General features: G+C 41.3%; 1 protein-coding gene across 1 annotated transcript; it reads right to left on the bottom strand.

Annotated features, from left to right (window-relative positions):
* Positions 1 to 47,502: 47,502 nt before the first annotated feature.
* grik3 (glutamate ionotropic receptor kainate type subunit 3) lies at positions 47,503 to 139,190 on the bottom strand. The gene is made up of 16 exons (XM_047335598.1): positions 138,667 to 139,190; positions 88,258 to 88,431; positions 87,794 to 88,051; positions 87,517 to 87,698; positions 84,343 to 84,396; positions 80,865 to 81,035; positions 79,463 to 79,606; positions 75,451 to 75,558; positions 73,130 to 73,243; positions 69,078 to 69,281; positions 62,733 to 62,956; positions 58,098 to 58,216; positions 52,165 to 52,382; positions 49,088 to 49,313; positions 48,584 to 48,834; positions 47,503 to 47,844 (listed from the first exon to the last, which is right to left on the bottom strand). The coding sequence occupies exons 1-16, from the start codon at positions 138,779 to 138,781 to the stop codon at positions 47,650 to 47,652; spliced, it is 2,757 nt and encodes a 918-aa protein (XP_047191554.1). The 5' UTR covers positions 138,782 to 139,190; the 3' UTR covers positions 47,503 to 47,649.
* Positions 139,191 to 144,179: the final 4,989 nt, after the last annotated feature.

The raw sequence follows: 144,179 nt of genomic DNA, 5'->3' as shown, positions 1-144,179 counted from the left end.
CCCTGGTTGGTTTGAATCGGGACTCAAACCCAGAACCTTCTTGCTGTGAGGCGACAGCGCTAACCACTACACCACCGTGCAGCCCCCAGTAAAAGCATTACTGTTAATAAATGCTGATGTTATCCGGTGGCTAGTTAAGACAAATACATTCTCACAAAAGCTTTTATGCACTTGCTGCTACTGTCTGCTAATGCATGACTATATACTGTTAAAAGATGTATCTCAACAAACAAAGTGAGTGTGCATGGGTAAGCTCTTCTGTCATAATTTTTCACCTTTATGAAGTCTTTTGTACAATTGTACAAACACAGTTTAACAGCAACAAGGGTTCCATCTTTATTGATTCAGAGAAATTGTGAAGATGTCAAGCTCTGCTTTCAGTTATTCAAAAACTAATATTTGTCTGTTCAAATCTTACTTTGATTTAAAACATGGATTGCTAGGAAGAGTTGGCTAAAGAATGTTTAGTGTTTTGAAAGATGACGACACAGCTTTGGTTTTATGTTTTTAAAAAGCGTCTTTTTTCACAAGCTACAGCACCACTTCCTGGAGCAAAGAATAAATGTCTGTGTTTAGGAGAAACTGAAATGTGTGCCAGGAGAAACACAAAGACCAGTCTTTGAACAAGAAACTAAAGTTTGGAGGCACGGCGAGATGAGCAGACACCCCAACTTTTCACTTCTTAACTGTGAAAGACATGTACAGTATTTAGTCAAGTGTTAGCCACAGATTCTCAGCCTGTAAAAATCTTCAACTAGAGCGAAGGGAAACAAAATGCAAAGTTTGTTTTTAACAAACCTGATGGCAGCATGTTAACTGTGTAGTTGTCGGTTAGAAAATCTGTCAATGGTGCAAACAGGAAACAACCTCAGCAGGATACAGGTTTCTTTAGTTTGACGAAAAACAACAAATAAACAAACAGAAAAACGGAGACAGATATTGTTTATATGTGAATTATGAAAGCAAAGGTTTGTCACATTCATCGACCTTTGTCAGATAACGCTTTCACAATTCTTTGAAACCACAACCATAATACATTAAATACATTTATAAAATGTGACAAACGATACATGCCAAAATCTTTTGAATTAGAATTAAAATACAAAAAAACAAAAAAAAACAGTTAATACAATATTTTGTAAAGACAAAACATGAGGATACTTCCACTGTGGCTTCATTAATGAGGGTGTACAGTTATAGCCTGAGGAGGATACTAACCTTCCCGCTTCCATTATTAATCATTACTTTATTTGATATGTAATATAAACAGACAGACAGTTTCCATCATGTGTATTTTCTTAAAACTAGAAAAAATAAGGATCTTTTAATTGTTTTAATATTACTTTACATGATGGGAAGTCTATTAGTTTGCTTAATCATGTGTTTAAGTTCTGCATTGGCTATGAAATTTAAAATTAGAAGTTTTAGAAGTAAATTAGAAGTCAAATTAATTAGAGTTGAGTCAAAGGTACCCTGTGGAGATTTTGGCCACTAGTTGCACTATGGATCTATGTATCTGTGATTTAAGTCACTGTCTACTGGACACATGGGTGAAGGAATACATCTTTAAAAAATGAATATATATATATATATATATACACACACACGCACAAATTTACCGCTGTGGGACAAATAAAGCATTATCTTATCAAATGTCTGCATAGCCTGAATTGTAAGAGAAGGGCAAATACTTTGACAAAATATATCGACTTGCAGTGTTGATCATAGCAATAAGTCCTCTGACATACCTTCCCTAGCAGGGACACTGCTGGGATCTTTTCTAGAGGGGTAATGTAGTGGAAAATGGGAATGTCCTGATACACTGTAGTTTTGAATAAGAGGGGCTCGATGAAAGGTTAATGGTTGCCATTTCTCCGCTGTTTGTTCATTATTCAAATGCCAAACAGGCAAACTTTAATCAACGCTCAGGAGCGCACAGACGGGTGACGAGCCACTTTCTGAATATGTTCATTAGATTTCTCATGTATTATTAAAGTAATCAGACCACCATGTCCTATGTCACAAGTGGCTGCTCTGATCCACAAACAAGATAGAGGAGTGGAGTTTGTTATTCCTCTACCAAGGGCAATAAGAGGCCTCTCCACTGAATTAATGGCTTGTACAAAATAGAGGAGGGTAGAGTGCTGTTTTGGGTTGAAATGTTTAGAAGTTTGATTGGTGTAATGAAATGGGTGTTTTTACAGTCCCAGCTCTTGCTAAGAATCTTTTTATTTATTTTTTTCAAATCTTCCCCTTTCTGTGTGCTCCATTGTTTCTTCAGGGAAAAAACAAGGGAGAGAGAACCTCACAGAAATACAACAGAGAAAAAACACTTTGATAGCAGTCTATAATAAGATGCTCCTGGATCATTTTTTGAATAATGCATTAACTCAGCCTATTAACAAATCTTTTGCGCAGATTTATGAATAACGGTTCAAGTCTTTCACTGATGTCGAAAGGAAGTAGTTGTGGAAAGCAGCCCCCATCTCAGAGGTACATACTGGATCAGTCAGAATTATTGGCATCACCACTGTAAACCAGTAATAGTCTTAATTTTTTTATAGACCTTTTTTAGGAAAATAATCCTTTGTATATTAAATGTTTAAAAGTTATAGTTGGCTTCTGATTTACAATATGCATATGGTGCAGTTACCTTAAAGCTGCTTTAACCATTAATATTGTTCTTATTAACACTGGATTAAAATAATTTAGCATGAATGGTTTTGTGTAATAAAAATGGTTTGCTTGATCTGACAAACTCTATAATTATATAATTTTTATGCAACTATACAGTTCACCTCAGCTCTGCAGTGTATTTAGTCTCTTTCAGCAGATTTTTTTGGCAATCTGTCCTACAACACTGGTGTTTTGGTTTACTTTGACTGTTGTCGTCAATTGTTACCTCCGCCAAGGAGGTTATGCGATTGGATCGGTTTGTATGTTTGTTTGTTATTATGATTACTTAAAACTTAATGGATGTATTTACATGAACAATATTATCAAAGATGGATTTCAGCCAGGTCGATTGAATTTTGAGGAGGGATCCAGAAATGCATTCAGGAATTCTTCACAATTGCAAGAGATGGCAAATAGTCAGATCTTCACAAAGACATAACATTTAAAAAATGTGAAAGTCAGATGGGAATGTAAGTTTTAGGTGAAACAGCATATGAGTGGTGGATTGCTCATCTTTGATGGGGGTCTGCACACCCTGATTGCCCTTGTTACTGCTGTATTGGAGTTTTTTTTGGAAACATTTAATTTATTTCCTGGAGGAATAACACAGTGGAAATCATTCAATAAATGGGTTGTAAGCTCAACAGAAACCTCACCATTTTCTTTCATTTCCTTTGGGCAAACTGCACCAATTAGAACAGATGGCCATCCAAATGTATTACTCTATTGATGTCCTTACTTGGAACGATAAGAAAAAAGTGCTAAATATCTTTTACAATTAAACATTTCCTGGGCAACTTTTTGTTGTTTCAGTGTATGTTCATGTAAAAAAAAGATCTGGCTCAGACTTGTTTGAGAGAAGATGGCTAGCGAGCTATGAACACCATTCTTTTTGATTAATAGAAAATTATTTTCATGGTGAAAAAAAAACTCTTCATGTTCATACAGCAAGTCAAGAATGCACTGGATGCAAGGATGTATATGTTGTCCTTTCAATGATCAAGAAAGGACTTAAAGACCATAACCTCAGAGGTTTCACCAGAATATGCAAACCCTTTATAAACCTTAAAACCACAAAGATTGCAAAAACGCATGAAATTGAACTGGTGAAGTTCTTTAACAAAGTTTTCTGGACTGATAAAGAAGAAATCAACCTCTATCAAAATGATGGAAAGAGGAAACTATGAAGAAAAAATGAACAGTTCATGACCCAAAGCCACCACCCCATCTGTCAAACTTGCTAGTTCTCTTATGACTTCAGCATGTACGGCTGCCAATAGAACTAGCACACTGGCATTTATTGATGATTTTGCTGCAGACTGAAGCAGCAGGATGAATGCAGAGGTCTATGGGAGCATCCTTGGCACTCAGATTCTGTCAAATGCATCAAAACACAACATTTCATCATTGGGCAGGACCATAATCCTAAACATGTGGCCAAAACAACCACTGAGCTTTTCAAGGTGAGGACGTGGACTATCCTTGAGTGGCTGAGTCAGTTACCTGATCTCAGTCAAACTACACTGCATTCCAATAGGTGAAGACCAGACCAAAGCCAAAGAGTACCTGCAATGACAACGTTTGTCGATCAGAGATTTCAGGTTGTCATTTACTGCAAAGGATTCTACACAAAATATTGAATATGGTAATTTTGTTTGACTCCGTCCCTCTTCTTGTTTACACCGGCATGCACATGCCTAATGTTTGTGATAGGTCATCTGATATGCATTTTCAGGTTTGTTAATATGGATGGCGATTACTTCTGATACATATGTAAAACAATAGACTGTATAATAAAATAAATGTAGACAACGGGTCCGAAAAAAGTCTGTCATAATGGCTCTACTTCTCACTTGATTTATAACGTCAGTAAACATTTTCTTTTGTCTCAATTGCTAGTTTCAAGTCTTCTTCAATACAGCACGATGTTCATTTCGTAAATAATGTTCTCACTGTTCGCATCGTATGTATTGAAGCGTGGACACAGCGTGATTGACAGCTTGTCCATCCAATTGGAGCATGGTTGCAGCTGAAGGTTGGCACGCAGTGGATGAGGTTCCAGTCAGAGCCACGCCCAATTCTACGTCCAGTTGCAAAAAAAACCCAACATTGATCAAAATGCGAAAACTCAAGGCTTCAAAACGGCAGTTCATCAACCATCGGGTGACGTCATGGTGGGTTGCCTGCGTTAAAAGCTACCCCTGGACTGTGAAATGTAGTAACTAGTGTTGAACATGTGATGGCACTGTTAAGTTATTTACCTGCTAAATGACCTGTGACAAGATAGAAGAAGAGTTCAGTAAACAGTCAAGCTAAGCACATGCTAATCTCTGCTTGAGTTCTTATAAGATGCCACATCTTTATTTTTCGTGCTAAAAATATGCTTTAAAACTGAAACGTGTTAGTTCAGATGAAGCCTATGATTGTAATGGCCCAGGATCGGGGGCATAACACTATCTGCTGCTCTGTGATGACAAACAAGTGTGAAGGGCAAAGCAGGCGATAAGTGCTGCATGATTAGGCCAACATGATGCCTGGAAAAAGGGCACTTGAGGAGAGCGTGTTTCGTTCTCCGTCAGACTACCTGCCAGAAAATCTAACACTCGACTCCCAGCTTGGGGACACGCGCACAAAAAACCCCCCAAAACATAGACAACTCTATACTAAGGAAAAGTTAGTCTGGAGCCAGTAATAGGATAAAAGAATAGTTGTTATGCCCAGTCAAATCCCTACAGACAGCTCTAAGATGCACCAAAATTTTATCAAAGTATTGAATGAGGTGTTATTTCAATAAGGCAGTGGCACATTCCAACAAACATGGTTTACACACTGGAAAGTTAATAAAGCACAAGGCATTTGCATTAAAATGGAAGTTGAAGGCAAACTCTTGCTGAATATAAATCTTGACGAAGAAAGTATCTACTGACGGAATCCATCTTTTGTATTTAAGGAAGAATGTGTGGGAAATGTGCGATGAGGACAGCGAGCTGGAAGTAAAAGACCTGCTCAGAAAGATGAATGCTATTATGGAGTGAGAGTGAGATGGCTGGTCTGGAATAATAACTTCCTCTGCCACATTATGTTAGTGCACTTCTGATAAGATCATTGGAAAATGGCAGCTGTTTGGAAATAATGCAATTCATTCTGTGCTGCTGCGGGACACTACAGGGCTCTAAATGAAGCATGTCTTCTATTAGACCCCTAAAGAAACAAACTAATAGCCCTGCAAAGACTTGCCATTTATAATATGACTATAATTCGTATGATTCATTAAGCAGGAACACAAAACGATAGTATACTCTGATTAGAATAGTACTCGGGGGAAATTCTCATGTTAATTTATTCTGAAATCTCTCATTGACTAAGCAACTTGTGGTGATATTGTGTAAACTCCCCGGGTCACAATGCATTGTAGTCTTATATTGTTTCTGCATTACGCGCAATAGATGAATGTTGTTTACATATGTTTAATAACTCAGCCCATTTTTTGCTATCACAAAATCACAAAAAAGCCCTTCCTCTACCCCAAAACCTATGTCATAAGCTCTGATCATTGTGATTTTCTCTCTCTCCTGATCCTTTAGTAGTTACACACATACAGTTTGTATGAAAACAAGTAGTACGTGTGTAGCTGCAATTCAGTTCACTAAGTTAAACTAATTGGAATTAAACATTTGGCAAATATAATACAATAAATACAATATATAACTAAATTGGCAAAATTGGTGAAATCTTTGATATTTAATACTGAATATATGAATATTTATTTAGTTTTAAACAATATTTGGTTACAACAATTTCTCTGCAGTTGTGAACTTCAACTTAGGTTCATGACTTTTAAAAAAGAAGATATGACAGCCTTTAACTGTTTATGCACTTGATCCATGTGACGTGTCAGTCTTTCTAGCTTGCAGCTGTTGGCAAAATCTCCTTGCAAGCCTTAAACCATAGAGGCAACTGAGAGCTTGTAGTTAAGTGGTGGCACTCGGCTTTGGAAGTGAGTTTTTTCTTTCTTTCTTGTTTTTTTTAATCTTACATATACGACGATGCTTTGGTTAAAAACTTTTGTTTGATTGTCCTGACGGAGTTAGGGCTTGAAAACGAAACTCAATCTCTTAGTGGGGCTTATACTGAGAGCTTTGTGTTTGCATTGTCAACAATGAACCGTCAAGATACAACATCTTCTGGATTCTCGAGTAAAGTATTAATAGATAATTGTTTAGCAACCTATCGGCCGCATCAGCCCAGGTCTTGTCTACACATTCCATCAAAAATGAAAGAGCCATGTTGGTTCATAACAGGCAGCAAGAACTCGATATTTGAGCATGAATATATGTGGTATATTCTCAGTTTTAATCAATTTCACCAGTTTACTTTCATCAGAAATATTTTCAGATTTTTTTTAACATGCTTGTGGCAATTATTTGTAGGAACAAGTATTTTAATTGTATTGTTTTTACCTGATCAAAATTTGGACAGTAACGTAACTTCACCAACCCTTACTTTATTTAATTGAAATTACATATTTAATCACAATGAAATAAACATATACAACCAACAGACCTAAAGAGTATGTATCATTTGTGCAAAACTCCTGAAAAGGTTTTCCCCCCTAGTCATGCTATCAAGGTCATTTTCTGATTAAACTTACTTGTAGACAAAACACTGTCTTTTGTTTTAGAGCTCCAGATTGTATTATCTTTATAAAATGTCTGCAACATCCAGGCGGAGTTCGTGCATTTAGTGTTTTGAACTGTACTGTAGGTTGAGTTATTACAATAGACTGAGAGGAAGAGTGTGTGCCAAGTCAGTTTTAGCCATGAATCAATATTACATTTAGTACAGATGATAAAAGGCAACTCTTCTTCTGCACTGACTCTGTCTTAATCTTTTTGATATAAACTCAGCTTTGTTTGGCATTACTTTTAATTCCCTCTGCACTTTTTGCTGTATCAAAAAACCCTCTCGGTTCTCTTGCATTTCTTCAAGATGGCCTCCTCTGCCCAGCAAATTAGTTTCCCTTCCCTCTGCTTCTAGGCTTTTTTCAGAAGTGAAAATTGAGTTACCTCTGTTTTTTTAATGTCACGTGTACAGTACTGCCAGTTGATAGTTGTTCAGTGGAGTTGTGATACACAGAGATCAACAGAAAGCCATTGTAAAGCTGATCAGATGATAGACACAAATCAACAAGCACTGGCACTCGACTGCAGCGAATGCCTGATGATTGTATTCATGTTGACTGTCTCTCTGTCATAACCAAACTGTACATAATATGGACATAATGGGATTTTTCATTCCCTCGAGTAGTGGAAACCATATTTAGCCACAATCTATACGCAGAAACAGAAGGGAGCTTACACGATGCAGATTATCAACAATGAGATGTAACCATATCTGCATGTACGATATCATCTCGTCATCGTCGTCAAGCCGCTGATTTTCCTACCTGTATACTGATGAATGTATTTTTCATTTTGTTTGATCTCTGCACCATCTGGGAGAGAGTCATGCTCGATGCATCAGCCTTTTAATCTTCTGCTGGTGCTACAAAGTCTTGTGCTATGCTGCTCAGCGCTACTTGCTATTTTTGGCATCCTGTGTACATAGTATTGTAAATGCTTGTTTGTACAGTGATCATTAACAATATCTATTTCTTTCTTAACACAGTGCATTTGTTATTGAAATGTAGTGTGCTCATTTAATTCAAATTGAATTTAGCTTTTTAGTATTATGAAAAACTGCAGCGTTGATGGTAGCTTTTTGGTACCAAATGAAATGTGTCTGTAGCACTAAGTATAGATGACAGTAAAAAGTTAGAATAAAAAGACTGGGCGTATTTATAATCTGGTTTACTTGATCAAATAGCTTCAGATTTCAAAGAAAACCAAAGTCTGGTATCATATTGACAACACCAACCAACCAAAAGCTTCTTATTCCATTAACATTGTTAAAAATCTATGCGGGAAGAATGTGGTTGATTTCACATACATGTTCAGGTGTCTTTCTAGTTACATGCTAATACATGAAAACTACAGAAAAATACTTAAATTAAATTAAATGTCCCTTTCCCATTAGATGGCACTACATGTCATTCACATAAGCTATGGTCAAGGTTGTGATCGTTGTGAGTGTCTCTGTTTTTTTTGTTTTTTTTTCACTCAGGACCTCGGAAGGTACCAGATGATATTGTGCCGACCTTGTAGATACATGGAAGCAGAGGAGAATGCGAACAGCTTGTTGTTGTTTTTTTTGATGGAAATGAGGACATGTTTTGTCGAATGGGGTTATAGCATCGTACTATGTTACTCTGACCATAACTATCATCTCAGACGCAAAGAAGAGCCCATAGCAGCCAATATTTTAACCCGAACAAACGACCAGTGCTGTGGCAAGCGTTCCTTTAAAGAGGACAGCACCATAAACAGAGGGCTGGAGAGGAGGAGACTCGTTTTCAGCGGCCCACAGCAGCAGAGGTTCAAACCTCGGCATGAAAAATGATCAGGCCTCTCACACCAGAATCATCTGTCTGGAGGATAATTGGTCTCTTCTTTGCCACGTTTCACCTTGCAGCTGTACACTTTCCTCTGAGGATGATGTGGATGAACACCAGCCCGTGTGTGTGTGTGTGTGTGTGTGTGCGTGCATGTGTGTTCGCATTTGTGAGTGTGTGTCTGTGCGTTCACATGCACGTGTGAGTCAGTGGTGGTCTAGGCGGAGGTAGTGGTGGGTCCACCTGCTCGGTCCAAGTCACAGTCCATTCATCTAACTCTTTAAAGCGGGCGGCCTCGCTGTGGGGCTCCGTGAGAGTAATGTATCTACATCAAGGCTTTGCTTTGCTTGCCAAAATATCATTTATTTAATTACCTTGAAAGTCTTTAACATCCTCACTTTCCTGCTGTACAGTAAATACCATGAGGGAGCGACTGTGAAAGGTCAACCTTCTGTTATGCAAGGGCCAATATATCAAGCATTTGTTTATAATTGTCTGTGCACGCTGATAGAAGGCTATTTTTTAGAATTGAATTGTTTTCATTCGCTAAAACACATTACACAAATACGTAAAACCTGCATTGTAGGAACACTTGTATCTACTATATTATATTCACATGTAGAAATTGCCAAACAATATAATGTGACCTGGTTTTGTAAACCAAAGAATACAATGGCACTGTACATATGTTTAGCTCATTTGAAAATGTAGATACATAGGCCTGTGTGTGTGTGTGTGTGTGTGTGTGTGTGTGTGTGTGTGTGTGTGTGTGTGTGTGTGTGTGTGTGTGTGTGTGTGTGTGTGTGTGTGTGTGTGTGTGTGTGTGTGTGTTAGCTGTGTTACAAGAGTAACACAGCTAACAAAGAAATCACAACGGTTGTTTTAACTGAGACCAACCACGGGTGTACAAATCTACAAAAACAAAAAAAAAAATGATAATTGATAAGGAGAGAAAATATCCAAATGTATGTACAGCCTCGCCATTGGTTATGGAGAACTGTGATTTGTACATTAAGCAAAGGAGGCCTACAGCCATGTGTGAAATCTTATAAACCTAATTTAGGACTGGGCCTATTGATACATGATTGACAGCAAGGTAGACCAAATGGTTCATGTGCGGTTCATCACATAGTGGGCAGAATGATAGCATTTTGCTGACTAGCACCAATCAGTAATGAGGCCAACCTTTATGTAGAATACAACTAAATACAAAAACCACCAAGAAGTGATGGTACTGAAAACGTCCTGACAATATGTCTGAGACAATCAAGTGCAAGTGCAGTGCAGATAGAATAACAGCTAAGCGAGATATAAAGTGAATCGCTGTGAGTGGAGGAGAACAATATTTTCATGCAGTGTGTAGAAGTTGGTGTTGAACCCATTGGTAGACTTTGTTTTTTTTTTTTTTTTTTTACAATTGACTGCTCTGAAGGGAGAAAGTCAATCCAGAGGGGGGAGGAGTGCTGCAATACCACAGCAGAGCAGAGAAAGAAGTGCTACATTAACTAAACATTGCCCTTCGGGCTGCTAAAGGTCCTGGAGGTACTGTACAGATGTGCATCTCTTGTACCCACTTTCCCCCCAAGTTGTGAATTGTGAAAGACCAGCTGGCACCTGAGAATTCCTGTTGCTCCTCAAGACCAAGGTGACCTTGTAAAACCACAAACCACAGAATAAAACACTCCAGCTTTATCACCATTCAATTTATGAGTTATCTCACTGCTGCCCCTCATTTTCATTTCTTTCAAATCACAAGGACTTTTTTTCAACCTTGATACTTCTTGGATCAATCATAGATGTGCAGGGCTGCTCTGGAGACCTCCTGCTCACAGGGTCATCTGAGAGTCAAACACTCATGTAGTCAGGTCACTTTAACCTCTCTCTGCAGGAGTGACTGCAGCGACATGACAAAAACCGCACGTCATCTGAAGGGCTGACTGCTGATAAGACAAGTGCAAAGATTTGGAGTGACAGCTATCATATTCACTCTCGTTTCAAGGAGAATTTGGCTTTGCATCATCTGGCCCTCACCCCCTTTACATGCAGAGCGTTTCATAACACGTGAACCCAAATGAACACCGCCTCACTGGAGGTAAGCGTTAGAAAAATGAGGAATTATGCCAATGTGTTGCTTTTAAGTACAAAAAAACCCTGTCTGCTTTCTCTTTATTTTGCAGACGAGTCTCTGTGTACACTGTGCAGTTTCACCAGTGGCAGATGTGGCTATACAACCCATGAAGTGACATCAAATGCACGCAGCTCTACTGTAGAAATGAGCCACGTTCCCCCTCGTAGTACCTCCGCTAACCGAGAATCAGATCTCTTTAGAAGCCTTCCTGTCCCATCTCTCCTTGCGGCAAGAGATGTGGTGTGACAATGACCGGGGCTTTTCACATACAATGGAGTCATCTTTCCCAGGCTCGCATTAACTCCACCTGACACCTGACACTGAACATGAACTCCCATCGGGAGACTGAGAGCTCCGTGGCTGTGAAGTCTGACTGGGCGCCAGAGTGGCCCTGGGCACCAACAGCAGCCGTGGCAGGAGTTGATCCAATCACAGGTAGAGTCGTTTCCCCGGAATTATCCTTAAACGAAAACACCCGACCCCACAGAGCTAAGGTCGAACATAGAGCCTTGTTTACCACGGCCCCTCCTGATGTCGACCCATCTATTTTCATTTCTAAGTAAGGCGAAATGACAGAGGTCGTATGCTGACAGTGGACATGTCAAAGGCTCCAGCTCAGCTGCAGCGATAGCTGTGTTGTGAGGGGATGACTATTGAGCAAGCCTGAAGGAGTACAGGCCCATGAGCATCAGTATAGTGTGTGATTTCAAAGTTAATTTAACTTCAACTGCACTATGAACATCCGATAAATGTGCATGCTTGGTTCCGAGGGGGCTCCAAACTTTGCACTATCATTAACCACCAAGGCAGAAGTAATTTGATCAAGGCTAATTTTGTTATTAGCCTGATTGTGTCCTCTGCCTGACCCAGGCAAGGCGACAGAGACAAATGGAGGATCCCTCCCTTTGGTAACATGGTACATGCCTACAAAAAAACCAAAAAAACAAGTGGCAGAGTATTTTACCCCTTTTCTATCTGTTTCATTAGCTTTTAAAATCCCACACGGTTCTCCATTTCACAGTGTGCAGGAATGTGATTTATTTTCAATGTCAACTAAGTGCAGTTTGGACATTTTAATTAATACTACGAATAAAATATTTGAAGATACATGATATATGAATTCAATTGAAGGAAGAAATACGTTAATGAACATTTAAATGAAGAAAAGAAAGTGCAGAAAAGTTTCACTTCTCACTTGAAAATCTGAGAATTTCTGACCTCTAAGTATTTTTTTGTTGATTTGTAAAACAAACAGAGTTCTTAGGAAATGAACGGCAATCACACACTTTGATTGCTCCTCAGTCGCACAGCTGCCTACGGATCTGAAAGGCTCTAGTGCTTCCTCCTGCACAAGTACCTTGATGCTAATCAGCCGGTTTGTAATTGAGACTGAAAATGCTGCTCCCGCTACATAGGATCCCTCGGTTGCCATGGAAACCAGAGAATCTTCTTCATCATGAGAAGCCAACTGATAACAACTTGTTCTTTCTTGAATGAAACAGTCATCAAAGACACACACACAAGAAGCTTCGAGAAAAGTGGAGACCCAAAAAAAAAAAGTCTGTTGTTTTTAAAAATCTAGAATCCATTTTTATCGTTGGGTCGCTGTGAGGGCAACAGCAGATTGGGCGGTTTGTGAACATCTTTAAAGTGAAATTTGCTCCGCTGAGTGATGAATTCGCTGAACGTTTCTGTACCAGCTGCCTTTGCAACCATGTCTCCTAGAAATAACCTTCACATGCAACTAATGTGAAACTGCAAATACATTTTGAAGGGAAACTTAATTGAAACTGGATTACGTGTTCTGTTCACATTATGACGTAATGTCAATCTTTGTACTTCGTGTCAATCCATAGTTTTCCCTTTGTCAACCACACCCCCGCTGCAATGGCTCCATGTCCTTCCCTGGTAAAAAACCGCTGGTCTATATTCAGATGATGTCATCACTTCACTAAATACAGTGGGAAATGCTCACGGCTTGCAAAAAACTCTGATGCATGTCTGAAATGCACACAAATCAAACTGGAAAGCTGAATTCTGTTACAGAGTGAAAGTGACAGCCTGCTGGCCTCATGGGCAGCTGGAAGGGCAGCGTGCTCTCCTCAAAGTTCCCCTACTGCTTCTGCCGCAGACCCGAACACAGAGAAGGCATGAAATGTTCGCAAAGCCTGGAAAACCTCGAGCCATGCATTTCCTGCGCCACCTAACCTAATATGACATGTATCCCTACAGCAATGCAGAATTTATGCTGGATAGTCTGGCTTCGCCCCGACTGTAGCCATGTGGGATCCTGTTTGCGATTTGGTACTATCTACCTCCTGCAAGAATATGTTCCTTTAACCAACCCGACAATGTTTCAACTGAAAAACTGTGAGAGACGCATGATTTATTTACCCTTAGTGAGGTGCAACTGTTCCTTTTCTGTATGGCAAGCCAAATTGCAGTGACAGCCTTTAAATGTTCAGCGGAATATGATGTCAATCATGCAATAATGTTACTGCAAACACCAGTCTATTGGAAAACTCTTGTTTCTTTTCGAGGGCTAGTTTACATCAATCACTTTTTCCGCTGCCCGTAAAAAGATGACAAGCTGTAGGTCACAATATGTCTACCAAATCCCTTGGTCATCACACCCATGATAATGTCGCTGCGGTTCGCTGTGCAGCACATATCGTCCTGTTCTCGTTTCCATCGTGTGTTGTCACACGCTGGCAACTCATAAAGCCCATGAAACTATACATCCTGTGAATATGTGATGCCTCGGTGTCCATCTGAGTGAAAACATCTGTTGAGGAGCTTAAAAACTATGCCATAAGGTAATCAAAAGCATGATAATCACCACGCTAAAATCAGATCCCCAGGATGAAATACATTAACACAGCATCATATGGCAGCCAGCCCCCCCCCCCTCCTATTCCAGTCACTTCATTACCCCTGATGTCAGTTTCTCATATTTGCTGAGACATGCTCAATTCTCCAGGGCTTGTTGTCTCAAGAAAAGCTGCATCAGCAGTGGGATCATCAGAAAAGGAAAAAATAAAAAGGAAAAGAAAAAATGTAGCTGGGATAGAGAAAAGCCACGGACAACACATCCAGCTTCTATTTTGATTTATTGCACTTTGTAATTACAACAACCAAAGGCCTTTGCACTGATGTGCAGATATTCAAGTACAAGCTGATTTATTTTTGTTGCCACACAATGAAAGTAGTTATGCCCCCATGTGGTTTGCTTATCGGCGTTTTGTGTGTGTGTGTGTGTGTGTGTGTGTGTGTGTGTGTGTGTGTGTGTGTGTGTGTGTGTGTGTGTGTGTGTGTGTGTGTGTGTGTGTGTGTGTGTGTGTGTGTGTGTGTGTGTGTGTGTGTGTGTGTGTGTGTGTGTGTGTGTGTGTGTGTGTGTGCGTAGTAGTTGTGCACGCGTGCAAACATTTCATTGTGCAGAAGTCAACACCTTTGGGAAATGAGTGCTGATGTCTGCAGAGTTGTAGGAAATGGATATAAGCCAAGTGTGTGGTTGTGATACTGTTCAGAGTTCGGTGGTAAGACGACTAAAGGATTCCTTGTCTGTTTTAATTTAGAACCAACAATTAAACGGTATAAATGAGGCAACAGAGAGGCCAGAGCTCCCTCCGTAGAAACAAAAACCAATGGTCCGTGCGTCGCAGTTCATTCGTTGTCTGCCTGCCTACTGTCCTGGCTTTCCGGACTTTCAGCCTCTTGACTCTTCCCCCCCGCCGCCCACCCACACACATGTTCCCGATCCTCTAAATCAGCTCTCAGTATTTATACCTTCCCACTTCCTCGCCAGATTGTCTCCTGTGCTTTCTACGCTGCAGCTTGGAAGAGAGGGACAACGCCAGCCTGAAGTGCAGTGCGCCCTCCAACACTCCCTGGACTCTCTTATTTAAGGTCCACTTTGCTCAAATCACAGAAATCTAGGTTTATTTGATGACATTGAACATAGAGGTCCATTCACTGACCATTGTCTGACAATGTTCTCAACTCGAGGTTCACCTGCGAGCTTTTTAAGGAAGTGGACCTTGAGTTAGGGTTTTTTTTTGACAATGAGCCAGCACTTTTAGGAGGTTACTCTTACATTTAAAGTAACAGCCGTGTTTCCCCATTCATTGCTAAGCAGGACCATGGAAGAACTACTAAAAGTAAATAAAAATGCGGGCTCAATTCAACTCCATACATTTTTGTTGTAGGGGGAACACTGGACAGTCGGCACTATTCTGAAACTCTTCATCAATAACGCTGATGGTGATTTTACCTGAGACATTATGCAGTTATTAGTTTATGAAAGACAATGAATGATTTCACCCATTGTGCACGACTTATCCAATTCAATTCTTGGTTCAGATGGTTTAGAGTTTTCCTTAGGCACTGGCTGTCTGCCGTACGGCTGGAAATTAAAACTTCCTTACTTCTCTCCTGTTTTCACTTACATCACTGTCACTTTTTATAGCCGTATAACTTTAACATTCATCTGACAGAAGGGTTTTAGCCACTGGACTGGACATCCTGCATGCGTCCACCCAAGATCGTCGGAGAAACACAGATTTGTGAAGTAAAACTGCTTTAATCAGAGTTTTAATTAGGAGGACAGCTGCTGATAATGACCACCAAACGGATCCTAACACAACAACTTTTAGCTCATTTGAAAATGTAGATACATAGCGTGTGTGTGTGTGTGTGTGTGTGTGTGTGTGTGTGTGTGTGTGTGTGTGTGTGTGTGTGTGTGTGTGTGTGTGTGTGTGTGTGTGTGTGTGTGTGTGTGTGTGTGTGTGTGTGTGTGTGTGTGTGTGTGTGTGTGTGTGTGTGTGTGTGTGTGTGTGTGAGAGAGAGAGAGAGAGAGAGAGAGAGAGAGAGAGAGAGAGAGAGAGAGAGAGAGAGAGAGAGAGAGAGAGAGAGAGAGAGAGAGAGAGAGAGAGAGAGAGAGAGAGAGAGAGAGAGAGAGAGAGAGAGAGAGAGAGAGAGAGAGAGAGAGAGAGAGAGAGACTAAGAAAAATTAAATAATTGGTGGGACAGGATGTGCAAAGGCGATGCGAGAGTAATTACTCATTGGCTGACAGCTATGTCTTATCCATTAGGCAGGAAAGAGAGAAAACAGAGGAATTTAATGAAAGAGACATTATAGTAATACTTTAGGGGCCTGTTCACTCAAATTACAAGATCAACAAGGTTTTTATTCAGTGTGCAGCCACCACAATTCAAGATGTTCGGGGGGAATTAGTTCCAATGTTTGTGTTATTCACTGTAAGAACTGTGACACTGACAACTTCATGATGTTTGCACTTTTTGTATTTGTAGTGAAATATACAGCCTGTTTTTAGTTTTTTCCCCCCACGATGTAGACTCACAGATGTATTTTTAACAGCCTGAAGCTCCTCTGATCTATTGCGCTGCAGGTTTGCAGCAGCTTGTTTTTGTTCGCAGTATCAAATGTTGAAAAAAGCAAAAAACTAAAAACAGGCTGTATATTTCACTTCCAAAAGCAAACCTGCAGCTGAACAGATTGTGAAATTCGGATTGTGGTGGGTTTATTGTATTTACTCGGACATAGTACGCATTAATGACTGAATAGATACAACAATGCAATATTATTATCATTATTATTTTCATTTTTTAAAATCCAACCATGTTTTCTAAAGCTGCATGAATCAATAATTTATATAGATGGAATGACTACTTGTAATATTTTTTTGCAACAAACGCGCTATCATCAACCTAAAATGCAGTTCCCCTCAGCTCTTCTCATCTTTTTGTGGCTTTGGTGTCATGGTCTGCAACTGCTTTAATTCATTGTCACCACTCTGATCAACCTCACTTTCAGCTGCACTAGGCAGATGTTTAAAAAAATAATAATAGCTCTGACTGGTGTTTGGTGCTGGGCAGGTAGCGTGAGATTATAGCAAGCTTTCTAAAGTTGGCGACTCACAACGGAGCATTTTGCAACTAAAAGCACCAGATATTTGCCTCAGGAGTTGGAGGACACTAAAAAAAAAATAAAAAGAGAAAATGTTAGATTTCCATTCACCAGGTGGTCAGAAACACAACTCCATGCATATATGCTTTTATTGCTCCATGTCTGCTGGATGTGTACTGTATATATTTAATTCTTTACCATATCTAACTATTGAAGTTAAAAACACATCTGTTGTGTGTTTACAGCTTGGTGAGCTGGCCCCAAGTGGCCAAAGAAACATTTGATGCTTTTTAAAAATCCATGATTGTTTTAAATGGGAATATGGGTACTAAACATTTCAAAAATAAATTGAAAATGGCGGACGCTTTTGGATCTTTTCAACCTCATCTCTGACTTAGTGCATCCATTCAACCATTGGTCAATAAGACATCTCCAGAGCACTGCTCCTGCAGAAGCATCTGGATAAAGCCTATAGCTTGTTGTAGGCATTAGCTTGCACTTGACAAATAAAGCACTAACGAGATAGCGATCACAGAGGGCCCAACTCCAAAGGCAGCCGGCTTGCCTGGCAGCTCTTGATAATCTCTTCCTTGGTTTCACTCGGCTTCCTTTAATCTGAGTTCACATAATCCTTTTTTCCCCTCCTGATCAAGTAAACGCTTAATTATGGCTAATGAATTCCATCCAGAGCTTGGGTAAACATGTCTATCAAACAAGATCACGCTGATTTTGAAGAGAGAAGAGAGGCGACCAAATTTATTTTTAAATAACAAAACAAAAAGAATATGGGAGAACAGTCACTGACGGTTGGTTCCATGTCTCTAATAGCAGCAATTTATTGCTAAAAGGAAAGAGAAAATATATAGTATACTGAATTCTTCTGTGAATGAATTCATGTTAGCACATTATCTTTTCCAGGATCAATCAAACCAGTAATGCTTTGTGCATTGTGTTAAATGTTCACTCATTTGATTTACAAGCTAAAATCTGGAGTTTTACCAACGATCTGCAACAGGATTTAGAATAATGGAAACTACATGCAGTCAAAGGCATCTATCAATACAGCATCCTTGCTTTGTGGATTTCATTATGTACAACATACGAAATATATGTAAAGACTGTATTTTCTGATAGAAATGGATGGAAAGAAAATGTTTACTGTGTCCGTGAGAGCGATTCCTAACTGGGATGTGTCTTAGTTGGGAAATTTGAGCTCTTGTTACCCTGCCTATTCATATAGAGTAGATGGTTGTTTTTCGTGGCCTTTGTTTGTTAGTGCCTATGTGCGAATGAAGTCCATAAATTGTTGATGAGGGGACTGCAGGTGGCAGAAATGCAAGAGAAAGAGGGGTAAAGTACAGGCAAGGCACTGAGTGTCATTACAAATGTGCCGGTCCACTAATTTGGAGAACAGGCTGTTTTTGGTGTCATTATTTGGAGCCATGAAGTAAATGCATGTTGAAACCATGTTATACCATGGAGTAATTACACTGATATTTATTCTTGTCAGTGGAAAATCAGCACATCTGAACTCAAATAAAAGTAGTGGAATTGATGATTGTTTGTTTTAAGCGATTACTTGTAAAAAACAAAAAAAAATGTCAGCAGTCAGTTGATTGGCTACCGAGCTGCCGATCGCAGGATGTTATTTACTCTGAGGAAGCGACCACATTGAACCAATTTACCCCGGTGCTACACAGGTTATGATTATGACACACTCCATCAGTTTTAGAAGCCCGTTGCTTATCTTGGCTCTGAATATTGTTTACTGTTGGATTTCAGCAATCTATGAGACGCGACTGTCTACCTTGGGTTGGCCTTTGTCATTAACTACCTATGCTTGACAGTTGGGTCTGGGCAATTTGTGCCTGGCATCCTTGAATGGGTTCCCCCCTAATGAGGCTGATAGAATGACCATTCATCCACAGGGGGGGCTCTTGATGTGCCACGGTTCAAATGTTAATCACCCGAGCTACTTGGCAATTTGACAGAGCTCCATTCACCACTTGCTCTGTGAATGTGTTCTCTCTCAAAGACAGGCTTGTGTGTTTTCTCTTATCTCCTGATGTGGGACGAGACACAGGGAGTCCCTGCCGGCCCTGTTTTACAGTCCTCAGCTTAGCTCTCCCTCATTTTTTTTAAAATATATTAACGGACAGAGCGGTGGCACGCTCATCCGCTGTGGCACTGCTCTCGGGAATGACGGTGTGGCCCGCTGACAAGGTCCCATCCGGACTCCCTCCATCATCATGTCAGCGTTCAGTGGGAGTTCAGTCTCCTGCACAAAAGGGTCTTGTTTATACTTACAACTCAGCTAACCTCCCTCGCCGGGGTGTTTACAACCCCCTTTCATTGAATCTGGATAGCCAAACAATCTTATTCAAACTGCCGTGGAAGAAAACTTGGCTTCCACAGTGGAAAGGTATTATTATGGTAGAAAGTAACACTAAATAGTTTGTATATTACACTAAGGTTAATGTTTACAAAAATATTTCATAATCAAACCAATCAGATGGAACTCCATGAAAAAAAGCGAACAAATTGAAATCAATGGCATTCATTTTTACTCCTATTGGACTATTACAAGTGAATAAACTATACATTTGTTCTGGTTTTCAGTAAATACATTGCTTGAATCATTTATCCTGACAACTCAATTTTAATAAATGATATAAATAATCGGCATGTTATCATATGGCCGCATGCTTACACTGAGAGTAAATAAATTATAATAATCCCCACATCAGCAGTATTGTTTGCAAACACAAAATGAGGATCTTCATATTTCTTTGGATTGGAGCCTCATAAAGACACATCTCTGCTTGGGTTTTTCTTTTCAACTCTCTATGTAACAAATATTGCTATAAACTCTGGTCAGGGAGATTTGCCCTATTCATCTTTTGGCCCAAAATTTCCCCAACATCTAAGATAACTCCAAACGAAATGCAGTTTCCACTGATACAGCAAATAACCAGTCAAATCGGTATCAGCCCACGTCAGTCTGCTGTGTTGTACATTCACAAACTCTCCTCCCTCCACTGAACCTCGTCAAGAGCACGAGCGTACTTGTTAAATCCATATAGGTTACGTTTCTTTAAAGATTTGCCCTGTTTACTTTGAGCAAACTAAACTGGCATTGGTCATATGTTAGCCAAGATCAAAGCCTTCCAGGTCATGGGTTATGGATTTAGCCCCTGTGAGAGCAGAACAATATATATTTATATAGCATGAAGTCCAAATGATCAAATGCTGGCCCGCTCAGAGATTCGATGCAGTCTGGTTACTCCATCACAGAGTGCACAACCTGCTCATACAGATCCACACGATTACACTCTAGTAGTTTATGACTACACCTCATTGCTGGGCTGTCGTTAAACCCTCAGTGGTCCTAATGGCCGGCAGCAGTGTACCTCCCTTGAAACAAGTGATGAATTACAGCAAGTGTTACACTCCAGCTGGGGATCCAATAGTAAATGGCCTTCTTTCTTTTTGGAGGTATTTTTGTGACACTAAATTGAGCAGGGGGGCCACTTGATATCAGGGGGCCACTTGTTGTGGAGGGAAATACAATAATACCTCCTTATCAATATATATAGCATGATTGAAATTCTTTACAGAATAATGCACACAGAGGAATAGTTTCTGCTCTTGTCATGTTAGTATGTTTTGACGAGGCTCCTCCACGGCAGCTCGGCGTGGACAGGGGTGTGGGGGGGATGCGCCATCTGTCGCTGACAGTAATGAAACAGCCGTTTAACGCAAGGCGACAACCAACACGTGTAGAATCATCACTTTCTCAAGGTGTGGAAGTGGCAATGTCATATTCTTAATCATAATATCCATCCCTGCTCTGAGGCCAGATTAAACAGCCCATTACCCTGAATCTCATTTAAGTGCAGGCAGACACCTTCATAGGTGTAACCCAATGTGCACTGGGGTGGGATATTTTACACATGTAGTTGGCAGAATTCTCTGCAGTATGGCTCTAAATGAAATACTTTGTATTATTACATTTTCATACTTGTCTAATGTCAAAAATATTTATCGTGGTATCATCAAAGTGTCAACCTCTCTGCTCAGTTTCATGGATCTCTAATTAAAATTGATTTATATGGTGGTGTGAAAACGTGTGATATAACTTTACTTTTCAAGCAAATGGGAATGTAGTTCAGTTTTATTCATCTAGCTTAATTCACACAATCATATTTAATTGTGCTTGGTGAACAACCAAAATATATACCATTTATGGGCCCACTACGAAGGTAAACATAATCATTCATCAATCTTTTCTGTGCAAAGTTGTGACTTAGATATAGCTTTACTGTTCTTATAGGTGTTTTCCTCAGCTCTTTGCCTGCTACAGTATGTCCTTTGTGTAGTGCTTTGCACTACTTTCTTACATTTTGCTCATGTTCTCTAATTTCCTAAATATTCTTCCGAAGAGAGCTGTTACCCGTTCCATTTAAGTTAATGAAAACATCTATAGTTGAATAGCAGAACGTAAAGTCTCACCCACGGGAAACAGGATAATTTCAGGTCCTTGCCAAAAAAGACCGTCACCTGGGAAAAAGATCTCTTCTCCCTCAACTGAACGTGTCAGCTGTGCCAAGGTTGAAAATAAATTAAATTCCCTCAACTTTACCACATACAAGTGGATGAAAACCTCATTGACACTGTATTCTATACTTCCTGAGCTGCTGGTCCGGAAACCAGCTGACATTAGATTCAGGGACATGAAATCTGTTACAAAACGCCCTTTGTTGCCGATGACTATGCTGACAATATTCCCTGATCTGTCCAGTACCCGATTGAGAGCGACACCACAGCGGATCTAGGTGAGGAAGCTGGCTGAACCAGGGAGCAAGGCCAAAGACCTGTTGCGTGTCAAACACTGATCTCTGGACAGTTTTTGTCTGGGGTAAAAAAAAAAGCGATGGAAACAACAAGCACCTAACATTTGATGTCTCAACAGGAGTTCAGCTGGAAGGCATATTGTTCTAGATGAGCTGCCCTAGAATATGGCACTGCTTGGTGACAAGTTATTGCAGAGACCTATGATACAGCTAAGGCCATGAGGAGTCACTCTCAGTGGCATTTGGAAGTAAACAACAGACCTAGAGCAGCTAAAGCTAATGTCACACCATCAAAGAGGACCACAGAAGAACATGCAGTGGAAAATCTAAAAATGAAGATACTCAAGACGGACAATAAATGAAACCAAAGACTCTGTCAGTAGGGAACAATTTAATAACAGATGTTAAAAGCAAAGTTTTGAAAACTGTCCGTTTATCCAATTCTACTGTTAGCAACATGGTCCAAACACACAACCGTCATTTGATCATCCAGAAACAGATACTTATTGTGCATGTTGGCGCTCCTGCAATGGAACGTTACATTGGCTCAGGGCTGTTAGAAAGGGACATCATACACTTATTGGTCATTCTACAGCAAGTCCCTGCCCGGATATTAGTGTCAGGTCCTATACTCACAGTCGGGGAAGAAAAGGAGTGTTTGCTTTTCCCCTGCATTCACTGTTCAAACACTGAGTTTTATTGGCCATTTCAACCTGTTCTGAGAGCAGTGAAACTGTTACAGGATGCACAGGGTCCAATTAAACCAAGTGGGGGTCCAGTCGATAGGTTTACAGCCAACTTAACCTATGGCCTCCAAGAGCCCCACTGCTGTTTTTTGGAAAGAAGAATATAATTCTCTCCTAACAATTAGAACAACGCCATGGATCATTCCCAGCCTCACCTGTCAGGCTTCTCTAAGACAAGCTTTTGTAGAACATGCTGACCTCTAAGACAGATATATGGTCCCTTACATCACCCTCTATTCCTATTCGCTCAAACACCACCTTTTTAAAAATATTTTATTTTCCTCTTAATGTACTTTAATGTTTATTGTTTTTTATTTCAAATGTCTAAATGTGACTTGCCTTGGGTCCAAATGGGGCTATTAATAAACATGCCTTGCCTTGTAAATCAGTGATAAGATGTGAATATTTTAAGGATTAACTGATAGTCGATAAATTGCAGCCTGAATACCTGAATTTAAAAGAACACCTGTTTTGACACAAGTGTTGCTGACATACTGACATCTCTGCATAACTGATGCCAGCGCTGAGGGCTCTAAATGTAAACATGGTTAGACCTTGGGAAATAATAAAGATTTATTGCCTGACGGCGTGCGCCTTCTTAACCCAGCGTCAGATATACAAGTGTCAAAAGGCAGGACAGATAACATGCTTTAATCACTGTTGTTTACACCACGTCCCACCTCACTGGGAATGTTGTACTGTTGACATAACAGAGTTTTTCAACCAAATTATAAGAGTTCATTTAGTGCTTTACGTGGGAGGAATATCTATGCATATATATGAATGCATATTGGTTATAATAAAATGCATGATTTTTTTAAAATAAAAGATCTGTATTGTAGCATGCTACAGTTCTACTCTCCAATGCAATGTTGACATTCGGACCCTAAATATCAGATTAAATTTATGAGTAGCTATTTGTGTAAACACAACTTTTGTAATATAGAGAACGTACTTACACTGTTGACTCGTATTAAAAGTTATGTTCAAATATTGTGAAATCTATTGTTAGCTGTACAATTATATGTAATATTATGGATTTCGTACTAGACAGATTTTTAAAAAAAAGTTTTCCTTGCTGACATTTGGACCGACATGTTTCAGTATGTTCCTGAATGTCCAAGAGAATTTCAGGATATGAGAACGCGAACAAAATGAGGGCAATATCCAGCAAACACAGATTTTCACTTCACCAAAAAAGCAATGACTGACTCAGTCCAACTTGATTGCGTTTTATTCTTGCGTAAGTGCCCACTTGAACATGACTATTGCACACATAGTTTTGTTTTTAACTGATTTAAACTGAGAAAATACTTTTGGTTATTGAAAAGAAGATTAGTTGAAAAAGAAATCCATCAGGATTTTAGTTTGGCCCATATCCAGACGTTTTCTGTTGCAAGAAAACGCTGCTCATTGTAAGCACTTTAAAGGTCTTCCCTGTAATGTGTAAGTGATGAGTATGAGTGTGTTAGCATATCTTAATACATTTTATGATGATCTCAAATAATTTGATGTCTGTGTGTAACTGATTAGTATTATAACTATGTAGAGGATATTTTCAGGGTGCGTCGCTTTCACTACACATTAGATACTGCATGAATTCTGGAGAAGTCTAGAAGTAGCTGAAAAAAGAAATCCTCCTGTTCCTTAGATAATTAAAGAACAAGACCATACAGTCAAAATAGAGATTATATATGATTATTATTTAAAAAATAAATAACCCGAATGTTTTTTCAACAGGTCAAACAAAGGACGATTTTCAGTGTGTTAGCATATCTTAATACATTTTATGATGATCTCAAATAATTTGATGTCTGTGTGTAAGTGATTAGTATTATAACTATGTGGAGGATATTTTTTAGGGTGCGTCACTTTCACTACACATTAGACGCTGTATGAATGCTGGAGAAGTGGAGGGGAAAATGAAGCAGCTCTCCCAAAGTTTTTACCTTCCCCCTCGGGCACTGAAACTTTTAAGGCAAATCTGCCAGTGGGTGGAGAGGGAGGCTATGCTCTTCATGCTAGAGCTCACCTGGGAGCCTGACAAGACCTTGCTTTATGGGTCTGCAATTCCCTTCATGTACAACATTTGAGTTAATAGAAGTCTTCATCCCTGACCAACCTCATCAGGAGCTTACTGCCAAGGAAATTATGGGGCTAAAAATGGCGGTGCGACAGCAGCAGGGTAACTGGGGGGGAGGCCTGCTGCGGCAGGACAAGGGAATATCATTACAAGGTTAGATGACATTCGGATATCACAAAAATAATAGTCAGAGTGTAGCAGGGGGAGACTTGTATTTTTCATGTTAAAAATGCTGAATATACCATCAAATAGCATTTCATATGTTTTCCTACCACATCCATTCTTGCAATTGAGTATAACAACTGAAGCAAGTTCACATTTATAGTTCTATTTAGGCACTTCAAGTAAAATATCTTGACTGGAGATCTTAAGTGTGGTAGTAGCTGTACATATACAGCACCTCTGGGCAGATAAATTATGTAAGATATACAATGGACAGTGGTAAACTAACAACTGGATATAAACCTCAATTTCATTTTTGTGTGTGGTGTCTGGGAAGTGACTGCCTAAATTAGCTTTTGGATTGATGCATTATGGGAAGGACAAGGGGAGTGCCAAAACCATGCCGTCAGTGCCACTTAGGAGGGGAAAAGCTCCAGATTAACATATGGTGTATTCAATCTTTCTAAGCCTTGTGGGGGGGCGGCAATTAGTGATACAGTGAAAAGTTCCATTAAGGACCGGCTGCTTGTATTTGCTCTTTATTATTGCAAATAGATGTTCTCCCTTATTTCTCTTCCATTGTTTCATGAGCACTCCATTTCTGACAAAATGCTCTGCAGTTTAGATCTTTGCTTATATTTGCTTCCGATATTTTGTGGAGTGGGATACTTGTACGCCAATTGATCAAGTTGTCTGCATAGAGTGGTCAGGTACACCGCATTGCTTTCCATCTAAGACAAAGCTGCTAAACAAATAAATATGTATATCCAACATATGGTAATGGTAAGGTCTGAAATCAGTCATTCGGGGTGCAGAGTATAAGTGTAACAGTGTGCCGGGGACAGATTCATTCTCTTTGTCAGGAGCACTGTATAAGCAGTAAGCAAGCGTCTCACTGGCAGTTTATTGGTTTTTCAAACAGTTTTGAACCCATGACTCTTGCCAAATGTTTTGATATATAACACAGCTATCCACCCAGATTACAGACCTCAAGCTCTGCCAAGTAAATGTCCCAACCCTCACTAAAGATTGGTTAAAAGAGAAGGTAAACCTACTCACAGTCATTCTGACCTGCAAGGAGAAAAATCTGTCAGAGGCATCAGACAGTTGGGGTCATACGTTATATTCTTCTGACAGTTTATTCACCCCAGTAGATGGTGGGAGAAAGTATTTAATTCTCCTTATGTTGAAGCGATAACTCCTTAGAGCCAGCTGCAATGTGTCAGCGGATTATAAATGACACCTACCGTTTTTAGAGGAAGTAAGAAGTGATAACCTTCAACGGTTCCAACAGCTGTTGTTCTCCAGCAGACATATCATCAAAGTATTATGTTAAAACACGGTGAGAGGTGTTTTTTAGAAACCGTGTCAGGTAATCGTTTGATTGACAATGAAAACATGGTCGGTCCGAGTCACAGCTCTGCGTGGGAGGGAAGAACGAGAGCAAATATAATCAGAGTGAGAGAGAAAAACAAAGCATCCTCTGCAGCCGATTTGTAAAATATTTGTAGTGATATCCAAAATACTCGGCACACATGTACAGTGAAGACAGTGCTGGCTGTAAGCGCTGTCATTTTTAGCTTCTCTGGGAATCGGCTTGGCAGGCCTGACATGTCGCCGTTCCTCAAGATGTATAACACCCGCTCCAGCCAAATGAAATGTTCCCTAGAAAATTGAGGTCATATCTATTCAAATATTTGTTGTCCTGACGATCGAATAGTAGGGGAAACACATTATAAGAACAACAGTGTGATGACAGTGGAAATATTCAGCCTAATGATAACATTGTCAGGGAGCAATCAGTGAAGAGAACTCTTCTTTTTTGGTTAATCAAATTCTGCTACATAATAACGTTACATTAATAAATGCATGCCAGAGTTTTATATACATTCATCTTATTCATATATAACCTCGACATTCGTGGACGGGTCAGTCTTCACAGCATTAATCCAAAGCTACTGACAGATGAAGGCTTACCTGTTCTCAGCCTCTAGCTCTCAAAAATTCTTTGCACATGAATAAATAAATAAATAAAAACCTGTGATTTGACGGATTTGTAATGCAACATAATTTGACTGAGAATTAGCTGTAATATTTTACTTGCTTAATCAAACTGCAAGAAAGGGTAATGCACACTACTAATTGGATTGTGCCATTTAATTCAATAATGAACACGAGGGGGGGAAATGAAACAAATGAGCTACCCTACTCATTTATGCAATTCATTCCAAATCATATTGTTAGTGTCAGTACATAGTTAGTTATATTAAAACCTTGCACTCATAATAACGCCAGCAACTGCACAGTCTACAGTGAAGTGAAGAAGTAGCAGTGGTAATTATTCTGTTTGATCACTTCCAGTTGCTCATACAGATACAGTGATACTCAGGGTGGTAGTGCAGCTGTGCTGGGGTTTCCCTGCTTTCATCCATCAACTGTATCGTTCTGCACCTGCAGTTTGCATCAAGAGTGAATCATGTACTCAACACTATTAAAACGCACAGTGTAATAATTTTGACACATTTTGCTCACATTTGTTTTGCTCAGAATATTGTTTCAGCAACTCCCATTTTTGATCTAGACTGGTTATATCTGTATTCATCGCTCATTTGTCAGAATTGGTGACTTCTCCTTATCTGAGAGTTAACATTTTGGGTGTGGGTACTAGCCTGTTTGAAGCGAAGACGGCAACAAAAAGTCAAGCCATCAATCACACCACACACAGAACACATGGGAACGAAATGGCGTTTCTCATGGCCCAAATTGCTAACACAAATACACAATACACGCAAAAGATACACAACAGAGAAATCAGAAAATAAAAACACCATTACAGAAAATACAATATACAAAATACGAACGTCAAGTTATAAATAGGATGAGAAAATATAAATACTGGGAAAATAATCTGGGAATGGAGTAAAATATACTGAGTGAATGTCTGTAATATTAAATAAATAATGTCCAACTAGTGGCCTCAGTGTAGGTATTCATGGTATTAATAAACAGGAGGTATGCCTCAGCTGTAGTGAAGTCGCACATTGGATGTGCCGCCATCGCAGTCACTGGATCTGTCTCTGATAGGCCACTACCGGGACAGCCACGAATCACAACAGCGGGGTCATCCCTGTGTTCCCTCAGCCCTATGTTCCCTCATTTCTATGAATAGTTCCCCCCATCAAAATAAGGCCCTATGTTCCCCAGTCCCATGTTCCCTGAAGGATTTACCCCCAAATTAGGGTTAGCGTGAGGGAACATAGGGCTGAGGGAACATAGACATGCTCCCCACTACAGCTAGCGAACAGCTGGCCAACTGGTACAAGCAGTTCAGGACAAGTTATTCCTTTTTTGTTTGATTAAATGTTTGGTTGAATTTTGAATTCTAAATCACATTTTATGGATCAAATTATGGTCTTTTTCAACTCAAACTTTGATCTATTAAGTGTCACTCTGGGGCAGATAAGATGACGAGAAAGAAACTGCCTCAGAGTATCCACACTACCTCAATATCAACGTTTGATCCACTGAAGATTTGATATGCGGAACATTCAGCCCTCAGTGACACGTTGTTATTTGTAGAGTTCAAGTCATAACCTTATCGTAGCACAGCTGAGTTTAAGTACCATATAAAACATGGATTTGGACGTTGCAATCGGATTCAGATCAAATCAATCCGATTTTTAGAATGCTTTTAACCAAGGCAGCATACAGTAGTCTATGAGGAAGACAGGAAGTTTTCACTGGGTCACGCACAATATTAATCATCAGTGACGTCATGCTGTAATTGTGGATTTTTATTCAGATTAAGAAACAAATTTCCTCATCTTGATCCGTCTTGGCAGAGCAACATACAGTTATCAGGCTTGTCCTGCCTGAAACTGACAGGAGAGGAAACGGGATGTGGTCTGCCGGAGGCGTCTTCCCCGGGGAGAACCCAGGACATATGGCTGTTGCGATGCAGAGACTTGTTATTCTGCAGTAAAGGAGCCCCCCAGGACCAGTTAAGTAGTAATGACAGTATGGGACGAATTGACGAGAGCCATATTTCCACAGGTGCTGCGCTGCAGTCCCACTCATGGCTTGTGAGGCCTCTTCATACCCTGGTTCATCAAAGAGCGTAATTCCTTTACAAGATAAAATTACATTTGTCGTGGAGTTTCCTGTATGCATGGTGAGGGCTCGCAGCGTTGGTTGGGGTTTGTTATGTTGCGAGAGGCTATTACTTACCTTCCCAAGGCTAATAAGACTCTGATCACATTTAGTACATCCTGATCTGGCAGGTCAACAAGCGTGTAAAAACCAGTGTTCTCATTAGAGCACAGAACATTGATTAAGATTCAAATTAAAATGCGCAACGGCGCAGTGAAGCCCAAGGACCATGCATAGTAACATCAACACGTTTCAACACTCATCACGGGAAGTGTTTGCACCATGAAATTTTAAAGTTTTGCTTTGCCCATTGTCACAGTGTTTTTTCTTATTTTGTTGTTTTCATGTTCCTGTACTTGCGATCCACATGACATTACTGTATAGTGATGAACGACACTGTTATATGTTACATTATGCGGTGAGAAGGACATAAAGAGTGAGAAACACATGCACATCTGCCGCTAAAGCGTTTTCTTCAGGTTTTTTATTTTAATAGTAAGGTAGTATATAGAAGACGGGTTGCTTTCCATAACAAGACCGGACATGCAGGGGCCAGCTGAGTGCCGCGGAGAGGTGTGCAGCTTCTCAACTGTCTTGGGTCCACTGATTATGATCAGCCTGCGGAGAGCAGCTCCCAGCAGATATCAGCACATTATCTCAGGTTTAGTACAGCCTCTTAATCACACCAGGCCCAGGAATCCATTAGTCTCTGTCACTTTCTCCCCAACTCAGGAAGCTAGATCCCAATCTGCCATTTGAATGTTATGCTCTCTCTCTCTCTATCTCTCTCTACCCCCTCAACACATTTTTTCCATTCCATCCCTCAAGACATTCCCAAAACACTGCCTCGCCATTAGCTTTTCTGCATTTGTCCCCTACTGCGTATTTCCATTTGTGTCTGGGCAGCAATCTCCCTGTATATCATCTCACGATTCTATCAGCTTCATCCCTCCAAAAACACATTTTCTCCTCATGCCCCTTGTCAACAAGATGTATAGCATACAAGGCAATCTTGCAGCTGGAGAGCTGACATTCTTTCCAATGGCATGCCTTAAGCATGTGAAGTTATGTTGCGACAACCATATTGCATGAATTTTCCTGGAAATCCGTATAACATTATAGAAAGTTTTTATTGATTGCAATTGACTTTTTTTATGTTTTGAAATATTGCATCAATTCCCATGTATATACAATGAATAAAACACAGTATATAAAGTTAAAATGTCCCACACAGACCAAACAAGAACATTTAAATATTTTTCTTCTTTTGCTTAAGCCTCTGTGCAGACTATTTTTGCTTATAGAAAAATCAATAGAGCTCGAGTTATCAGATCCAACGTGTATTGGAAGAAAGTGCCAAAGGGGAGGGAGAGCAGAAGCAAAATCGATCCTGAGATATTGCCTTATTTAACAGGTGCCATAAATAGCAGCATTATGATGTTAACCATTGCTGAAGTTACAGAGAGGACAAGGAGAGGTCAGTCTGCTTGTTACACTCACTTTTTGCCTACTCACATGTATCAGAATCCTTTCCTGCCAAGCTTCACCCCCGTAGCCAGGTGTATTTTCCAAAATCCTGCATTGTCTCCTGCATTAAACTGCCACCAAATCGAACTTATCTGATTCATGACTTGGTAATCAGTAACACAAAGCTTGCTGCAGGAGCCAGGGCATGCATGCATACAAGAAAACTATGACTGTTAGAACTAAGTAAAGGGGACATTTGTGAAAAGATAGTGAAAATTAATCAATGCGGACAATAAGGGGGACACAAGCAGTTTACACAAATCAGTCCATCAATAAGGCAATGCATCATTTTAAAGAGGACTGGCACCGCTAAGTGGATTCGGTTAGGTAAATAAATGTATAATCATTGTGATTAATTGACAGATGAGGTACATTAATACAAGAAAAACACTATAATAAAAGGGAGGGAATGGCGGTGAGGAGCACCTGCGCAGTTTTTCTGATTGGCCAGGGACGCACAGAACTGCGCCCGGAAGAGAATTTTGAAGGAAACCAATTAGAGACCAGCGTCAGGTCACATGCTTGACTGAAGTTGAAGGACGCACATACACACTCATTCAACTGGCGCCCATGAAACTGTGGTTACGTATTGTAACTCCAGATTCTCTGAGGATAGGCGCAGCTGTTGAGGTGCTTACTTACCATGAACGTTTTTAATTTCATATTTATTTTGGTGTTTAAGTATACATTTATTTTTATGGAATTTTGATGGGGACGGCGCCCCTGCGACCTTTATTAACAAGCCACCACTGGTGAGGACAGCCTCCATGCTCAGAAGAAATGTTTTTGTTAACTGCACAGTAGCACCAGTAGCAGATTTATGTTTTCCACGGTTGTACTTTAAGAGAAGACTGCGTGCATTTATTTTAAAAATTGGTTTCACTCATTAACTCCACTTGGGATTTATATTACTATTGTGGTCAGGCTACTGTCAGCTGCTGCTTTTCTTACAATTAGCTTCTGTGACTATGTGGCCATGCTCCAGCGGCATCTGCTGAACCAGTACTGACACCCTTAGTGTGAACTACTGCAAGTGAGCCTCAGATATAACCTCAACCTAATCCATCCACCACCTCCCCACTTGCCTCTGCACATGAGCCATCTTGGCAGACCTACAGAGGGAAAAAAAAGGAGGGGGGGGGGGTTCAGAAATTGTATTCATGTCGCCCAACGTCACAAAAAGGTCTACTCACCATTTGAGGATAAATCTTGTCACTGGAGTGCGATTCTAAAAGTAATAGGATTAAAATGGGCAACCTAAACCCATGTGTGGTAACATCTGTTGTGTTGTGCATTTCAAACTAATACAGTGAAGAGTAGGTTTGCTTTAGCTTTATGGTAAATTGACTGTAAACCTATAATCCTAACTACAGAGAGTAATCTCATGGAGATTACACTATAGCGTTGCTGAAAAAGAAAACAGTGCTAATTACTACAACCACCATATCAGTTTTGTCAGCGATGATCAAAGCTATTTTTGTAAACTGATGATTGAGCCAGTTGTTCATATTTGGTGTTTTTGTGGCCAGAGGTGCATAGAACATCTGTGGTACAGTCGAGGGAGTTGGGTTTGATAGGAGCTAGCAAGGGTCTTTACAAATCAAATCTCTCCTCTCTTCTTGTTTAAAAGCGCTACACCCCCCCTGCCGTGGCGCACTGACAGCTTTATAATGGATAGTAGTCCGGAGCCAGGACCTGATCAAACCCTGCAACTACCTTTGCAAGGTGCAAATAAAGTATGGGGAACCGCACAACTTATCTAGGGCACCTAAAGCCTAATGCCAATGACAGGTGTGGGCCATAATTCACTTGAAAATGCATTTTATAGCGGGAAGGAACATTCTTAAGCAACTTAAAGAGCACCAGCTTAGCCCATTTTGTTTATCTCACAGTTACTCAGCACTAGAATTAAATCAGACAATCTGACAATGCTGCACAATTTCAATGAAACATTTAAAATACTTTCTTACCTATATAGTGACAATTGTATGAGCCAAACAATGTGATACTAAGACTCTATGCATAGCTCAGCTAATCAACTATCAGTGTTCCAACTGTGATGATAGTGTACGCTTCCAAAAATGTACTTATCAGGACCTTTTAAGGATTAAGAAAAAAAATGTCTCACAGGCCGATTGTTCATTTCTTGCAAGTATATATCTAGTGAAGACTTTTGGAGCCCGCTGTATGTGCAGACTTGCGAATATAAAAATCCTGCCACGTCTCAGCATACATACTTCTGGCAAGTGTATGAACTGCACTGGGTGTTTTCAAACTGCATGTTCAACGTAGACATTTATAAAACAGTATTCCCCAGAAAGGCTTTCTATGTAGGCTGGCAGACATTGTGCGAGCAGAGTTGCACCTGTTTTGGGTCTTAGTGTTGCTTTATCCAAACAGGAATGGACTGTTGGCGGTGGTGGAGGGTGGGGGGTTAGGTATTTTTGTCTTTGCTCTGACAGCTTCAGAGGCACAAGAGGAGTCCTAAGGTTGCAGGTGCCGTGCTGCAAATGTCACACTAACAGATGAGCTCATGGCGTCTCCCACACGAGACGGAGGAGGGAGATGGAAGAAGGGGTCAACCATGCATGATGATGAAAACCAATACTGCACAATATGGCGAGACACAGACCAAAGCCTGACGTTGACATCTTTCAGGGAAGGAAATTGAGGATCAGAAGTCATTCATCCAAATTTGCCACTTCTGCCAATAGCAACCCCTGAATGTCACCGTCGCCCTTCCGAGCTAACAGCAACAGGACACCTGAAAGCAACCAGTCTTTCTAGTCTGGTAGACTAATCTTCTCCCCTATGAGGAATAATGACAAAGGATGTGGCCTGACCCTCTTTCGTTCTTCTGCTCTGTCTGCGTCTATCAATGAGTAATGAACGCCGTCTCAGTTGTCGCTAATCAGGTTATGACCATCTGGTAATGATAAATGGCACTGCTTTATGAAGTCATTTTCAAAATTCATCCTGACAAGTGCATTGGCACCTCTTGATTGTATTTATACAAATCCTATGGCTGAGTTTGTGAATATAAACTTATTTCATCAACAAAGCCATATGTCTTTTTTTGTTTATTCAACTGCCCGTGGGCAGTGCTAAAATGTTTGTTTACTCCCTCCTGATTGGTCCAAATTAGATGCCTCCTTTGAAAAGGATGACATGTTTACCATTGCCTTGTGTTGAAAGGCTCATTCTAGCAAAAGATATCACGGAGGACTAAATGACAGTCCCTGAGGGATTTAGTTGCAAGTTTCTCATTCGCTGTCATTCCTGTCACATTTTGAAATCGCCTGCCGTTCCTCCTTTTAATGGTTCATAGTGAAGCACTGCTGCATGTTCCATAGAATACCTCTCATTATTTTTGGGGCCGTTTGTTCAGTTACAGCAGAGTCACTGGTGGCTCGGGCTCAACAGATGAGGTCTCTCTCTCCGAGCAGCTGTTGCAGGTTATTGATGACCTCATTAGAATGCTGCCTGCAGCACAACGACTGACTTTGAAGGACTTCCCATATGTGATGGCACAAACTGCCACCGAAGCCCGTGCCACTCGTTTCACGCCAGACAGGGCTTCCTAACGGTCGTTCAGTCGGAGAAGTCAAAGGGAAGGAACTGGAATGGAGAACCATTGTCCCAAATCCTCGCTCAAAACTGGAGACTCTTTATTGCAAAGAGCGCTTGGACAAATCTCAGTGAACAGCTTTCCCGGTCCTGATCCTGACACAAATAAATCCAGATCCTCTTCATTTAACACATCAACAATACCCACAGAAATTAGTTTTTAATATTATTGAACTCAGAGTTAGGATAAGACATTATATTTCCAAATGGACTCATAAATTAGAATTACTCAGTTATTTCATGGCGACAAAAAAGGTAATACACCATCCCATGTATGCCCGGCTACAGGTGCTGCCTCTTTATCTTTTATATCTGAGACACTGGCTTGCATTAACGAAGCCTCATTGAGCAATAATGCTCTGTAATTAAATATGACTTTACATTTGGCCTTACTCATAAACACAGGCAAGAAGGATCCACAGAAATAAAACACAGTGGGGGACATAAATTGTTATTTTCAGTGGCTGCACATTAACATTTTTGTTGCTTTGTGTGGACATTAAATCTAGTCTAGCACAACGGAAGTCATCTGCCATAAATACTGAAAGTGCAACACACGTTTTAATCATGCGCTTTGCAGCAGCAGTGTGTGGCTTTGTTTGCAACTGCGATATTTAGTGTGGCATAATGTGAAGTTAGTCAACTGTCTGAAACAAGGGAAACCCTGCCAGGATATTGTACAGAGAACAATCCAAAAGAAATCAACTCCCAATAGATATTTAGTCTAATAAAAAATTAACCGATTTAATTTATTATTATCTCGCCCAATGTTAGCTGGGATTGGCTCCAGCGACCCCCCGCGACCCTTAAATGGATAAAGCGGTAGACGATGAATGAATGAATGAATTTATTATTATTCACATAGTAACAATCTATTGATTATTCAAGATAAGAAACCATTGAAATAGGTCTTTTCTTTTGGATGTGTCTAAACAAATGCAGAAAGAGACGTAACACAATGTGAGACATAAAATAAAAATACAACAAGCTGTAAAAATTTATCTTAGATAATTGATTTTTGTTGTGTGGTCATACGGGTCCAAAGCAGCTGCTCTTTTTCTTAACCACCACGTTTTGGGTGAAACAAAGCACCCAGCCATCGCTTGCAATCCCGCTTCAGGTGCCAAGAGAGGTGTGTGCCAAGTCCCTCCAACGGTCACTTCCTTATTTAATATTAATGAGCAGTTTATGGTACACACATCCATGCCACTAGCTCTCAAAATGTCAAACTCTTTTGAACAGGAGTTTTGATTGCTTGGTGATTGTCCTTTTCCTTCAGCATTCCGTCAGAGCGCGACAGGGGAAGGAGGTGACAGTGCTGTTTTGGCCTCCATCTGCACACCGCTCAAATTGGCCTTCACAGCCCATAAACTTTCCCCCAGCTAGCCAGACACCCTCTGGCACCTTCCCCGTGGACAGGCCATATAATGCCCTCTTATAGAAGAGAAAAAGGAGAGATTGTCTGACTTCCATCACTAGGGATTTATCATGTTTCACTAAGGAGGCAAAGAGATTTTCAAAAGACATGCTTGAATTTTGCCTTTGGAATAATTACTTTCCCTCCGCAATAGTGAAGAAAAATTGGCCTCACCATCTTGTTGTTAAAGAACAACTCCATTTTACTTATCATTATAATCAAGTCATTATAATGAATATGCCAAGCTTGGATGGCTGCTGCAAGCCAATTTTCGAAATGTACTTTTAGCCCATAACTGACAGAGAGGCTGGCACAGACCCAGTCATCCATAATGGTCGGGGAAAAATCACAACAGGAATGGAAAATATCGCCTTAGTACAATCTATATGTCTGTTGGTTTTTTTTCTTTTTCGTATGCACTCTTTATGTTTCATAAGCAATTTTTAGGCAGGGTTTTCATGAAGAAATATGTCTGCATGCATTGGCAGCTTCCCAAGGCAAAAGATGGAAATGTAGAGAGTCTGATAGAGAATACCAAATCATCTGCTGATGTGAACCTCATCCCCCTCTGGAACCGAATGGAATCTGGTCCGGGGCCAACATCAAACAGCCTGGCTGTAGGCTGCAGGCGACCATGGGATAAAACACTGACAGTATCTGCTCAGATAGAAACGAGCATAGAGCTTTGCAGTTCCTGTCTAATGATGAGAGAGCTGCTTTGCACAAAAAAATCCAAACATACCTTTTGGTCATTTTACGAGATAATCCTATAGCCAGGATCACTTTGGCTCTTCTGTTAATGTTGTACATACAGAGTAACTCAACATAGTGGGTTGTTAATCGTAACCATGGCGTCAGGTTTATGTCATATCTCGCGAGCGCGATAAAACATGCTCAACGAGCAAATTATGTAAATTCACACGTGCTGATATTAGTCGTTGCGTACCAATTCAACCATTGAGAGTTGTACAGGCAGCTGCGAGCGTAAAACCATGGAGACCATGGGAGGCACTGGCCCTCCTATGATTGGTCACTTGCTTTCAACCCGGCCACAGCCACATGCAGCCTCATACATTGATTGACATTGAATGTGGTTTGACAGCCAGGTTTTGCTGTAAAATGCATTCTGCGTCAACCCGTTAACATGGGGGAAGTAATAGTTTATTCTGAGTCACAGACAATTTATTAATATTTAATTTCTCTGATTGGGACGTTCACTTACCTCATTCACCTAACCTTCTTCTGGCGGTACAACAACTCCGACCTCTCTCTGCCAGTAAAACTCTTGATTGTTGAATTGGTGCACAAAGACTAATATCTGTGCATGTGAAATTGTATAATTTGCTCGTTGAGCATGTTTTATCACGCTCGTGACATATGACATAAACATGACGCAATACGTAACCCTCACTTAAAAACATCAGCAGATTGCAGTTTCACCAAAAGAGGGAGCTCTTTTGCAATTGGCAAACTATATCATGGTTTAATCTACGCCACCGACTGTGATCCCAGTCTCGGCACAACCAAGCGGTATCGTGCCATCACGCACACTGAAAGGAAAACAGAGAGGCCTGCCGGTACAGCAAATTATGCCTGCCTGCTGAGGATGGTAGAAACTTAACATTTTTCATTTCTCTTTCTTTCATGGTTCATGGGCCCACCGAGTCAAGGGGATATTTCCTGGTGCTCCCATTGGTGGGGCAACGAGGCACTAAGTGAATCAATGTGCTGTGCACAGATTTGCAATGAAGCAAACCTTATAAAAAATACTACATTAGAGATCTTTTATGTCATTGTGAGAAGAGAGAAAAAATTTTATCGGTTCGTTATGAAACTGTGGCAGAACAAATTAGACAGCGGCGGGCCGCCACAGTCTAGGTAATTAATGATAAACACTAAGATAAGGTGATGGTACATCCCACAGGCAAGGGAAGTAATAGCTGCTGCAATTTAAACTGGAATACCTCCTGCAGGCAACAAGCATTATGGCTCTGCAATTAGATGAAACTTGCTTGCAATTGCATTGGAATGACAATGCTGTCCCTGTATCATCAAAAACAGACTGGCTTCTTCACTGTATAGACCCGACCAGATGCTAGAGGCTTCCAAAGGAATATCAGGCTTTGATTACAGGAAAACATTGACCATTTTTTGAAGTAACTACAATGAAACATTCATGCCCTTATACCCTTTCAACCAGCTCATCTCGTAAATACTCTGATGGTTTGATGGTTGGTCTTGCAGCTGAGAACAGCAATTTCTGGTTTGTGTGGGACACATAATCTGGGTGAAAATCACAAATCTGCAACATCTAAAACAAATCCTAGTAATGATATTTGAGCACAACTGGGAACAAAAATGAGTGTTGTAGTTTATGAAGGCTGTTGGAATTATATATGCATGACTTTTTTTTTCAGGGGACAAGCAGTGTCTGCCTTTTTTTTGCAGAAGTGATTGTACCCATGTTTCAAGTTTGCCTGACATTGTCAGTTTTGCAAGGGAACAGGTTAAGATAAAATCAACCATGTTTACCGTAGTTAAGTCAATGAAGTTAATTACTAAGCACATTTCAAACAGCCTACGTTGACCAAAGGGCTGTACAATAAGTACAATTAAAGAGTACAGGAATAAAATATAATAAGAAAAGCACAAGAATAGAGTATAATAAGATAAATAACAAAATGCAATATAATAATAAGGAGAAAAATTATTAAAAGAGAACAACTAAGCGCAGTCAAAAGCCTGAGAATTAATTTGGGTCTTCAGTTTAACCTTCAATTAGTCTATGGAGCTGGAACACCTAATTGTCAAAGGTAAACTGTTCCAAAGCTTTGGAGCAGCTACAGCAAACACATGATCCCATTTACCCATGATCCCTTGACCGAGGGCCAGCCAGATGCAGCTGGTCGGAGGATCTGAGAGATCAAGGAGTGGAAAGTGGGCAAATAAGCTTAGATATGTATGGGGGGGGGTACATGGGCTGAAAGTCCACTGTACAGGGAGCTCCTCTCTGTAAAATGGTTACCTCACCATATTACATCACCATATTGGTTGTGCATAAAGCACGTCTAGCCGTTGGTCTGGCACGCCCCTTACAAAGCTGAGGAGAGCAAGATAACTTCCTACACAAGCTGGAGCAGTTGACCAATCACAACACAGTGGGCCAGTATGAGGAAATTGGTGTGTTTACTGCACCTTATAGAGCATGTAAAACTTTTCATGTAATAACCCAGATTAAAACTATGAACATTTAAATGAGCATAATATGTCTCCTTTAAACTGAATCGTTTACCTTACAGGAAGCCAATGTAAAGACGGATGTACAGGTGAGATGCTGTCTCGCTTCCTTGTCCCAGTAAGCAGCCACGTTCTGCACTAGCTGCAAACGGGACAGGGACGCCTGGCTAATGCCCTAATAGAGGGCGTTGTAATAATCCCGTCGCAAAGAGATAAAAGCATGTTTTTAAAAATCTTCAGGGCGTAAAAGGAGAGGAAGGGTTTACATTTTGCAATATACGAGCAGCATTCCTTAATGTTGCACCTCTTTTCTGGTTGAACCTGGCAACGTTAAGGTTCATTGAGCTGCAGTGTGTTCATGAAAGGCCCTTTGTGCATTACCGTTGTACTGTAAGATGATTGTGTATACTTGTGGTCCATCTGTCAGCTTGAAAGAGTCTCATCAGTGTTTTGTTTGCTGCAAAATTCTTCGTAAGGCTTAAGATGTTGGCAGTAAACAAATACAAGTCAAAAGCAGGTCAAGTCAATTATTGCGTTTTGTGCATTTTTAACATTTCGCTTATAAAAGGGGGAATAAAACAGTTGATGCGAAGCTTGGCCGTTGGCATGGTTATCAACATTCAAAGCAGTATTCAAATGCGTCATGTTTTTTAATAATTATTTCTTATTATTAGTAGGCTATTATTCAAGTAAAATAGTCCATGAAGATGGAAATGGTAATCCAACATCATTCATCATGCGTCATCATTAATTATCATTATTTATTCTCAGACCAGGACGTGTGATAGTTTTAGTGTGTCACATGATGCAAGCACATGTGAGCATGTGCGACTACTTCATGACAGATAAAGACACAAAAAGATAGTGTCTGGAATAAATTCTCAATTCGTGAGGTTAACCTGCAAAAATTCAAGTGTCACATATGCCAAGGGAATATTGCACATCCACAACTGGTTTCAGCAAATAAATGAAAAGGTGAACCTAAACAAGTGGAGACTGAGCGTATAATATGATGTTGAACTGCAAAAGTGCCGTCTTGACAAACACTATTCTACATTAAATGCTCAAGGGTTTTGTTTTATGTACACTGGAGAAAATTGCCTTTCATCCAGTTCTGTATTTATATTCATGAAAAGCCTCTATTCCAGCCATTATCGGGGTCAAAGACGGAACAGAAAGAGCATGCCACTAAGGCAATTCATGGGGAATGTCTCTAACAGGGCTATTTCACCTAAAAGTCAAACGGATAATTCAACATGATGGTGAGAAGATAAAACTCTGATACGGGTGCTGTGAGTGATTTGCAATGAAAGCGATGCGGTCTGGAATAAACAATGGTTTTTCTCTCATTCCGAACATTCCGCCATATGGCGTCTCCCTGTACAAACACGATACATGTAAAGCCAAGCTCATTATGGAGCGGAGAATATGCATGAGTATTCCCACTGTGGCGCCACTTCATTAGAGCGGCACGGTGTGCTGTAATTACACACTCATTAATTGTTCATCCTTTTTAATGTTATTGGGCTGGACAGTGTTATCGACCTTCTATTAGTCTTGTAATCCAACTCTGGCACACTGCCCACGTATGAAAGTGTAAAATGTATTAGCAGTTTCGATATTTTGACCTGGAGCACGTAAATACACGTGCAGACGGGTCTAAGGTTTTTCCTTTTTTGCCATGCGGGCTAATGACACAATATGGCACGAAATGTTTCTCTTCCATTATCTATAATTTAGAAATGAATTTCGCCTCACCGAGGAATCGGACGTGCTCTTTGTCACCTGCAGCTCTTCATCAAACAGCTCACTGCTCAGTTCCATTACTGCCTGGCAAAAATTTCATGATTTACTGATGAAAAAGCACGAAAAAAAAATGACTGTCATCTCATTGTGTAGATGCTTTTCAGGTCACAGTCGGTGCTTAGTTTAGGGACAAAAGTGTTGTGTCCTGTGACTGAAAAAATAGTGATCACATGGCATCAAAAGGGATTACAACTGTAATGTCCTGGGTTTTTAACACCCTCTGCGCTTTTATTTGAAGGTGATATCTATCGTCATTCCTGCAGAACGATTTTTATTTAGCTGCATATCCTATTACGGCTACGTATCCCGTGCCTCCTGAAGGGAATTCAGTTTTCTTGGATGATGACATTGCCCATAATAAGGTTCAGCGCACACTGGCCCTCCCATCAAGGCAATCCTCCGGTGCAGCTTCCGCCAAGATGGGTCTCTCACCCACCGGGTCCACAGAGATGGGCATGGCACAGGTCGGCCATTCACTCACCTCCAAATGGGTCAATGATGCACAGCCGTCGGGCCCCCGCACATCACCCTGGAGTGTGATGCAGAACATCACGCTTTGACGGCCCCGTCAAGGTCATCAAAAACAGCACTGGTCTGGACATGTGCCATCAGAGTGAGAAATCCAAAAACGTGTGTGCATGAGCAACGGACCAAGGCAGTCTCCATCATGGCAGAGTCGCTGTAGAGGTCGGCTCTAGGCTGTACTGTACCTGCTCCACGCAGAATCTCATCTGTACAGTGCACTGAAATGTGTGAGTATAAATCTGGCGACTTGAGAATGAATCTGCGACGGTGATGCAAAGTACAAATGTCACTCATGGTCTCAGCTATTCACAACTTTGGGGACACAATGTAAAACCAGTCTACATAAATACTTCCTGGGTTCTGCATTAGGCTGCACCCCATTGACATTAAATCAAACATGGACTTTCCATCATAAAAAAAAGAAAAAAAGGTCCCTTTAAAAGCCACTCCGAAATAATTGAGTGGCACCACACACAATTGCCTTTGAATTAATTTACTTGTTTTAATAAAATCCATTTAGCAACTTTAGTTTATTTTTCAGAAATGCTTATCTCTTACAATACTCTTATATATTGTCATCTACAGTGTGGCACCACTCAGTATTCAAGATGAATGTTTAAGGCGCGTGCACAAAGTCGCAGAGCCTCCCATAGATCTTTAATGTTGATGCAATCATTATTTGTTCTCCCTATTTATACTTCTGTCACAAATACCTGAATTATTTTCCATTGCTTTTATCTTATTTCCAACTGTTCCTCATTCCGTCAGTCTCCTTGGCTTTTTCCATAATCTCACCCCCATCTTTTTTTCATTTCGCCCCACTGCTCCAGCTCCCTCCACCTCTCATGTCCTTTCACATCTTTCTCTCTTCATCCGGCTGGCTCCCATCCTCCCCCTCTCCCTCCCTCTGTCTCTCTCTTTTACATACTCCCGATGTGCTCCTGCTGGCCCCGGTCTGTCCAAAGGAATTAATTGATAGTGAAAGATAATAAATCTTCCCATTAGGCACGAGGCCCCTGCCCATCGCTCATTATGAACCCGCTGCTCCTCAACGCCATGGCCTGGGGTCCCCCCCCCCCCCCCCCCTGTTTTTTTTGTTTTTTTCAACACGCACGTCTGCCATTTCAACGCCAGCAAGGTTAATCTCTCCCTATCGCAGTCGATTGGCTACCTCACGACACGCACTCATTCATGCATGAACACCATTTGTAAGAGGGTGTTTATTCCCTCCTCTCTCTCTCGATTTTGCAGTGCTCCGTGTTTTTTACATGAGAGGCCCGGGCTTCACCGCGCAGCAGCTGTTGACTGTAACACATACAGGTTTATATTTGTGGATCTCAATGAAAATCCTCACCAACAGCAGCAATGTGCCGTTTGTTCTTTCTTCCTTTTGTCTTAATCTGAGCAGGATTTTATGGCACTGAATAATCGCCACTACCTAGAGACCCTTTTGACAGATCATCAGACTTTCAGTCCTCAAAGGTTGCTCTTTTTTTTTTGTTCTTAGCTCATAGATCTCCTTCGTGCTTTACTATGTTACTGACCTGTATCTTGCTCCCTGTCGAGGCAGCTACATCCTTATCTGGTCTCACATCTACCTGATATATCTAGCGGTGAGCAGTATGCCATTATCTCTTCTGCTCCGTTTAACTTGAATAATAACTGTGACAAAACACACTGTGTATTAATCATGCCTATTATGGAAGGGTCCTTGTAGTTTGAGTTCGGTTGCATAACGCTACCTGGAGGCACATAACTGTAATCCGAAAAGCTTTAAACTGTGGCCACCCATTGTTAAGTTCAACATCATTTTTGATCTAGAGCAAGTCTGTAAACCACATTTCAAACAAATGAAAATCTATGAAACTTAGGAGAGACAGTGTTTTGGAAACATATATGATCCAGTTCTTTTCTTTGAATAATACAGTCATGTTTTTCCACATCTGTGAAAGCGTATTTGTCATATTTGACATCTGGTACAATTGCCAGTAAAGTACACTCAGAGAATTGCATGCCTGATCTAATTGTATTAGCAGACATAATCTTAGTACCAAGCAAGCACAGCCACAGTATTGTTAATAATACCCTAACTGTATAACTGTAGCCATCAATGTAAAGTGAAATTGAATTGTTGATACTCACAGAACATCAGAAATAAATTGACAAATGGTCCACTTTACCTGCAGGGACTGCAGATGAAAATTTGCACTTTGGCTAAATCTAGTATATTTACTGAAATGTTTATTAATATGCACTGTCCCTGTCAAATGAAATAAATATATCATGCTAAGGCCATGTTTCCCTACATGTTATTAGCATGACAGAACAACAAAAATTAATTAGCAGCTCCACAGGAGATATGAATAGTTTGTGTTTTTTATTTAAAACTTCATATAACCCATACAGCAAACTGTACAATTGAATTATTCACAGTGAGTTAAAAAGAAAATAATTCAATAGCTTTTCTATAACATTTTGTTGATTTCCCAGTGTTTTACTCAGACAAGTCAGTTATCCTAATGTTCTCTTAACACATACAGTTACTAGGAAAACAAAATCTCCCCCCCATTTGTTTTTACAAAACCTTACAAAAAACTATATTCATAGAAATTTCTGCATGTCAACAAAGAAAACCCTGGTTGGCACCAACATATTTATCATATTGTTTGAGAGGTTTTCTGCCAAATGATAGAAGCTGTGCAACTGAAAATAAAGGTATACTCAAAAAGGAATACCGTCATGACTGTTGGGAGAAATCAAAACTCACACACTGCTAATGGAACACACGGTATGTAGCTTACATGTTGCATTGCTTTTCTCTCACATTTCATACCATTTTGTGTAAAATGACATTATTATTCACATTGATTTATAAAAAAGATATATATTTATATATTTATATATTCAGTAACCAAACTGACTGAATCAGCCAAATCAGAAACCCTGTTGAAATTCCAACTAATTTTGATCATGATGACTTCGGTTCTTTTCACATATTAGAGAGGTGAAATACAAGCAAACTTTAGTCGCTGAATCACCTGCATGAAAAGCTACAATACACATGAGGATAACAGTAGTGTAGTATAACCACGAATCACCTGTGGCCATATTTTAGACCAGGGGCCGTATTCACAAACTTTACGAGAATACCCTCTCAGAAAACTCAAGATTTCTAGCAAAGTTCTCGGAGCAGCTTTGAAAGAAGGAAGGGACAGAGCCTGTCACTTGCCCGGCCTGATGCATTCTTGTAAAAGGTGCTATTGGTTGATCAAATAAAAAGAAAAAATTGATATATCTTAGTGATGATGGACAGGACTGATGGGAGCAAGTGAAAGAACCAGAAAACTCAACTGGACAGACAACCAGTGTCAGCTTAGTCGACGAGGGTAAAACCATTTCAAGATGAAAGTTGGACCCCGATGTTACAGCGCCAATCGAGAGGCAGGCGTGGGAGAACGTAACGGAGCAGGTTAGAGTCTCTTTCCTTGTGGTTGTGCGGGACACCAGTGGGGAGTGCAAAAACACTGTGGTAGCTACGTGTTTTGCTGTCTAAAAAGCAAGAAGCAGAGATTGCATGACATAAATTGGATTCTTTGTGCGCACGTGAGTGCTGTATCACTTACTTCCAACCACTGGCAACGTTATCTTAAAACACTTAATAACGCCATTTTCTCCTCTGCTCAAGGAATCCTTAAGCCTCTTAAACATCTCATCCCTGCTCCTTACAGTTTTTCACCTTATGGGTTCTCATAAGGGCTGAGTTGCTTTGTGAATACAAGCATCCCGACTCAACTGTAAGGGGGAGAAACTCTTGACTTCAGGATTCTACGAAATTTTCTGGGAAGTTTGTCACTGAAGCAGCTTTTCGTACAAAGAAACTTCATGAATACGGCCCCAGGTCCAATTTTCAAGAGTAAAGGGGCAGTTACATGAGATAAAACCCTACTCTAATGGAGTTTCCCCTAAATTCTTGGGAAAGAATTTCACCGTGTAGAAATATACTAGCCATCATAAAAGACTTACATACATTATTTTTCCCCCCAATCTGGATCATAGTAATCCAATATACCATAATAAAATGCATTTCCATTTAATAAATAAAGAGTTTGGGGGCCGTGGAACTGGGGAAGTAGGTTACAGTGACCTCTCTAATGAAATAAATAGCATCTATAACATATTTAACTGAGAACAGAATTATTTTTATGACAGTATAAATTTAGCAAAATACATTTTCTCCTGCTGATCGTATCTACATACTCTACTTTGCAGAAGGGAATCGATAAATAATTATACAGTGACTCTCTACCAAACCAATGCTAAGTTTTACAGATCGGAGTTCAATGAATCATAGACACTTTGTATTTTCTTTTCCCCCCTCGATGTTTCTACAACGTAAACCTCACAGAGGTTTGTTGTTTGGTCAGCTCCCATGTGACAGCAGCTCACAGACTCCTCGAATCTTCGTACAGCATGGCACTCGCTTAAGATATACACTCACTCTACAGTTATTAAAGTCAACAAGAACACAAAATCATCATCTGTCGTCTGTCTATACCCCATCTATTCCACAACATTGTCGTTCAGCATGTTCACACACTACATGTATGGAGATACTCTGTTCACACCAGGTAATGGAAAAGAAAAAGTCTGAGAAAACCTTCCTGCGGAAAAAAAAAAAGCCTTGAGAATCACATCTGTAAAATTAAGTTAGTGTTCAAAAACATGCTCAGAAGTACTGGGGACATTCAGTGGTCCTGTAGCAGTGGACAAAGATCATATTTTGATGGATACCCCATAATTAAATGCACAAAAAAATAATGCACTTTTGCATTACCTATTTACCTGGCTCTCTTACCTTTTGTCTCTGTGACTCATAATATTTTATTAAGTTCAGATAAAAGCACACATACCTGATCAAATGTCGCCCATCATATTCTGTCCCACGCTACCATTCCAATCATGTCTGAAAACTGATGCCAGACTTTTGGAATTGATCAGGGTAATAGTTCAACATGTCAGTAATTGTAATTGAAATAACATAGGACAAAAGTTATGTTTTAAGAAAAGGCATTGGACCAGGAAGTGCCTCCAGTTTTTTCTTTTTTTGATTGCTTTGCATTATTTTGTTCATACAGGTATTTTAAGGTCAGGTGGCCAAGACTGTCCCGAATACAATGACCCTTCTACATATTACCCTGCACGGTTGGGGGGGGGGGGGGGGGGGGGGGGGGACACAAAAACAAAACTGTTATGGTTGGATCCCTTTATAGTCCCATTTTAACCACTTCAATTCCCTGCATTGAACAGATGTGAGTGTTCCCTAAAAAGCAACGTGAGCAGACATGGCCCATACTTGTCTGTATACAGTTTCTGTTGAATGGTCAGATCTTTGGCAATTCAAATGATTCAATCGTGTACAAAATCATTTTTGGAAATAAGGTGTACTTCTGGTCAAGTGACCCTAATCGTGTTGACACTGTGACCCAGTAGTTCATGGTGGAATCTCTTGTCTCCCCAGCGCAGCTTGTTTTGCATCAATGATTAACTTCAAATCATTGTACATCAATATACACTTGGCAACTTTAACAAACTTACATTTACTGCTGAGCAGTTGGGTCTTGCTGTGGGTTTCCACCAATAACAACGCTGCAGATGTTGAATGAGTATTCTTACGGGCTATTGTAAATGCCCCTGTGAACCTTCATCATATCCTACAGCCTATAACTCAAAGATAACCATATAAGCCTAGACAACATGTTTGAGGTAACATTATGTTCTGCTGTCAAAGGCCATGTAGAAGTTACTGTAAATCAACATGATAAAAGGTGAGAACTTGATATTATGATCTGTGCCAAAACTGTTCTTCCTTGTCCTATTTGTTTGTCTATCATTTATTGCCTATTCTCATCAAAGCCTTTCGTGTTGCTTTTCGGTCTGATAACATTTTCAGTCTTTTCACTGAATTGAGGATTCCTTGAAATGTATTTTCTTGTGTTTTTGTGTTGCGCACGTAAACATCAGACTTAAAACGGATTATTTGGGCGCACTGTTTTCCCAGAACCTACCCCGAGTATTATTATTTTTTTTAAATCTTTTGTGGTTTGGATGACAGTGGTGGATGTTGTCATACCTGTGTGGCTGATGCTGCCATTTTGAGGTGCCCATGTTTTGTTAGTGTCCCCATGTCAGTGTGGTTAATGGTGTATCTCGTGATCCCGTCTATGCCATTGTCTCTAGTCTCTGGCACTGTCCCCGACACATTACTCATGAGGCTCTTGCCCTGGGGGGGACACATTGTCATGGGAAGACAGGAGTCATCCCAGTGCTGCAGCTCATGTTGTCCTTTCCTGGGAGTCGTCGGTCGTTGTAGGCGTGCATGTTTATCACCGCATCCGTCTTCACCATGACCGGGGGCTGGGGCTTGTGTTTCACCCGCCTCTCGCAGGTGAACGACAGTCTGATCTCGTCCACCATGGCATTGCACAAAGACCTCTGGGCGAAAAGGGAGGATGCGGGGAGGAGAGAGAGAAGGAGAAGAGGGGAAAAGGGAAGGGGGGTAAATGCCTTAGTTTTAAATTGTTCTGACGGCAGAGAGTGTCAACAGTCTAAAGAGCACAAAATGCATTAGTACATAACATTGATGTTGTATTAAAACTGGTGTGTGCGTGTGTGTGTGCGAATGTGTGTGTGCACGTGCGTCCGTGGCTGTCAGCAATGTCAAATCGCAGCAGCACAGTTCATCTTTGTTGCTGTGTCAGAGAGAGTGAACAAGTATGGTGCATTAGCATGCATGCAACAACTCGCATGGCATGAGTCAAATTAGTTATTTACGACAGTAAAGGGTTCATGCTATTCTGACATCTCCAATGACTAATAATGGATTAATTCTCTATGCTCCAATTTGCAATTATGCCTATTAAAATAAGTAAATGTTGTAGTGTTATGGCCAAGTAGTCCTAGGGATTAGCCATAGGCATGCAAATCCTTTTATAAAATGTTTGAACTAAAAGCCATGAATAGAGCACAGCGCTGGTCTAGAGGCTATATTGTGGTAAGGATCATAACAAAATAGACATGGTTAGCAACTTCTTTGCTAAAATCAAGGGTGAAAGACGCTGCAATCCGAGAGGAGTGTAATTAAATTAATGCTCGATTAATCTTCCATGCATCCAGCCAAATCAAGGAGTGAAGATCAAATGGCATTTTGTATGTGAATTATGGGGATATATACCTGCTCGCGTTCTGCAGTCTTCCTCAGCTTGTAGATGAATTCGGCAATCGCAACAAAAACCGACAGCACTAGGCCAGAAGCCAGCACGATGAATATACCACCTAGGTTCTGGATACCCATGGGGCCCGTCTCATGACGCTCTTCATCCAAGCAGCTGCTCCCACTCCACCACTTCTCCTTCAGCATGTGTAGGCGCCCGTCCTCCAAGATGCTGAGAATTGCTATGGTGATTTTGTCCCTGTATGGCGAGCCTGGAAGCAACACAAGGCATGCTTTACTTTGGAAGAAAACGCCAGCTGGATTCTGTGATTATAGGGTTCATAAACACGTTGCGACTAGCTCCGAGAAAGATGCATCTTGTGCTGCTGCGTCGTCTGAAAAGCAATCCCACCACCCTCACGCTTCAGAAGGCACCAAATAACTTATGAAATGGGCTTGATCTTCTTTTTTTTTTAATATCACTATGGTTCTCAAATGTATTTGCAGGTCATTTGCATGTCTTACCGAGGGGAGTGCCGATTCCGTAGCCTTTACTGTCGATGAGCCCTCCCACCTGCGTCAGGTTACAGTTCCTCTTGGTGACGTAATCGATAGTGGTGGACTCCATAATGAGGGCATAATCTGACCTCAGCACCCTCTGAATCCCGTCCTCGATAGATTTCACCAGAGACGTGCTTGGCTTGCTGCTCATGAAGGCCCACATCTTCTCAAAAGTCGAAACCTTAGATTTCTGAAGGGGATGGAAAAAGCTCATTAAAAAAAAAAAAAAAAGGAAACAAACATAAATTCAACGCTCATTAGAACAATCTCTGTTCGGCATCAACAAAATACCTTTCAACCCTTGCAGCTTATGCCTGATTAAAAATGGTCAAAGACGACAAATCTGTAACAACTGACAACATTTACGAATATCTATATATATATATTTTTTTTTTGTCGGTGACCAAATAGTTTCATGTGATTACTCCTCCAGATCTCCACCGTCACAGGTTTAAAGGAGAGTAAATTGAAGCTTTGTGCACATCTATTCTCATAAGTGCTACTGAAGCAGCCATTATAGAATGCTTCTCCATTAGTCTTGCATCAGGCTACGGTGGTATTTCATGCAATTTTATATGAGGTCACGTTTATGCCATGTCTAATCCTAAATAATTACTGCCAAAAACTTTAAGCCAATCCAAATTGGGAGAGATGCTGTTATAAGGAGCCCTCCATTACGTGTAACTCCAGTATAAGCACAGTATTTGTCGCTTAAAACTGTGGTGTGTTAGTTTGAGACTAACACTCACAAAGTAGGAGGACTTGCAAGTGTTGCCAAGTTGCCCTCTTTTTTTTCTCTACCTTTTTGATGAATCAGTTAATAAAAAAACAAAACAATGAACCATATGGCAACTTAGGACAGCTGATGCTGGTTTGCATCATAGCAGTTAGTAATTCAAAAGGTCTCACGGTGATGAATGCTGTGCTAAATGGCATACAACTACATCCGACTATTTATTTCAAAAGTAGGTGAAAACTCCTTTGTTTGGAGTCAGTTGACCTGCTTACACGTGCCCTTCAATGCTCTTGATATAATGTGCAATTTAACCAAACAGCAGCTCTTCATAAGGGGGCGTTCAGGTGACATTGGCCACCTTCCGACCAACAGTGGCTACAAATCTCTGATTGTGTCTAAGGTGATGTATTTGTTTGTATAGTTTCATTATGCCACTGACATACTGACTTGAACAGTGCATCTTATTATATCTGATCAGACATAACTAAATCATTTTCTCCATGAATAATTATCTAGCAGACGTTAGTATTATAGCTGTATTGGTCTTTTGGGGTCAGCATGTTAAGGTCTTGCATTTCATCACATGAGGAGAAAATATAATTATTCTGTCACTTTCAGAAAAAAAATGTATGACAGACAAAAACTTCCCTGGCGTCTCACCACCACCACACTCTGCCATTTGACATATAAATGCAGCAATCCACTGTCAGCAGTGCGGCCGCACGAGTGAACGAGTAGGGCGACCACCAGATGTAATTTAATATGTCAGGCATTAAAATGGCTGAAAATGGCTGAAATGTGTCAGAGGAGGGTGCGGTGGTCTGAGTGAGGGTTCAGAGAGCACTTTTTGAAATTGTGAAGCATGGACGGGGTGTCAAGCTTCTCTTTAAACGTGGGAGAAATGACAAAAAGCGAGGACAAATCTCTGCACCGGTCCAAGTTCTTTAGAAGGCAGTGGAAGAAGAGAATCAAATCAGAAATCGCAAACAAACTGGAACAAAAGCCTATAGGCAAATATTTATCACTAGTGGGATGTTTTTTCTTCCTGCAAATCACAACAACAATATCATCTTCTTGTCTCTGGATGTGTATTCTTCTTGTCTTGATGTCATAGAACCGCATTTGCCTCACGACTACGCAGCTGTTATCTTGTGGCTAGTCATTTGTGTGGTCTGGTCTCAAGCTCCAAATCGTATCACATTTGAGTAGGTTTTGCAACAAAGCACATATGATTTAGTATGTCACTGCAACGGAAGTTTAGGGCCAAATCCATCCAGTTGCATACATCTTTAAAGCCGTAATCTACTCCCCGGTCTCCTCCATATTTATCTTGCTTCTCCGCCTCACCGGGTCGACATCATTAGGCCTTTTCTGAGGGAGCAGGAGGGAGCAGAGGGCACTCGAGCCTTGCCGCTCCGATGAGGTAATTAGACACCTGTGTCGCCTTCCAGTCGTGACGCGGCAATCACAACTAGGATTTATCAAAGTTCACAGAATGATCTCCAAAAGACCAACTTCCTTTCACACGGCTAATCAGAGGAGCCAAAGGTTGATTTTTCTTTTCAAAGGGTCAATGAGTTGAGTTGGATCCACGCTTCCTATTCATCAGTTCACCACGTTTATACGCAATCAATCGTACAGTATTGTGTAGTAACTAAATACTTTATAAAAAATTAATACATAATACATTGTGTACATTAATGCACCCCCCCCCCCCCCTCGGCCTCCTCCCATATTGAATGGACTAACTTCAATGTAATTGTGTAGCGTTTTCATTTTATTACTTGGCGAGAAAACCCTAACCCTGTTACATGTGTTATTCAGCAGCACAGCAGCAGCAGCAGCATCTTTGCTCAAAATAATAAAATAAAGCGAAAGACCCCGCAGGCAAACGCTGAAACTTCCGAATAAAAAAATCATTATGGTGGAACACATCAAACGCTGTGGAGAAGTGGAGAAGCTGAAGAATTTGCCTGTGCTGTGGGACTTAAGATCTAGCTGGGGGAAAATAAAATAAATAAATAATTAGATAAATATAGACTAGACTCGATATAGAATAGAAATTATATAGAATCCTTTTTTTTTTTTGAGAAGTCCACTTAAAAACTCAAGATTCAACACATTTGGTAATAGACTTATTTTACAACATTAATTTCACTGTATGCGTTTGGACTAATCATACTTCTGTTTTATAGGAAAATAAATGATGACATTTTTTTTTTGCATTTGCATTTTTGAAAATATGAAACTCAAGCATAGATAAAAAGCTTGATTCCATCATAGCAATTGTTGTACCATACTGTACCTTGAAGAAAGACATGGTTGCGCCGTCTTTGACGACTCCATACTCAATCTTTGTCTGCTTGGCAATGTCATCAGCTGAGTCTACGGGCGAGTCCATTCGCTCCACGGTGAGAAACGCTGCTAAATTCGCAGTGTAGGATGATATGATGATCAGAGTGAAGAACCACCATATCCCACCGATGATCCTGGTCGACAGGGCTTTGGGCATCAGTTCTGAGCCTGTGGGCAACACAAAGTGAGAGAGTATTCAGCAATTAGCTTGATGAAATCCCACCTGCCAACACGGCAACTGAATTGAACAAATGTGGGAAACACGATCACTTGCATTTTTGTTAATTAGCCTGCAAATGTTTCTGGCAGCGCCGCTCGCGTTGATCAAGGTATTGTCGGCGTTTGGCAGGTCAGCCGAACCTCCGAGCTGAGATTTTTCAAATGGGGAGATCAGACCTGCAAAACTGTTTCCAAGGCTTCTACGTCGGCCATAAAAGCCTTTCTCAGATCATGCGAGCCTTTGGAGTTGACAGCGATAACTTCCCCTGTGTGCTATGTCAACCTCCACGAGTCTGTTGCAGATGACCACGAACCTGACTGACTATATAGTTTGTTGGTCCACACCTTTTGACCAACCAACAAAGGATATTAAAAGTGAATTAAAACCTAATGCATACCAAAATAACCAATGATTGAAGAGACAGCAATAAATAGAAGTAATTAAAAAAATAAAATAAAAACAAGCAATAAAAATATTACACAAAATGCATTTAGCTCTACGATAGTAAAAGGTCAAAGAAAGTTAAAAATGCAAAAAATAAATACTAATGATCAAGTATATACTGTATATGTATATGCATAAAAGGCAGACTAAACAGGTGGGTTTTTCATCTATGTCTGAAAATATCAACACTCCCAGCTCCTCTCAGATCCTCTGAAAAGCTGTTCCAGTGACCTGGAGCGTAATGGCTAAAAGCAGCATCACCAAATGTTTTCGTTCTGCTTCGCGGAACAGCTAAAAGAGAAGAACCGGAGGATCCGAGGGGCCTTCCTGGTCCACAGACCACAAACATTTCTGATAAGTTGTCTTTGTGCAAATCCATGAGGTGCCTGACAGCATGAACTGATAAAAGGACTGTAAGATGTGATGCGTGTTCTCCTGTTGGTCTTAGTCAACACTCTTGCTGCAGCGTTATGAGTTAATTGTAGCTGATAATTGTAATATGTATGATACGGCCCATGAGAGTGTCCCCTGAAGTACCTTCGCTGCTGTGGTTACGATATCAAACACATGGTTGAGCTGTTGTAACTGTCACGGTTCTGTGGTTTCAGGAAATGCTATCGATATGATATAATCAATAACAAAGTGTCTTAATTGAAAATAAAAATATGCATTCAAAAACTTTTGATTAATGAGGGCATATAAAAAGTAGTGTCAGTCCTGATTCTGTAGCATCTCCATACTATTCACATGAATTATACTGCTCAGTATAACCATAATAACATAGAATAACAATAACAAGAATTTCCAGCATTAATTTAACCAAATTAGATTAATCTTTTGAGGCTCAATAGCAGTTGATCCTCGTCCGATTGAGACTTAAATTCTTTTGAACCTTTTGTCTGAAATGTGCTTTGGCGAACATGCGAGTTGATACTTTGCTGTGAAAACAGCATCGCTGTAGGATGTGGTACGTCAAATCAAATATAAATAAGAAAAAAAATGAACACCTTACGCCGCAGAGGCTCGGTTAATGAATTCTGATTCACTAGAGGTCTTTTTTTCCTCGTCACGTGACTGACAACTGTAATTCACACAGGTCTCCTACTGTTTCCATCACGGTATGTTTTCAGGTTTACTAGATGTACACAAGGGTGTATTTTGCAAACACATCATCACAGTCTGTATAGATAAATGTAAAAAAAGTAAAGTCTAAAAAAAAATAAAATAAAGATATACAATACCGCCGAAGCCAGAGTGACAGTACAGTTCGGCATCAGCCTTGACTTTGAGTGGTCCTCTGCTGAGTAATACTGTGTTTACAATGGCACACTGACTGGTACTAAAGTTACTTTATATCTCATCTCTGACAACCTTTAAAATACCCTTGTGCTTTGTGCACTCTGTTACTTTACTGAGAAGATTTATGAGGGTAATTCTGAAGAGTAACAAGCCCACAGACGGGGGGCAGAGTGGTCAGCTCTTTAACCTCTCCTACCAAATTTGATTGGATTTGTCCTTTGTGGTTTGACAAAAGACTGCGCGGTTGCAAACAAGGGAAGACAGTAGCATCCCCTTAATTCACCGTGACTTCAGAGAGGGGAGATCCAGATGCATTCCCCGGTCGCACTAAAAATGAAGCGAAGCAACGGGTAACTCAATTGAATTCCGCACAATAAAGCCCCGTTGTCAGCAGGGAACAGCGCATGGCGCGGCATTGGAAGACTAATAAATACAAACAGTAGATCAGTCATACGGTGCCGGGGAAATAAAACGATGTCAAAATGCCATACATTTACTCGGAAGAAGGACTCGCGTCATGTAGACCAAGGAAATAAAAAAGATTATTTCAGGGAAGACGACGGTGACACTGATTCAGTAAAAGTCACACATCTCACTGCTGCTGCACTGCTCGTTCACGTGGACGGTAACTTTGTAGTGTTAATAATGTTTATAATATCATAAAACAAGTGTGACTATCGATGTGATATTTGTCCCATTAAAATAGGATTTTTAAATTTGTAACCAGGTTTAGGAATTTACTTTTACGTGGTATTATAATAATATTAATAGCGCATTACTAAAACTTATCAAAAGACCCTAAAAAGGAGTTTAAAATTTCTGTAAACAGTAATATTGTAACTGTGTCTCCTTGTGTTTAGTTTTTTTTCTTTTTAGTTGCTATCTTCATACTCCATACCTGACATGTTAGGGTTTAGTCTTCTTATGTTACCCTCAAAAAGCACAGTTCCACAAAAAACAGCCTCATTGGTATCATCCATCAAAAATACAAATTCAATCTGAGATACGATGTTGGATAACACTGGCTTTTGCTCACAAACGTGGTGATGGAGGACTCGTATCTTGAAGAATATTAAAATAGTAAACTTGCATTTTGAAAACTTGAAGTTTCTTTAAGCTGAAGTCTGAAAGAAAACTCCCCAGTTGAATTTTTTTAACTCCTGTTAGATTTGTCATCCTATGATTTATAAATCAAGCCGAATATGGAGTTTTCAGTCTTTACGTTTCCATTTGAAGATTCTGTTATTCTGTAATATAAATATTCTTTAGTATAAATATTCTTAGTTAACCAGCAGTTGAGGAAACTCTCAGTTTCTTAGACCCAGAATCAAGCGGATACAATACTTTAAGCATTTCTTGTGTATGTCGTCTTAGTTGCAACATCTGTGAATACTATAGCATGTAAAGTTAATACACAGTATGTCTGTAGTTACGACTGACACACATCACATTTCTGAAGAGGAAGATAAGAAAGAAGTCACTTTGATTTCAATTCTCTTTTGAATAAATGAACAGACTGTTTTACATCTAATGATGCTTTTTGGAATTGTCAGCCTTTTGGGGGAAAAGGCTGTTCTTTGTCTATCCAGTCGTGCATCGTGCCAAACATGGAGCTCCGGTTTTCTGGAGTGTTTCTCCCTACGAGCAGTGTCTCACCTTAAAACGAGAGACCTTCCCTGAAGAACCATTACCTGCACTTAGCTTCCTCTCTATAGATTCATCACAAAAAAAGCTGCCGTTTCGAAATGGGGGCTTTTGCGTGTTGTTAATTATGTTGTTAATAATGACACTTGTGAAAGAAAATGTTTACCGCGTTGCAAGAAGATCTCTATCTGAATCTCAAGACGGGGAAGAAGTGGCGGCTTCGGTTTCTTAAGCACAGACAGAATGCCGCCACAAATTAGATCTCACACGGAGAAAGCAAATCGAGAATAAAATATTCTGGGCTTAAATCTACAGATAGAAAATGAAAGCAGTAATGTCACCGAGAATGAGACAATTGGGAATAAATCAGCTCATAAATCAAACGCACTTTCAAAAATTATTTCACACGGGGAAACCAATTTATGGGAAATGATCAGACATATGTTTGTTGTGCGCCTACTGAGACCCCCAGGAATGTGCATTTGAAGTACACAAAGTGTTTGCTTTTGCACCTCCTCATATTTTGTGTTCTTTGTGTTATCTGTGACACCTTCCTCCCACAGACAAGCTGGTGGAGGTTTTTTTTTTTTGGATCCCCTCAAACACGCCATTTGCATTTTAAACATGTCACGGAAATGGCTCCCGCCTCAGCTGCTGTCACTGTTTGGCAGACTAGCAAGGGATGCCTGTTTGTGTGACACAAACAAAACATACATCTCGGCAGATATCACCTTGCAGCATGCGGTACATGCAGAAGGTGCTGTAGGACAAACGGGCGTCGCCGGAAGCCGGAATCAGTCGGTGTCAATTCTGAACACAGACCACTTACTGAGCGTGCTCAATATCACCGTCAAGATAGTTTGACAGTGTTAAATTAAAAAAAAAAAAAAAAATCACGTTGAAACACCACAAAAAATATGCATCATATGGTCATACATGAACCCCCACAATAACTAGTATTAAATAGTGTGAATATTTCCCCCCCATATCTTTTCGGGGGGAGCTATGAATGAGAGCTGATTAGCAGCTGCTCCAGTCGGCCACTGTAAATGTGAGAAGCACATTTGACAGACAACACTGTGAGCCACTGTATGAATTACAATAGCGGGATTCTCCCCTGTTTAGTTTAATAATATAGGCTACTAACTAGCTCATTTTGTGTTGATTCTACCTCTCCTCTCGCCTCCCTCTCAACGCGCTGCAGCTACACCCGCAGCCCTCCGTCTGCACCGGCAAATTGGCAGAGCTGCCGCGCAGTTTCATAAGAGCGCTGCCGAGCTGCTGTGCTTAATGAATTGCTGAATGTGTTTGCTATCCTTGCGGGCACAGATCCACTCCCGAGTCTCTCCGAGCCTCCTTGATTTGCCTTGTTACATTGAGGTTAAACATTTTATTACTTGGGCCTTTTTTTTCCCTCCACAGTTGACTTGATGAGGTTATTTATTTCTGGGTCTTCATTTGCTTACATATCCCTTTAAGCACCGAGCAAGTGAATACCAATTTGTTTCCCTTTTGGCTATTTCCGTCTACAGGTAGAATTAAATCCGCAGCTGGGTAATTTTGTATGTTGGTTTTTTTTCTGCTGAAAGAAGAGTGTGCTGCTTCTTTGTACGTATATATCAAGTCAAGTCAAGTCAACTTTATTGTCAATTCCTGCAATATTGTTCCAGACATAGAGGAATTGAAAAACGGTTTAACTCAGACCCACGATGCAATAGTACAAAACAGACCCACGATGCAATAGTACAAAAATCTTATATATATATATATATATATATATATATATATAAACAAGATCACAGTGACATCTAATAGATAGACTTCTTTATATTATGAGTGAGACATATGGATTCTCTACAGTGGGTCACTCTCAGTCCATTTCGTTCAGTGCTGAAAACGTCACCAGCCAGTTCTAGCATGGCTGACAGCTGGCATTTGTCAGACATGTACCTCAAGTTACCCTTTCTGTCCCAACACTCCTGAGCAGGGCCAGCGACTGTGTTCTGGGCAAATGAATGCAGCAGTGTTTCCCATCCTTACTTGTCAATCTCTGACAAGTGCCTGGCACCTACTCTTCTCTTTTTAAACAGCAGGAAGCTGACAACGGCCTCCCTTTGTCTTGTGCTCTGCAGTCATTCTTGACAGGTAAATGTCTTATGAAACAGCCACGGAATGGAAATCATGGCGCTTAAAGAGGCAGAAAGTGGGAGCCAACCATGCACAGGAAAAGAGGATGGTGTGACAGTATTGTTGTTGACAGGGAACTGACAGCGTACCTTGTTGCATTAAGGAACCGACGCCGAACCAGAAGCTGTTGAGGAGGGTGAAGTTGTTCTCCACCACGTCTGATCCAGGGTTACAAGGATGGGCGTCATACCATTCATATGGACTGAACCTGGGAAAGAAACAGGAAGTTGGAAAGCTGTTTTGAAATCTTTACCAGTTTTAAGACCTGAGAAAATGCAAAAAAAAGTATCTTGTATTTATCCTTCATTGAAACCAGTGCTTCCTTAGGAGGTATCTCAAAAACAGAATCATAGGCGTTTAAGAGCAATTCTGAGAGTTTCAGCTATTGTAGAATTTCACCTTTAATCTCAAGTGACAAATTAATTCATTTGTTGGAATGTAGCCCTTCAAACCAGAACTTAAAGCAGCCTCATAGTTATGGCATTTTTCCACTCGTAGTTTCATAGTCTAAATCTGATATGTTGAAGATCAGCAGAGAGCTTTTCTCATTTAGAGATACGACAGACACTGAGCCTGACACCCTTGCAATAATTCAGAGTTGTGTCTCTGTCTGTCCATAAGATGAGTGTTGATTGTTTGGTGATGGGCAGTTGTTTTTCTAGCTGGACACAGCTGCCTGCTGCTGCTAGGAACAAGTTTGACATTAAAACATTGAAGCTATTGGTTCTACAACTACAGTAATGTGCTGAAACAAACACACAAAACTTGGTATGACTGAGGGGCACTGCTTTCACATTGCACACAGTCCCTTGATCCACTGTCCACACAAAAAAACACAGTGCGACTTTAATAATGTGACTGTGTGTACGGTCATAATATGTCGGGTACAATGTGACCACTCATCCATAAATTGCTTTCATGAAGTGTAAGTTGACTGGTTTTTTTTTTGTAAAAATATAAAAACTTCAATCTTCCATGAAATGTCAAATCCAACCATGTTAAATCAAACAGTGTTGGGGTTTTTTTTTAAGCCTTCCCTTCAGAAAGCCCCTGAACTATGTCTATCGTGCTTTGTAGCTGAAGGTGACCAATGAGGCGCAAACATATTTTTCAGAAGGTTTAAAATGGAATGTGTGAGAATGCAAAGACTCCTCTTAAAGTCACATTAAACCACAAAGCAAGTTTTTTTTCCCATATCTCTATCATTTAATGTGACACTTGTGTGAAAATTCACATCTTTAATGCACTAGTCATTCTTGGAGGCTTATTATGAGATAAAACTAAATGTCATTGCTTTCCCCCTTTTGAAATGTATAACTTTTTTTTTTTTTCCTGGCTCTATTTTCCAGGTGTTGTGCTGAGTAGAATTGGATCCATTAGACTGCAGATAGTATCTCAGAGAGATATGTGTGTTACTTTGAGGAGATATAGTAGAAAGTGCAAATGGCGAAAGAAAACTCTTCAAAAAAACCCAAACAGATAAATAAGTAAAATGGTCCACTGGAACCCACTGTGGTGAATCCTCAAGTGCATATTCTCCGTTCCAATGGCTGACAGTGAAAAGAGAAGGATTTTATGATGTTCAACAGATGACTGCACTTCAACCTAATTATATGCTGCAGAAATATTTGGTAATTTAGTCAATCTTAATCAGATACTGAAAAGGATTGTTGGCGAATGAAGAATCTGCTTAATTACGGAGTCCTCGTTCAAGCAATTCTAATCTTAGTTAAGCAATCAGAGGTCTAAACTTATGAACAATAAATGGCTGCTTTTGTCCAACGTCGGCTCGTCTAAGTTTCTTGTGCATTAAATTGACTGCCGACAAATATACTCACGAGTGTTTCCATCTCCGAGTGTTTCATCCTAAGATTCCCATTAGAGAGGCCTTGGGCTGCTGCCGTACTAATGCTGCCCTCCCTACCATTTCAATCAGTTCCCCCTCGGTCTCGTTTTTGCCTTAATGTTGAATTGAATGCCAAAAAAGCCAGATGACTAAGTGGTGTGATTGTGAGGAGGCATGGGAAACGTGACGTGCTTTGCTCACGTTCAAACCACACATGACCTGGACATAAACACGGCACAAATGAGTAAATATTGTCATGAAATATTTTAAGTGCGCCTGCTGCACAGAAAACTTTGCATATTCAATATCCCTGCTTCTCTGCTAATTTAAAAAAAACAAACAGTTGCACTGGTATGGCGAGCCCTTAGATTCAGACTGTGAGCCTGCTAAACAACGCCATTAACTGTCGGCGGGGAGTTCAGCCTACACAGGAGAGCAGGTCTGAAAAAAAACGCTTGGCATCCAAACATAATATAAGCAAAAGCACCAAGTTTGCATTTGCAGGCATTATTCCTAATTTGCACACTCCAGCCCAATGATGCGACGTGCACTTTCCACTAATGTGTCAGTTGTGCGAGTCATTAAATTACATTTCTCTTCACACCACGACAACACAGGCCGCATCTTTGCCGTCTGTTTTGTTTGTTTTTTAAAGCTCTTCTGCATTAGTGATTTATGTTCAGTGGCAAGATTTTCAAAGTTTACCGGAAGACACACAATCAGCTGCAAATAACTTTGATCACAGAGGCATTTTGTAAACTCCAAGCGTTGCCACTTGCGGATTTATTTCAAGTTGCTACAAATAAATGTATTTAACCTACATTCTTCTATAAAATTCGACATCAAAATATTTACTTATCCAGTGTTTTTGTTCTTCAAATGAATAAAGTTTAAATAATAAATGTTTGGTAACAACCGACGAATTCTACGAAAAAACAACGCCCGGCAAGGCTTTGGCGGTACTTTAGCCTGGAGCCAAATTGTCCTGTGGCCTGTCTGTGGCTGTCAACGCCTCTACCCCTGGTTCCAGATCTTGAAATTTCTAAAAACACTTTTTGGGTTGTTTTTTCAAGGGCAAAATTTTTCCCTTGGACAGCTATGCAGTTTAAGCAGTCGTTATTAATAGGAGTATAGCTGTACTGTGTGGGGTTGACTGAAAAAAACACCTAAATGAACTATAGAGCACAAGTTAATTAAGGGCTTGTCACCCAGTGCAGCATTGTGGCTCATTCACGTGATTCTGGACCACAAAGGAGCTCGACAACACAGAGGATCAATCTCTGTCAACAGAGGCAGTTGATGCTAATAGAATCAGCTCCATCAGTTCATGTTTGGCTTTGGTCTTTTCATGGGATTTGTTGACTGCGGGAAGTCTAGCCTGTAACCAGTGTTCCTCTTTCAATCTCTATGTATCATTACAATAAAAACATGTTTTTCAGCACATTTAATACATGTTAAGCTCTAATTCTGGCCACTGGCAAAATACATATGAATACATTGTGGAAAACCGCATTGTATTCAAAGTATTATGTATTTTGTGAAATGCTAAGTAAAGCTTGGTTTAAAGCTATCCACTATCACACACTTTGCGTGAGGAAATGAGGAAAATATCCAAGCAAACAAATAAAATAGTAATTCTAATAACCTTTATTCAGCAATATGTTTTTATATAAAAAATGTTCAATGTAAGTTTTAAATTTTCTGAAAAAGACTAGGTTAATCCATTGTCTCCTTATATGCTTTTAAATCGTCCTTAGTTTTTTACGATATAAGCTGAATCAAGCATTACGGTACATATACCTTCGACAAATATTATAAATGTACCTTTTCTTGTGGAGTAGATGAAGGATAAAGCCAAAGTGTTTTTTGCATGATAATGTTGCCTTGACACTTCTGTTAAGCATTTAAAACGACACACTTTTGCTGAAGAAGCCTTCTTTTGTTCACCAGTTTTTCTCTCTCTCTCTCTCTCTCTCTCTCTCTCTCTCTCTCTCTCTATGTATAGTCATATAATGCACATTTGGAGATGCAGCTTTTCAGCAATCTAGGCCGGCCTCCAAAAAAATAAATAGATAAATAACTGATGCAACAATTTAAAATGATTTTGCACTTATGTGAAGCCACTCCAGAATTTGTTTGGTCTCACAACGACAAAATGAGGATAGAGGAATGCAGCTGTTCGCTTTCGAACCCCAGAACTCCTTTCAACGCCCGCTTTTCCAGAACTTCCTCAAGTACCACTTTGCATGAGAAGCAGCAGGAAATACTGACAATGATGCTAACAGGATATTCATTATAATTATGTCTTCCCCCCCCAAAAAATCATACTGATAATCTCCTTCTATAATGAATTTGACTTATTTCTTCCAGGATTTTTTTTTCCTGAAGTATATGTTGATGATCAACTATAAATACTGCAGACTCATCTGATGGAACTTTACATCAGAAGAGTATATATATTTTTCCTTTTTGTTATGCTAAATATGATGTTGTAAAGTTATGTAATGTCTTTTCGCTTCAGCAAGAATTTCTATTTCTTCTTTTTAAACGATCTTCTAGAGTTACATTTGAAGCAGCATTTTCAATTCCAAAGACATCGCACAGGAAACAGGAAATGTTCACAATGAATGGGATTTTGCAACTCAAGTGGACGTTTTTTTGTTTGTGTTCCTCCTCCCACTGCTGGGCTGCAGAGAGCCCATGCAGACATAAATACCTTGATCACTACCTGGCAGCTAACACAGTATGAGAAACTGGCTGACGTCCTCAAATCTCGATCGCAGTGATAGCAGAGTAAAGTATTATGTCTATTCAAGGGCCCCATGGTGAAATGCATGAAAGACTGACAGGAAGAGCCGCATATGGATACTTTACTTACCTGGCAATAACAAAAAGGACACAGCTAACCCCCAGGTAGGCCAGGAGGATGTAGACCCAGATGTCGGGAGTCATGGGGTTCAGGAAGGAGAAGAAGCCGCTGTTGGTGGTATTAGGTTTGCGATACAAGATGCTGATTCCCATGCTCATGAAGGGCTTGGAGAAGTCAACAAACTTTTCTCGCATGTAGGTGATGGTGAGAGGAGCCACTGCCAAGTCTGCTCTCTATAGAGGACACACAAAAAACACTTTATAATTTTTTTGCTATTTTCATATCAGCAATGTCTGTCTATAGCCAGACACACAGCCCTGTCACAGCCCTGCTTTAAAGAGGAAGCCATATCTGAATCTAAGTCTGTTGGCTTGTCCGAACTGAAATATCTCAGTAACCTTCTGTTTTGATTGCCAAGATATTTGATACAAACATTCATGACACCCAAAGGATGAATCGTAATGTCACTGAGCCCCTGACTGTACCTTTAGTGTCCCCATGAAGTTGATATTCATGAATTTGACAAAAGAATTCTTAACAACTATAACATGGATTACCTCAGCACGTTATCTTGTATGTGTGTGTGCGCGTGTGTATTTGAGCATGCTGACATTCGCATTTAATATTCAAAACAATGTTGTTTTTAACTAAAGTCTCACTAGAATCTCTTTGCAGTATTAATCATTAATACAGAGGATTATGTGTTTGGTGGTTATAATGTGTAACAGTTTTTCGTGCGGTGAGATTACATACATACAAAGTCAATGCAAAGATGCAAACCTCCTCGTCATTCGCTCCTCATGCTTGAGTTGAAATATTTGAGGTGGAGTAAAGGGGTCGCGTGACGCAATGGCGCTAAAGCCAATCAGCATTGAGAGTCTCCCAATGTCACTGACGTCAGCGTCCGAATAAGAACGGGTGAACATTCGCAGGTTGTGTTTACTTGCGTTACTCGTGTGAGTAACACAAATGATGCTGCGGCCAAACGCACACGAGTAAAGCGACACGAACATTCGCTTCACCTTTGCTCTGACAGCACCATTGGACGATTTTTTTATTTAAAGCATGGAGATATACAAGCATATACAAACAGTCCTTTTAAAATTGAAAGAAAAAATAGCATATTAGAAAATGTGAAACATGATTCTGTCTCTGCTGATTTTGGAAAAAGAAGGCTGGACACTGGAAAAAGACAACGTATCACATGCAGTTCCATCTTTAAAGTCATTATCTAATGTCAATAACACAACATAATGACAACCTCATAGCATTATACAAATGACAGATACGTTTCAGTTACATACTGCATGGATATGACTGCATAGTCAGAATGTTACCGTTTATTTCCACGGCCCCCAACAACTCCCCCTGCACCATGTCTGGACAGGAGGTTAATGAAACCAGCTGCTTGGTTCACGCTCGGATACCTCTATCTTCCAAGGCACCAGACAGATCACAAAGGGAAGGCTTTCTTTACTTCCCACACACTCAGCTAGAGAGGAAAAGGACCTGTTCATAAAGCAGTTCTCCGTGCAGCATTTTTACCAAGTGATCCGAGGCTGTCTGCTAGTGTGTTTTGGTATTTTCATGTATAACCATGACACCTAACCCTACGAGACTCAAATCTGCGGGCTCCAGAAACACACTCAATCCGCATGAGATGAAAGGATGGGCCGAATGATGCAGCTATGTCCTGCCCTCCTCTTGTGAACTGATGCATGCTGTGTCATCTTCTTTGTTTTTAACTGCTTAAAACATCTTTTCTACTCACTCTCTGGGCCCGGAGGCTATTCATAACATGAATTTCCGCTTTCCCCGTGGCTCAGACAGCCCTTCCCACAGATTCACGTGATAACTACCACACAGCAGTAAACAAAGGTCAGAGAGAAAACATTTCCACTTTGCATGTGGAACTGTGGATTATGTGCTCCTGTGGTCAGCACCACGGTGGTTAAATACACGGTGGCCTCTGAAGAGATGGAAAGATGGAAAAACCAGTGCATCCTGCCGTGCATCGGCTGTCTCTCTTAAAATATTCAAATTTGTACATCACACACTGCTCCCTCTGTTCTCTGCTGCCAAGTGCAGCTCTGAACCAACCTGCCACTCAGCCGGAAGATCAACCAGCATGCGATTCCAGACATCCCTACGGCGGGCTAATATACATGCTGCATGTCCTTGTTCTGATCACTGCTTAGGCACACAAAGTGGGCACAAGCGAGATAACCTGATAGTGCACGCAGCATGGCTCGGTGTTATCTGGGTTTGCAGATGGTGAGCTTAGTGTTATTCTCCCTCCAGACCTTCTCACCTGACGACATCCTGCAGGATTCCTGAAGTTTCAGTTAAGATAGTCAAACTTACTGTGTGTAGGCAGCAGGTACAAGCCTGCCATTCCCCTCCCGTCCATTTCCTGCCAGTTACCCTTTTCAAAATATCGGCTGTGGGAAGCGAGAACAACTTCCGAGCAAGCAATCTATTTGATGATGATTTGGATCGTACGGCCACACAGTTTCCTTTTGTGGGTGAGTTGCCATTTTATTGACAGTGACCACCTCCCCTCCCCCAGTACTGTTTTGCAGGGGCAGCATCGTTGCTTCCTGGGCTTAGCAACCCCCAAAGACAATTGTGATTAAAAGACAAGTGTGTGTTGTTTTAAGAAATACAAACAAGCCAGAGCGTTTTCCCCTATAGCAGAATGATAATGGCTGCAGCCCAGACCGCCCTGCCGCGCTGACACAGCACAGTAGAGATACAGTAGGTCTGCTTATGAGAGACAACAACTAAATTGATCCACACGTTTTTGTGTACACTGAACACACTCGGCATCAGTATGTGGAGCTGTTTCTTGTGGCTGTTTTAATGGAATCATTAAAGCCAGTCGAGGATATAAGTGCATTTTACTCAAACTCATGGCATGCAGTGAATATGTGCTGCTTACAACCAGGGCTTTTTAACACTCAACAAACATATACTCACTCTGCTTTCTGTGTCTCTCAATGCAGGTCGTCCCAAGTTTGACAAATTGTACAGCACTTACATATAGCATCCTTGCGTAGCACTTAAAACATTTTTTTTTTAGAATCTTTTAGAGCAGATTGAACTGCCCTTTTTATTTTGTCGGAGAAATGTGTTGTAATTACAGAAATATACTTCGCTTAGCTAATGGTTGCGTCAGATAACAAAAAAGCAATTTTTGGTGCTAGGATGCTGAGGGAATGTAAAAAGGTCTTCTTGGCCGGCGGTATATCCTTACACAAAATGCTTGGTGGAAAACGAAACAGTGCACAGTGTGAGATTAACGTGCAGACAACACACAGTAGTGTAGATAGACCTGAACCCTCTTACACACTGTCGTCTGACATCAAAATGCACAAAGGACTAATGATGAATCACACGCAGTGTCATCAATAAATAGGTGCTTTGCTTAAGCAGCAGAGTGTGGTCGTGGTGTGATTTATTCAAAGAACATATTTGCTGTTGTGGCAGTTTAACTCATGCCCTTCCAGCAAATGGTCCGCGACGCATGCCACCGTCGAATCCTTCTCCTGTGATAACAATCTAAATCACACAAATATGTTTGTTTTCCCTGAACACAAATGGGGTACTCTACTTTAGCTTCCGTTTCAGACCAAAATCCATCCCACCATCTATCTGTGTCGACAAAGGGGATGTGGGCTGGCTATAACTTATCCGCCGAGACAAAGATTAATTGCCATGACAGCAAACAAATGATGTGCTAGGCACGCTATTAACATTTGCATCACAGCATGATTAAAGTGATCATCTATTGTGACTAAATGAAGTTTAACAAGGCCTTTTGCATCATTTAGCACCTCTCGAAACAATGCCCTTTGGCACCGCGGCAACCTTTGTGACTGCACGGAGGCTAATAAAGGGCTTTGGGTTACACAATACTAAATCGTCACACTTGGCACAATTGCAATTCCTCATTCAGAAACATCAATAACATGGGGAGTAAAATGTATAAAAGTATTGTATTCCAGACATATACAAATGTCCCCCCCACACACACATGCTTAGCTTCACACTATATCTGTCACATCTCATATGTGTGACAGAGCTAGGTGAATTACAGAGATGAATGAAGGCTTACAGCTGATATTAATAAACCCCAGTCTTGTTCCCTTAAAATTATGTCAGTCAAACAGTTTTGTGTAATTTCTGTAATGCAACTATGATTTATGAGGGCACACTATGGGAGCTGAAACTATAAATGCACAAGTATTGTATTTCAGCACCATTTTATCAACTTAAACCCCTTTTTTATCTCTCTGTTTTCTACACTGGCTCAGACCTTATCTAATGTCATGACCCTTTTTTTAAGTAAAGACACTGGTGCCCAGTAAACTGTTATAGATCTTATTTATCTGTGTTACAGCGAGGGAGCAATGGGTTTTTAAGAGGTTAATAGAAAGTAGTTATGGAAACAAATTGATCGCCAAATTGACTTTGGTGATCTATTTTTACCTTCTGTCTATTTGTATGTGGTGTACACAATGACTTCCTAAAATATGTTTTCATATGAAGCAATTTTGGATGGCAGCTTGCTGTATAGTACATATCACAATTCCTTTTCCAAAAAAGTTTGTAAGAAACACAGCTGCAGCAGTTTGCAGTTTGCTCTCACGAAATCTGTAGCCTGACTGGCCTCTCATATCACTCCAGGGTCAGATCTCTTGAGCTTGCCTTAAAGTTTATGTTTCAGGTCTGCTGAATCAAGAACAGCTTATCCATACCGACAAGGGTAAGGGAAGCACTAGACCACAAAATAGAACCGACTAAAAATCCACAAAGACAAAGTCACGCATCCTTGGGCATGCGATCAGGAACTGTAAAACCAATAACTCGGAGTACAGATTAAAATCTTCACTTCTGCCGCTATTTACAAAGGCAATAGACCTAAAAAGGCAGCATTATATAGCTATGTTATTAAAAAAAACATGTTTAAATGCATTTCTTTAGCTGTATTTGTCTGCTGCTTTATAATTTCCAACTTTCTAAAGCTGTAAACCAAAAAGCAAATGGAGCTACACATTGGTCTATATATATATATATATATATATATATATATATATATGTGTGTATATATACTGTGTTTTCAATAGCTTACGTTCATCCTTTAGTCCAGAAGTCTCAATCACCAGATGCTATATCTTCTCAAAACACATGCAAACCTCTTATTCCACACTCTCATTCTTGTTTTTCTATTTGACTGTGAGTTAATGGACAAACTAATGAACACCTGCACCATCTCCCTTTAAACCAAAGAACAGACTAATACAAAGAATGTGCTGCTTAATGATGGAGTCGCGCATCTTCATTCCGTGCCAGCATTCTCTGCCTTCTGTAATCCATTTGTTCCCCTCAAGGTTATTGTTAACAACATGGATCTAGCAAAAAGCCTGGACGGTGATACAAAGTGCCGCGGTGGGAGCCCACCTTTCCCAACCCTTTCAGCACCAAGCCATTGACTCCTGCCATACGATTCCCTGCACTAAATGCCACTTAAGCTATTACAAGTTTTCAGCTGAGTACAGCGCTGACCTGATGGGGCTGAGGACAAAGAGAGAGCACTGACAGGGACACTTATGAAATGCCAGCAAGGAATTGCCACCATCACTTCGATGTAGGGCTGTTTCATGGCCGCTGAAACTCTGAGCTTATTACAGACAGCTGTGATTGCCCACTGGGCCTCTGCAAGATGATTGGCAGTCCTTTCCTCTGCATCCTTGCAATATGTGACATATTTACATTGCTCATCACAGATCTCTGGGTCATCCCGCTGGAGGAAGTGGTTTGTCTCACTGAATGGCATCAACACACTTGTAACATTTAGACAACCTTGACATAATTGTGCCATAAATGTAATTGACAGCTTTGCAGGCTGTGCCTGACTTGTACTCAATCATAACTATATCACTGTCCATGCGGAGGACATGACAAGCAATTCACTTGGAAGGCACGCTTTTGTAAGTTCAAGTGATATGTAAAACACATTGACAGAGATGCAGCATAAATTAAAGAAATACTTTGACATTTTGGGAAATACCCTAATTTCTCAGATATATTAATGCGACTCTATTTATACTATTAATACTAAAAACAAGGGGAAAAATCTGGCCTGGCCGAGTGTAAATCTACCTACCATCACCTCTAAAGGTCACTCAATATCATGTGATACCTCATTTTACGAAGAACAAATTATTAAAATAAAAATGTAGATTTGTTGTTTGGTGGTTATTTTTACCAGACTATATCCAGGATGGAGCAGTAACTTCTCCAACAATTCCCTTGAGTACAAATGTGAAGCAGACAATGTGAAGTACTCACATGCTCAATGAGTTCCCTGATCATGCCGTTCCACTGGCCCTTCTCATCCTGGGAGCCGTATCTTCCATCGGGCACCAGACGGATCTCGTACGTGAAGCCCAGGATGTGAGAGAGCTCTTTCAGCAAGTCGATGCAAAATCCTTCGAAACGGTCGTTCCCAACCAGCGCCTTGTCAGACTTTTTAAGCATGACATATGGCTCCTCCTGCGCGGACCAAAAAGATCAAATGAAAAGCAATGGTGAGGTCAGCTTTTTCAATTTGTTTCAGCACATCCACCTAATTGAAGCAAAGTGATATGAGCTGATGAGCCGCTGTTGCATTTAACAGGCAGTGACAGCAGATTCGAGCTTGGTGTGTGGCTGCAGGGAGTGTTAAAATATGAAAGAAGGCTGAGGTTTCATTGCACATTGATGTAATACTGAAATGAGACCTGAGCTACTTTGAAGACTCCAATGTCAGTAAATGTATTTTAAATTGCAAGGTTGTAACCAGTGTTTATTATAGTGATTGTAATGCACACGGAAGGAATGTTTGCGCTATCAGTGTACTCGTAGTGTTGAGCTAACTAAACCTGCCGTCTCCTCCACACCGCTGTGCGCTGACCTATATACAGTAGCTGGTGCACAGGTTGGTTCATTTTATGGTCAGGTGGCTGATGCTCTTTACTGGCCTCTAATATATCCCACCTGGCCGCTCATGGTTCGGGCCGTGTGAAAGTGTGATCGGGAACAGAACACAGCTTAAAACTGTAACATGGCCATAATGTCGCCTTCATCAATTGTCACCAACCTCCGAGGGAGAGGAACTGAGCTGACGCCTGCAGTGACAATGACTAACGCAGAGTAGCTCATAAATGATTTCCCTTATTTAGTGCCTGTTACCATTTCCCTGCCAGAGAGACTTGCATATCCTGCTGTGCATTTCAGAACATGTTGGTCCATTTATGCACGGGCTGTAATACTATTTATTGCCTCCAACAGCCAGATGTATAATTTACAAACGGCGCTCAGAAGCAGAGTAATTGATTCTCTAGTGAAGGTGACCCTCTGCTTTTTTGTTTTTTTAAACTGTACAGTCAAAGAGGAGAAAATAGTCAAAGAGCTCTTTATTCCCCCTGACAATTGTTTTTCATAGAGAAAGTGTATTTGATGAAGGCCCAGGTGGGGGCAACTAAAATCCAAAAGCATGTGCTGTTGGCATGTAGACGTGGTTTTGTTTTGTTGAGGCTGTAAAAAATTGTGTAAACTGAACCTAACATGAACAAGGGCATAATGCACTCCAAAATAAAAATGCCTCGAAAAAACTTACAGCAAATGATAAACATCTTTAATTGTTTGCTATTAAAACATGAAGCAACTTGGAAACTACAATTAGGATGGCCCCTTAAATAAATAATAAGATATGAATACTTGATGACAATGCAGTTGGAGTGTAAGCGCTTAGCCACAAACTTTGCTGAAGTTGTCCAATTAACGTGATCAAAAAGTTTGCATGTTAGGGGTAAAAGTCATTACCATCTGTTTCTAGCCTTCCAATTCTTGCTATTCCCCAAGGTTTGAACTCAAATCAAAGTGTTTATACCAGTTCTACCCTCACAGTCGCAGCATGGGCGTGCATAGCAGAAAGAGGAGGGAGGTGGGCCTGTGCAGAGACATTACAGGCAATGGAGTGCAAACAATTAATGTAAGGAGGAAAACACATTAAGTGCCTTAATCTCTTCGACAAAGTTATCACTATAAAGCTGTCAGACGTCCTGTTCATGCATCACTGGAATCAGTTTGACGCAATGTCATTATGCTAAGAGGAGAGATTGATATTGAGGCTGAAACTCTCTTCTGCAATTCGAAAAAAGCAGGCAGTTTTATGATCTTAAACTAATGATTCCCAGTGAAATAGCAAATCAAGGAACATGTCAGAAATATGCGAATGCATTTTGAATTTGTGGAAAACTTAAATTGAACTCGAAACACTTGAAGTTGTCAGTGCATGAACACGTCTGACGCCACTCCCACTTCTAACATTAAATCAGAAAAACACTTTCTCTTCCTAGAACACAAGTTCAACATCACACCCTCTTAAAACCTTGTTCTTTGTCTCCCTCTTTGAGGCAGAATGAACATGGATGGCACCTGATTGGCATTAATTATGTCTTGCCTTGACCTCACTTGTCATAATTACAGCCCTGTGGTCCAACATTGGCATAATGATAGTGTTTATTGTTGTAGCTTGTATATCCGTACAGAAAGGTTCATGGGGGGTGGGGGACATATGCGTCAGCACATCCCTGATAGCTCCACAAAGACCCCTGCATCCAGTGACAGCCTTAAGTACATACAACTGGGGCTTTACAAATGAATGTGGTGGGAAGCTGGGGGGGGGATCACCCAGTTCTTCCTGAAAATCCGAAACATGTAATTAATTCCATTCTCAGGAGCAGTTCATTGTATCTCACCACCTACTCCTTTTTTGTTGCTTCAGTACTTTTCAATTTTCGCCTAACATGATGACGATGTAGCCCAAAAAAAATCATTTGATTCATTGATGAATGACCGTTCGCTGACGAAGACACCGCTGACAAGCTCTTGAAATCCTAAGTTATCTTCCAGACGAAGGGTCCTTGTTTTTTAGACTGTGGGAGGCGAAAGTAGGCCACTGCCAGCCGAAACGACAACCGGAGCTGTCACAAGTAATCAGCTGCAGCTAGGTAGCTAATTAAGCTAACATGAGTTGTTTAAAATGCCGTCCCCCATCTCTGACTTTTTAATGTTTCAGCTGACTCATTTGGAATTCCGAAAACACTGTAAAAAGGGTGTTAAATATGAAATTGATCGCTGCATAAATTATATAACGCTGAAAGAGCACGTCCCCGGCACAAACTCCTCCCCAGTTCATGATCCGTGCAAATGACATGGAAACGAAGAGGCAGCATCATTCTTGTTTTGCAGTGTGGGATTTCATCATGAAGCCATTTCTGGTCATACATTTGAGCTTTCTCAAATCCAGCAAAAAGCAGAACAGGGCCACTAAGTGGTAGCATCTCCACAGCAGGGAAATATTACATGGTGGCTGTGATGTGGTGAACGGAGCCTAATGTAACCTCAAATATGTAGGTGATGAAATGCTCCTTGGACATAGAATTAATGCTAGGTTAAGTTAAGGTAGGTATAGATGCCAAGGCTCGGGGGTAGGCAGATACAACTGGTCAGGGAATGTTAAGGTTAGGTTAAGGCAAGGGGAACCGTACATCAACGGGGATCCAAAACAACAACACCTCCTCCTGAGCTTTAGCATCCAATTACAGCCTTAACTTTAAGGAAGCAGCTTGCCGGACAACATTTGCAGCTAAAAACACTGTGTCATCCTGTCTTGCAGTTTTTTTGGTAAAACGGTTACATTTACAAATCATACATGTATCAAACAACGAAGTAGGAGTACAAGTATTATTTCATAAAACTTCATATTGTGCCGTTGATGGCCCCCGCCTTTGTCGCAGAGATATTAAAACATATTTGGCTGCAGAGTTAACATGGTCCCTCGGTAGATGCATGAATTTGGAAGACCTCTCGATGTGTCACAAGCCACGAAGGCTGACCCAACCGGCACATACACAACTCCCTATGAATAACACAGAAAAACAGCCCGGCAGACTCAACCCCCATATGACTTCAACATGTGGGGAGAAAAGTTTGACAGGCTTTCTGTGCCTAGTTATAATTGTGCAGTTGCTGTGTGGTAGAGGGGTTTGGTTATAGTTATAGTACCATTATAGCACAGTTTCTGATGGGTGATCTGTGATTTGTGTGCTATGTTTAGATATCGCAAATATAATATGTCACAAAGATAAAATCTAACCTGAGTGAATATCTGTTTAGTGTTGCAATAACTTTAGAGTAAAACATGTCTGATGCCCTCTAGATGGCAATGAATAACCCTTCTGGAAAGAGATAAATATAAGACCTTATTCTAACGCTTTTTATTCTTATGTATTATTAATAGGATAACAGGACATATCTTAGGACATATTTCACACCATTTGACACAGGCGTCTTACCAGGATGGTGGTGATGATGAGGGAGCGGTTAGCCAGGGAATCAGTGATGTTCATCCCCTTTCGCTTTGGCAATTCTGTGATGTTGAGACCCCCTGAAGCACTCCACTTCCCCACCTGTGGAAGATGAAAAGCGTGAAGCTAAGTGTTCTGTGTCTGTTGGTGGTCTGTGACCCCCAGCAGACTCCCCTGCCAACCTGTCTCTCGCATTAGCCCTCAGGTTGAACACATCTCCACCAGCAATAGATGAGTCACTTTTATATCAGCAGGCCAGACTGTTTTGAATGGCAAAATGTAGTAAGGTGTATGTCTTGATTTTTCTTAAAAGAAATCAATCATGAAAATCCAAAAAAAATTGGAGTCATTGGATGACTTGTACTTTAAAACAAAACATCATAAATGTTTGAAGTATAAATACTGTTATTTGCAAAGAGATTAGTCAGATACTGATATATACAGAAACAAATTTTAAAATATATAAACCTATCACCTGTCCATACTGTAATTTCAAACTAAGGTATACCAACAATAATGAAAATATGTACAATGGAATTGTTAAATAAAGATAGACAATTATATTTAATGAATTAATTTTTTCGATTAAAGTATTCAAATAATTATAATAAACTATCTGATGTGGTGATGTATTGGTGTTGTGAGTATCTACTGTGTGTAGATGAATGACAAAGAAGGCAAATATAACAGAAAGGCTAAAAGCTAATTTTAATGAAGGTAAATCACGGGGTTGCCGGTTGGAATACACTGTGAAAATAATCTTGTTCTGCAGTCTCAGGAAGAAAAGCCAAGAGATTTGAACAAATAAAAGGAGTTATACATGCGAGAAGCCCTCGGGCAAAAAGCACTGCATATTGTAGAGACACACTCTGGAAGGTATCATTAGCACAAATAGTCCTCTGGCTGTCGGTAACAATCTCTGTTTGCAAGTCAAGCCCTCTTCCAAAACCCGCCCTCCATCTTTACTGCTTTTTCTATTACTACAGACACAGCTTTTAATATTCACTGGGGTTTGTGCTTGAGGTGGATCCATTTAAAGACATACAGCGCCCCACAAAAAAGCATGAAAAACGCCTGCTAATGTCCGCCCTGCCTAATCCAGAGAGAGGCATATGCTCTAATTTGAAAAGCACATTAGTTACAGCTTGTCACACAACCAAAGAGGACTTCAGGAGAGAGATTTAAAAATATCTGTGAATGCTTTCCGCTTTGCAAAACTCTTTCTAAATGTACCCAGTTACAATTAGCTCAATTCATTAAACATGATTAGCACAAGACTTGACTCAAACGTTATTTACTCATGCAACCACACAGAGAGCATTACATTTATTTCACCCTCCTGAGCACGCCGGCACAAAGTGAAAAGTGGCACTCTGAGAAACTGTTCATAATTCTGGCACAAGCTCAAATTTGGGCTAATATTCAATTACAGTGGATTAGTTGAGAAAAGTCCACATCTTAACAGGCTCAAATAGTTAAAGCCGATTTCACGGATAGTGGAAGAGAAAAAAGTGCAGTCCGCAGCACACTACTGGATCAACGCTAACTTGAGCTTGAGCTGAGGATTTGTCTGTGGCATCATGAGAAGATGCAAAAATGCCATCAGATACTTTTTTTTAAAGTGCAGGACAAAATGCCAGTTTAAGGGAGAAGAAGAAGAATTTCAAAGCAGCAGTCACAAGCCCTGTTCTTGCAGAGTAGGGATACAAGCTGAAAAGCCCCTCCTATTATATGGTCTTGAGCCTTTAGGGAGTACTTGAGGAAGTCATAATGGGACTTATCCCTATTTGATGTATTCATAATGTATGAAAGCCCTCTACTAGAGAAAAGCTGTTATAGTCCAGAGGGTACTTTGCCTAACAGTATAATAAAATAAGTTCTACATTACCAACCTCTTAGTTCATTTTTTTCCCCTTTTTTGTGAAGTATGTTTATACAGCTCATTACCACCAAACAGCATTTTGGGCATCACCTCAAATTATCATTAAGAGAGGCTGCAATTAACACCATAATGTGTACCCTAATCCAATTTGCTTTATGATCCACTAACTTATGCTAACGTCGAAGCAGCCAATTTGCATCCTTGTTAGGAGGTAAATGATACTGTCAAATGTCCGTTATCCGTTCCACATCAAGAGGCAAATCTGAAATGTATTTTTGAAATCAACAAGACATTAACTTCTTTCTATGGGATAATCGTCACAGAGGTTTTTACTTTTGTTACAAACAGTACATGTGGTGATGCACATTGCTGTTTGTTTTATTCCATCTCGGCAAGGAACACACTGAAATTGAAGATAGTTGGTTACCTTTTCAAGTCCCTCCTCCTTTAGACTGATGATGTCCAGGTCAAAGTCTGTACGTAGACCAGTTGTCTTGTTGAATGACAGTCTGCCCGTCAAACCATCCCAGTGGGACTGAAAGATAATATACCAACATATTTATGCACACATTCATACAACAAATGCAGAGTGCTGCATACAACACTATAGTACAACGTAACATGATCAAAACAGCAATCCTGTAAAAGATATTGTGATTAGAATCCACAATTGTTGCCCAGACAGACTGGATCAGAATCAACTCTGTGTTCATGTAATAGTTAGGGTGTTCTTGTGTCACATTGCTGTACATCGTGCACCATTTGCCACACCAGTTGCACTGTTCGTATTAATAGGGCAACATCAGAGAAATGTACACGTGCAGTCAACAAAACACCGTACAACACCCTCTATCTTTCACCGAGAGAAATTTCACATCCACACATGCAGGAACACCAACAGACCAATAGTACAAGCACGAATCATTTCTTTTTTAATTACATTTTACATCCCAACGCCTCCCAAGCATTTTCCCTCTAGACTACAGAGTTAATTAACAACCATCTCCTTTTGCTTGATTCCCCATGAGGGGGAAAAACACATAACTGCCCCCATTACGATTCCCTGATACCCACCAAGTCCGTAGACGTACGTAGAAGCAAACACAAAAGTCTCTGCTAAGTACCTTTTTCCCCCACACGTGTGCTAACACAAGTAGCCATCTATCAGCAGTGATGGGACTAACACTTCTTTTGTTATTATTCTTGTTAGTTTTAGCTTTGTCTTGGCATTTGTATTAGACGTCCAGGCATTTAGGGGAATCCCTTTATTTAAACCGTCGCCAAGGAGGTTACCTTATTGGTTTGGCTTGGTTTGTTTGTTTGTTGGCAGGATTACTCAAAAAGTTATGGAAAGATGTGCATTCATTTCTCTTTTTTCAATCAAAGATAGGCCGTGGCCAGAGCAACAGGGGATTACATTTTGGAGGGATCCACATTCGCATCCAGGAATTTTTTTAAGGATTCTTCACCATTGAGAGATTCGGCAAAACTTGACATTTTAAATCGCATGTTCATAAATTCATAACATTTTTAAAATCTGTAGGTTAGATGCAGGCTGGAAAGCAAGTTTTGGATGAAACAGTACAGGTGGTGGAAACAGTATGTAAACTTGTCAAAGGTCTGCGAACCCGAGTGCTCTTATTTTTAATCCTATGATTTATTTTATTTCAGTTATTTGTGTAAAATCTGATTTTTCATTTCCGATTGGCGTCCATTTTATTCAGGCACAGTCTGTAACGCACAACACTAGATCTTTGATAGATCTTGGCACAAAGCAGTAAATAATCATTGTGTCGAGCAGCAGTTTTCTGATCCAGATCCAAACTGTGACAAACACTACGGGCTGTCGCTTTGTCCTGTCTTCACTTCAGCCTGTAAGAACTTGTTGTGAGGAGATCAAAGCTTCAAGGAGAAGTTAGTGGCACTCTCCTTTTTCCAAACCACCTCGTAGCTTATTTCATCTAGCCTGTCACTGCAGAGGTAGGTGGCATGTTCAAACTGCTCTAATTCAAAGAGTGACATTAATGTCTTGGCCACATCACATCTGAAGGGTCAGTTCGACCTTCAGAACATGTCAGACACTTTACTTGAAGCGATCGTAAATCAGGCCTGAGTCAGAGTTTTTATAACCTCACCCTACGGCATGTTTGCATAAGAACAACAGTGTAATAATATCGAATTTACTTTAGTCGAGCTCACTACGAGTTGTTGATGGTACATCTTCTCAGGAGGGCTAACAATGTGCATTGTTTCAACTGACCACCAACACGCGCAACATTGTTTGTTGTGCATTGTAATGGTGTAAGCCTCTGCGGTATTGTGTTTGCACATTTGGCAGACAAGTGGATATTGTCCCTGCAACTCAGACACAAACAATAGTATTCATGGATCTTGTGCCAGATGGGGATGTGTAGCTGAGTAACATGATAATATGGGGCATCAGATTTCAGAGCACACTTTACACAATAAATTCTGGGGGTTGGAAACAGTCACATCGCGGGTGCAAGGACAAAAATAACATTTTCTCCCAAGGTGTTCATTCTGGATATGTCATTATGGATGGATGGTCACACATTGTAACTTTAATTCTATTTACTCAGGGAGAGTACTCTTAACATTGGAGGGTCTAAACTTTGGTCTTGACCCCTGGTTTTTGCCAAACCACAAACTGAAAATGTGATTACGTGTACTTTAGATTCATCACTAAGTACTCTGCCTCCCCCCACTCCGTCAGGTCACCACAGACTCACTTCCTCATTTAGCAAGTCCTCAGAAACAGCAGCAGCTACGGTTTGTTGGATTGACATACACAGGGTTTACAATAATATTTGTTCAATTAGACATCTCCTCCATATAACAGGCCACTTAAGACCAAGAGGAAATGCACAAAAACTGTACCCCACAATGTGATGCTGACAGGTCAGATCAACGCGTCTCACTGGGGTGGCCAAGTGAGAATGGTTAAGAAAAAGGTCAGAAGCCACAAGACACAATTAAAAAAACTGCAGATGATTGTGGGCAAACACTTCACTTGTCTTGGTTGCACTGCTCTGACAAATCATGTACCAATCTTCAGACATTTACTTTTAGGGACAGTCCTAAAGAAAGTATTGAACACTTGAGCATTCAGACTGTAATCTTTGCTCCCTAACCGAATGTGGAGGGAAACCATAGACTAGTCAGGAAACATCTATCCCACCCCACCTATCAACGCAAACAAAAAAAGGTTGGTCACTGTAGTGCCATAATGGGAGATAAAGCGTCTATCCCTCAAGGGCATTGCCGGTTGATGAAAAAACTCCTTGGAGGAGAGACAAGCTATCAAATTTCAAACCTTAAAGTGATCCATTATGGGACATTTAAAGATGGGATACACCCGGGACAGGTCGCCAGCCAACCACAGGGCTGATGCCTTAACAGCTATTCACCTTCACATTTGTGACATCTGAAGGTGACCGGCAAAAAGACAATGGTGACCTGCTTTGACTTTGACAATGCCCTCGGCAGCTTTGCGGCGTCACAGTGAGGGGAATGAAACCGCATGGTGTCACATGGTGGCAACTTGATGGAAAGAATGCTGTCATGTTGTGGAAAATAGGCCAAAACTTGTCGAAAGGCTTTAAAATGTTTGCAAATGTCGGCATGCTTAGCACTGAGGCACATAATGCACCGCCGGTGTTTGTCAACCAAGGACACTTAGGCTATATGAAGGAGGAAAATCTCTAGACAAAGCCATGGATGATGAGATGCTCTCATGCATTTTGAGGAAAGGAATTGTGTTTTGCCATTTTATATGGACAGCCCCCTGTTGCTGTCACTCTTATTGCTCTGTGGGTATATGCAAATTAATTGGGCAGTTCTCACAGATGAGGGATCCTCGTTAGAAGCCTGTATGAAATACCCTAGATCGAGGAGGTTTGTGCTTTATTTTTGCAGTAATCGGAATTATTATAAGAGGGGGAAAAAAAACAAATGGTATTCCTACCATTTCTAGACCACACCCAAGACAAATACAAATCATTTTGTTGTTTGAACAAATCAAGATACAAATAGTAGCATCACCGCACACCCTTCATCTGCCATTTTGCAAAGACTCGTCTGTGTATTTCGAAGCACTGTCAGACTCTCTTGTTAGATGAAATAAGAGCTGATTACACAAGTTGTGCTTTCGAAAGGTGACAGTACGTGCTTTCCGGAAAATGGGTTATGAATACAGGGAATTTATAAAGCTGACAACAACGCTGCTTTGATGTGTCTATCAAGGCTTGGTTTTCTTTGTATGTGGATATTATTGATTTACTGGGTAAATATCTCAGTCCCAAATGACTACACAGTCCTCACTCCACTCCAGTGGTCATTTTCTCCACTCAAGTCAGTGTGCTCTCCAAGATAAATAACACTTGAATCAAAATAGCAACGGGCCAAAGGTGTTCCATCACCTCTTTGATGAAACTCATGAAGCGACCTCCAAATCTCCAGGGTTTGTGGCGGTGGCACTGCAGCGAGTTCACCGTCATCTGCGGAGCGTGCTGGTACGAGACGGATACAATGTGGACCGCATCATAGGTCAGAGCTGCATCTGTCTGGAATAAGGGGTGAACATTATTTCAGCTGATGCCTGTGGAAAGATGGAACAGTCGGGTCTCCATCTATCTAAAATTAATGCTGATATGGGACAATCCAAACAAAGGATACTTCCTTTCTGATACCATCCTTGAGACACTTTAGTATTTATTGTGATTTTCATAAACACTATCCTCTCTAACTCTAAGATTCTCTTTAAACAGCAATAGTTAAATTTTTTAGCTTCATCAATTTGAGATGATTTGACGTACAAAAATAAAGAAATAAAATTACATATGGCAAATCATTATCTTTTGTGTTTCTAACCTGGTAATTAGAAATGTACAATAGGCCTTCCTTTATCCAGTTTAGCTCACTGACATAGATAAGCATTTCTGCATAACATTAGAAATTTGGATTCAGCTGCAATACACTGTTAGTATGTTAATAACACGTATCAGTCAATTTGAATGGCAATCAGGCTGTGCTTTTGCATCTGGATACCAAACTTAATCATTTAGTTTCAACGTTTTTATTTCAAAATTATGAAACTTAGGAGATGTCAATGATGGCGTATGTGTAAATTACTTTAAATTATATTATTTTGGATTCAATGATAAACATGACCCCGCAGTTGTAGAATCAAATCAATGGGAACTGCACATTATTTGGTTTTGCTCATTAGTGGATATTAGACATATACAAATGAGCTCCTTTGCACCTTGTCTGCCTTTGTGTATGCTTAACTTGTTTTTGTCTTCTAACTAATCAAAGAGACATTTTTTACAGAGAGAGTCACTGAATAAATAGCAGATATTGATGTAAAGTGAATCTCAGAACACTAGTTGTTGATTATATGCTGGAACCACTAAGGATGGTACCAAATATGTTTATGAATTAAAATATATTTCCCTATATGGTCAAAGGGTGTCGAAACCCCTCAAATATGTCTATACGTTCATACATGAGCCATAACCTCAAAGAGAGAGCTATCTGAGCAGTTTACATGAGCCATAACCTCAAAGAGAGAGCTATCTGAGCAGTTTACATGAGCCATAACCTCAAAGAGAGAGCTATCTGAGCAGTTTAGAGGTTACGGTTCCTTAATAGCTGAAAACAGCAATACAAGTTTTTCATATGTTACTATTAGTATTAAAACAAATTCTCACCATGGGCAAAAGACGCTGACACGAGCGGCAGAAAAAGAGATGTGGTCCCCTTGTGTTGACATGGTGACAACTGACTCTAAATGGACAACACAGCGGTGATAAAACATACCGTCATGATGCCCTCCAGCAGGCCTGAATCAGGTTTAGGTGGTAACTGCCTTTCCATCGACCATTTCTCCACAATCGATGCAACCTGGGGATTATCCACGTTCAGAATGCGGAAGCCGGTCATGTTGACACCACAGAAGCGATATGGCTCCAGGTCAATGGCCATCAGGTCCTGTTTTTTTTGAGAGAGAGAGAGAGAGAGAGACAGCAGTAATGAAGGATGGATTCTCTTTTACTTTGCCAGTGCTGAGCATCTTTGTTTTAAGCATTAATCCTGGTTGCTTTCTCCTGAAATGAAAAGAGGATGACGCAGCAGCCGATTAAAGAGATACTATATTAAGACCAAATAGCATGAGAGAAAGGAGAAATACAGTTTTCAATGTCACATCAGGAGATTTAAGTATGGTGTCAGAAGCAGTGTCTGTATAATAAATTCAATCTGAAAGGGCTTTGGTGGCAGGGTCCCTTTTGTGCTGGCGAATCCTTTTTAAGAATTGACAAATTGTCACTTTTTTTTCCTACATGAGTTATGAATGAATTATGCTGCACAAACTACAAGCTTGGGTTATACATTTTCTTAACCCTAACCCTTTTTTTTCGAATATGATCAACAGTGTAAAATCTCTATAGGTGCAATTTTGTGTTTGTAGCTAAGGAAAATTTAAGAACAGGAAAAAATAATGATACACCATTTGTGTTGGACCAAATTAATAATTCAACACTTGCATTCCATTGGCAACGTCTAAGCAAAAAAGCAATTCAATTTGAGTCGCTGTAATTTCTGGGGCAGCCGCTGCAGCTGAAGTGTGAAGTCACATGTTGACACATGTCGTGTCGGAATGGGCCAGGGGGCTTGGAAAAGACATTTGGATGAACATCGATATTTCATTAGCACCCTGTTGGGTTAGAGCTGAGGGAACGAAAGCGTGTAAGACACTTACTAAAGAATGGTTGCCGCCAGTCACTGAAATATTTCTCCTCATTTTTTTCTCTCTCTCCCTCTAGTATGTAGTACTGTACTATCTTTTATGAAATGAAAAGAGATCAAAGTAAATCACTATTGTTCTGTGTGACACTCAGAAACACTCTGCAAAGTATATCAGGTCACGAGTTTCTTATCTTTGAAGCTGAAAATACAAACTAGCTGGGACAGAAGAGTTTGTTAAAATAAAATCCATCGTTTGTGACATCCTCGTTTTGTTTCCGGGCATTTTGGAAAGTCAGAGAAGCAAAGTTGTTCCAATTATTGAGTTCAGTCTTTGCAGCGCTGCCTTGTACAGACATCTATGACACAAAATCGACGTAATCCTGCCACAGCATTACACAGCAGTCTTTACCTGCGGAACACGCTGCATATCTCTGAGTACATGCACAAGTGTTCTGCATGTCCTCAGCTTTAGGTTCGCAGAGATAGCTGGTGCGAGACAGGAGCTATGACAGACTCATTTCACAAGGACAAGAAAGTTATTACCCCATACCACTCTGCTGTTGCCTTTTCATGCTCTAATAAGTCGGCATTTCCCTCACCTCACAAGATAAAACATAGACATCAGTAGATTCCGTCGAGGGGGAAATTGTATAGCGATGTTATACCATCTATTCATCTTTTGAGATCAAATCAAGCCGCCAGCCATAATCGTATTAATGTCATGGCTGTTAATATTTAGATGGATCCCTCGCTCAAATTATATAAAGATAGCCTGATGACCTTCATGAGAAAAATCTTGTTGTTGCAGAAAATGATGTCTAATGAAAGTATGAAAGTTAAACCTTAAAAACATTTGGTTTTTTTGGAAACTGTTATACTTAACATGTAAACCTGTGCGCTGGCAATAACATAAAAAAAATTGCCTTTTGGATTTCCGCATTGAAGCAATACACACGGTACACAAACATGACGCATGGCAGCACAATATCATTGGCACACTGTTGAGCGTGAAAGATGACACCCATCATGCCTGGACCTCTATGTCATATTGCATTATCACAACAGACTGGCCGAGTCCAGAGAGACAGCTGTGCGCATGTGTGCGTGTGTGTGGCAGAGACAATAACAGAGAGAGAAAGGAACAGCACAGAACATGCTGGTATTCATTCCCACTCAGTCTGTTTGTCACCAGATAGCCGGTGTCACAGCGAAAAGCAGCCACGGCTCCCTGCTGGGCCTGCGTATATTAGTCCAACAAGATCATTTTAGCAGAGTGAGGGGGGAAAAAAATCATTTATTAGCTTAAATCATATATATATATATGCCAGTATATTAGCTAAACCTGAATCAAATGAATGCTTTAATACAGCAGCTCTACATTCATGGAGGTAATAGTTTTCATTATTTGGTGATTCCACTAGAGTACTTTGGAGGATGCAGGCCAGTTTATGGTTCTGTTGAGCTGCATTGCAGATATATACATATGTTTATTTGATATTTGAAAATGTCGCTGCTGAAGGGTAAAATGACAACTGTGTTGGTCTGACACTAGCAACGACAACAACCAATTTTTTCTACTTATCACCAGGTATAAGACAGGCCGCTATTTCTCACATGTAGGTAGAATTCAATGCAGGACTGTGGTTTGTACTGCATCCGTTTTAGTTAGGTGTACCTAATAAACTGGCAACTGACTGACTAAATAGTTTTTTTTAGTTTTTTTTTTTAAAGGTTGAATCATTTCAACAAGATGCTGGACTCTAGTTTCTAGGAAAGGTGTGTCAAAAAGGAGTAAATGGTGCATTTGTTGGGAACTATTACTGTCGTGGATGAATGCGCTTTTGATGCTCTGCTTTTTTTTTTATCTTGACAAATATAAGCTATTTGGCTACATAGACGATACCTTTTAAGTGAGATTATATTATTGCTGTTTTTGATCTTTTCACAGAATTGGACGACAAGAAGTGTGATATAGAATATCAACAGACTTACAAGGAAATGGAGGAAGGTGAAATACAAATAGTAGTCAATACGTTTCCTTAATAATTTCAGAGCCTGACATCCAAAATAACTTTTTCTCCCATCTGTATTTAAGTAATTGCTGTGAATGTAGGGCCAACTGATGCTTTTATTGATGTAAGTAAAACTTTCATAGCTTCTGAAATTGGTTGATTTAAAGCCCAAATTAACTGAGTAGTCACATCAGGTTAAAATGTGTTTTAAGTTCACTTGAAATACTATATGTGACATACATGGCCGTAAAAGCTCAAAGTGAACCAGGCAGGTAATTTTTTTTTTTCTTTTTAAATCTCAGCATGTGGGTATTTTTTTCTGCTGCCACCTCAAAGATTTTTGTTGACTTTGCCATACAGCAGTGTTTTCTTACAGCACACTGAACACTCCATTATGCCTCCAGTTTGACAAACAAAATTGATATAATGGACCGGATCCAAAGCCCATTGGCAATTAGCCACTATTCATCAAAAACTCAAGCGGTGGGCAGATGAGAACAAACGAGACCCCATTTGCATGAACAAGCGTGATACATTACCAGAGTGGTGAAGATGTAGTGGTAATACTCCGTCATCATCCCCATGGTCTGTGCCTGGAAGGACGTGGAGGCAGAGGCAGGGATGGGAAGGTGTGAACGCACGGGGACAGGAGAGAGAAAACGGTCACTTTGTCACGTCGGGGTATTTCAGAATCAACAGCACAGCGGGAACAAACAACACTAAAGAGGTACACAGATTGACTTTCATCAGCAGAGAAAAAAAAAAAAAAGATATCCAGATTTTAATGAGCATATTGACTAACACGCTGTTCATTTTGTGGGCAGTGTCTGCTATCACGCGCCGGGATTTCCGCGCCATATGCGGTCCGGAGGACCTACAGAGTGGCAACGGTGCTTGGTGCTTTTCTATGCATTTAAATGGTTTGCAATGGCTCAGGGCAAGATGCGACGTTATCCCAGCACAGAGAGGAGAGCCGTCGATCAAAAGAGCTCGGTAATCGGTGTCTCGTAGCCCGACACTCCATCACTGCCACTTTGTTTCACTCAATCTACATTCAAAGGCACCGCATTCCCATGGCGGCTGTGCTTCCCTTTTAATTGTACCATCTGTTGTGAAAAAAAAAAAAAGAAAAAGCCAAGGTTATGTAAATAAGATGCAGCGCTAATGCGGAGGCAAAAATTACCTTATCCATCTATAGACATCAAGACGCCAAATACGTGACATTGAAAATGTGAGCGATGTGTCTTGTATGGTATCGTGCGCAGGAGATTTCATTAATTAAAGTTACTTATTTACCAAGGATGAATTTTCAGCACAAAGCAGTGCAATTCTGTCAGCAAGGTTTTATTGTGGCTTATCTCCACATGTCCCTGTTCTCACCTGGAGCGCGGTCACATGTTGAAATCAAAATTTAAGACATAGTACGATGAAGGGCAAAAGGACAGTTTTTTTCTCTCTTTTTTTCTTTTTTTTAAGACGACAGGGACATACATGCTACATGCCTATTTTCTACCATCCTGTCTAAGAGGGGGTGTAACCCCACGAGGCATGTCGAGTGAAGGTGAGCTTGTCAAAACATCGACAGGACCCAACATACTGCTGTTGACAATGATGTCGACAAATGAAACATCCCAGGGGGCATAAAACAGTACTTTCAGATGTCATGTCCCTTCGTGAGAAACAGTCACGTCAGATTCTCCTTTATACTCGTGCACCCGCACCAGTCAGGTCACGTCACACCAAAATTCAATGCATCTGACTGTCACTTATTTTCCAAAAAGATGAGCAGCTCCTCCTTTAAAGCTGAGCTATCGGCCAATCTTGACTTGCTGTGGTACAGCGAGGATGTACAGTACACACCAAGCACAGCGCAAATGTAATCGCAGGTGTCAATACTTCAAGATTATGCCTTTAGTAGGAAAGTTTCTATCACAAATACTGTATATTGAGAGATTGTGCATCGTGTGGGACGCGGTATTAACAGTGGAGAGATCTATTAGATTGTTAGATTGTACCGTCATCTATTTCAATACATTTTTTCATATTCTCTTCAAGTAAAATGTCCCGATTTATCTGCTTCCAGCTTCTCAAATGTCAGTATTTGCTAGTTTTCTGAATATTTTTGAATTTTGGATTCCAAGAAAAATAAGCAGTGTGGCTCTTGGATCTCGCGATTTACATTTTTCAACAATTTACAAATAATTATCCGAATAACCAAGCTAGTATTTTGTTCATCCCTATTGTTCTTTTTGTAGCAAGGAAGCTTGAGAACACAGACATATATATATAAAAAAAAAAAATTCCAAAAAGCAATGCTTGCCCCACTCAAAATAGATAGTTAGCTATTTCTTTAATCTTTGTCGAAGGACTTCGATAGACATAATTGCTTAATTTTATCTCATGTTGCATTTTTGTCAGTTAAATCTGCTCAAAGCTCCTCTAGAACGCACCAAAGCAAAGAACAACATGTGTCACAACAACACGTGCTTCAATTAATTTTCCTTTATAGTCGAATAACAGAAGCTTTCTTGTGAACACACTTAGAAAAGAAATGCTTTGGTCTTTGTGATGGCGCCCTGACAGTTCGGTCATGGGACTGGAGCAGTTTTGCCGCCAAACCACCTCTCACTCCTTTCGGTCAAGTGGACAGTGAGACTGGCCATGAGCACATACATGTCAACTCAGATCCCAGTGACTTGTCAGGACGGAGTTATTTAAATAACTTGGAAGGAGATGAAGCATTCGGCAAACATGTTAATGTTGACAGCAACTGAATGGACAAGATAGTGTGTGGTGTGTGTGTGTGTGTGTGGGGGGGGGGGGGGGGTGTATCAGACCACCTACACAATCCCCACTCGTGTTGTCGACAGCTCTTTGTTGACTGACAGTTATTTGTATCAAAACACGTATGAACTGGATGTACCTTAAAAACTCAAATAGACATTTTTCTTCCATCAGCAATGTCGTAAGTGTCGACTGTGCAACCAGTGCTGCGCGCCGAGGTCCAGAGGCTTGCAGGCGCCCATGATGGGAGGAGATATATATAATATATAATAATTTAACTATAACTACCGTAAGTGCCGCTGCCTCGTTGAGTTCCCTCGGCACACGCACAGTCTGGACTCCAGGTGGCAGCACTGTTCAAATCATACACTCGTACTTAATCGGAGCGGGAGGAGAGTCGTTTCCTTCAGAAAAGTTACAAAAGAAGGCTTGCCGGGAAAATGGTCGTTCGTTTGTCCAATGGCCCGCGCCTTTTTTTCATTTGTGATAACTTGCGCGCGGACTGAATGGATGAAGCAATTGTGTCATCCGGTGCCGTGCATTCATTCATACTGAGTGTGGCCTATACAGAGTTGCTGTGCTTGTTCTATGCTTATTAACGTAGCCCACCGTGTGAGCTAACTTTAAGTTGGTTTGTTAGTGAAGGCTGGCTTCAGCTATTTCTGGGGTTGGATTTTTGTATCCAAAAATATTTGCACCAGGGCCAATTACAGCTATGTTACGCTGCTGTCCGCAAGTGTGTAAAAGTTAACACAGCATAAGCACCTTCTGCTGCTACTTACCACTGCCACGTTAAGTCAAAGCCTCTATATTTTCATTCACGACAAACATAATGAGAATCAACTGGTATCAAAGAAAGCGTTGTGGAAGAGGACAGCGTGCTCTCCTTTGTCCCGGCTGTACAGACACCATGAAAGCCTCGCGCTAACCTGTTTGAGGATCTGCGCGGCCATGTGGTGACTGCAGTCGAAGATGATGCGGAACTCCCGGCTCCTCTTCATTTCTTTGAGAAGGGGCCTCGTGTCCTGCGAGTCGAGAGGAAGCTGACGGATCTTTAGCCTGATGTTGTACCTGGACGGGGCCATTATCAGCTCCTGGAGTCTTATGAGACCTGAGGAAGAGTAACGGCACAAATTGGAGTCATGGCCACGCATTGTGTTTCCACAATTACCTTGACATCATATAAAAGTATAACAGTGTCTTCACCTGTGCTGTCGTCGTACACAACGGTGGCTGTTTTCCATTTGAGAAACTGCACCAAGTCCAGGATGGCATAGCTAAGTGATGAGTAATCCGGGTACAGATTTGCGTAAAAGGAGTCCCTGTTGTCCATCGGGTGATGTTTCCACCGCACTTGGACGTGCGGCACTTCCAATGCATTGCAGATGGACTGCACAGCGTTTGACGATGAGCTGTGTGAGGGCCCGAATATTGCAACCACACCCAGAGACAGTTGGTCACAAGCTGGAGAAGAACAAGAGAGAAAAGCTTGAGAAAGTTCTCTTCTGTCACAGTAAAGAATTATCAAGAACCTAAATTATAGGGATTACATTTTTGAGCCAAAGAAATCAAAGTAATAAAACAAATTCCTATGTTTTCCTCGGCTGCCCACGTTCTTCCTCCTCCTCTACATGTGTGATCACAATCCCTGAATAAAACACGTCACTCACCTTTCCTCGATGCCTCAAAGCTGTCGTAGATATTAATCCTCTGTATGTCATATGTTAATGTTGTGTTCGGCAACAAAGTCCTGTTTCTGTTGATGTTGTTCACAGCAAATTTGAAGGCGAGCTCCTCGGCGCTTACAAGTGAAACGGGTCCATCCGTCTGCTCAAAGATCCCGCCTGAAACAGAGAGCAGGAGGACACGTAAAGCCCGTGACAGTTGGTCTCGAACATTATCCCAGGCAAAAAGGAGAAACACACGATTTCGAGGTTGGACTAAACGATATCGAGGGGGCATTTGCACTTAGGACTAGCAGTGGGGCGGGGAGCAGTGCACATAACGTATTACATAGCCTCCCTTTTTTCAGGGAATGTGGAAAAATAACCAATATCAGCTTTGAAGTCTAAAGCCATAATGGATTTACCGGAGTGTGTGTTTGTGTGTGTGTGTGTGTGTGTGTGTGTGTGTGTGTGTGTGTTTGTGTGTGTGTGTGTGTGTGTTCCATCAGGCCAGCAGAGTAGTTTAAGATGTTGTCTATCCATTAAGATGTCCTTTATATCAACAGAATACTACATCGGTGGAGCGGACATCTGGGCTCGGGTACTCTCCTTTACATAAAATTCAAAGTAAAGTGTTTTTCTTTCTTTCTTTCTTTTGAGATGGAATGGATGGGCTGCTGCTCAAAAATGTGTCCATGCTCACATCAAAGGACACATCAGACACCAGTCCTTCAATACGCGAAAAGAAAAAGAAAAGTTTTTTTTACTTTTGTCGTATAAATATATGATACATATATCATATACTGTATATATCATATATTTACTTTTTTTTCATGATATGGTGGACCCATAGTACAAATACAATTCAACTTAAACAATCTTAAAAAAGTATTTTCTGGGTCATTTCAACGCACTTCACTGAAGAGTATACTGCAAAATCCATGAACAGTTGTACAGTACAAGCTGGGGCAGAAAAAAGAGCTTTCTAGAGTTAAAAAAAAATACCCCTGATCATGTCATAGTGATGTCATCGGGGTTATCTCACCTGATTTTCAGAACATAAAGCCTGACTTGTACAAACAGGGAAAAATGACAGCATTTATCCACAGATTTGTAATCAAAACAAAAAATATTATTATTATTATTTATTGCATTATAGGAGATGTAGGATCAAGTGATTTTGGAGCTTATTCCATAATTCAGGATATCTCATGTCTTTGTTACTTCGAGCAACATCTTCGTAGACTTCATTTAAAATGTGACTCTGTTAATTATGTACAGGGCAAAGTATCTAATCAGTCAAACAAGTCACGGAAATTGCTTCATTTTAAAGACATAACTTTTCCTTTGTAAATAGCTCACTGTCACGTCCCCGGCATCTAACAGTAAAACAGTTCGAAGATCCACGATTCGTGTGCATAATCGGTAAAGTAAAACGAACACAAGCACTGTTAAATGTGAGACAACAAAGTTCCTCCGCGGCTCGGCTGCGGCCTTGAAGAGGACAGTTGAGACAGCTTCTTGAAAAGACGCCTGTAACATCAGCTTATGGAGAGAAACTGGCTCCTCCACCTACACTCTCATCGTATTATCCCTTTCAATAACAAAGCAAAATGTCCCCGCCATCTTCTATCTCGTCTAAAAGAAGAGAAGAAAAAAAAAGTTCACTGTCATCAAAAGTTACAAATATCTGCATTTAAGTTTTTAAATTATCCTTCTTCTGCCTGAAGATCACACATTGCTAAACACCAAATCATAGTACATGCATTTAAAGGATCTCTCTTTAGACGTTAATTATCATTTCATATCTCTTTGCAGGGTCTGTTAATACTCCACTTTATGGAACGTATTGTTGGTGTTGTTTTCTATGTCTCTATTGTGTTTTAGTGGTGAAGTTTCATCCATACATCACCTGCTCTTAGGAAATCAGGTAATTTTTTACCTGATCTGTTTAATGATCTATTAATCTATTGATGATTTTTGCTTTGTCCAAGGTGACTGCATCTGCTTGCTTTGTCCCACCAAGATTTTCAAACCCATAGGATGATCCAATTTACAATAACATATCGAAGGGCAGAGCAGCAGAAAGTCATGGAAGTATTTGCCATTAACCGTATTCCCTGAAAGCAGACAATGTAATGTTGATTTGAATTGATGCCAGTTCATTTTCTGTTGGTTGACTAGTACATATAGGATTAAAATTCAAATTATCATAATCCGTAGTTACTGGCTTAATCCATTCCTTAACCACTATTAGAAGGTACAGGAAAATTCAATTAAAAAAGGCTAATTCAATGAGGCCATGTAGAATTTAAAGAGTACAAAGTGATTTGTTTTTTATTTCATTTTTGTGTATTTTCGGTGCTTTGGATTTTTTGCACGCCCATGGCCTATTGCACAAACAGTCTGGCAGCCTGGTGTTATTCCACTAATCCTCGAGAATACCTGGTTGCAGAGAGCTGAGCTTGTAAACAGCATCCGTGACCCACTGATGCCCCAGAACAGACCCCCAGTGCCCGGATCACAGAATCATATATCTGCTGCTGTGGGCAGGGTGGCGAGTCTGGGAGCCAACATCTTCTCACTATTTCTGACTCAAAGCCCGACCGGGATTGTGGGGGGGCATGATGCATAAACCGCCCAGTGGAATGCGACACATTAAAATAAATGAATCCTTCCATTTCATGGGGAGATCTCATTGGAGTACATTAAGTAATCACTGGAGTATATAGCAATTTGACTGTTAAGAGGATAAAATGTGCATTGCTCAGAAACACTCCCACAAATTTAATAAACAAGGGGCAAAAACCTGCTCCTTGGGAGGAAACTCCCGCGGATAATTTGGTTTACCACTTTTAGAATTCCTCCCATAAATACCACAGCGAGGCGTAATGTGCAAAAGCTCCCTGCAACTCCATCACGTAAGGCAAAATCTGCTCTGTTTAGCATCACCCAAATATTCACTCTAATAATGAAGAGATTGGAATATTATGGAACATGTTTACCAGATCCCTATGCTGGATGTTAGTCATTACGGTGGGCGCGTGTGAATTGGAGACGTGATGTTGTGAATCATCGTCAAAAGGCTTCAAATTAGCATGTCTATAGACATGAACACAAAGGCCTTTAATTAGCCTCCAAGGTCCCAACACAATATATAAATCAGACACTAATTGCAGCCGTTTCCCTAATTTGTTCTTCGAGGAATTTGGCTGCATTCAAACGCCAATAGACTGATGCCCGTGGAGAGAGGACCACTCCCGGAGTGCAAAGAGTACTGTCAAGTGGACCGCCCAAACTTTAGAGACATGTCGACAGAAACGAGAGGGACAACTGTACTGGTACTGTATGACATGATAAAAATCTGATTTTGATTATGTGATTGTGCAGAATTATGCACTATATAGCTACTAAAACTTGTCACACACCCTTAGTTACTTCACTTTTTACTCAGGGTCACTGTATGAAAGTCATTTCCTAATTAATTTTCTAAAGTAATAAATGTAGACTCATGGTTTTACCTTCCTGCAGAGTTAGCTGAAGAAACCTTAGACAGAAAGAGAGACTGTTGCTGATACGACTTATACGTGTTTCTTCATCAAAAGCCATTAGAACGCACTGTATGTATGTTAAGCTTACGAGATTTGCTCATGAAATTGCACAAAAGCAAAGGCGACAAGAAAGGAGAAAGCCAGGGAATGTTACAGTGGTTACGAATAATAGTTTACAGAATACAATGTACAACATACAGGATATCACGGTGTTCAATATATTGGAACAAAAACTAAAATTAATCAAGGTTTAATAAACAAGTTCACCTAACCATATGGGTGCAAGTGCAAGGGATGTAATTATTTAAGATGGTAAATTATGTGTCTACGAAACATTGGTGCGGAGGGTTCTGCGGGGCCTAAAGTACACATGTGAAGTCTCACATTTCATCTGTACAAGCTTTCAAAAAACCATGTTATAGCATCAGAGCCCCACTGTTTTTCCCTTCAGCTATAATTGTCACCCACTTGTTTGTAGTTGTTACGCAATGTAAACATGGCTGTTAATGGAAATGCGTTTGTCTCTATCCTGACAGCAATCGCACAAAAACACAAATCAAAGACTGTCAGATTGGCATCTATTCTTTCAGCCAATCAGAAATTCAGAAAGCTGAAGTTTAAGTACTTCACTCAGTGTTTTGTGTACAGGGGGAAAAAAGCAGTGACCACAACTTAAAAGCACAGCAAGGTCATTTCTGATATCATCACTTTATTTAGTTTATTTACTTTTTTTTTTTTACTTCTGGCTTAATACTGTGATACTTTTGCCCTTGTGCAACATAAAATTTGCGGAGCACAGGCAAGATCGGTGACCTTTATGTTATTTTTGTTCTGCTAGGCAAGAATCTGGACGTACATGCAGTTACAAAGAGTCTCACAACAACACTGATAACATTACCACACTTGTCCTTCTAATTCTTGCTAACTTCATTTTTGTGGGGGGGGTTCCCTCTAAACAAAATTGATTTCACAGATTTCCCTGGTACTACTCGCCTAAGCTGAAAATGTATTTAAATAATTCAGTATATACAGCAAATGCAATAAAAAATGCATACGCATGGACAGATGGGTACATAGATTAAATAAATATTGTATTTTTATTGCCCTGTATTGCATTATACCTTGAGCTTGTTGGAAAAAAAGAAAAAAAACCTTGCTGCCAACAAACCAGCCTAAACAATGAAACTAGCTCATTACACTCTTGGATACATGCATGCTCGCCCACTGCATTTCTGAGTGTTTCTCTTTTGTTCTTTCTTTTCACTGGTGGGATTCCCAATCTCTCTGTGAATAGCTCCCCGTCTGCCCGGACGTTCAACGGCACTCAGTTGCACAATGGTCGCCGCAAACAATGACCGCCACACAAAGCGCCACACGCAAACCACCACGAACATTTGGAGAAGCAGCCAATTTTGGGACGATCCTCATAATTATGGGCAACAACAAAACACTCAGTTGTGCATTACTGAGCTTGACGCGAGCCAATGCTGACGTTGGTATCCCCCCCCCAAAAAAAAGTTATAATAAGCAGGCCATGAATCTTTTACATATAATCAATGATAAGTATCACGACAGGAAATTAAGGGGGCTGGTTAATTAATGTTGTCTGGCAGCTTGTCGGCTCATTAGCTACCAGAGACACCTCACAGCAAGGAGGTTCTAGGTTTGATCCTAGCTGTGGTTCTTCTCCCCATGTTCACCTGGGCGTCACTGCACCGCTCTCGTTTCCTCCCGTGAGTCCAAACCCATGCGGCTCGGGGAATCAAAGACTCCAAATTGCCTGTGTGTGTTGAGTGTGATTGTATCCGTCCGTGTGTGTCGACCCTGCAGTCGGTCAGCAACCTGTTTCACGCCGTTACCATTGTTTTTCTTCGTAATGCTCCATCTCCTGCGCGACCCTTATCAGGAGGAGAGGAGCATAGGTGAATGGGTGATTAATTACTCGGGTGAATATGCCACCAGAGACTTTCAATCCAAACAAATTCATATTTAAATCTTAATTATAGAGGACAAATGTACGGACATATATATGCGGCATGCAAAACCACCATGTAGTGTAATATACAGCAGCATCGATCACAAATCCTCCATAAAGAATGTACCACATGCACTTAATTTTTGTTCTGTTGATTTTGTTAAAACATGACGACAGGTGTGTGCTGACATGCCGATGTTTGAACACATGTCAACTGCCACAAACGACTATTGACGGCGTGAAGGACTCACGTCAAGTATATTAATCTCAGTTAGGCATGTGACATTGTTGAACAAATAAAAATACTAGAATACAGTATGATAAGCTTTCCTTGAAACTTTAAATGAATACCAGTTTGATATGTTTTTAACATCATTCTACTTACCAGTATTCTAATTATGTTTAAAGACATATGATCAAAAAGTCAAAATGATGTCAGGACCACAAGCACTGTTCCCGCTATAGATTAATAGGCGGGACAAGATTATTCTACAGTGCCTGCTTACTGTGTTCTGGTCATGTGGGTGATTACATTACAAACATAAGCTAAAGGATGGTGTAGCTTAAAGGATTAAATGGGCCATGTTGCATCATGGGTGGCATCCGCTGTTACATGAAAGTGTCTGTGTACACTGATCATGCATGTAATATTAATGTAACTGGAAGAATAAAGCCACATTTTTTTCAGAATCACAACAATGGTGTGATATATTCTACATCTGATCCTTTTGTTTTTCCCCTCATGGAAATCAGAGTATAAACACACTTAAGAGATGTGTTAACATCACTGCTTCAATTGGTAAAACAACAAGGACAAATATGAAAATATTAATACAACCACTACACTACTGTTTATCCTCAGATTATGAAGGACCGAGCAGTTTGTTTTAGCTTAATGCCATATACATGCAAATGTATAAAGTGGTTTCTGGTATAGATCTGAGAATATGACTAATTTATGAAAAAAAAAATCCTAATGTACAGAAGCATGAGACCAACTGTCACAAAACTGCAGGATTATTAATGACGTCACGGTTGTTTAAACGGTTGCATTATACCAGATATAACCATCATTATCTACTGCACTTGAAATATCATGCAATAAATATCAGGTAAAAAATGTCTCTCTGAATTGATCACCTTGGAATAAAAGAGTATACATTTACTCACAGTGCCACACATTTTCATATACACACAGATACGCACTATTTCTTCTTTCTGTTTCTTGCAGCGTACGCTACATGAAGCCTCGGAGACTTGTCCCTCACACCGTGTCTGTCGGCTCTACACTGACTTCCATTCATCATTCAGACTGATTCACTCAGTCTCCTCTCATGCCCTAATGATGTATTCAGCTTATTATTGTAGCAACCGATAATGTGCCAAAACAATTGTCTCCTCAATCGCTAGATTCATTATATAGAATGACTGTGTATATGTCTTACTTTTGACAGAATGTCCACATCGCTGAAATAAATTGTGTTACCTTATATCCATGATTAATACCGCCCCATAGCTGTTCTAAAATGATTGCAAACCGTGGCCTCTCTGGGCTCACTGCTTCATTAACTATTACTCCATAACTCTGTTACAGAATTTGAACAATCACATATTGCAGCAGCAGTATCTGATCTCGGCTAGTGAACGATAACAGAAATGCACGGCGACGAGAGAAATATCACCGCGAGCAGCTTTTCTTTCAAATTCGACATCGCCAGTCAATGGCAATGTTTGAGGTGTCGCAGCATTTAGACAAATGTGTTGTCGTGTGCACAGCTTTCCCAGAGCTTAATGTATTATCATATAAATTGAATTTAGGTCTGTAATGAGAAGGGATGTTTTAATTATGTTATTTCTGCCCCTAACCCACTGTCCACATTGGATCTCCATGGAGCTGTATCACAGCTGAGAGGCATTCTTATTTATTTGATACGATTAGTAGCAGTCTTGCAAGACCTATAATGTTGTGATATCTCCTCTGTCAGTGGACTGTCAGGTAACAACACATTTGTAAAATCTAATTTTATGCTCAAGTGGTTCTGCTTCTGCAATTTATCGCAGCTATCGCTCACCCTCTCCACCGCTCACTTTCCTCTCGCTCGCGCTCCCCTCTCCGGTCTCCACCCTCTCTTCCCGGCTTAGTGAGGTGTTTGGATCTCATTATCATTCCCAAACATTCACACCGGATAATCTGTCAGGGCGGGAGCCGGTGCTCTACACCGTGCAGGGCACCCTGGTCATGATTAGGGGTGTCGGGCGTGCTTGCAATGAAAATACCCTTTTCTCCAAATTAGAAGTAATCGGTGTACCCTTCTCCCTGTACGCTATAAGAACTTGGCAGTGCAAATGAGATCCTTTGGTCGAGGGAATCTGCCTCATACTGTATGAGCACAATCGCGGGACAACCCGGCGAGGACGCTGAATTGATTAGCCACACGGAGCGGTGGGACTCTGGTGCCCTTTCAGAAAACCACAAATCCCCTTCCAGAAACTGCACAATGCACAGTGAACCTGCGTCAGACAATCCTGCTTCACAATGCACAGTGCAAACAGCCGCCTCCCTCCCCCTGCCTATGGCCTATTGTTATCACGGACGCAGCGCCCCACCCAGTGCCAAATCCTTACCTCGCCGCCAGTTCAATCAAACGGCGTGCCAGGGAAACGTGAAGCGAGACAATGGTGACTAACGCCAGGTGGACGGGGGCTCCGTATGTGCCAAGCTACCTGTGTCCATCACCATCCCAAGCCCCATCTATCCCCTTACCCGCCGCCACCTTTCTTTGTCCACATATGGTGGCGGGAAAATATGCCGACCTGCAGCCTTGGCACACAGTGGGACGCAAAGGTGTTCGGCAGCAGGAAACAGCTCCACGCTGTGCATAAACAACAGCTTGGGAAGGTGCAACTTACATAATACGCTTTTGTGTTTTGACCGTGGACCTATACAAAGATGACTACAACACAGAGTCATATTATAAGTTATATCCTTGGCCAGATATGTCAATAAGCAATTCTATCATGACCCTGAGCAAGCTCAGTCTCCTTTTTCTACGGTTCAAAAAATACAGTACAAACTCTGCTACTATCTACTTTGTCTGCTCAAAGAGAAACACAAACCTTTGTAAAAAAAACAAAAAACAAGCTATATTAACTTAACTCAATGCAGCAAAATTTTGTACCCTGATGATACTGTTTCACATAAACCAGCTTTGAAGCCTCATAATAGTCAACCACGTTTCCCTCATCCTGCTGCACAGTATAATGTCAAATTGAATATTCATGCAAGTGTGAAAATTGGGAAAACTCCTGAAATACTCGAAAGCCATATAACGCTTCACTTTTTAACGGCAACGAGACACTCAATCTACAACTTCTCCAGCATTCTGCACTTGAGTTTTACAAGAGAAGTGATGTTATGCAGGGTGTTTTTTTCTCCATCAGCAGAAAAATGCTACATCTGTATGAGAATCATTTCCACGACAACGGTGAGCTAACAAAATAACAGCGCGTAAAGTGACAGGTATGTGTGTGTATGTGTGCGAGCAAAGGGGGGGGCTTCATCTTACAAGCAACAGCACAGTGTGGAAAAAAATCACAGCGCCTTCCTTTGTTCCAGTGAGATCACTGCGTTGGTACTGCAGGGATTTTATTTTCCCTCTGCTCCTAAAGCCCTCAACAAAGTTTGATGTCCTTTTTTTTATAGTATGTCATTCCAATCAGGAGATACAAGACACCTGAAAGTTATCTCTCATTCGTTCTGGATAATAAAAAATAAATAATTAAAAGAATAAAATATGTGAAGAGTAACTTTTACTTTTAAGCCTTTCAACTTCCATTATATCTCATTTTATTGTTCGGGATCAATATAATGTGATGATTGTCCGTAAAAACAGCAGCACCGGGGGGACTGACTGCGATGGCCCCTCCACCTCAGGGACCTCACCATCCAGCTTTTATGTCCATATCCTTTGCGTTGGGTCTTGAGGGCTTCGGTTTCATTAGTGGCACTTTGAGGGGGAGCTCTTTTTTTTTTTAAGCTACGGTCCACAAACCTGCCACTGACCAATTGAGCTGAGCAGTGTCCGAGCTGCGCACTTGGATGTATGGTCTGGGAAGGTAGGAGGGCTAGGCGACTGCTTTGGGTCAGAAAACCGTGCAGTGCAATCGACATTGATTTTACAACTAAAGGTGCAATTAATATCGGGGCCCGTGTTTACTGCTGCGAGCAGCTTCAAAGTCCATACTAAAACGGAGAGGCATTGTTTAATTTAGGCCACCTTATTACCGTGCAGTTTTGACAACCACTTAGTTGCTTTAATGCTTAACATAATTAGAACAAGAGTTTGAGTTCAGCGACGTATAAAACTCTTTGACAGTGCTATTACTGTCCCCTCCCCCCACCCTCACCCAGAGCTTAGTGCCTTTTACCAGAGGCAGAGTATCTTTTATGATCTTTTGTCTTACTTTTGTAAAAGACAGTAAACATCTCTGACAAATTGAGAAAAAAAAAAGTGCATGGAGCTTGATTGCAACCCAATTAATTCCAGGCAGTTCAGTATTCATGGTAAACCTGATTATTATCAAACTTAAATATGAAGCTAAAAAAAAAAAAAGACCCTCAAGCGGAGAGGCTGGAAGAGGTCTGAACAGTCGACCCTGTTTTTCAAAGTCATCGGAGGCGAGGCTAAATATAAATCTGCCCCACTTATTATTGGACGGACCACACATGCAAAGTTAATGCAGACAAATGAAGGGGAGGTGCAGGTCCGATCATTTGGGACACCTCTGGCTGGTTTCTGGGACAGGTGGCACTCGAATGGAAATGAACTCCGCTGTGTCTGCGCGAGAGTTCACACGCTCCGGAACAGGAACAATCTCAACACATTGGAATTGAAGCCCTGGGCGCTCGTTTTTTAAATTTATATATATATATATATATATATATATATATATATATATATATATATCCACGTTCTCCAACTTCGCTGGTGGTATGAGAAGGGCAATCGTTCCCCTCAGGGTGTGAGCAGAGGGCCATGTCCTCATGAGGATTAGCAGAGAGCACAGAGCAATGAATGTGAAGGACCAGTCAACCGAGGGGACATTAACCGATAACCTCTGAATGAAAATCGACATTCATAGAATCAAAATTTGAGACGCTGTCGGTAGACGTCTCTCATTTCAACACATCTATGCAAAATGTGCATAAAAGTACATTCCTGTGAATGTACATTCATGTGTTAGTCAACATTTTTGACTGCACTGATTTGACTGACAGCTAACATGAAACCCCCATTGTAAAAAAAGTAGGTCTATATTTAAATCACATAGACATTCATCTTTTTATGAACACTGTTTTTTGTTTTCATATTCTTGTCAAATCAACACATCCATCTACAGCTTTCAGACAAAAACAACACCGAATGACACAACGAGAGGCATTGGGTGAGAGACGGTTGCGTACACATTGTGTCACGAACGAAAGACATTTGTTCTCGGTGTGGTGAGCAAAACGCACGGAGATTATATTTTAGTTCTTTTTTGAACACGGTTCGACTATTGTAGGTTTATAATCAAAGCTGCCTGTTTTATCACAGAGCAGAAGCGTTATTCCTAAGCACTTTGCACCGTCTCCACAAAGCCGATTAGAGCACGGAGAAGGAGGCCAACTCATCCTCGCAAAGGCAGGATATTTACATTTCAGTGGCATGCGTGGTGAATCTTAAGTTCGGCTGCTGCGATTTAAAAACGCCAGCTTCCTGGCGGTTTCACACACGAGTGCTTAATGGCTCCGTTAACATCCTGAGAGACTTTCCTCATTACCTGATCTGGTCAGCTCTGACAGGTGCAGCGAGTGTCATCGCCAATCTCCGTTCATTGTGCCAAGTTCCCCTCGCACCAGCAATTGCGGCAGAATCGGAATCAAAGAAACACGTGTGAGTCAAAAAGCCAAAGCACAAAAAGAAACGTCAGCCAGTGGCATGGGGGGGGGGGATTCTAATGAGATCAGTGCCCTTGACAAAAATTTACGGCCCAAAGTTAAATCTAGTCTAAATTATTCCTGCATTGCCTTTCTGAGAGTCTTTGGACTCAGACCAAGAACACCATTAGGGCATTTTAAACAAACCCATTATGTGTGCGTTTCATTACACAGGCACTGATAAAGTCCCGGAGCTATGCTGTAGAAAAATGCTTAAGATTTTTTTTTTTTTATGTTTTTCTCTATTAAATTCACCAAAGATATCAGATTATAGTCTTCTCGCATCCCCTGGATTTATCTCTCCCTCATACACCTGAAAATCCCCTGCAGCGCTTAATTCGTAATATCTTAATACAACATCCCTTATCACATTTATTTTATATTGAAGGTCAGGGAATTGTACCTGTTTCTGAGGACAGTTCATTTTCCAAAAACTGTAATTCAAGAGCCTCGTTTGTTCATGTTCCAAAACAACCTGGTATGTGACCTAATCAGAGGATCTCCACGTGGTACCGAACCTTTGCTCGTATTAAAATGAAACTCTATACAGATGATGTACCCTTATTTTTTTTTTCTATCTATGTCCGTCATTATTACAAATCACACATTGATATTTCATTTGACGATGACTCAAAGGAGTTGGACAGGGCATCCTAACAACAGCGCAGTCTCCTTGCCGACAACCTCCGACCAACACCAACGACTGATTTTCTCACATCGCTCTCCATTCGCCCTCGCACTCAGAGCGATGGTCACACACGCTGCACAGCATAAATTGTCTTCAGCGTTTGCTTTGATCCCTGACACGGACAAGGGGCCCCGCTATAGCGACTCCGTGTGGAGCACTGACAATCAGCCGACGCTTTGTTGTGGAGGGAACACGTGACGTGCGCGCGCCTTGTGCATTGTCTGCACAACAGGCTGTGCATCATGTCTGATCATCCGCCTGAAAAGCACAGTGGAAAGGCGCACCTGTCTGAAGTATGATGACCGTTTCTGCTCAGACTTCCGACAACTGCGAAGCTAGAAACTGTAGCACAGGCTGCATGTGCAGAACTGCTGGAATGGCAGCCTTTGTTTTTGTTGTACACTGAAGACATTTGGGTTTAAGATCGAAACGGGAATTTCATCTTTTATTTCCTGGTTATTGCATCTAGATGTGTTGAAGAACTTAGGACAGAGCACTCATTTCCAAGTGAGCAAAGTTTTCCTTTCAGAAAAAGCCCTTAAATAGTAAATTGCTCTGAATGTCTACTCTTAGCTTTAGCCTTGGATTTCACCTATGAGGAATGCGTTTTTAGTTAAAAAAAAAAGGACAAACCAACATGAGGACCAGAGTCTAAGGGAGAAAAGCAAGCTGAGAAATGTGGGACACTCCGACACCACACAGGTCGGCCAGGGACAACGACAGCAGTTGAGGCACAAGCGTTCGGAGAACTGGGAAGATAAAGCCCCAAATATAACCGTCGGTGACATCAGCACCATCCTCCACAGGGCACAGGTGAAGGCAACACAATAGACCGTTCAAAGTCGACTTCAAGAGCAGAAATATAGAGGCCATGTCAGCAGTGAGAATCGGAAGGCCAGATCGGAATGTACAAACGAAATTCCAGGGATGAGCCGCAAAAAGCTCTGCAACTGTTTTCTGGACTGGTGAGACCAAGATTAATGTCAACCAAGGCAACAATTTTGTGGATCCACTATTCGATTAACTAATATTTTCAGCTCTAGATTATATTTTTGTGTGATTGTTGCTGATGAATGAAAACATCAACAACAAAAAGTCCATTCTGAGCGACATTTTAAAAGTATAATGTCTTTAAATTTTAAAGGTACAAGTCCAAGAACAATTAACAACTGGCTGGTTAATGTCGTAATGTGTTGGGACAGATTTGATTGCGTTCTTAGTGGGGTCGGAGTGAGTGACAGTTAAATAGACGTTTAATTACACGATCAGGAAGTTATTATTATGAAAATCTGGAGCTCTGCTCCTTTCTGTCCATGGAATTTGCTTTAACCTATCACAAAGCCTTACAAGCTATAATGAAAACCTCATCCCACCCACTGCAGAGTAATGCATGCTGCCCGAGCTGATAGAATTTCCCTCTGCCAAATGAAAAAGGCACGAAATCTCGAATGAAGTTTAAAAAGGGCCAAGGCGAATCCATACCTCATAGCAGCCGCGCCTCCCTGTGCAGTCGAGTCTCAGTGCTTTTATCTGGCGGGCCTAATACTATTGATGGGCTGTTGAAAAAGAAACAGAAAATCCCGCCGCTACAACAGCATTTTGGCTGCTTAGCATTTGTGGGAATACACAGTAGGGGCATTATGGGAGCAGATTATTTATTTTGAATGAGAGGCAATTCAATACCTCGGGTCCGAGGGGAGAAGCTAAAATGTGTTCCTGGTGCAAAACAAAGCAGCCGAGCAGAGACTTGAGAAATCAAGGTGCTGAATTGAATAATAGCAGGGAGCGACAAAAGCCCAACAAACTCCAAAACCTCAAGAGCTGACAAGTCCATTACCCGGTGAAACCGGCAGGCTTACTGCTTTTCTTCTGAGGTTTTTTTTTGTTTTACTAATAAACGCTTGCAAAAAATAACTGCACACACTGCAATTTCTCTCCGGCCACCACAATGCTGGCGCCTTGGTGTCAAATCAAGGTCACGTTTTTAATCCCATAGTTCCACCTTTTCACATTCAAGCTTTTTCTACAGTTGCTGCAACATACAGTATCAAACCAAGTACGTTACTCGGCTCCATTATTCAACTGCAGTGGCTGCAGCATGTCCAGTTCATACAAAATGCATTTGGCTGAATGCGAATGGGAACTGAACCAAGATCATTTATAATGATTAGACAGATTAGAGAGAATAAGGAATATCACTGCTACTACAGTAAGCAGCAGGGTGAGGTTACATGAATATAGAAAAATGTATAAGACATATGCACGTGCACACACACATGCTGGAAAGCACACAGAAGAGGCCACATGCAGAAAACATCACCGTAGCTCCCCTGCACAAATGATTCTGTTCAACCCTATCATTTGCACGTGCTAATATGCAACAGCAAATACATTTTGTGAGAAACCTAAGGGCATGTGTCCACGTAGTGTTTTGTTTTCCCCAACATCTTTTTTCAAGTCATCCCAATGAGGCGAGAGCATATGTGCTGCATACAGTGCCTTTATTCCAGGGCGCTCTGTCTTGTCTGGTTCTTTTTTTTTTTTTTTCCGGAGCTGTGTGATATATCGGGCACAAACTGTTACTACTAACAGAGAAAAGCCTGTTTGCGGGAGCAATTTTGCTCAGACACTGACTGTTGCTGGTGAGTGTTGTGCCTTTGTGTTGTTGTCATAGGAACTAATTCCACGCGCTGAGCTTTTCTGATGAAGCAACGGGAGAGCATTTTTTATCAGCAAAATGTTTCAATGTCTTCTAATTAAGGTGCTTTAGTTACCTCAACCTCAGAGTAACCCTGGTCTTTGAGGCTTTGTGTGCATCCACCATAAACGTATCACTATAAGTGCAGCGTCTTGTGGTATTGCAGCTTTTACAAAGAAGTGTTCATAGAAGAAAAAAAACGTAGGTTCTCTGCAATACACCTGCCTGCCATGAAATGGTTGTGTCAGTGAGCAATGCTTGAGATAAAACATATAAGTCGTAATCTGACATGACGACCAGCGTCGGACTGTGGATGAAGGCAAAGTGCGGACATAGAAGAAGACATGTTCATGTCAGTCTGCATACCGCCGTATCCAAAGTTTATTCATATTAGACGTGTCACGTGACCACTGCACTTCCTTTGGACCGATAAGATGAGTGGTCCTAAAGAAATGTGAGCCACATACAAGACGGACAGATTTGTTGCTTCATAGTCAGATTCAAAAAACTAATTCTGGAGCAATAGTAGCACATGAATGTAACTTCAAGGGGAGAGGTTTGCGTGGGGTTGAATTCCATCGGGTTGTTGGATATATGTTGTGGACGCTTGGAAATTGGTAGCACCTGCCCTGAAGTCTCTGACAGAGAGACATAAGTGCACCATTGTTTTGTTTTTTTGTTGTTTTCTGTTTTTATGTCTATCTTAAACTATAATAAAAGCCTTATGTGAGGAGGCTACTGCTAAATCCACCTGGCCAATCTCAAGGGTGCTTGTGGGATCAAGAGACCAAGCAAGCATGACGCCCGGCCTAAAGAGAGCTGGCTTTGTGGGCAAGGAGGGAGAGTAGCACCTGCGGAAACAACCGTGATACTCTTGCTTCCTTAAGTACTAGGATGCGGCACTAGTTTAGTAACAGTCACTCCGATGGCAGTACTTGAAATGTGAAAGCAGAGGGACTATAAGTCGGCGAGGGATAGGAGTCGAGGACCTGTTTTGTCATTCAAAGCAGAGACGGCCCGAGGCTCTAAGATGTTTGAAGAAACTTAAAGATGAACTGCTCTACCTTGTCCACAATATCCTGTTAGAGGTTTTTTTCCGAGGAGGGCGTGACAGACTGTAGAAAATCAAGTGGTACAGCCGCCTAACTGTTGTTCAATCACTGAGCCCAGATCCCAAACATCAAAGGGGCCTCACTGTCAACTTTTAAAGGAATGCCCGCTCGTGATGCGCGCTGTTTCAGGCGCCGTCGTAATCCGTTAGCTGACTTAATTAAAAAGGCTGTGTGGCGATTGCAATCACGATTCGGTCCACCGCTGCGCCGACGTCCACTGTTTGTTTTTACAACCTGGATTCAAATGGGGGATAGAGAAATCAAGTCATCACTCGGTAATGCCCTTGTGAGTGCGACGCGCGCCACCAACGACTCATGAAATGTGTTACTCTGATCACAGGTTACATCCACATCATCAATCCTCAAGATTAATTTGACTTGGGAGATGAGTTATTCAATAATTCATTGTGTAACATTTGCCCGGCAAATTAATCCTCATTCAATGTGACAAGGGGAATGAAATGATTGCTTACCAGGTAAATTGGACATAATTATTCTTATTTCAAACCGCGGTCCGCTGTACAAAATCCACAGGATCCGTCGTGTCCCTGCCAGGTGCTGTTGTTAAGACGAAGAACCGATCGCTAAGTATTTCCCAGAAGATGAAAACGGCTAAGTTTAGACTGGAGCATATGAAAATGATGCATTGTGCTTTAGATATTGTTCATCTCCCCGGAAGATTTATGATTGTTGTGTTGCACAGTGTGTTAAATTATCAGGGGTTTTTTGCCCTGATAAAATCTAATGTTACCACATTTGTTTTTACAAGTTTGTTTGACTTTATTCTAGTTTACACAGTGAGGAAACTTCTACCTTCTCCCCCTTCAAACCCTTAAAGAAGAAAAAAGCAATTGCGCTTGCTAAACACCACCACTGGCTCTTTTTGGTGAACCACATGTTGCCTCGATACCTGTCGAAAACTCGCCGTTTGAAATTTGACACTATGTCTTTCAAAACGCTTACCATCACATTTTTTTTCGAGTCGAACAATAAAAGCCTTTTGCACTTTGAAATTGCTGCCGCGCTCGTGAATTCAACTCAAGCTGAAGGTCACAGTGATTAAGAGTAAAGTTGTTAAAGTCTGTTAACTCCAGAGTGAACTCTAATTATACGAGTCTGCTGAATGGAGGCAGGAGCACTTCTGTGAAGTGACCTCAAAGGCACTTTCTCATTCGCCGCTCGACAGATTTATTACGGCCGGGTCGTTAGAATTACTGCCGAACAACAATACCGCACTCTGACATTTTTTTAAATCTTCAAAGCGCACCGCTGGAACCAGGCGTATTAATGCATGCATTATTTTAAATGAAATAAGAATGGGAGACCTACCCACAATCGCATCAGAAATGCCCCAGTTTTACAAACAGCCAACTGATTTTTTTAAAAAGGAAGCGCGATGAAAAAACACTTGGAGTGATACAACCCACTCCGCACAGGAACAAGTACATCCTCTTTACACACACCTGCTGTCGACCTGTCAAAATCTTTCGCTGCGTCGCTGCCTCCCCCTCCACCTGCTCCTCACTAGTCGAGGCCTATTCACAATTACAGGCCCCCTATTGCGGTCTGTCAGATGCCAGCCTCAGACAACGGTGCACCACTGCGCTGCAGTCTCCGCAACTAAGTGTCACTTATTTTCCCATGTGCTTCTCCCGAGGAGAGGGAGCGCGGAGCACAAAAAACACACTCGGGGAGGAGAGATGGCTGTCAGCCGGTGCTAGAAATCATTAAGGCAAACACATGTTGGAGGGCATGTCATTTTGGTATTGTCAGAGATGCTGCTGCGGTCTGTGAGAATCTGAAGCCAAAGACGAGGGCTCATCCCATACCCATTTCATCTTATTTAACTATATATGATTTGACATTAAGAGGGAAAGGGGGATGCTGTACTGTAGTTTTGGAAAGGAAGCTGCCATTTTGTCATGAAACCTTGTTTTTTTAATTGGCAAGTTTTATTATCTAATTAAATTTGCTTATATTTAAACTGCACTAATCCATATCAGTAAGTATTTTATTGTATTTCAGCTCGTTGTTGTATTCATTAACTTCGTTCACTTTTCACACTGCACAGGCAAAGTTGGAGACTAGCTAGTGAACAAAAATACATCACTTACATCCATTGCATTGGCCAGAAATAATTAATGTTGACGTTGCCCCACATCAGATATGCATCAATGTTCTGTTTACAGCTTGATGTGCTGTCTCCATAGATAAATTCCAGTTTAAACTTCCATCGGTGAACGCGTACAGTACAAACCCTGGCTCATACGGGTGCCGCGTTGACATAGTGAAGCTTCTTGTGGTTTATGGCCCAGTGACTCGTCTCTGGGGAATTGTAAGGTTTCCCTCGGTAAAGCCTCATTCGAGCAAATGTCTTTGTGGTCAGGTAATCAATATGTGGACCTGCTTATTCTCCGAATAACTCAAAGAGAGTCACTGGATCAATTTAAACTCAACCTGAAACATTTAAATAAGCCAGACAGGTCAGTCGTGGGTGGTTATCGCGCCTTTTGTTACCTTTGATGATGTTTGTAATAGTATTGTATTGTATTTGTGTTGTTGTGCATCTGTTTTCTTGGTGTGTTTGTATTTGTATTAACAGCCATCCAAGGACAGTCATTGCAAAAATATAGATTCCTCCCCATCTGAGAAGCTTAAACATGTTGTTTTTTTGTTTTTATAATTGACTTAAGCATTTAATTAATGAATTAATTAATGAATCTGTTTGACAAATTTTGAATAATCAGATAATTGTTTTATCCTTAATGTGTGCCTGTTATGCCAATAACCCTTCATAAGCTTTCAGTGAAATTGTATCGTCAACATATGGACATATTTTACATTAGATTTTTATGAAAAGGTTAGAAATGTCCAAATGAATGATTCTGAGAAAAATGTATGAATAACTGAAGAAGATTGCGTTATTTTATTTCTTTTTTTGCACACAATATATTTTGATGATGCAATTTGAATTAGTTTTTCTCATGCAGTGTCATGATAGTGGAACATATTCACCAGCAATTTAATCCTTCCATTTTTAAATATTCCATATTTGCACATGCTTTTTCATAAAAAATATTCAAACATTGTGATTAACCATCCAACCTCTACACTGTGCACGTACTGTATGTATTGTATACTACCAAACATTCATAACGTCAACTTCTCTGCCCGTCCTCTGCCCCTCTTGTACCTTCTGCCCTCATGCCCACCACTTGAGGCAATGCTTGAGTTGTACATGATATTTGGCGAGTACGGCCCAGCTGAGTTAATCTGTTTTCTGCATCAGTGACTTGCAACAAGTCCACTCTCTTTTTCATTAAGTGACTGAGAGATCCTGGAGGCTGAGCACAGCCGAGGGCAGAGCTGCTGTCAAATGGCCCTGCCCATCCATCACACATTATTAGCAGGCTCCCATTTTTTTTTAGAAATAACAGGTGTTGCTTACAGCTGTGCCTATAGACAAACATCATATACACTCTTTCTCGTATTCCTGCAACTAGTAAGCATTTTAAGTTTTCCCCAGCAGAGGAATCCATTTGGAAATGTTTCCATGTATGTGCGGTGTGGGAAAAAAAGACAAATCTGATGGATTATCCTGAGGCAAGAGTGTTTGGCAATCTGTTAGTGTGTAGTTTTTCGCTTTCTCGGTTAGAAAACTATTGTTTACCGCTTCTTTTCTCCGACAGACTGGAGGAAAGAACAGGAGGGATCAGCGTTCCCGGCCACGAGGTGCCATCGTCTCCTCTCTCCATCTGTCTGCCCACTCTTCCGGGGGCTAATTATCCTAATCCCTTGAATCCAGAATGTAGGCTGGTGGCAACCGTCTCGATCCCAGGACGCAAGCGTTTTGCCTCCCAGTTAAAATGTGGAAATTAATTACCGCCTGCCCTGCTGCCAGTGGGAGGAGGAAAAGGGAGAGGCAACCGCAGGAAGGCTTTTCCCGCGCAGGTGTGGGAGGGTGCTTGGGACTTCTCTTGAGAGCATGGTACAGGGGCCATGACTGCAGCTCAGCATGTTGAGAGCGGCATGGTACCACTGGAGCCATGTTGGCCAGTTGAAGTCTCTGCAGGCCGTCATGCTGTTGACTCCGCCAAGCCGCATAAAGAGAAGCTTCACCTCACCTGAATGCATCACCAGAAAAGAGCAGTCTTTTTCTTGTGTGTCTTGTTAAAGTTAAATCAAAGTTTTAAAAAGATTTGCTAAGAAATTTGTAATTGTTTTCGTACTTGGTCAAAAATGGAATGCTGCCAAAAAGATCACTGTGAAATTTGAGTACTGTTGCTAGTGGTAATTTGAGGACGAACAATTTAATTACAGCATCTGTGGGGGGCAGGGATGAGTTTATCAGGTCAGGGGCCATTGGCGTAGCTATCCCTTAGTCCTGTTTGTGATTTGAGCACTTTGTAACGTCTGTCTTCTCATTTGCTGTTACCGCAAATGGACACATGAAAGAGACGCAGCCGACTCCCAGCTAAATCCCCCCGCGTTGTACAACACAAGAAAACATAGTGGTGACTGTGCCGGAGCTGCTGATGACTCAGTGGGAGTTAAATACACATTTAATTAGTGAAAAGTTATTTCTGTTGACTTGCTTGCTTCCCGCCTTCCAAGTGGAATACAAATTTAACATTATAATGGGTCACATCACAAACATTGAATGCTGTAACCAACATAATGTGGCCTTGCTGGAAAAAAAGATGACAAACCAAGTGCACTGTGGAAGTTGACTGTAGTCATGGGGGACGCACACGTCTGGAGGCTCAAAGCTTTGTTCTGTTTTGATAAAGAAATCCGAAAACATGTTCACCCTATTTTGAATTTTTTTTTAAATATATTTGTATAAATAGTAACGAAATTTCAAATTTCTGTTTGACTTTAATTGTACTGTCATTGATATTTGTCAGACTTCAGGAACTCGATACCACGTTTTCGTATTTCATTGTATATTTGCTGCATCATCAATCAGTGCATTACCCTTGTACAGTAGAAGTGGGTGTGACAATACCGTGTAGCATGGGACTGCATGATATACAGCATTGTTTGATATTTTGTAAATCAAATGAGGAACGACAACAAAATAGTGATACAGAATGAGCCGAACACGAAAGTCTTAGGCAAGAATAAGTGCATTTTACAGCAAGAATAAGTTCGAGAGGCGAGAATAAGTTCATTTTACAGCTCAGGAGAAACATCATCCCTTGTGAATCATTGAGGGCCATTTGACATTTATTTATTTATTCTTAAATAACATAATAATTGATATGTACTTCAAACATCTCATGACTGTCAACTTTTAAAGAACGCACGCATGCGATGCATAATGTTTCAGGCGCTGTCGTAATCCATTAGCAGACTTAATTAAAAAGCTGAGTGGCGATGCAATCAACGTATCATTTATGGCATATGTTTCCTTCATTTCTTTAACACAGTTGAGTGGATGAAAAAATAACCTGCAAGATTTGTGAAAGCTTGTGCTCTATTCCAAAACACCCACATGGCCAAATGACATCGCCGTAGTCATTCACGCTTTTACTTTGCCAAGAGAAACCACTATTAAAATGATATTCATAACTAAAAAAATTACAGTTTTTGATATCCACACTTTTTCTCAGGGGGGGGTCTAGTCTCATTAACACAAGTACTGGTCTTGAAAATGAACCGCCTGAAATGATGCCAGTGTCTAGGTCTTCTTATGAATTCATAATCTAAACCCTTAAGACTAACAGAAGGAACCATGTAGATTAATGCTGTTGACATTTGTGCCCTAGTTCTACCTTACAGTACACCTGCGGACATGTCGGGTGAAAAAAGTAATGAAAACAGCATTTCATGACATGGACACAATCAGCATTTTGATCACCACCTTCACGGGCCAGTCTGTGAAAAGGTTTGACCTTCGCTCACTGAGGATCTGTCCTTCTCTGTGCTTAGCTCAAAGTGTCTATCCTTAAAAGAAAAAGAACAAATCTGTTCTGTCCAATTTTCGTTGGTAACTCAGCATTTAGTATCAACCTTGAGGGACAATACTACGGTGGCCCTGAGGGCTCACAGCATCGAACTTAAGAAAACACATGCAAATAGACAAAACACAAGCAAATTAAGAAAACATCTTCATCGATTTGACAACACATGCGCAGCATTTAGAAAAACGCGCTGCAAAGACCGCAACACAACACATTAAAAAAAAGCGCTGCAAATAGACCGCAACACAAAACATTAAGAAAAAGCGCTGGAAAGACTGCAACACAACACATTAAGAAGGAGTGATGTAAATAGACCGCAACAAAACACATTAAGAAAAAGCGCTGCAAAGACCACAACACAACACATTAAGAAAAAGTGATGCAAATAGGCCGCAACACAACGGAAGTGTTTGCAGAGGACACTTTAAAGTGATGCACATGTCTGGACACGCTCGTTGTTGACGCAGATTTTGACTCACAGCGCTATTTAGGTTCTCCCGCCGGTGGTAGCTGCTGCCACCGCCGCCGGTAGAAGACGAGTGTCTGCACTGAACTCAATAAGAAAAGATTTGCAGAACGGCAGAGAAAGTGTATACAACAACTTCCGGTCGCAGCAGACAGAGCAGCGGAGACGGCTACGGCCAAAAAGAGGGTGGAGACTACAGGAGGAGTGAACAGAGTAAACATCGCGTGGGTCTTCACCGCTGGGATCAACTCCGGGAGGAGAAGAGGGTGAAAGGTAATTTTCTGCTTCATTTGGGTGAAAGCGGTTTATGTTCTTGAACTGTGTAACCAGCAGAACTGTTGGGAAGGTTGTGTGTGCATCAGGCAGCGCACAGTTAGCTTCGCTGGAGGACACTAGCTAAGTTAGCTAACGCTACGTTAGCTTGTGCGTATCTACAGCTAAAGCTGCCTGTGTGTTCGCCGGGTGTCGTCACTGGAGCTGTGAGCAATGTCGTTTGATTGTTTATCTATATCCGCTCTGAGCAGGACGTAGCGGTGTGTGTGTGTGTGTGTGTGTGTGTGGAGCAGGCATAGTGAGAATGCCCGGTGTGCGTGACTAGAGGCTTGTAGTAGCAGTTGATGTGCATGTTGCAGCCTGTGTGCAATAATAAATGCTGCAACGCCGGGCATGAGGGGCAGGTCCCGGAACGATGCAGAGCTTCAGCCCTAGAGAAACTGTCTCCCTGCTCCCACATTACGGACTGGACGACGGGCAGGAAATTAAATGAAAAGTACTGTTCAATGTAAGGTAATGTGAATATTGCACTAAGTTTACCTCCTTTCTCTTATACCAGGTACAGCAAGTTGTACATGAAGAAGTCCAGGACCTGGAGGTTGTCTGCCACGGACCAGAGCACTGAGACCAGACGATCCCCGTCAACAGCTAGAGAACCAGGTCAGCAGAGGACCAGGTGAGTCGGCTTAGGATATTGTAGGTTGAGCATGAAGTGTTTAAAATCCATATGGCAATGTTGTAAAAATTCCAAAGTGTAAACATTTATGCCAGGTGGGTTGATTCAATTTATTTTTTTTTACAGATTCTGAACCTCAGGACTACTATTAGATACATAATCACTATTATGATCTTCAATATTTATCTAAACAAAGTCATAACAAAAATATATATGAAAGAGTGGCTGGTCCACCAACAAATCACTAACTCAATTATACTTGGCTCCCACAAAACGTGACACAGAAAACTGTTTGTCAGTGCAGATAATGCTGATGTAGTGTTGTCAGTCTTTTACACTAATGTTGATCTATTATTGTGATATTCTTTCTACAGGACCACTTCCTAAAGACTCAACGACATCACAGCCTGACCCGTCAGCTGACAGACCTGCTTTGACACTAGAGCTAGGAAACCCTGTGCAGACAGTTTCTTCATTGTTGTACATATGTTGTGTATGCTAATATTATAATATATATTTGGTATATTGTACGATATTCAAAAAAAATAAACAGGTGTCATATCGACACATTGTGTTCTAATTATTTGTGCAGCTTGTAAAGAGGTAAATGTAATGGTTGGATTGTTTATGCTGAAAGTATAAGGAAGAGGCCTTAATAATAAAATATTTTTATTCCAACAACATAGAGCAGGTTATGCAGAACATACATAAACATTGGTATTGCACAAAATACTGTGTGCAAAATGTAAACCTCCATATGTGGCAGCCTGGACACGGGAGTCATGAAGTTGCCCACAGCACTTTCTTTCCACGTGTGAGGGCAGTTCTGGCAGACACAAGTAGGTTGACCTGCAACGGGACGGCCCGTTGGAGCAGCATCTGCTGATGTGAGGTGTAGTAAGTGAAGCAGCAGGCTCGTGTCCCGTCACTGCTCCAAGTTCAGTCCTCGAGTTCTGGCCTGTACAGTAACACATGATTAGATTAGATACATGATAAACGCTCGATGTATGATTAGATACATTGAACAGAGTCTGGAGTAGACTCAGTTTGAGCTAACAACCCTCATGGTGGAAGCTCTGACGTGCTAAACAACATGTGATGAGTCCTGTACAACATTCACCTTCATTGTGTCCCACAAAGTAACAGAAAAAAGGGTGCTGTGACGATGAAACAGGTGCTGCAGCTGTTTCATCGTCACAATATGGCTGAAATGTGCTGAAGTTTAAAAATATAAACTTGAAACAAATGTTTTCTCTGTAGAACTGCTAACCATGTTTATGTTTAAGCTTAGCCTGCGGCAGCCTGTTGCTAACTAGCCAGCAACAAGTTACTGCATCAGAACTCTATTTTCAATTATATTTCCCAACACTAACATGTAAGCTCGACAAATGTGCCCACCGACAATAGCCATGTTCATTGTTTACGTTTATATTCAGATAATGTCCGGTGTTCTCTTACCTGTGAATGAAAGACGAGCAGTCGGTCAGCATGTTGTGCTCCGCTCGTGTCTTCCTCCTCCGATGCAGTCAGACTCAGACTGAGGCAATGGTGCGCGTTCGTGTGTTGAGGGGGGCGGGGCTTGGGACGGAGGTCTGGAGGAAGCAAGTCGGTTTTTGCGGCGATTTTCTAAATCACCTACTCAACCTTTAATAGCGCTGTGAGTCAAAATCCGCGTCAACAACAAGCGTGTCCAGACGTGTGCATCACTTCCAAGTGTCTTCTGGAAACAAAAAAAACAAAAAGAGATGTGTCCTCTGGAAACACTTCTGTTGTGTTGCGGTCTATTTGCATCTCTTTTTCTTAATGTGTTGTGTTGTGGTCTTTGCATCTCTTTTTCTTAATGTGCTGTGTTGTGGTCTTTGCATCTCTTTTTCTTAATGTGTTGTGTTGCGGTCTATTTACATCTCTTTTTCTTAATGTGTTGTGTTGTGGTCTTTGCATCTCTTTTTCTTAATGTGTTGTGTTGCGGTCTATTTACATCTCTTTTTCTTAACGTGTTGTGTTGTGGTCTTTGCATCGCTTTTTCTTAATGTGTTGTGTTGCGGTCTATTTACGTCTCTTTTTCTTAATGTGTTGTGTTGCGGTCTATTTACGTCTCTTTTTCTTAATGTGTTGTGTTGTGGTCTTTGCATCTCTTTTTCTTAATGTGTTGTGTTGTGGTCTATTTGCATCTCTTTCTCTTAATGTGTTGCGGTCCAGATGCATCTCTTTTTCTTAATGTGTTGTGTTGTGGTCTTTGCATCTCTTTTTCTTAATGTGTTGTGTTGTGGTCTTTGCATCTCTTTTTCTTAATGTGTTGTGTTGTGGTCTTTACATCTCTTTTTCTTAATGTGTTGTGTTGCGGTCTATTTGCATCTCTTTTTCTTAATGTGTTTTGTTGTGGTCTTTGCAGCGCGTTTTCTAAATGCTGCGCATGTGTTGTCAAATTGATGAAGATGTTTTCTTAATTTGATTGTGTTTTGTCTATTTGCATGTGTTTTCTTAAGTTGCAGTGCTGTGAGCTCTCAGGGCCACCGTACAATACAATCTATGCGAAGACACCATTGACTCTATGGGAGTCCAACAAAAAACACATTGAAAAAACAGTACATTTTGGAAGCCATAAAGTTGGCTTCACTAATGTTTACATCTTGGGCAAAGAGCGAATTGTAAAACATGTTACTAGAGGAGTTCTTCTCAGAGGATCACACCATTAGTTTCTAGCAGAACTCATTAGTTGTTATCCTTTTGTATCACTGTCAAAAATAAAGTTCTATGTTATTATAAATCTTAGTGTGATTTTAAAAACTTTCATTATTGCATTTAGTAGTGGATCGAACTATGTGAGAGTGCCTATGTCCCAATTTAAAAATATAATGTGGCTCCACAATTGCTTGTGATTAAATGAGCCCATAGATGCACAGGCGGTTTTGTGGTTGAGGACTCCTTTCAGCCTCTCCACATTTCCTTTGGCCTTGTGTGTGAGATTGTCAGGAAGTACATTTTATTTGACGTGATACATCCCTGACCTGAGTGCCAGGTGGGTAATGGGGGTCATCAGTGAGCAGGTGCTATACAGAGATAATCAAATACCCCGAGGTGCTGAGCGAGTGTGCGGTGTCAGTGGTCTCATGCTCTTTCCTGCCCAGACAATGTTCCCTTCCTGAAGCCGAGATAGAGCAGGCTTAATCCACACCGCTCATTGGCTCGTGTGCTTAAGAATTGCACCAATGCGACAAAGGCAGGTTTTGTCATTGAAATAAATGTGCTCAGGTACAACATGAGGCAGAACATTAATATCAGTTACCAGTTTTTATGTTGTGGCTGATATGTGTATATGTCATTATTATTGTCAAAAAAAAAGAAAGGAAAGAGGAGTTGGAAATATTAAAATCTCATAAATGAAAGGCAAAAAACAAGGAGGTATTTTTAAGGGTTAATCCAAACTGAGACAGATCATTAACACAAATAACTCTTTTGTACAAGCCCACATGAGTGTCAACAGTTTCCACCCTCACCAAATCTAAGTATTGGGCTAGGTACAGTAGGTAGTGGCATAACGTGTTAGCATATGTATCTAATAGATTCAGATGACAGTAGTGATGCCATATATCTGTTAATTAATCTGGCAATTAATCTCTGTATAAGTCTCAACCAATTCCAATTTTTGTGAAACTATGTCATGATTTAGTAATTATGGAGGCCAAAACATATGTTGCAAGGTCACAGTGACCTTTGACCATTGAAACATCCTTAAGTTCACCTGAACATGTGTGGCAGATGTAATGAAAGTCCCACGTGGCTTTCCATAAATAGTGTTTTCACAAGAATGTGAAGCAAGTGAGGTCACAGTGACTTTAACCTTTGACCTTTTAGACCCAAAATCTTCAATTATTCATTAATTTCTTACCCCTACTGAGATACGGGGTGGACACACGCAGTGTCAAAATTCAGCCGATACACGTGCTTGACCAATTGTGTCTGGTCGTGACCTGATGTTCCAGCTGTCAATCATGACGTTTAACCCCATTTTTATCACAACAAAAAACTGGTTTGAAAAAACCAAGATGGCGCTGACCATAAAGCTAAACTCAAGGGCTTAAAAACGGCAGCTCCCAAACACAATGGGTGACGTCGCGGTGGGTTGCCACTTGGTGCAGACACATTAAACATATCTACTCAAGTCATTTTTAGAGCTTTTATAAATATATATATATATATATCAAGAAATTTTCCTGTACAGCAGTACTCTATTTATCCTTTGTTTTGTTCTCCCCTATATCCGCCGCTATTGGATGCATATTTTGACCGGGGCCACTAAATTATTCGATTTTTTTTTTAATGAGAGGAGTTTGGGCTAGGTCTTATCTAGGAGTAGGAACAGAAACCCGCTATTTAACGGGCCATGGTGCTAAATTATGAAAGAACTTAGTATCAATGATCTCCGACGTTATCGGTGCTGCTAACGGTATTGAAGAAATGAATGCATTCGTCTATGATTAATTATCGCTATTGCCAATCCTGAGGAGAGTTCTGTGTCCGTGTGCTGTGCAGGGGGCGTGGCCAGCTTTCGCTGCACCGACACACGCAGCACAGACTGAAACTCACTGCTCCGTCCGATGATGCAGAGTTAAAGTCTATTTGTAAGTCACCAAAATCAATGTAGAAAACGCTCTTTGACACAAGTGTAGTATAAAGGCGGTAACACCAGCGATCTGTCAAAACATTTGGAGAAAGTGAAAGTACATCTAAGCCTAAAGCCCTTCACAGCTGCAGCTGGTGGGAGGATGACCGAGGAGAGAGTGAATGAGTGACACCTCGCTGTGACCAGGTTCATGGTGAAAGACCCACAACCCTTTACCACAGTAGAGTCCAGGGGCTTTAGGTAACAGTCGGTATATATTGAGTTGTGTTACTTTTTTTCTCTGACAGGCTTGAAGTTAGTCCCATCACTCAACACACATCATCATGTACTTTACATTAGTTATTTGTTCATAATAGAGCTGCTCATTGTCCAACAACGAACTGAGAACAGTATGGGAAACAAAACCTTTGTCAATTCCACTTTATTCACATTTTGTTCATTTTCATTCGACTTAAAAGGAAACAAGCACCGATAAGAGTGCTGTTAAAGTACCGGATCGATAAGCGAACCGTCTCACAATTTTTTGTGCTCCATCCGGGGGGAAACACTGTTTTGGACACATCAGATGTTACTGAGGCAGCCAAATGAGGACAGGCTGGGACTCCCTCCAATTCTTCCATTATACGACAGGGATAAGCAACCGTGTGACAGGAAATGGCCAAGAGTTTCCATCCAAACACCACACAAGGCGGTTGCACTGATTAGCATGCCTCCTAGCTGACAGAAGGAACTCATTAGTGTAATCACCTGCTGTACCACGGTGCACGGTTTTCCATCGCCGCTTTTTTAAAGCCAGGCAACTTTGTTTCTCCCTGAAACTGCGCAAGCTAAGTTGATTACAGCGTCTAATGACCTTGATAGTGTGATGAGTGGGCCCGCGTGCATTCACGGCTTTTAGCATACTGCTGGAATCTTAACACTCCACTTGACTTTCAGAGATGTGATCCCACCTTCACATTTCCTCATTAGGAATCCCTTTGCTGATCATTAGTGCCTTAAGTGCCTTTAATTGATAGTCATCTCTCACAGATGAGTTTCCCATTATTTGCTGACCAGCCCCTGCCCCGGTTAGCCTCACGACTCCCCCACTCTCCCACCTTTCACCCACCCGGCAAGATTGGACGGTGATGCATTGAAACGCCACCTATCGTTCCTTTAAATTGAAGCATCTCCTGCTCTCCGCTGCAGGATAGTGCTGCAGGACCTAGCCGGTCATTTGTTATGCTATTCAAAAAAAAAAAATCACTTTCCCATAAAGCAGCATATGATGCCACTGATGGAGCGTATCAATTTGAAGGTGAGTCAAATTGCATGATATCTTTTGAGGTTGGGTCCCGTCAACGGCGCGCTACAGGGTGAGTGACAGATGAACGGCTGCCACAGTCACAGCCCTCGTCGCTTTTTCCATCTTTCTCCTTTTTAACCACTCCCTGCACGGCCATCCATCTTTCCCTTCCCCCGCCCGTCGTCTACATCATCTGTCGCTGTGGTTTTCCATCCGTCTTCCGGTGAATCTCTGCTGAACTTGTTCTGTAATTTGCATCAGTGACGTAACTCCTTTCTGCTGCTTCACAAGATCATGACGGTCTCACCGCACACGGTTCCCACACTTCACTCTTTCGTATCTTACACCGCGAGAAAATATCTTTATCTTCACATTAAAGGCAAATTCCTACAGGCAGAATAAAGGACTCTCCATTACCAACTCTCATTATATATGATTTGCTATGACTGACGCAATGGTCCCATAATTAACTTACATTTGCTGAGCTCTGACATGAATAAAAAAACACACCTGAAGCACCCCCCCCCCACTAGAGACGCCAAGAACAGATGCGGAGACGGAAATAGTTTTTTTTCTCCAGCATGTTTTTTCATAACTTACCATTATTACCAGACTTGAACTGATTTTCTTCATATTGAATACTAATACAGTGTTCAATGTATTATAAGAGAGAACCCTTTGCTCCCGAGGTACTAATTTTCTACTCTTAGGGTGTCAGCACTTAGTTTGAGAGACGTTTATGAATATCCGTGCTTGCTGAGTTGGTCGACTGTCGCATTTTTTAATACAATAGATGCAAATGTATTAATCATAATCCCCACTAAATCCTGATGAAATATTCAAAATCTCGTAGATACATGTGTGCGCTTGTGTTTTATCTGTTCACAAGTGAATGAACAGACGTCAGGAAACGGCTTCCACGTTTCTCCAGCAGCAGGAATTTGGTAGCGAGTGTCTGACCTCCAGGCACGCTAACCGGCTAATGATACGCTAATGTGTCCCATTACACCCGATTTGCCAGGAGGGGATTCTTTTGTTTGAGCATCACGCTGCTGGTGGATTTCAGATGGCCAGTGTATAATGATGCCCGCCTTTCTTCCTGGCTCATAAAAGATATAAGGAGTAGTCCTGCTGAGAGTCATTAGGAGGGCCATTTACACTGTGCTTTTCTTATCCACACACTTTTTCTTTTGTGGTCTTTGAAGAGAGCCCCACGGCTATGCAGACATGATGAAAATGAAACAGAAGCCCCAACTTGGGCTGAAAGTAGTTCTTGTGAAACAGTGGTAAACAGCTGTTCCGCTCTCACAGCGATCACCAAAAACCAGGGTATGAGGTTAATGCTTTTCAAGTAACTAAATGAAAAAAATGAAAAACTGCATGTAAAAAAAACAAACGAGAACATATTCTAATTGCGTACCCCATTTGAGGGAGTTTTGGCAGTTTTGGCTTGCATTTCAACAGCATGAAACACAAATTAGCACGGTGTGATGCAAGCAAGTGGTGGGAAATCATATGCCATTTTCTGCCTCCTCTCTCTGGCCTTCCTATTACCATTCCATCGACAAATTGAATCCAAGGCTGATTTGAATTGCACCACCGTATAACCTCTTATTTATTCATTGCTTTTTTCCCCCTCCCCTACGTACTATTAAATCTAATAATTCTTTCCCTTAGTACAGCAGCCGCCACAAACTGTGAACACCAGGAGTGACTCCAATGCGTCCCAGTGCATGCGTTCCAATGAAAAGGAAAAGTGAGATGATGGTTATTATCTTCATCATTTTCATCTCGGAACCAACTGCGGCATCATTTTCCATCATACTGATCGATTTTGACCAAAATCCTGACAACTGCTTTGCTACTTCCTTACTGGTGACAATGTGTCATTGGCTCTGCCAACCAGTGCTCCAGGGGTTGGTGTAATAGCTTTTTAATGTCATTAAGAATATATATATAATGATATACAACATTTTCTAGAAATCAATCAATTCTCATTTCAAAAATTGACAAAATAACTACTTTAAAGTGTAGACATCTTTGACTGATCCAGGGAATTAATTGAAAGCAAAAATCATACAAAGATCCAGTATTGTCGTAGAGCGGTCCTGCTAATTTGTGTGTCTCTTCTCAGGTATAGGTGAGAGATATGTATCATCTAGGATAATATCCTAGTTGTTCATTTTAGCGATGTTCAAGCTGAAATCATTGAGTATGTCACTCACATCGCAAAAGTCAATGATTAACCCAAACCGAGAGTCCACAAATTCGCTGTGTCATGTAGCCCAGTAGGACAGACTACAACAAATACCCGTTGAGAGTGCATGCAGCGTGCTAGTATGGACATACATGATCAGTGAACTACAAGTTGAGCTGACATAGCTATACCTTAAAATTAATGATTGAAGCTAAAGCATGAGAAAATAAACAGTTAGATACAGACATCACCAGCCTCGCAATATAATGTACGTCATTACATTTAATTGCCGGATGTGGACCATCCTCACTCGCAGTGGAGATGTTCCTCACGAGATGGCAATCAGCAATATGTCAAAAATCGATTTGCCATTGACGACAACTCAACAGCTAAGTTGTTTCACCATCTGCAAACTAACCACTGTGCAGAGTATGAAGAATAGAAAAAGCTTCGGGAGTCATCTGTCCGCCACAGGCCTCAACCAGCCGCGGTAGCAGTATGAGTATACATTCAGCAAAAAATTTATATGAATCATTCTGCTAAAAAAAACGGCCTCATGACAAAAAAAGCAGCAGCTGGCAAGACAGAATGAATGCTCTCACTAACTACAATCAAATTCATATTGAAAGAGGTGGTTTCAAACAACTTTTCAAGACTTTAGACCCAGGATACAAATCGCCTGGCCAAACAAATTTCATTGAAACTGAACTCAGCCTAAATTCTATGATTGACGTTACATGCAACAATTAATTACAGACACATTTTTTAAGGATGCAAAACATTGTCTACTTAACGTTAATGGCAAAATCCCACTCAATGCCTAGATATCACAACATTGTTAATATCACACACTTGTAGCCTTAAGGGATTATCTGTGATCTAGAATTAAAATTGTTACGGCACCCGTAAAAAGCTGTTTTTGCAACATCACAAGATGAGATACATCAGGATCGGGTTGGCTTACCACCTGCGCTTATCAACAAGTGGCGGGGACACTTTAACATTTGATCATAATAATCTACCTAAAACCTAAAACCCATATTCAATATTCAATCTGATGCCAAACAGAAAATCAGTGGTGGTTAATCAATTATCAAAATAGTTGCAGATTTAACTCTCTGAGAATCAGTTCGATAAACCGAATAATTGTTTCAGCTCCACTGTCAACTGGAGGCATTGAAATATTACTGTACCATTAATCTGTGCATAAGAAACCTTATACTGTACATTTTCAGTTCGTTGGTGCTAGATGAAGAAGCGGCATCGTTGATACGAATAAGTGGACTGACCTCTGCTTTTCACAAACTAAGCTGTCACAGGAAGCAAGTAATTAGAATTTAAAAACCTTATTTGAAGATTAATTTAGATTCTGCTGGTGAGCGGCCCTGTCCAGTCAACCTCTGACGGTTAATTACTCCATTACAGTGATACATGTAAATATGTGTCCAGTGTTTACTCTGTGTTTGCCCTCGCACATCACACTGTCTGCTATGCTTGACAAGAAAAATGTGCTGAGGTGTGTGTGTGTGTGTGTGTGTTTGTGCCTGCGTGCTTACATGTGTGTTGTTAATGTTAAATGGGGCTGCGATATTTGCAAAAACAGAACCAATAAAGTTGTATATATTGGATGACTTGTTTCATATTCATCCTCTCCTGATGTGATAGAAAATAGCCAAGCAGGCACACAGGTCTTATCCGAGTGTGTGAGTCTGTATGTTCACAAGGAGAGGTAGATAAATGGAGCAGAGAGAGATAAATTGATGATGATCATAGTATTTGGATTTATATTTGTGTCTAAGATTAACTTTACATTAACTCATTGTATTATCAAGGCTGTTTGAAACTGTCAAACAGCACGACAGCCACGGCCATGAGGTGACGTGTGAGGGAATGCATTGCCAACCCCTGTTGCTCATTAAGCAGAAAGAAGAGTGATGAAGAGCAATACCAGTCCTCTCGTCATATTTAAACAATTTTTCCTCTGATTACATTGGAAGATACACTGACATAATTCTGGCAGGAATTTAATTGAAGGTCATTTGTCACATACGTGTGTGTCAGTTGAAGACATGCAGGCTGAAACTGTGAGTGCACTGACACTTTAATAATAAGTATTGCTCAAGTGATGATGTTGACACTGTGCTGGATATGTGCACAATGACAAAACAGAGGGCGGCAGCAAGGAGTGGGAAAGTTCCTCAGCTTCAGAAGAGAATCACAACAGATTGATATAGCCAGTAGCAATGACGCTGACCTCCTGCTCCTGAATCAAATTCAGTGCAGCAATCGATTCCCACAAATTTTCCCGACCAGAAGTGAACACACCAGACAAGTAAATCATACTTTTCACATGGCAAATAATCACTTATTGACTGCATCATGCCTTTTTTCTCTAGCAAGTTTATGAAATTAAAATGTCTGCTAAAAAAAGCGACACTGCATGGGCATAAACTTTAACCGTTTCCAATCACCACCAGGTGCCGCTTCTCTGTTCAACAGTCATGTCGCGTGACACCTTGACGTGAAGTAAACCAAATGGGTTTCACAACCAGGAGGTTACTGCCTGGAGGAGTTCTTATCTCACTCACAAACTAATGTGTCCTTAAGGAAGACATTGACCTAAGACCGAGGTTTTTTAACATAAGATAAGATAAGATATACCTTTATTCGTCCCACAATGGGGAAATTTGGGCATTACAGCAGCAAAGTGGACAGAAGAATATAGAAAGACATTTGAAGAAGCAATAGGTATGAACAAAACATAACAGAAAATATAAAAAAATATATAAATACTATATACAGATTGAGCTTTTGTGAACTTTTTTTAAAAAATAACCATAGCAAACATTGTTTAAAATCACAGCTGTGCACTGCAACTACAAGTATTGTAGATTGATTAATTGACTACAAAGCTCTATACCAAATCTGAAAACTGTTTCTTTGTTTTTTTTTTCTTTATTTCACGAGAAACTCTATAGGCTGAGACTGCTGCATACATCCCAGAGACTAAGCCTTGAATGGCATTGTATTGTTCGGCACATATAAATTCTCTTCAACCTCCCACGCGCTGCTCTGCTTAGATGTTATCAGTGTGAATAAGCAGGTTTGTTCTCTACCATTACTTGGCCTCTGATTTGCAGCCACATCTAGATGCTCCAGTTAAGTGATCTGAGCACACAGCACCGGCAGACTTTTCCACCACAATGCAGATTTTCTGAGCGAGAACACGGAAGAAAAAAAACGAAGAAAAAAAAAACATGTCTTCCCAAGCACAAGCGTGCTTGCCGACACCCAGCTACAGCTTGTCAACAAAATTACATGCCTTACTTTGAACTGAGGGGAGTGTGTATCTGGCTCCGGCAGTGACACATTACCAGGGAGGTGTGAAGCTTTGCAAGGTATTACATATTATTCCGCCCATATAGGAGGAAGACGCCGAGGTTGAACTGTGGACTCGGGAGTTGTGTTTGATCAGAAGGTGAAAATCACCCCTTTTTTTTTGTCATGCTGAAAATACAGTGCATCTCAAGGTCCATGCAGTCGTGTTGCAAGGATGCAGAGGGCAGAGTTTTACTTAGATTCCATCAAACATCCAAGCTATGCAACACGTATTGTCACACTTTGTATTGATTCCTCCGGAACTGTATTTGAACATGTTGAAAGAAAAAACATATTTATTTTGGGTAGACCATTTATAGACACATAGATATTTTGTGATTCCCCGTATCATATCTCCAATACCACCACCAACCAGGCAACACTTTGGAGGAGGCAGACTCAATGTTTCTGTACTGTGAGGTGCGATTCAGTTAATGCAAACACAATATGTTTTGTCGCAGCTTCTTGCAGCCTCAGTCGTCAGCGACCGCTTGCCCTTCAATGCATACGAAATATCCCTACATACCAGGAATAGTATGAGCAGCAGCATCAGCAGCGAGGTGATTTGTCAAGGCATGCGACAGGAATGCAGCTTGCATGACAACAAAACTTCCACCACGTCACCAAGTGAAGCAACAGATCTTGAGGTTCATTTACAACCCCCCAATAATGATATTAATTAATTTAGAAGGAATCCCATTTTTTAATATGTGTCTCACAAAAACGACAGCAAAAACAGACGAACAGCTGTTAAACTGATCCCCTGCATCTTTGCTGTGACAAGAATAATTTGACTAATACAAGAATAATGGGAAATATTCTTGTACCACAGCCAGTACCACACTATCACTTACATCACCTTTCTACTGCACACCCAGTTACACACATAGGTGGTGTAAACCAACATGTCATTTCTACCCTGGATACAACAGTCTGTAGGGAGCCCGGACAAAGCCAATATATACACTGTGATGCACTGCGAACACCTGGACTCATTTCAAGCCACCCATGTGCTCCATCCCTATCACTTCTTATGGAAATGCTCGGATACAACGCTGAATAAAATGGTATATTTACTTTTCACTGTGAGGGCAGTGTAAGGGCCCTGGAAGGGCCGACACTGACTCCTATTTCATCCAAGAGCTGTGAGACTATAATCTTCAACAAAGCAACATCAAGGACGAAGTTGTGTTTCATGCTCAAAGTCGAGTAAACTTGCAGCAGGTGAAATAACTGGAGCTGTTGTGGGTGAACAGAGAACATGGACCAATGTTGAGAGACAATAACACAATGCCAGAGGAGTAAGACAAAACGAAATGAAAAAAAACAGTACAGTTGTATGACACTGGCTATTTCCTTTATCTGCTATTTGTCATTTTCCTCGGCATGGGGGATATACAAATAAAGTAAATGTACCAACAGACACTAGTAAGTGATTTTATCAGAAGCATGACAACAAGGAAAAAGGCAATTTCGGTGCGCAAAAAGTCAGGACATGAATAAAGCCTGTGGCTGCAGTCACCACTTCTTTGGTAGAAAGTAAGATAAAAACTGCCATGCAAAATGTTGAACTAAATTGCACACACCACAAACACCAGGCAAGTTATTCTACAAAGCGTGGCGGTCGTCTTGAAGTCTTTCACCGTAGTTGCTCGGTGTGTGTGTGTGTGTGTGCCGTGAGCACAGGGAGTTGCTTCTCGGAGCCGAAGCGGCAGAGATGTTGTTTCATGTGCCTTGGCTGTGAGTGAAAAGCAGCTGCTAAGTGACTGGTGAGTGGAAATGTCTTGCACTTATGTGTGGACTTCACCTGCTGTGCCTTTCACCAGAGGCGAAGAGAGGGGCCAATCGGAAAGCGTAAAGAGACAGGCCTCGGTGACACTGAGCACAGACACGCATGAATAATCCAGGCTTTAGCATCCGAACACACTTGAACATGTTATTACATATGAGAAAAGTATGAATGTAGCCCGAGAGGCTACATTCATACTGCTACGTCGGTGTAATCAGGAAGCAGACTGTCTATCTTGCAGTCGGTTGCTTAGTTACAAAAAAATACCACAAACAAGAAACGGCAATTGTCAAATGTAAGAGCAGGGATTTGTTTTCTTGCATCGATGACGAGGAAATAGCACTGACAGTAAGTGTTTTACAACATTTTGCCTCCACCCCTGGTAGTCATGAACCAAATACGGGTGACTGCATCATTGTTTCCAAAACGCCTCCGTTTTTGCCCGTCCATACAACAACGCAGCCCCAGAATTTTTCAAACTGGAACGGGGCGAGCACCGTTTCCAAGTTTCTCCATTCTAGGCATTCACAAACGTGTGGACGGCAGGCGGAAACGTAGCGGCAGCGACGCGTTTTTAAAACTAAAATGTGGAAATGTGGATGTAGCCTCAGTGCCACACTCCTGGAGGGTCGGTCACACCTCCAACACCCTCATCCTCAGCACCTCAGCCCCCCCCAGAGGTGGTGTTTGGCCACCTGCTGAGTTCATTGCACAAGAACGACTGTGCGAGGGAGAAACTGCTCCAACTCCACTGTCAAGGTTATTGACGACACTGTTGTAAAAGGCCAGATCACCATCAACGATGAGAAGGCCTAGCAGCAAGAGGCGGGCGACCTGCCGCTGTGGTGCACCCACCTCCAAAACCAAGTACATTGTTGTGGCTTGAAAATGAACGGGACACTTGCGTCGACGGTCTGCACCTCAACTCTTTGGGAGGCCACATTAAGAGACTCTGATATCATCTTGGCAAGAAAGGCACTATACCCTGAGATTTGTTATGCTTAAGAAATTCAGAGCCTCTCTCCTGAAGACCTTTCCTTCGGTGTGTGGAAAGCATCCTAACCGGAGTGTCACTGACTGCTGGAGGAACTACACTGCTCACGACTGTAGAGTCCTATAGAGAGGGATTTGCACTCCCCTTTTTTATTTTTCGGTTCGTGTGTGTGACGAATACACCTTTGAATCCCTGAATCCATTACACACACACTTTCTTTGTGTCGGGACCCATTATGGGTGCACAGTGCAAAAGATTGGCTTCAAACTCACGTCGTGTCGTGTCTTAAACGACACGGGGTCTCAATTTTAAGAAATCCCAGTGTCAACGGAGGACACTGGGATGCCAGGACATAAAAATAATTGATACAGTTTATGATGTGATGAGTTTCACAACTCGGGCAGCTCACCCACATAAGCTATATGAATCAATAACCCGGCACCATGGCAATTCTTTTCCAATTGCTTTACTAAAAAAGACATTACACTGGGCCCATTTGCATCTGCTGATGCTGTCGGACAGAGACGGGGAGAGAGAAGAGGCAGTTTGACATAAATGTTGTCCCACATTTGTTCAGCTGCTATTTCAGTTCAACCCTGCATCCATACAAGTCATTATCACAACGTGCCATTCCTTCGACTAGCATCTATAATTGACCTTTTCATTTTCCTTTTGCTGAACGGTGTGACTGGGAGATCATTCTTATGCCTCAGTGAGATGGTAGGTTTTCGAGCAGTGGCTGTAGATACTACGCATTGAATGTCCAGGAGGAGCATCGTCTATATGTTGTCACCTGTTACTAACCGGAATGTGGAAACATTTAAATGTGCAATCTGAAAAGCAACCGGTAAAGTCGATCATCGTGCGGCACGTCCGCTGACACGAAGATGAGATGGCAGCGCACCGGACACTGAAGCAGAATGGAGGGAGGGGGGGCGGGGGGGCGGGGGGGGGGGGGGGGGGGGGGGGGGCAATTATGAAGCACCGTGCAATCAAGGGGGTCCCTGACAGGCTGAGTGGAGTCTGATGAGCCAGTGTGTCACTCCGGAGCTCCAGGGCTCCTCAGCTAATCAACCACCAAGGAGGGGCTGGAGGGGCGCGATCGCTCAAGCCCTCAAACGCCACACGCGGAGGAAGGCAATCACCAGCCCATTTCCATGTGCTGTTATTCCCACCGTCACCCGCTAGCTTCCAGTCTCAAATCAGGGTGCACAGGGACATGACCAGGGAGGCACTGGAAGGAGGCAGAGTGGGAATAGTGGGTGCAATCATATGAAGGGAGACAAAGGAGAAGAAAAACACTTTTTTTACTCTACAAGCAGTTTATTCAAGCTATTTAATGCCTTTTTTAAAATAATCATACATTGACTGAAAGCATGAGGGGAACGGATTGAATTAGGCAGGCTTGCTATTCCGACCAGCAGCTCACGAGAGCCTGGCGATTCGGCTCGCAAATTGAAATGCGAGTCTTGTAATACGACTGCATTGAGGAGACGGAGGGGGGGTGTGGGTCAGGAAAGGTGAGAGAAGGAAGTTCTCATTTTACCCCGACAAGGGATTAACACAATGAGCGTTGAACGTTAGCAAGGTCACAATCTTCTGTCTGGTGAGAAAAGAGCAGGAGCCAAGTGAATGAGACCTAAACAAAAGCTTATCGTTTGCCCTCTCTAAAGAACATGACTTCAGATAGATGGTTATTTCTTCTCTCCGTGGAAAAGGGGAGACGGGGAATAGAATTCAGTGACAAGAAAAGGTTAAGTGGGAGCTCCATTCCTATCATCATGATACATGTAATGGCAAAGAAAAAAAATGAACGGACAAAGGTTTGACACGCCAGCAAGCTCGTAGTGCTCAGACTTCACAGACGCACCACAGCACGTAATTGAAGGTAATATCTCCGACTGTCCTCTGTTTTAAGTTTGACAATGGGCAGGAGAGACTCCCTACACTAATGGGCTCCACTCACAAAAGCACACACACACAAGCACAAGCACAAGCACACCAGGCCCATTCCGTCATCTCATGCTGTCCCCCGATGCTTAGGCAGAATATTGATAAAGAACGCAAGGTCTCTGATCCGTCTGGGCTTGATCCAGACACATTACAGACTGGAAAGCCAGCTCACAAAACCCTGCTGATTGTCCCCATGGCCCTCCTACAGACCCTGATAGAGGATTTTCCATCATGCTGGGCACAAGGGAGGGGAACAGGGTCTTTATGTGCAGGCTACTGTGTCAACGTGATGCTCAGTTTTTACTTTAAATTATGGCTGCAAGTAAACAATTAGTTCTATCATTGATTAACAAGCTGAACTATTTTGGGCCTCGATTAAAGCTTATTTTCATTACTGAATTAATTTGGCGATTATGTTTGGTCGGAACAATTTAATAAAAAAAATGTAAGTGTCCTAAAGCCTAAGTCTGTATACCATTCTGGCATCATATTTTTTGTTCATTTATTATAATTTAATTAACAGTTTACAGGTCAATTACTCTTTTGCTTGTTTGAACAGTGCTGACCATAAAGCATTCTGCCAAAAGTTCTGTGAGAAATAAAACAGCAATAGGGGAGTTGATTATTTGTTCCACAGTTGAGTATGAGGTTTTTGGTGGCTAGGTTAAGCAAAGTGCATCCTGGACAATGCATTATTAATATTTTATTTTACGAGCGGGGAAAAGATTGTATCAGATAAGTATCGGATCAGTATTGGCAGATACTCAAGGCTGAAGGATCGGTATCGGATCGGACATGAAAAAGTGGTATCATCCCATCCCTACTATTTACTATCAGAATATACTATCAAACACATAAGAACAACTGTTTGATTATACTATCAAACACATAAGAACAACTGTGAGAAGTTGGAGGTTTGGTGTTTTTGCAATCAAAAATAATGACTTAAAATGGTCATTTCATATATGGAATGCTAAAACACCCGTTGTAATATGTATAGTTACCAACAACCAAAAAATAATTAAATTCTCGTTGGTATGAAGGACACTACAACCATTAAGTGTTAAGTATTTTTTACTGAATGTTGACTGACTACTGTTGAATTGGCTCATTAGGAGATGGCTCTTCTATATATGCCGCGCACGCAGGCCGTGTTCTACATACAATAGGAGGGGTCCGGACCACATTTGAAGTAATTACCCCTCTGACAGACAGGCGATCCATATGTGCAAAGTGCAGCGGGAGGCTGAGCAGGACATTAACTGAGCATTAGTTCAGTGATGCCAATTTCTTTAAATGTGGTCAGTGTTCTGACGGCTGTAAATTCCTCCAAGTACCAGACAAGCGGAGAAAAAGTTCTCTTGGTGTTGGGGGATGCACTGAAAAAAGGTCTTGGGGGAAAAAAAGAGAGGACAGCATTTTTTTTTTGATTTTGTTCAAAGAAAAAAGGAGACAAATGTTGTTGGTGATCAAATTGGAATTGAAATGTGCAGAAACGTAACAGTCTCTGTTTTTCTTCACCTCTGTTGCATCCGCTTACCTGCAATTTGTGACATTGCTCACAACCCTTTCAGACCATTAAGAAAACAGACATTTCTAAACGGTGCTGCGTCATTATAAATGTTTTCTAATAGTTAGGTCTAGACATGCAATTACAGTGAAGAGCTCTTTCCTTGTTTTGCAACAGGCCTTCTGGCACACTGGCCTCTTGAGGCCTAGAATCACATGAAGCATTTATGTGATTTAGGAGTTTGATTTTGCAAAAACAAAATGTATGTGCAATGCTGAAATAAGTGGGGAGAGTAATTATGTTCGGGTTTTTTTAACACCCTGATAATATCTAATGTTAATATTTTATGGTGTTTTTGGCTAAAATGGCAAGTGGTGAGGACGTGCATTGTTTGCTGTACCAATGATAATAATCAGCAGCACTAATACACTGCAGATGTCTCGTTAAATTTGCATATGATTATTGCAGCATTGGTTCAATTGATCCTTTTCATCAGACCATATAATACTCGCTGATTGAAGACTGTTTAGGTGCAGGCAAATTTCACAGTATTATGTTCACTCTGGGCGAAAAGCAATGAAGAGTTGCTCTGAGTAGTTTGCTCAGTCTTATTCAGAAATCATCCGGCTTTCGCAAAATGAAATCTCTTCTTTCTTTTTCTTTTTTTCCTCTCTGGAGAAATAAACACAACTCTGAGGTTCAGGGATTGAATAGAGGCGATTAAACAAAGTCGCCTTTTCCTTCTCTCTTTGGATCTGCTGCATCTGAAGTTTCCCCTGTGGACTTTGATCGATTTAGCACAGCGACTGCTACTACAGAGGAAAATGACAAATCAACTGTCAGATTTAAATTAGTAATGTATGGGAAACATAATGTAAGAGATAAGATATATAACCTTTATAAGGGGCCACACAAATCACCAAGTAGTTACAGTATTGTGTAAATAACTAAGAATACTCTACTTCATTGTTAGAGGCATTAAGACCGTTATTACTTAGGAGCTGTTATAATTATTAGGGGAAAAATAACAATTTAAATTTAAACTGATGTTGGGCTGTGGCAATGTCCAAAACAAAATCAAGGCAACACAAAAGACTGATCACTAAATGGAGGTGAAAAAAACAAACACTTCAGACTGGAAGACATGATTTAGGAACAAAACAATCAAGAGCCTAATTTTTCATTAACTCTGTGATAGAGAATTGATTTTGTGAAAAAAAAACAAAAAAAAACCTGCTGCTTAGATGATAAGCAGTCTCATGCTATTATCTCCAGCATCCACGTTCTAGTTTGCCAACTGCACGAGCTTCGGAATACTATCACAGCCAACTCTCATCTTCAAACCGCACCTGGAATTGAGAAAACCTGCCGGGAATCTTTGCTGGCTTTACATTAAAAGTCCTAATTCATATGAAGCATCACTAACAGCTTTGTAGGAATGAGCCGCCCACCTCAAACCGCTCACAGCCTCTCCTCCTCTTCCCTTCCCTGTCAATGATAATGCCCGTCTCGTTCCATATATCTGCAGCCAGTCACATGCAGACAAGCTGTCTTCAGATGAGTCGCCGGGGAACATTTTGTGGTTAACCACAGTGCTCTCTGGGGGCGACCCGGGCAGCAGATCGGCAGCCGGTAAAACATTCACTGAGGCTGCAGTGGGCGTCCCCGGATTGTCTCTGCCCGCACACGGCACCGAGTGCTGAGTGGAATCGTCTGGTATTGGCTGTTAACTTAATTGACATTGGCTTCCGACCTCCTGGCTATCCGTCAGGGGCTGGAGGAGCAGACCCCCGAGCCTTACGCACTTCCTGTGGTAGTCCTCGTCGGGATGAAAAGCAAGGGGGGGGGGGGGTATATGTGAGGCAGAAATGTGGAGGAGAGGATCTATGTTTCCCCTCGATATTTTTGGTGATAGCCATTCATTTGTAGTGGTTTTGTCCTGAAGAGGATTGTCTTATCTGTTCCTTCTCTTCCGTCTCTGGGGGGAAAATAGAGGATGAGTCTTCTCGAGCCGACTCTCTCACAGATGATTAGTAACTCCGGCTCTACCCCTACGCTCCAGGGATTGTGTGCCAGCTCCCCTTATACATCCCCTTGTCATGCACACACTCGCAATTCCTCTCTTTCTCTCTCTCTCTCTCCCGCTCCGAAACACACACTCATGCACACACACACACACACACACACACACACACACAAACACACATCTCCCTCCAGTCATGGAACAGCGATTTAAGGGGAATCGCACAACCAGGACCTGACATTTTGTGGGCCACCTATAACAATGAGAGCTTGATTAAAAGGGCAGAATGAAACAGTGTCACCCTCCATTCATTGTCCTTATCCCAAGTTAAATGGGATTTAATCCTGTGCAATGCAGCTGATACCACCGCAGTCGAGTCCTGATTGCTTTAACGCATTGAGGGGGAAAGGCCTCGTTATTGTGCTGCATGTGTGTAACTGTATGTAACTGAGGTGTCAGAGGTGACCAAGTTTACACGGGGCGTCTGGGAATAGATAAGGACGACACTAATGTGGGGAGGGAAAGCAGAGCTTATGCAGCCCCGGCGAATGCCGCGGTGTTTGAAAAGCACAGGAACAGAGCTTGGGTTTTATCTGCCTCGGGGCGACACACAAAAGGCGGCAGCATTGCAACGTGGCGGGTTTTAAAATTGGGATCAAAAGGTTCAAGCTAATTAAAAAGCTAAATAAGAGTCCCCTAGCTTCATCTGAGTAACTAGCCTCGCACTTTCTCCCTCCCTCTGTCTCTTTTGCTGCAATACCGGGGAAAAGCGAAGACAAATTGCTCCCCATGCTGAAATGTTTAAAAAAGAAGAAAAAAATCACCAAATTACCCCCAACAAGATGATTCTAATTAACTATGTAATATTGCCAGCATGACCCCCGAGAGTGAAATACCCCGAGATCAAGCTTTCTTCTCAAACTGTTTTGATGTTATCCGACTTCTCCGGCAGCACCCCGAGGAGGGCCGGGATGGCAGAGTCAAATAGAAAGGACAAGGGCATATAATAAAGACAAATGGCTCGAGCATGAAATTTGATTCATTGCCTTGGTACAGAAATATTCATAGGGAAATGGCCAACGTTGACATGCCATGAATTTCAAAACACTGTCAAATCCAAAATGCACACGTCACTGCTATAATGACATAGAGTCCCAGAGGGACCTGCAGGGGGACGCCAGGCAGATTGTGGACTCTGGAAATCAATCAGGCTATTGTTTCTCTGATGGACGTTATATATATATATATATATATATGTTTGTGTGTGTGTGTGTTTCACCTGAATTTATTATAAGTTGCTTCATTTAGGCTCACATTCTCATGTCTGTTTGTTTTTCCTTTTACCTGTCAGTGACATTCCTGCTTGAAGGTGAATGGTATTCATGGAATTCCCATCACTGAATAAAAATTACACCTAATAGTACCAATAGTATCTTTATTTTTAGGCTATACTTTATGCAGTATTCCTCTTGAATATTTTCTTGCAAAAAAAAACGAGGAAAAGTTTATTGTAGGGGTCAACCGATCATCATCATTTTTATCATTAGTGGTGTCGGTCATTTTTTTAAGCCGATTTCTTGACTTTGGCATTTGACTACATTTCAATCACTTATTTATTTATATTTTCATTTTAACTTCATATAACTTCAGGAAAATATTGGATTCATTTGTTTGTTTGTTCAAATTCATAATAATGCTGCCGATAGCTCCCTGCACTTTGTGTGTTAGGGTCGTGTTGAAAGGTTCTGTGAATGAAACATATGCATTAAGGCAGTTCAACAAAGTTTTGTGTTAAGAGATTGTGTTATTCTAAATGTTGACACAGATCCAGACAAATATCGTTTTCAGTATCGGTTCAATATCGGTTATTGGTCTCTTTTATTAGTAATAATCGGTATCGGTAGTGAACCATTTTTCCAATATTGTGAGCACCACAAACCACCACCACCCCCCAAAAAAACCTGAGCACATCAAACCAAAACTATTGGCTTACTAAGTGTCTTCATAGAACTAAGAATTACAGGATTACATTTTTCATTACAATTTGGGTGAACTGACCCTTTACAGTTCCTGTTTCATTCCATACAGTGACACATGTCAAGCAGTGAGCTTTTCTCTGAATAACAGCACATCTAGTATCCATACAGCAGCCGAGTGATTTGCCTCACTTTTTGAATGGAAATGACGAAATCGATAGCCACAAGGAACTCAGCGCCATATTTATTCCAATAGGCATCAGTAGCATATGCCTGCAGCAGGCCTTTCGCGGAGCACCCACTTCGTAGTGCGATATGAAAACACCATCTGGCGTGTGCAAGCGGCGGCTAGGCTAAGCTAAGTGGGGCTCGATAGGGCCCCGCTGTGTCACAGGATTATCTTACTGGTTGGTAGATCCGCTCTATTAGCCCCTAGTGGCTGGGATTATTGGATGATCATTATTATGTATGACTGAACAAGGACCTAAGTACCTGCACTTCCCCGATGCAGTCAAGTCTTCTTAGCATTAGTTATCAGGCACGTTACGAGCACATTTTGGTGCATTACCTATTTATTGCACCTACTCCGGGACATAAACAAACTGTTTAATACACTTTGAGTTGGACTCAACGGCTCGTCTAATACAAGCCGACTGGCTTTGCTGGCTCAACTTAAAAAACAAGCAGGCAGGCTGAGGAGTCTGCGGCCCGGGCCGGAAAAAACACATATTTGTTTGTGGAAGTGGGATGTTCCTTTTTCTAAATGCCTCTGAAGAGGATCACAGGCGGGCACAGAAGACGGCGCGTTCCGCGGCGGACCCTCTGCCCAGCAGAAACGAACATCTGCCGTTTCCCATCAGCGAGATTGAAGCTAATGACGAGCCGTGAGTGCGCCGACAGAGAGAATGGAATTGGATTGTGTACAAGAGGCCCACTGAGACCAGACATATGTTTTGGAAAATGTTGTGGATCGAGAATGGGTTTATAGTGTGTGCGTGTGTGTGTGTGTGTGTGTGTGTGTGTGTGTGTGAGGGAGAGGGAGAAAACAGGCCTCGGCTATTTCTTCTGCAGTTGGTTTATCTGTCTCCATGTTTATACAAGTGGCTGAAGGGGCAGTGTGATAGCGCAGGTAAAACAAGTGCCGCGTTCCTCTCCCTTCAATCTCTGCTTTCACGAACAGATAATGGAATTACACGTCAGAGGAGCTCCCGCCTGTATCCAATTCTTCCCTGACCTCTGCCAGCCTTTGTTCATATTCACCACGACAACTCCCCAAACCAAGCCTCCACCGGCAGGCTTCTCTGCGTTTCCTCCCTCTTGTCTAGGGAGAGATTAAATTTAGATGCAAATGAAATATTCATTTCCACTCGGCGACTGATGGCCATCTTAATTTGAGGCAACTTTTTGATGCAACATCTCCCTCGTTGTTTTTCCATCACAAAACACTTGTGTCCTTAATGTCCCTCTCTTTGCCAACCACACCGTCCTCCTGTGGGCAATCCTCAGTACAAGCGCCCCTTTGGGTTCGACTTTGTCAAAACTGGAGCTCAAAAGCACCATTGCAGCTTTTTCGCAGCCTCTTGAAATATGTCTGAGTCATTTCAGATGAGACACTCGCACAAGCCCCGGTGAGGAGGGAACCCGGGGAGCATGCGAGTGCACTCTCTGTAGCTTGCTGGAAGAGTTAATCACATGAAAACTTTGCCGTCTCTCTCTGCTGCTGGCGCGGGGGGATAACGACGAGCCTCTGAAGTGGCTGTGTTTGGAGACTTCAACCAAAAGTGGTGACCACAAAACCCAATTTATCCCTCGGAAGCCTCCGAGTGGTCACACTGCATGCAGCTTCGAGTGCTGCACATTTGTCAGCTTACATTTGCTGTAAGTCTGCGCGTTGTTTCCCGCACAATAATTAAGTCCGGAGTCGTGGCTGCCCAAAGCATTTTAAGGAAGCAACATGAAGGAAGAAAAAAAAGAAAAGGCACGTGACCTGGTGTTGAAAGGGAAGAGTGAGGAGCTGAGGAAATGAAATCAACATGAAATCATGAGGGAGATTGATTAACTGGCACTGATTAAGTGCTTTAAGTATTAGGTAGAAAAAGTAATTGATTATTCAATAAATCCCTGTCAGGCAGCAAATAACCTCACTAGGAGAACAGAGAGGCAACAAACGATGAATTAGTTTCATTAATCCAGATGACATAGACAACGTATAATAATCTGTCATTTCTATACTGTATATAATTATAAATGTGTGTGTATCTATATTATATATAAATATATATATATTTATTCTTTTTGATTCCTTCCAATGTGCAAAGTGATGGAGGATGGGTGGAGACAAAAGCAACGCATGTAGAGAATCCAGCAAATTCAGAACAATGATCACTTGAATAACAGAAGAGAGCACAAAAAATAAATATCATATTCAGTGAAAGTTTCAGTGTACTCCGTTAATATGCACATCATGCATGCAATATTTCCGTGTTGGCAAACATACAAATTATTTGCAGACACGCTGTATCTCCAGAGAGAGAGAGAGAGAGAGAGAGGGGAAAAAAATCACATCATCCACATCCTTGAGCACATTTGTCTTTATTATAACAAAACTGCATTGTGAACTCGGATGGTTCCTGGGCGGCATTATAAGGTCGAAAACATGACAAAACCACATGGAGAGGCAGGTGGAGGGAGGGTGAATAGAAAACTCGGCGTGCGTGAGGACAAATACGGGAGGAGCAGTCCAACAAATTGACGCCGCAGAACGAGACGGAGCGACCATCTGGCCTCAACTTAGAGCGATGCACTGTAAAGGCACTAAAATCAATGGCAACAACTCTACTGTGGATGCCCACCATTGCCCAGATGGTGCGCAGGCCACCTAACTAAGAGCAGCAACCGCACACGCAGGGAGCGCCGTGGGCAAAAGCACCACCGCCCACCTTGATGATTCGCACCGGTTCGTCTGTGTCTGGAACCAGTGCTGAGGAGCGACGTTGGCCATTGTGTGTCGACGATAAGAGAGCACTCTGTTGGTTTTAGCAGGGTGGCATACACACACACACACACACACACACACACACACACACATACTAAGTACCAGATTACAAAAAAGGGTGAAAAATAACACAGATATACTGTAGTTAATATCTACGTTTCTTGATATATATATATATTTATATATATATATATATATATATATATATATATATATATATATATATATATATATATATATATATATATATTTTTTTTTTTATTACCCACCCCTTGAAGCTTTTCCAGCATTAAAACTGATTAAATTTACTTTTATTTTATAAAGTATATAATTTTTTATTTTATATTTTTTTCACACAGGCATATGTTTTGAGTGGGCAAATTAAAAACTGGATACACACACACGGATGTTGCGCGGCTTCAAAGGACCATGGGAAGACGTAAGCCTTTTGAATTCTGTTTTTCTTTTGGCACGGAGGCAGCAACCGTCTCTTGCGCGTCCCTCGTCTCAGCCTGTCAAAATACAATCCCAGGAACAACACACGGAGACCACAAAAAAAAAACAAGAAAAAAAACCCTAACTGCTCCTGCACCGCAAGCAGTGATGGATTCTATAAAAAGCAATAGTGCGACTGTAGCACATTTCAAGGTAAATTTGTCTCAGCACTTTGACATTTTTAAAAACAAAGCCTTGCCAAGTCTATTTCAGGTCTTCATTTGAGCTGCTGTTACTGTAAAAAAGAAAAGAAGAAATGTTCCTTTGACCAAACGATTTCAGTTCAGATCGGTGGAGGGGGAGCTTTAAGGATTTATGAAGTTTCGTAGACATCACCAAAGTCCATACACAGCAATGTCAGAGAAGTCAGGGCTCCACAGAGTGCAGCAGTCAATCACCGGGACAGGCTGGGCCCTGCCTGGCAGCTGCACACGATGCACAGCAGTCATTACGCTCTCAGACTCTGCGCCGCGTGTTTCAGTTGAAGCTTGTTGTAATAACGTGCATGTAAACTATAAGAAAAAGGTCCCATTCAAGGTTGTTGAGCTGTGACACGTAGTGTGTGTCCAAAGTCTCATAACTTTCATCCGGATGAAAGAAGCTCCCCATAGACCAGCCACTGCTCTTGACAGGAAGTATGAATAGAAGAAAAATCGGAGTTACATGGTGCGAATATGTCACACACCAAAAAAAGACAATTGTTGTTGGGGTTTTTTTTTTGGGAGACCATTTACCTCAACTATGGCGCGCAAGAAAATGGAAGCCACAATTTTGTAACGTCCATCCACTTTCACCCATCATTTATACCTCAAAGACAAAAAGCCCCCCCCCCCCCCCACCCTCCTTATGCCATTAAGGCTCAATCACTCCCTGCCTGTACTCCGGCTGTTGGAGTGGTATGTTAATGTGGGCCAGAGCCATTTTGAGTAATTGTCCTGCATGGCACTCCGCCAAATGTCAAAAACGATTCGCCTTGTGACAAAAAACCCTATTGATCTCCAGTTCTGCTCCTGCCTCTCTCTCGGCGCAGGAGATGTTTCATCGCGTCATCGGCCCTCGGAATGACAATTGTCACAGTGTTCCTCGGTGAACGATTTGGAAAAAGAGAGGAGGACGCCGGCACCAAGCCGGCTTCTTCTTCTCCCTGTGACTCGCAGTGTGCGAGCAGGACGAGGGACACGGGACTTTGTCTGTGGACCTTTGTTTTTTTTTCAGAGTGTGTTTGCACTGTCATTTTCTTTGCAGTGACAAGACGATGGGAGAAGAGGCTTACTTCACTACCCCCCCCCCCCCCCCGGAATAAACTGTACCTCTAGTTTGAAACTCTCCCGTGGTGTATTTCTTTTCAATTTATCAGACTGTCCTTTGAAAAAAACAAAAACAAGAAACTTACTTCCAGAAGGCATGGCTGTGAGCCTGAAGTCAGCGGCTGACTCAACATGCCGGCTGCAGAAAATGGAGCAGACCAAGCGGGGAGCATAGAGGTCACACTGACCCAGAGGAGACAGTCAGTTTTAGAGGCAATCGTCTACCACGAATGCATCTGCTCTCCTGTTGCTTTCTGGTTGCTCTCCGTTTAAGTACAATGGGGGGAAACACACACACACACACACACACACACTCAGACCGCAGGAGAGAGGCGAACGTTGAAATGAAAGGGACTTCTCAGTCACCCCAAAAACTAACCGCAGCCTCCGTGGACGCACGGATGAGGACCCCCCCCCCCATGCAATTGGCTGAACATTTGAAGGTTACACACCCGCGTGTGCGTGCGTGTGTGCGTGCGTGATGGCAAATGCGGAACAACTCACCTATTCGAATAACATGGGGCATCCCGTAAGAGTAGTGAATCCAAAAGAGACAAACAATCACCGGTGTCCAGTATTCCCAAATCGCGCTCCGGGGTGACAGCCAAGTGTTCCGCATGGTTGTAAAGTCGCGGGATCCACTTTTTCTTTAGAATTCCAAAGACGGCTCTGAATTGCTCCTACAAACTGAATTGGACGGAGCACATGTGGATGTTGGATTTGTCTGGGACAAATTTGCGCTCATTGTACTTGATGCGACATTCGTCCAAGGGATGTTGTATTTTCTTTCTTTCTTTCTTTCTTTCTTCTTCTTTTTTTTGGGGGGGGGGGGGGGTTCTGTCACTCGCGAGTGGGAGAGCGCGGCTCGATGAGGACGAAGCAGCGGGTCGCTCGCAAGGCGGATCGGCGATACACCTGCGAACGGCAGGCTGCTACAATTCGCCTGCAGGAGTCTCTGTATCTCCTCCTCCAGCCGATGCTATCTGTCTATTGGCAAGTGCAACGGCAACAGCCCGAGCCAGAACCCCCTCCCCACCCCCCCACCCCCCTGCGCCGCCGTGGAGGAGAACTGCGCCTGCGGAACTTTGGGTTCGCCTCGAACGATTCTGAGACAACAAAAAAAAAACACCACCACAAAAACGAGACGGTACACGACGAGTGCCGCGGTGAACCCGAACGCACTTCGGTCGTCCAGAGACGCGGGTTGCGGCTCCGATCACTCCAGTCCCTCGTTCCAGTCCCGCGAACGGTTCGTGGTGCACGGGGAGACTTTGAGAAGATGGGGAGGGGGGAAAAAAAGGACGTCTCCAGTTGCGCGCGGTGATGGCACGAGGCTGGTTTCTTGAAGATGTGTTTAGAAAAACGCACACACACCTCTTTGTTACACACAGAGTCCGTTAGTAAAAAACAACAACAACCTTGTAGTTTGTGCCGATTTAAAAGGTAGTGCGGAGAGCCCGTGCGTCTGCGTGCGTCTGACGATCGTCCCTCCACGGTGCCACTAGAGGCACGCGTCGTTACGCATAGCTGTCAACTATGTCCAAGAAGTCTTCTCTTTTTTCCTTCTTTCGGGGAGGTGAAAGGGAATGATGACCCGGTGCTCTTCCTTTTTTTCAATTGTTGCACACACGTGCATTATGTCAATGTATTCAATGTTTTATACCTTATAATTAATAGGTTTACATGTCTCCGGCAGTGATGCAGAGGTGCAGATTGTTTTTCTGGAAATAGCTTTTTTCTTTTCTTTTTTTTTATACTTGCTTCAAGCGGAGGGGAAATAAATGAATAGAAGAAGAAGAAGGAGGAGGAACTCCCCCGGGCTGCACACAGTATAATGTGAATGGGATGGATTCTTTGCACGAGGGAAATATTGTGTCAGCCGAGGATTGGACCATTGACAAAAGAGGCTTCTTATCGCAGTTATTTGAGACATTCCGTCTGTGTCAGTGAGAGTATTAAAACCACCGTCACTGCTCGGAGACTCTCCGGCTTGCCCAGTTCTCATGGCTTTGCAGGGAGCCGTCCAAAAAAACAAACTGCAGGTTATATACATTCACAATCACACACGGACGCAGCGCTGCAACGGTGGAGGCGCCTATGAGAGAGTATATGGTTTATGTGTATAATGCATTTTGCAGAAGCGGAAACTTCTTGCACGATCAAAAGGTCGACATTGCAGTTTGGAGAGATGAAAGATGAAGCCTCTGGGGATTCATTTGCGACTCTTTTTGAAATATATATATATATATGGTTAATTTATCCTGCTTTAAAATGTAGAAACATAGACAGACAGATTGATAGATAGATAGATAGAAAGGTAGATAGATGACAGATAGATAGAAACCCATTTGACATCACAAATATAAAAGTAGATATTTTAGATGTTAAATTCTTATAATCTAATATCAAACACAACTGTATTTTTTTTTTTACATTGATGATATGCAGTTATTAAGCATAATCTCAAAAAGGCACAGCTAAATTTTTTTGTTCCCTAATAGAACGCAGTTGATGAGATAGTGCTGCGGCTCATTGGTTTTATTTTTCTGTTTGGAATGGGGAGAGAGGAATAAACTGTGCATCAGGGGGCATGCGAGCAAGAACAAGCCAGACTGACTGCCACTGCATATTCATGTCTCCCGGAGCAGATTTATCGCCTCTTGGCACAATGTAAGGACTATCAACGTGAGTTATGTGGCCCCGGCTCTCGCATTATCGAGATTCATTGACTTGCTGCTCTTTCAAATACAAAATGTACACAGCTCCGGCAAACAAGACATCCCGGGTCTGCGGGTGCCCTCTGTAGAGGGATGGCGGCCTGTGCTCTCAATCACCTGGGCTGATAACCGGAGGGGTCGGGGCCCCCGGGAGCAAGAGGCCTCCCCCACCGTGAGACGCGGAGAGGAAATGCGGAGCACAGGATGCGCTGCGGTGATTTTCCACATTTCGAATGGCCGTCGGAGCAAATTTGAGTTTGAGTTGTTTGTTGTTTCTCACAGCAGCTGGCAGTAAATCTCCGTGCAGCTATCTGCCGTGTCTAACCCGTCCCTCCCTTGTCATTGTAAGAAGACACTAAGAGAAGACGACGAGACATTATGCTACAATGTCTCCCGCCGTTATGACGAATGATAAGAATGCACTTTGGCAGTGGTGCCACAAAGTGAGCGGAGCCAGGAGGATCATTAGAAGAGACCAGAGCAGTGCCCTCTGTCGTACACAGGGATCTAAATCAGGGGGGGAAGAAGTATTCAGATCTCCATTACAAGTCGAGTCGTTCCTAGACCTTGCTCCGTAAACATACAGAAAGACTTTCAGCAAAACAGTGAGAGTACTAAATGCGCAGAAAAAAATGTATACCGTATATGGGTATGTAAAATGTCATGATTCATAAATAGATTACGACTGATGCCATAACGCACAAGAAGCAGTTCACTCTTCCAGCTGGGTGAGTGGAGTTCAGTAAATTTAAGTGGGTTAGTCCAGTGGTTCCCAGCCGGAGGGGCCGGGCCCCCTCCAAAGGCTCACAAGATAAATCTGAGGGGTCACAAGATGATAAATGGAAGGAGGAAGAAGATCAAACGCACTTCCGCAACATTAATTTTGACTTCATTTTTTCAAAATGTTTGCACTCAAATAGTTAATTCAGTGAAACCGTATTCGAGGTGAAACGCCCTCTTCATTGGACTCAACAAGATCACAAGCCAACAAAAAAATGTATGAGCTTGTGATTTTAATGTAAACCACAATAACGTCTCATTGCATTTCTTTAGGTGATCCGGTGTTTGATGTGAAATTTGAATGTGAGCTGTCTGGCGGAGAAAAGCACATTATCAAGTGTAAACCAATTGAGAGGTCAAACATTTAATGAGTGAATGTCCCTTCCCACCACTGTTTGAAAAAAATAACACAAAACGACATTTACATTTTTTTTTAATATAGAACAAGTTTTGGGCGAGGGGCAAGAAAATAATATCCACACAGTTTAGAAAACAGCAGCCAGTCACTGTTAAAGGAATGAAGCAGGCCGCTCACACGACGGATTACGACTTTATTATTAAGGGTTGTCGAATTTTTTCATATTCATGCGACATCTGTGCATTGAAGCGACCAACACACTTAACACTGGAGGACACCGGAGGACCATCGTAACCGCATAAAACCACTGATAATTCAGCCCCGTCTCTACTTTGAGAACAATTAAAAGTAAGTTGACACTTTCGAAGCAGGTCACACGTCCACGTACAACAGCACAGTCACAGCCTTGTTTTTTTGTGTGTGAAATGATTGCTGTTACTTTTACAACTGGCCAGCGATCAATGCCCCGTCTGCCAAGTTGGTCGTAACTAATGGCTGCAGCAGCATCAAGTCTCCATTGTGAAGCTGGAGTCATTGACAAGAGGTGTACTTAGTTGTCTGGATTGATCAGCACATTTAGTTTTTAGGTTTTTTTTTTTGAAGAGCGCGAGAGAGGAGAAAGAGGACAATCAATTTCCACGCGACGCCTTTCACTGCTCACGTACACACCTATGATTGCCTGCAGAAGATGTGCCATCCAAGATTGTACATAATTATTTGACAAAATTGCTGCGCTTTGATCGGGCCTCAAAACACAAATCCCTGGTGAAAAATGTTCACCATTGATTTTGCGCCTTCTCTTCGAGAGAAACACAAAGAACTTTGTCACCAGACTGAAGATCGAACACCTCCCGTCAACAATGAGTCAATAGGAACTCATCTCTCGGTATGATGTGGTTATAATTTAGATGCCCTTTTCAGGTCTCTCTTTTCTCTTTCTTTCTTTTTTATGCGACTCGCTTTACTTTTTTGAAGCTGTGGCTTTGTTAAAAGGCCAGAGTCAACTTTTCAAACTATCTTCTTGAATCTTGTTTTTCGGGGGGAATAAATATTCCCTATCTTTGTTTTTTTTTGAGTGTGCATTCATCATTTCATAGACAACTAAAATGTCTATTATGTCTCTTTCTTTTCTGTTCACAGCACCTGTCCACTGTCTGCCACAGAACAGCCTTTAGAATCAAGCTGCAGCGTCACATCACCGCTGCTTGGGTTCGTGGCAACTCCATTACGTCAGGTCCACAATACTCAAGCAGCTTCTGTGGGCAGACGCAGATAATTAAATGTCGATTTACCCTCTTCGACTGTACCGGGGCAACACAGCGGCTTCGCTGACAGATTGAACACTCGCTAAGCCTCACACTCTTATGATTCAAAGCAAGGTGCCATGTGCAGACAAGGTTATGAGGAATTGGCCCAATTCGGGCGCTGATTACACCGTTTACTGGGGCTCTACACCGCTCTGGCTCGGAGTTAGGGACTGCTCAAGATATATGTGCTGCAGCTGACGTATGTGGCGGTGGTGTGTTGGGGCGAGGGGAGACAATCACAACCCTGATCAGTCATCCAGGCAGTCTGTGAGATGGGAAATGACTGCTGGCGGGGCTCAGCCACTGGTTATAGATGAGAAAGGCGCAGGGTGATAATAGATTCCTGACCAACCTGATTTATCAATTGAATTATTAGTGTTATCACCCTTATCAACCCCCCGACATCTGTCTTCAATAACCACCGAACGCCGGCTTAAAAAATTGTGAAACAGTTTTAAAAGCATTTATTGAAAAAAATCCCAGCCGCCGCCAGTTTCGTGACCCTTAAGTCAACACGTCTGTATTTCAGGGACTCTAAGTCGCTCAATAAAACACGATTGATGAAAACGGTTCGCAAAGATGTTTGAGCAAAAGCCTCCCGCAAAAAAAACCCCAAAGTCGCTCAGCTCCATCGTGACCGTTCCTTGATGTGCCAGGCGACGTTCGAGGTCAAGGAGGCAAAGTGGTGAATTCAAATCACACTCGAGACACTTCTGCTGGAGGAACCTGCAGAGTGCAATCAAGGAGTGATTAATTCCCTCGCAGAAGTCACTGTGATTGTACTCGACCCCGCACTCCGGCAGTCCTCAGAATGCAGTCGGGGTCCAGGATGTTGTTTTTTGCACTATGACGGGG

Source organism: Scophthalmus maximus, chromosome 1, assembly GCF_022379125.1.
Source record: "Scophthalmus maximus strain ysfricsl-2021 chromosome 1, ASM2237912v1, whole genome shotgun sequence".
NCBI classification, from domain to species: Eukaryota; Metazoa; Chordata; class Actinopteri; order Pleuronectiformes; family Scophthalmidae; genus Scophthalmus; species Scophthalmus maximus.
The sequence above is the reverse complement of the archived record's forward strand: the minus strand, read 5'-3'. Positions and strand labels throughout refer to the sequence as shown.

What these genes read in the sequence shown, in the direction of transcription:
- grik3 (XM_047335598.1), bottom strand. Translation starts at nt 138,781, where the DNA reads ATGCGGAACACTTGGCTGTCACCCCGGAGCGCGATTTGGGAATACTGG. An exon ending in TGCTGGAGGGCATCATGACG is followed by an intron (nt 79,607 to 80,864) that starts GTATGTTTTATC and finishes CCCTTATTCCAG; the next exon opens with ACAGATGCAGCTCTGACCTA. An exon ending in GTCCTTTTTGTTATTGCCAG is followed by an intron (nt 58,217 to 62,732) that starts GTAAGTAAAGTA and finishes TTTCTTTCCCAG; the next exon opens with GTTCAGTCCATATGAATGGT.